General features: G+C 41.5%; 1 protein-coding gene and 1 pseudogene across 1 annotated transcript; both read right to left on the bottom strand.

Moving 5' to 3' along the window:
• Window positions 1-29,965: 29,965 nt before the first annotated feature.
• MOR1 (ARM repeat superfamily protein) lies at window positions 29,966-120,552 on the bottom strand. The gene is made up of 54 exons (XM_087397552.1): window positions 120,318-120,552; window positions 120,012-120,117; window positions 103,481-103,604; window positions 91,190-91,269; window positions 90,887-91,064; window positions 90,686-90,750; window positions 81,966-82,048; window positions 81,804-81,889; window positions 81,239-81,352; window positions 80,993-81,112; window positions 80,804-80,906; window positions 78,098-78,234; window positions 77,806-77,871; window positions 77,504-77,624; window positions 71,361-71,410; window positions 71,098-71,169; window positions 69,622-69,714; window positions 69,347-69,452; window positions 65,891-66,003; window positions 65,679-65,766; window positions 65,385-65,485; window positions 65,176-65,283; window positions 64,799-64,904; window positions 64,590-64,669; window positions 64,337-64,486; window positions 64,027-64,102; window positions 63,729-63,853; window positions 63,500-63,610; window positions 63,272-63,421; window positions 63,091-63,165; window positions 62,919-62,997; window positions 62,689-62,828; window positions 62,382-62,483; window positions 62,166-62,240; window positions 61,956-62,051; window positions 55,332-55,433; window positions 55,113-55,214; window positions 54,621-54,803; window positions 54,410-54,521; window positions 53,513-53,589; window positions 53,343-53,422; window positions 51,909-51,977; window positions 51,635-51,776; window positions 49,857-49,979; window positions 49,617-49,694; window positions 49,346-49,504; window positions 48,987-49,145; window positions 48,299-48,396; window positions 39,724-39,880; window positions 39,499-39,618; window positions 39,132-39,227; window positions 38,940-39,011; window positions 30,931-31,222; window positions 29,966-30,831 (listed from the first exon to the last, which is right to left on the bottom strand). Exons 1-54 carry the CDS (start codon window positions 120,475-120,477, stop codon window positions 30,527-30,529), a joined length of 6,165 nt encoding a protein of 2,054 aa, XP_087253678.1. The 5' UTR covers window positions 120,478-120,552; the 3' UTR covers window positions 29,966-30,526.
• On the bottom strand, window positions 106,386-108,581 carry LOC147885217 (uncharacterized; annotated as a pseudogene).
• Window positions 120,553-129,320: the final 8,768 nt, after the last annotated feature.

Genomic DNA, 129,320 nt, shown 5'->3' with positions numbered 1-129,320 from the left:
TAAGGGTATTGCTACGTAGATCTGCAGCAATTCAAAGGGCTGATGAGCGATAGCAGCATCTGGGTCAAGGGGATTTGAGACAGGTAGAAGGGAGCTGTTCGGAGCAGCTTGCCTAATCGTGGACACATTCTATTGGTCGGCACTGTGTTCAGAGCAGCCTGCCCAAAGAGTGGGCACAGGCACATCCTGCTGGTTGGCATCTTATTGGACAGCCTACTTGAAGCGTTGACAGCATAAGGGTTTGTATTGAATAAGGCAGCAAGGCAGCTTCTCCTCTTTCACAATCCATCTTGACTTCCCTCTCTTCTTCTCTGCACCAAGGACTATCTTGTGTCACAATCAGCAGGAGGTGTGAAAGGACAGAATAGTTCCATGGGACCACTGTGTACGAGTAAGGAGGACAAGCTCGATTGCACAAACAATGCTCAATGGAAAATGAATCTTAAGATCTAGTTTATATACAAGGACTTATGGGAGATAGTTCAGGCCTATGAAAGGAAGCCCGAACATCCCAAGAGCTCTATCCATTGGGATGCTGCTAGGGAGGATGCTTTCCAAGAGGAGCTTCAGGATTGGGAAGAGCGTGACTCCAAGGCACATTCAGCATTGATACACATGATCACGAAGGAGGTCTCTCTGGCCTTTCAAACACTAACCACTGCACTAAATTGGAGGATCTCTAGGCGAGGGATTCGGCGATGTGAGCTATCACTTTGCAAGGGACAACTATACAATCTCTCATGGTGAATAACATGTAATGGATAAGTCAATTGTAGAAATACATAAAAGAGCATATACATAAATGGAAGCAATTTATATGAAAGTGGAGGGTATATAAAAATAATTATGCAATATGAATATTATCCAAGGATGAGTTCATGATTGGCAATTGGGTCAAAAAAATGCATTTATTGGTTTTCACAATAGGGCACCAAATTACTCAAGCAAAAAAGAAATACTTAAATCAAATCTAGAAACCCATATTATAGCAACTTGAGCATAGGCATACATAAGGAGGCAAAAGCCTTAGGCAAGTTGAAATTGTTGAATTGGGTGGACAACACACACAAGCGGGGGAGAGACGACAACCTGATGGCTATAGAAAATGTACATACTCTCTCTTTATTGCATCAACCAAATTGTATTGAACTTAAAGTGGTTGCCCTAAGTCCATAAAGCCTATTCACACATAACTCAAATTCCATAAGGTTTGCTTGTACTTTTTACCCTATGATCCATACTAATCATGTGTATAAAGATATGTACATGGAATGTGACCATACCAATGAACATACATTAGTACTCCCCCATCATTTGATGGCCTCTACATCATACAAGGAAGACTAATTTTTTTTCAAATTTCTCATGAGGCAGTGCCTTGGTTGTTGGAGTAGCAATGGAAACATGATGGAGACACTAGAAGTTAGAAGAAGCTTATTCATTCATGAGAGAGATGGCCAATATATAGGCAAGAGATACAATGTGCCTATGAGCTCAAGAGAGCATTTAGATCCACAAATTTCTCCATGAATCTCTTAATCACACACCACACTACTAGATTCATTCGATCACACCTACTAATTGACAAATCATCAGTCACACCTAACTCGAGCACACCTACACATGCACGCGCGTGCACACACACACACACATGTTCAACACTCACTCATGTGATCACACTCACAACCATGGACCTTGGTATTGACCCGTTACATCAATTTGTCCCAACATAACTCCCCACAAATTGATGATCTCAACCCTAGTAGTAGTCCATGGGAAACTTCATGGCTTTAGCAAAATTGCCTTCTAGTCTTCGTCTTCAATCTTGGAACCAAATTCATTGAGCTATCGAATTAGAGCCTGCATCCGGTTTAGAAATACTCCCAATCCTTTAGTAGGAGCCCCTTGAGGACAAAACGACTAAAACATCAAGTTTTGGTGATGAAATATCCAATGCTGCTGCTGCTGCTCATGTAGAGCATTGCCTTAATCCCATGTAGAGATAGTTTTGATAGAGTTATTTGCAATTATTATTGTTGTTATTGTAAGGCAATGTCGATGTTTTGTTATTGCTCTGCTTCCATTTCTAGATCCGCTGAGACCGCGTCATTATTAGAGAATATGTGCCTATCGCAAACATGCCAAAAAATAAAAACATAATCCAATTTATCCATACTAATCTGTTTCCATAGGCCTTATAGATTGCCATTGCCAAAATGGCACCATATCTTGATGACATTACCGTTATCGCCCTTGTGTTTAGCTTGTCTGTCCCCACAAGCAAGCTTCAATTTGAGCATGGGATACTGCAACAATGGTGCTTTTCCTATCAATTTCAATCAAAATTCACCTTTGCACCTGTCCTCTAAGCTTGGAAGAATACTGAATTGATCTCTATCGATGGTGTGTCACACACACACACACACACACACACACACACACACACACACACACACACACACACACACACACACACACACACACACATACACACACACATGCAACACTCGAAATGACTCTCACAACAAGCTTACAAAAGTAGCAAAGCAATATTATCGTACTATGTAAGAAGCAGCCAGAGACTTGCAACATCAGGTATGTAAAACACTTAATTAAGGCTTTCTCTCACCCTCCCCTTTCTTGAATGTGTTCAATAAAATAGACCTACAACAAAACATCATATGTAAAAATTAAAGCAAGGCTACATTGTAATCTACTTCCTCAATTGGCTGCATATAACTACTATTATCAATGCCTCGCAAGGAAAATAAGTGACAAGCAATATCCAAAGATGTTTGCTTACTAGGGACCTCCTTAAGCATGCCTATTGAGATGTGTTTAATTAGCTTAATATTGGTTGCCTAGTGACCATGGTGCGGTGAAACCTTGAACTATAGCATATTGTCTTACGACACAGTGACTACATTTACAAAGCCTTGATAGTATCCAGCCTAGTGAAATTACATCTGTTGCAACCGTCCAAGGTCTTTTGTTTTTCCTATCAAGTGCCAACCAGTGTTTCAATAAACTTTCCTCTCTCTATCTGCATTCTTTTGGTGCACTCAGAATCCATTTCATGTGACTGCTTAGGAAATATGTTTCCTTTAAATATTCCCTTAAAAGACATGTGGCCCCAATCATAAATGCCAACCTGCACCTGTTCCTCAGTTGTATAATCCAGCATAACATTCCCACTATGTAAATCATTGTTTGCTTATGCAAAGCTTGCAACCCCAAGCAAAGAGCACAGGCAAGCTCCAGTGCAAAAGTCACAGTTTGCTACACTCTATCAGAGTGCAATTGGTTTATAGTAGTTGAGCCTCTACGCACTCTATAAAATAACTCATATAATGTGTCTCCATTGAAATAAGTCATAAATACCCAGACCCACTGTTAAAGAAAATGCTCGTACTAACACATTGTGTTTCAATTACATGCATGCTTCTTTCAAGGATTTTGTCAACTTCATTTATGTGGTGCCCTTAACAGATTTGGCTAAAAAGTACCCAGAGGGATCTAGACTTGTGACTCCTTGCATCCTAGCCAAGAGAAATTTCGCCTTCTGTCCTAGAACGACGAATCTTGTTATTAGTAAGCACCTCGTACTATCTTGCTGCAACTAAGAAATAGAGCTACTTGTTGATAGCCATGTATTGATAAAAATTGCACTCAAATTGGCACTTGCACTTATTGACACATCCAGCTCTGTATTTGCGTAGTTATCAAGCCCTCTTAGGTCATTTTTATGCTTAGTCCATGCGATTATCTTCGTTTGAGTTATTTGTGCCTTTCGCTTTGCCATGTCTCCTCTCAAAGTTCTTGCTTTTTGCTTGAAAGTGCAATGTCACTAGAATGGTTTGCATAGCGTTTGATATTTTCTATAACCATCATGATTCATCTGTATATCTTTGATGACCATACCTCATGTGCTACATTTCCTAGTTGAGCACGGATAGCCAACACACCCTCTAGGTCACTAATTTTTTCCACGATAACGTGCTTGAAGGCATCTAATAAGTTGTCATCGAATCCAATCTTCTGGATCATACTTGCATCCATTTTCATGATAATTAAGATCCTTCCCTTTGTATGTAGCTAAACAAATTTTCCCATTCCTTAGTTTCATTCCTATTCCCCATACATATAGATAGATTGCAGTATGATCCCAATTGCCTAAAGATACATTCAACAACACCTCGAAGCGAAACAAATAGACTACTTTCCTTATACCCCCATCATTTCAAGTCATTCCCTCACTCATTCCATGCTTCATCACAAAAAATAAGAGATAGAATTCCCCACCCCTCTCAAATAGAATGACGGTTATGAAAATCAAATTTAACCATGCTCACAAATTGAAGAACTTCCCCACCCCTCTCAAATAGAATGACGGTTATGAAAATCAAAATTTGACCATGCTCACAAATTGAAGAACTTCTAAAATTAGTACCCATAATAACAACGTGAATCATAAACTAAGATAAGGGGACAAGGAAAAGGGAAGATAATTATGCCACATAACATCTAAGTTAGGGGATGTAGTCCCAAAAAACATAGGAAACATTGTTCAAGCTAAAAGGTCACTGTACTTTGCTTTAAAAAAGAGGCAAAAAAGCTATACATTAATGTTGGAGTTCTATTACTTTCACATATTTGCCTTTGTGGTAAAACCTAAGCTTTTCCTTAGGTAGATGTGGCACAAGTACGTTTTGAGCATTGACATAATTTGGCGCTCCCCAAGCCACGTAATGATCACTAACATCTATAGTTTTAGCAACACCTGAATGGCATATAGCCACCATTATGGTCTACATGTCTCTTTGTCATAGGGTTGTCCCAATCAATGTTGCCACACTGAAATAAGATCCTTTCATCACCATCGTCATACAATAGGCAAGGATACCCCTCAACCATACGCTTGCAATATCGTGGGACACCCCTTCAAAAGTTTACAAGCCTTGCAGATGCCCATTGCCGCCATAGGCAAGCATTGAGACAAATCACAAGCTGACCCTTTCAAATTATCCTAGGTTAGTGCATGATGAATAATTGTATCCGAAGAGTAATTCAATTTGTTTGTGCTATCTTGTAGGGCTTCATGAAAGGAATTTTTTGATTGCATGGCCTTGCCTCTATGGACACCTAGAATTGCCACACATTCCGTGCCATTGAAAAACCTCAGTTTCTCTTGTGGTACAACACTACAAAAAAGATTTTAATAGTGCACAAAATAAGGAGCACACCAGCTCAAATATGAATAATGTATATCAACCCATTTGGAACTTCATCACCATAGAATGATAGTTTCTCCTTTTTGGGTAGGTACAATAAATAGGCTAGTTCTTCAATGATATAAAGGGCCATCACAATATCCATACCCCGGCATTGTGTACCCATGGACCTCCGAATGAGACTTTGCAGCATTTCTTTACTCTACTGAGCAAAGTGAACACAAATTAATAAAGAAAGCACATGTACCAATCCAGTAGTCTATTAACTCTGAAACTCATGTTATACTATACATTATCCATCATCCCAGTAAACAAACATGCTAAGCAAGCAACACATATAAACCCCATGGGTCGTTCTAATAAGCTCTTACAAGCAATTGACCATTAATCATCGACAAATTCCACACACTGCTAACAAAGGATGCACACAGTCACGGTACATATACTATAACACTTGAATTTGATGTGCCATTTGGCAAACCCTTTCGGGAATACCCTAGAGCAAATGGAAGTGACACGCATTCATTAATTATTTTTTCTCCTTTTTTTAAATAAAATAAAATTATTGGAAAATGAGTAGGTTCATTCTTTGACCAGCGACTACAAATTCCATGTGCAATTTGAGAAAACCTTTATAGGGATAACCCAAAGCAAATGGAAAATGCATAAAATTTATTATGCGTAGAGCACTTTTTAAAAGCCCATTGAAAGAAAATCAAGACCATCTTCACTTAGGAGTATTTAAAAGTGCATTGAACCATACCTATACAATAATCTTTAAATCCCATGCATCATTTAATCAAACTCTTCTAGAAATATCTCAAAGCAGATGGGACCAACACAATCTCTATAATGAAACATTTAATGACAAGGAATGGCCACATTTGCCATTTGAGCAAACCCTTATAGGGATACCCCAAAGCAAATGGGATACACAAAAGCAGGCTACAATGAACACATTTCACAATTCTCGTTTCTTATGAAAGAAAAATACTAGAAAGAAAACAGATGCATTCATTGACCAATGCTTGCAAATTCCATGTGTCATTTGAGCAAACCTTTGTAGAGATACCCCAAATCAGGTGGAAGACACAAACACATACACACTTTATTATGTGTAGGAGTATGTTCAAAAAATCAATTGAAAGAAAATAAAGACCATCGTCACTTAGGAGTCTTTAAAAGTGCACTTAGTCGTACACATCGTAAAACTCTACAAATACATGAGTAAAATGGTCACATTATGAAAGAGAAAGCTTCTTCTATTTTAGTACTGAGTATTGCATACTGACTACATCTCGAGACAAGAGAGCTCAATAACACAAGCCATTTGAAGTAGAAAGCCAATGAAGATTGCCACAAACTAAGTGCAAATCATGAGAGAATCGCCAGGAGACATGGATGATTTTTTCAAATCAATTTCCTTAAGAAGCTAGATTTTTATATTGGCATCAAAAGTTTGTGTGCCCCAATAAAAATAAATGTTTGAAACAATCCCCATGATTTGAAACTTTTATGCAAAAAATTTTAAAGATTCGCTAGGATTTATTTTTTTTCCTTCAAAATCAAAAGAAAATATATTAAAAAGTACTATATTCTACCAATATTTTGAAACTAAAAAAATGAGCTTGAAAACTTTTGCCGAGATTCATATTAATATATAAGCATAGCTTTGATAAAAACATCCCTGCCAAGAGAGAATTGTGCCATCATGTCCTCTAGAAACTTCTTCCCATCCAACTCTATGCATGCAGGTGGCCACGCATGGAGTCCACATGGTTGGGGAAAACGAATTATCTTCATGAGAATATACTCTATCACCAAGATCTTAAAGGATCCAAGCAGAAGGATCATGGACCAAAGCTGACACAGCACACAATATGAGCTAAATACCAGGTATGTCTCCCACAATAAAAAGCGAGGACAAAGAAAAGGTCTTATGCCCCCCAAAAAATGAAACATGTAGTTAAATTTATTTTCCAAGCCAAAATAACAAACACTTTTAGTGACTCTCAGCACCTCTTAGACATACACACTTTGTGATCAAGCACTTCACCTCAGCCGTATTTTTGGCATACAAAACGTGATCACAATTATTGACGCGACTTCCTACACTACGTTATGCTGCTGTAGCATGCACTTAGAAGGCAAACTCATCGTCGTAATCTATGTCGTCCCCCTCGACAAAACACAGATCAACCATCTCCTTAGTGATTGTATGCGCACAGTCTTTGCCAATAGACGTGATTGCTTTGTTTTGGTTGGCCAACGCTTCCTTGTTTTGGTAGCAGTAATCCTCCTTATGACCTGATTTACCATAGTAGGTATATTTCATGTCACTTTTCTTCAGTCCCTTTGCTTTCTCAGCTAGATATGTGCTCTCTTCGAACCCAAATTCTCTTTTCTGACGTTGCTCATAATCCGAAAGAGTTGCCTACGATCTCATTCACTGTCATCTCACCATAGGATCTTCATGCTACCATCATAGGGAGAGGGAAAACTAGATAAGAGCACGACTTTTATATCATCATCTTCGACTTTAACACCAAGGTCAAGCAATTGCTTCAAGATGGCTCTCATCCTACTCATGTATTCTCTAAGATTCATGTTCTCCTCCATCATGAGGCCGAAAAATTATTGCTTTAGCAATAATTTTATAATGTTTTCTCCAATATTGAGCCAAAAAATTATACCAACCAACAAATATTAGAAGGCTTTGATCAAGTATCAAAAGGGACAAAGCAAGGCAATAAAAAGAATAGAAAAGTTTCTAAAAGAATCAAGAAAAATGATGTTGAGGGATCAAGCTCTTGGGTGTCACATGACTTAGTGAAAGAGAAGGCTAGAGGGACCAATGAAGAGGAAACAATAGGTGAGAAGGAAATAAGGTCAGATGGAACAACAAACATTGGGGATAAACTGGATGTAGAAGCTAAAGATAAAGAGGCAACTTCAGAAGGAAAATAGGGAGGTACCAAAACAATCATCATATGGAACAAGCAGCGGAGATGATGCAATGGGGAGTGATGAGATGCAGATAAGAGGACATGGTGAGAAGTCATCAGAAGCAACAATCATACCATATAAGAAAATCCAACCAGATGTTGACTTTAAGGCACTACAAAAGAAATTGGAAAGGAAGGACACAAGTATGACAGGCTTGATGGAGTATGCAGAGTACTTCCCATTTGGTCTAGAGTTTGAGGTTTTGATCCCAGTGATGAATTGCTTTAGAGCACAAGCCAATATGTGTACAAGACATTGACTATCAACTATGTCAGTGACTTGGTCAAGAGTTTTGCAATGAATGCATGACCTCCTGCAACATGTGCCTATCTTATGCCTTACCACACATGCACAAATACTCCTATGTACAAGGAAGAGATAAAGGTGGAAAAGTTGAAGGAATATAACTATTAGATTCTCGTAGGGCAGCATTCAATTTATGTTGCAAGGATGTTTAAAACTAAAGCACATGGAGAAGTCTTCAATTAATGAAAGGATTTCTACACACGGAGGAAGATGAGAATTTTTATTGTCAATGCGCCAGTTGAAGCAAGTTGTAAGATATCATCAATGGTAGTGATGGAGGACAGTCTGCTTTGGAAAAACTAGCCATATATTAATATCTTGCAACACTTAAGGGCATAATGGGTTGCATTAGGATGACAAAAAAAACTAGCCCAAGGCCTTGTCAAAGGGCATAAAGATCGACAAAGTTGGGATGTGAGTAATAAAATTTGTTTTCTATGCATTATTTATTTCAAGTATGTTTATGGCTTTGTAAAAGAAGTGATAGTAGTGTCAATTCCCTGATGTGAGAATGGCACTAGTGCCTTTCTCCTCGTTACCAAGTCATGTTTTTGACATGGTAATGGGAGAATAGCACTAGTGCCATTCTTCTCTCTATTACATGATTTGGATTAGAAGGACATCTAAGATACTTTTGGTTTTTTTTTCAAAATTTTGTAGGAGTCGCAAGCATGTCGATGGGCATGAACTTTGGTACCAAGGACTTGCACATGGTCACATATGATGATGACATCTACAAACAATGGATTAGGATTTTGACCTTGGTGAAGCAAGGTGATCTTGAGAGTCGAAATTCCACAATAACATATATGAGGTGTCTGCTAGGATTAGAATATGACAATGTACATGCACATCAAGCAAAGATTGAGTCTGAAGAAATTGTCTTGGTCAAGTAAAGCAAAGACAAGGACTCCATTGAAATGTCTCAATGGGTGACAAAGATTAAGCATGATAGAGCACTAAAAGAAGCACTCATCAAGGAAATACTTATGCCACCCTTCGCCCCAGCATCAAACATGGGACGCCCTTGCAACTTACTTCAAAATTGATTCAATTGTTTATCAGAGCTTCAAGGGTTCATGTGAGTCATGGGTCAGAGAGAAGCTGAAAGTTGGTAAGTTCACACCTGATTTCCTAGAATCCGCATCAATCTCTACATTGCAGTCTTGTTTTCCTTGGACAGTTATTTAGGTGAACATGGAGATGGAGGGGGAGAAATTTCTAACACGTCACTCCAAAGGATAGCTTCCAAACTTGTGTGTGCTTGACACCTTAGAAGGATCTGCCAAAGGCATGTGTTGGGATAAGTATGCCTTTAAGAAGTTGCTCTATGGTTTGATGGAGACGGTTGCCACTCCATCACAGTATGTATTGCTATCATTTTTGACAATGAAAGAGATGGTAAATCTCAAGGAAGTAGCAATGGTAGAGGCTTGATTTTTGCATAGAAGGTTTGTGGGTGTTATCCATAAATCGGAGAACACACAAAAGGGTTTGTTGTCTGAGACCTTCTTCTTTTTGTCATTTGTAAGCTCACATGATGGGTTTGATGGATTTGAGCACCTGTTAGAAAACACAAGGCCATACACAATAATTGAGGACAATATTCTTTATTTTGATTAGGATGATGAGTATGAAAAAGAGGCGGTTGTGAAGCATGGCGGAACCATCAAGGAGTGCATCAAGTGTTATTGTAGCAAGGAACATGAAGTTGCTGTTGACATCTTTACTAATGGTGGTGTGGCATTACAGGCATTGCCAAGCAAAAGAAAAGTGATTGCACTGGTGAAGACATCCCAACATGTGACAGAGGTCGAGGCTATGTGTGTCACATGCATCAGATAATCCCCATATTAAGATTGGGTCTAGCATTGAGAGGCCTCTCGAGACACATAGAGTTGATTCACCTATAGATGAAGGAATTGGAGAGGGTGAGCATCACGTTGAAGACTTGCAACCTTTAATTGATGCAGAACTTGAAGCTATCCCAAAGATTACATTGGAATATTTGGATCAAGAAGGTCTTTAGCTACTACTACTCATTTATTCCTTGTGTATATAGTTTCAAAAGAATATTTTCGCAATATAATAATATCTATTTTATGGATTTTCTTGATTTCACATACTCTCCTTATATTAAAGAACATGTGGTATGACAAAATTGTGCGATATAATGACATTGTGGACCTCCCAAATGCTAATATTCTCCTCTTCACACTCTCATGACCTCTTGTACAATGGCCCCCATTCTTAAGATCCTTGGATAGGAGTCTTAGTCAAAATTCAAGGACAACACAAGCAACTTCCAAGAGCCTCCCATGTCCAAGATGGCTAAGTAAGTCAACAATGACACAAAAAAGGATAACATAAGAGGAGGAGGAAGGAGATGGCTTGCAATTTTCCCCATCAATGTTGGGGTGTAGATCTTCCTTCCAAGATTGTGCAATAAGTCCCAAATCAACTTGAAGCTCCCCCCCTTGTCCAAGAAGTAGGGTAAGTCACAATTTTGGGGACAAGAGAGAGACACTAGACCATCTTTACTCGACTCTCCTTGCCTCATCAGGATCAAGACAATGGTCTAGGGGTCTACTTCCCAAAATTGAGGTGGATGATGTCAATAATCCCAAATATTTATAGTGATTTCCAAAGGGATATCATGAGAGGATTCATTGTGGATGGTGGGTTTTGGAGTGAACCTACTCCTAGAAGCAGCAAGAGAGAGAAATGGGATACCCATAATGGATCCTCCCCTTTTGTGTTGAGTCTCACATAGCATCAAATTGTATGCCCCCTCAGAGTAGTCAAGAGAACACATGCATAAGGCAATAAGCTATAATCTTCATGACGAACATTGTGGTGATGGAAATGGAAATATCTCAGTAAGCTTAAAATAGACCTTATTGAGGTTACCATACCCACCTAGGATGAGCCTCTGGAAGAGGATAGAAATCCTAGCCACTCAGGGACATCAAATAAGAAACTCAAGATTCCAAATAGCCTAAGCAGACTAGGTAGAAACAGCTAGCAATTCCTGCCCCTCCTACATTGTCCCAAAATGATTTCCCTACAAAATAGTCTGAAGCAAGGGTAAAATACTTCCCAACAAATAATGATAACCTAACCCATGAGAAAGATCCTTAGAAGAGGCTACCAATGAAAAGGCTTAGAAGAGCCTTAGAAGAGGCTGCCAATGAAGATAGAGTCCTTGAAACATACATATGGAATGTGGTGAAAGAATGCAACTTGGGATACCTTGAGAACCCACAACCAACCTTCATTTGGGTTTGGAAGAATCCTAAGAATGTCGAGATAGTGGAGGTCTTACCCTAGGAAATTATGGATGTATTTTCTTGGTCATACAAAGATCTAGTTGGAGTCGTAGAGGCTATTGCATCCATCGCATCCCCCTCAAGCCCAATACGAAGACAATGAGAAAGCCCCCTCTAGAGTATGAATCCCAATTATGCCAAGGCAATCAAGGAGGAATTGACAAACATGGGACCATGACTAAATGTGGTGACTAAAGTGGAGGTTTCTTCAACCTCATCAAGGGAAAGTGCAATAGATTATTGTAATTATGTTCACATGTCCTCTTCAATGAAAAAGGCAATAAAAGGTTGGATTGATACACAACAGTATACTTTCATTAGATATATTAAATAAATATATTAAAATTAATAACATAAAGTGTACAAAATAATGAATACTTTATTCAAGATTAAAAAAGAGTAATAAGAGTTTGAATTAAAATTTAGCTAAAGATCCCAAAAAACTAGTTAACTATTAAAGATAGGAATTGTACATTTATGATTAAGAATAGAACCAAAGGTCTAATTGGGAATGAACTCTAGCATAATAGACAATATCTCTACTATAAATGGCAATAAGAAAAAGTACCACGTGAGTGTTGTCTAGATCCTCCACGTTGTGTATCATAATCACACTCTCTAGAGGATAAGGCTCACTAACATTTATAAGCACTTTAGTATGATCACAGATCCCAAGGGTGCTCATCTAGCTATGACAAGATTGGTTTCATTGTTTAGCATGCATCTTGTAGTTGTCTCAATGTCAACAAAGAGTTCCAACAACCAATCATTGTTCCCAATTCCCTTTAGTGTGCAAGTTGTAGTTGTTCCAAAATCAAAAAGTTCCAATAACCAATCATTGTTTCTCCCTCCCTTTAGTGTGCAAGTTATAGTTGAAGTTGTTCCAATGTCCAAAAGAAAAGATCCAATGCCCAATCATTCTCAATGGAGAAAAGATCAAAAGATCATTCCAATAATTGAGGCTTTTAGTAAGTTCTCCATGAAGAAACCTTGAAAATCCTAGGATGTATGCCATAGCTTCTTTGTCTTAACTAGAAGTATCCAAAGTGAAGGAGTAGGAATGTGGGAATCTAGTATGTGATAAATGTTCACATGATTGATGCTCCTCTTATGATTCCCTAATCTTATGAAAGGATGTCTTATCATCTAGTGACGATGTGGCTTTGTCGTGGGAAAAAAAGGTAAAATTATAATTCTTGTTTGTTCATGTCCCTACATTTAGTCCCATGCATGTGCATATATTTTGGAGATCCATGGAAGTCACCCCTCTCTATTTGGTATAATGGAAACTAAATGTTAGACCTTCCAAAAAATTCTATGTACAATTGAAATACCCACTTCTAGAAGTTGAGTTTTTTGGTGGGGAAGAGTAGGATGACCTCTTCATATGGTTGGGGGGGACAGGCTTCTACATCTCTGTCTACCAGACTACATGATAGACTTATAGTGACAAGGGGAACTCAAATCTAGGAGAGAGAACTAAAACACTAGTGGCACTTGTGGTAAGCTTGAAAGGTCTTAGTAATTATTTCAGGATGTAGACGTGTAATCTAGGGATGAAGAGACATTCTTGGATAGTTTGTCTCTTACCTGAGGTTTACTTTACATCTCAATGATAATGAACTTTTGCATGGATGCAAAGAAGCTGATGTAATCAAGAAGTTTCTTGATGACCTGGGAGCATCTGCAAGAACAAGCCTAGTGGCAAGCTAGAATGAGGAGATTGGCAAAAATTCTTGGAGCAAGAAAGAAGACAAAAGTGCATCCTCCCAAAAGGGAGTTCCAAAGCCAAAGAAAAGAAAGTGCATTTGACCGTGGCTAACGATTCAAGGTCTAACCCCCTACATGAGGTGCAAGGAAAGTTCTCTTATGCAAGATCTATAAAAGGAGGATTTTATAGCTTCTCCAAAGATTTAGCATGCCCGATGCTTTCTTCATGGGAACTGCTTAGTGCCAACGCTAGGAAGATCTTCAGTAAAGTGCTCCCTAGATGGAAACGATTGCTAAGATGGATGTGAGCTCGACGATGTAGGCCAAGCAACTAGTCAATTACATAAGGAGGTATTCCAGATAACATTCTATGCATCAAGGTACATTCTACAGTACTTAATGAAACAACTAAGGGTTGTGTGCTAATGTTGTAGTGGGCTACATTCACGTACCTCAACCCCCAGTTGTTTTTCTTGAGGGGTGGGTGAGGAATATGTGGTCAAAGAAAGGTATGGTGGTAAAAATATCAGATTCATGAGAAATGGTTTTATCGTCTTTCTTTTTTACAAGGAGGATATGGTAAACACAATGGCTTGATGACGATGTCGTTTGCTTCTTTGCTTGGTGTAGCTTCATGCATGATGCTTTGTTCTTCCATGTGCCTTGATGCTTTGTGTGGATGCCATGCTTCGGGCTATGGTCATCTCATACACTTGTGCTTTTGGCGTGCTTTTTACATCGATGTTTGCATTCATGCTTTGCTTTTCCATTTGTTGCAAAGGTCTTACCAATTGATTTCTTTCAATATTGGTAGTGTCTAATTGCATACAATGATTCTGATCTGACAGGTGCGTAGAGCTTGAAAAGACGATCACTTTTCCTTTTTGGAGCGTGGCCAAATTCTTCCTGGATTGCAAGTTATGGCTTGTTGAAGCTTTTGTGAAGAAGAGGGCCTTTGATGATGTGGCACAGGGATTCACATGCTGAATTCAATACTGTGCTTAACAAGAGGCTATGTGCTTAGAAAGCACTGCTGACTGTGCATGCTGATGTGGCTTAACTAACCCTAACTCTAACTTAATTGACCAAGGGTGAACTAACCCTAGTGTGACCACCAACTCAACCAAGGATATTTCTAACTAACCCTGGTTAGTTATTATCTGCCACGTGTCTTAAGGCTAGAACCTTAGGAGAAATTGAAGGTTTCCTGTGCAGGAACGTCGACGACGGACGAGCGACGGAGAGAGCTCGAGGAGCGGCGAGCTGAGCTGACGGAGTGAGCCATTGTAGAGAAGCCGAGTATGGGCTTGAGAAGCTTGGGAGCTATTGATGGTCTTGTTAGAGCTTGCTAGAGCTCTGAGCCGCTGAAGCACGCATGGAAGCCATCGTCGATGCTCTGTGACGCCGGGCTATGCTTGTGTAGCGCTACTCACGGATTTTAGGCTCTTTGTTGTAGAAGGTTGTGAGCCGGCACTGAGAGGCTGGAGGTGCGGGCGCTGTTGAAGAGCTGTCGCTGGTCGTTGAAGAGCCGTGGTCGTCCAATCGCCAAGAGCTACCGTGAGTCACTGGTGTGGGAGAAGCTTCCGTGAAGGTCGATCGATGCAGGAGCACTGGCTGCTCTATCCGTGAAGGCTGTGTTGCTGGGAACTATGGAGGCCGTATCTGTGTTCGTTGATGGAGTCGCTGGTCGGCCGTGAGAGTCGTAGATGGTGCGTTGGTCGTAGGTGAGCCGTAGGAGATGCAGTGCAGTGGAGTGGCCATTGGGCTTTTTGAAAGCTTGGAGTAGGAGCAGCCAGTTGGAGCTTTGGAGAGCTTAGTTGCAGAGCTGTAGAGTCGTGTTTCGAGGTGCTAGAAGAGGCTCTTTGAAGCATCAGTGCCTTAGGCTGTGAAGGATTGCTGCAGCTTATTGAAGGAGCTGTGTAGGAGTCAACTTGTTGAGATGAGCTCGTGGCCTTTGTGCTTGCATGTCGTTGCTTGCAGGAGGTGCCTCATGGGTTGTAGGCTCTAAAGATCTCTCTCTTCCTCATGGAAGCTCTCTTGATACAGAAATCTCTCTCGACTGTTGCTTAATAGAGACTTCATGATCCCTTTCTCTTTGAGAACTAGCTCTTACTCTCAATGCAAACCTCTCTCTCAACTCATAATCTTTTGATGGACTGAATTCCTTTTGCAATGGAAGAATCTCTCCCTAATGGAATGACAAAAATCTTTTATAGCAATGAACGAAATTTTCATTCAATGGACGGAATTCTCTCAATCTAAATCCTAAAAACTAACCTAGGAGAAAACATGTGCTCCTAAGACATGCCTACAACTAATCTAGGAATGGAAGCAATCCTACTGAACTACTAATGAGCTAAACTAGGAGAGCTAAACCTATGCTCTGATACCATGACAAAACATGCGTGCCTCAGGATCTATGGAGCACTCTAAGGTGGATGGAACCTATGTGGAAACATGATGAAGAGAGTGCTCATGACATGTATCTCAAGTCAATTAGGTTCCAAGATAGATTAGCTTGGACTCATAAAGAGAATCTTGAGATAGTGCAAAGTGCTTGATTGATATTCCTTCAAATGAACCTCCCTTTTATAGGTGAGGGTACTTACATCCATTTGCTTGCTCACATGTGGGATATCTCCTCCATGCCATGTGGCAGCTTACCCTTTGCTCATACCTTTGCTCTACAAGTGCTCATGGCACCACAACTCTCAACATAGGACCTAAGAGAGTACAAAAAGAATCCAAGAGTGGGGTGAAATGCACAAAAAGCAAGTCCCACGAGGCCTAAAAGCATGGACGAGCGGGGCACCTCTTTAAAAAGAGGCCCCACGAGATTTTAAAAAAAGCACCAAATTTAAAAAGAAATCCTAAAAGGCTTGGTTTTTTTTGTAAAAGCATCTTTTAGAAAGCAAGCCCTAGCTTTTTGCTAGGCCTAGTCTATAAAAGAAAGGCCCCAGGCCTTGTAGATTCATTCAAGAGTTGTACTTAGCTTCATGCTCTTTTCAGACATAGTTGTACAAAGTATTATTCTAATGCAATAAAGAACTTTAGGGGGGTCCAGCCCTTAATTCTGGGCCCTAGTGTTGTGCGTGCAGCATCTCCTTCTTCTCTCCACCTATTCTATTGCGAAGAATCTTTGAGATAAGTGCTGCAATTTTGATTTTTAGATTTCAATTTTTGTTTCTAGTTTTTATCATAAATTTCTTATGAAATATTACAAAATTATTATGTGGAAGTAGCCAACCTTTATTTTTTCTCTCCCTCTCTCAATTTGATTTGATTCCCAGAAGAAATCTGCTCTGCTACTCCTCATCATATGAAGCTATTAGATTATGTTTTTCCCTGTTATCTATGAAATTCAAAATCTATCATGGTGATTATCTGTTGATGTGAATCGAAGGTCTAGGCTACGTTTCTACCAGAAGTGGTTCATTTTTAGGGTTTCAAAGCTGAATACAGATTCATTTTAGGGTTTTTGGCTCAGTTTTAATGGTATCAGAGCATACGATTTCCACTCTCCTTGGTGGAAACAGTCCAAGACTAACACACAACAATAAATCAAGGTGAAGTGCACCTGTTTTTGTATCAATTCGAGTGCTAGAGGGTGAGGTGCACCAATTAAGACCTGATTCTTGCTCAAGAAGGCGGGGCACTCTTGTTTGTGAAGTAATACACATCCAAATAGAATTCTCAAAGAAAAAAGCAATTTCTTTTCACGAAAAGCATTTGCTTCTCCTAAAAAAGCACCTGCTTTTTAGAAAAAGCAATCGCTTTTTGTGCACACGCGGCCTTCTTTTCTCCAAAGCGACATAAAAGAAGTAGTAAAAGTAGCAAAAAGCAGTAGTTGCTTTTTCATTTTTCTCATCATGGACGTGGTCTCTCAGCCCTCATAAGTACAAGCACCTAAACAAGATTGGAAGATGAAAGGAAGAATGTCCCAGGAAGAGGATTTCTATCGAAAACTATTGGCTGAATTGGCAAAAGCAAGAGATAACCAATTCTTCATTGAAGGGCTTCAGAGATGTTACGGGAAATCTAAAGACAAGTATTTCTTTCATTTTTATTAAGATTTCCTTATTTTGATTTAAAGATCTAACCCTTGTATCCTATACAAGGAAAGAAGTGCGTTGTTTCCTTAATTGTTTCAGGAATCAAAAGCCAACCACACAAGATTAGATATGTGGTCCTAAAGTATTCCTTGATGGCACAAGCTAGTTATTCTAAGTTATATTTTTAGTTTTAGAGGATTCCAAGTTATTGTGCATGAGTGGTATAGTCTCTATTACGGAACCAGTTTTTTGTGACCTATGACTATTTGTTTGGTTTCATCAAGCTTTTGTATATGTAGTACCAGGATAAAAGAATCTCAAAGTTATTATATCCAGTTTATGCATTTGAGTAGCTTATGCCAAAGAGGCGAAGTGTTAGAGACTACTTGTTTATCTTTTATGAATTGAAGAAATAGATCCATGATAGATTCAAGATCAGACCCTATTTGAGGGTAGTATGTTCAAAGTTGGTGAGTTGATAGTCATGCACCTGATTTTAGGATCTTTAATTGGGAAATTGAGTTATGATAACTAGTCATGATAATCAGTTATGTTCTTATGGAGGATGAGATGATTAAGTATCTGATCCTTGATGGCGGGATTCCATGTGATCATTATTGACCAAGTATTTCAATTTCAAGTTATATTATCTCACTTCCAGAGGAGTTTCAGTTATGATATATAGTTTTGTTGTTTTCTTGTTATGGAGCATGACATGCTCAAGTATCAGCTCTCAATATGACAGCATATTATGGTCATTATTGACCCAGTATTTTCTTTAGGATTCTATTATTCAATAGTTTCCATTTGGATTTGTTTTATACAAGAACTCTTATGGTTTGTCATGGAATATCATGGCCAAAATGACATAGTTTTGCAGTTCATCTGTCAATTATATGTCCTTTTGGAAAGTTTAAGAACCCTCCAAGTTTATGTCTGACAAGCATGGTAAGTATTTGGTAGGAAGATATTTAGATATAAGGAAGCACCAGATCAATGAATAGAATTGTAAATATTCTTCAATGCATAGTTATTTCAAAAGGAACTTCCAAGTAGAGCTTTACAATACTTGGAAGAGTATTGGTATGGAGTTTATCACTTCATTCAAAAATATTTGAGTGGATTCTCAAAGAAAGAGGATATGGAAAGATTCCAAGAAACAATTTCATTAAGGCTAAGTATCTCTTTTATGTAGATAAAGTTTGCCTTATGAAGATCTACCCCTTCTATGGTAATACAAGGAGCAAAGTGGATTGTCTTCTTGAATTTGTTTAAGGAAGACACCTCTCATGAATGAGAAGTCAATGAGTATGATATGCCCAAATATTGGCCATGTGATTTATGGCTTCCTTTTTATTTGGATTTAAAGATGGAGTTACAACCAAAGAAGCCGAGGGGAATACAGAGCCCTTGGAAGAAGCAATCATTTTAGAACTATCTAGTCTTGCCTGTGAAAGTCAAAGAAGAAGCAGTCGACTCCAAGTAAAAGGGGCATGGATTTACAAAGAAAGAAAGGACATATAAGTACCGCATGGGAAACTTCTCTGAGTGTATCTACAGACATTATGTTGCTTCTTAGGAATAGAGATGTCAAGAGTTTTATCATTCCAAGGAATTTGGACCAATAATATTGATATGATTGAGAATGGCGCCACATCAAAAGGACTCAGATGGGTTGATCATATCCAGAGGATTATTGCATAGCAGTGGCATGGAAAATGCCTGGATGAAATAATCAATCCCAAAATCACAAAGAAGGGCCTATGGCTGCCCAGTGCTCTTAAAGAGCAGAAAACGCCAAGAAAAAGAAGGGCCCATGGTTGCCCAATGCTCTTAAAGAGCAGGAAACGCCAAGACAAAGAAGGGCCTATGGACTACCTAGTACTCTTAAAGAGTAGGAAACGCTCAGAAAAACAAGGGCCTATAGCTATCCGGTGCTCTTAAAGAGCATTAAATGCCAAAGAAAAGCAAGAATCTCCATGCAAAAAACAGTGTTTTAGATGTAGAAAGAGGGGCATGTGGCTGCCTAGAGGGCTAGTCAGCCAAAAGGAGCAGAGAATGCCACAACACTGATCTAAGTCAACAATCAAAAGTTACTAGATTCTAGATCCACTTTAGATGGAAGAGATCCTCTAGCAAACAAACTCAGTACCGCACACAAAAGAAAAGCACCCAAAGGCAAGTTTATCCACAAGTATCTTGCAAAGTACCATAAATATTAGGCAATTGATGTCAAGAGAGGAGATATCCTCAAGTTTTACAGTGGTATCAAGACTCTTTTTAGTTGAGGAAAACTCAGAAAGTAAGGGGATGTCACCAAATTGGTACTCCTCCAAAGACATAAAAAGGAATCTTTATTGCATTGGCGATGATCAAGAAAATTGACTTTGGTTAACTAGAATAAGCCTTGTTTTACTTTTGCTTTGCATTAGTAAAAGAGAATTGTGGGAACTCCCACAAGACAATAGAATTAGCCCAAGAACTAGGAATGCATGCATTTCGCTAACCTCTAATGGGTTAAAGTGTTGGAACTTGTTTGTGCAATGTGTAGGACCTAAGAGAGTGCAAAAAGAATCCAAGAGTGGGGAGAAATGCACAAAAGCAAGTCCCACGAGGCCTAAAAGCATGGACAAGCGGGGCACCTCTTTAAAAGGAGGTCCCACGAGATTAAAAAGGCACCAAAAGCACCAGATTCAAAAAGAAAACCTCAAAAGCTTGGTTTTTTTTATAAAAGCAGCTTTGAGAAAGAAAGCCCTAGCTTTTTGCTAGGCCTAGTCTATAAAAGAAAGGCCCCAGGCCTTGCAGATTCATTCAAGAGTTGTACCTAGCTTCATGCTCTTTTTAGAGGCACTTGTACAAAGTATTATTCTGATGCAATAAAGACCTTCAGGGGGGTCTAGCCCTTATTTTTGGGCCCTAGTGTTGTGCATGTTGCATCTCCTTCTTCTCTCCGTCTATACTATTGTTAAGAATCTTTGAGATAAGTACTGCAATTCTAATTTTAGTTCGTGTTCTCTAGTTTCTATCACGAAGTTCTTGTGAAATATTGCAAAAATATTGCATGGAAGTAGCAATCTTTGTTCTTTCTCTCCCTCTCTTAGTTTTTTTTTATTCCCAAAAGAAATCTGCTGCTTCTCCTCATCATATGAAGCTATTAGATGTTGTTTTTCCCTATATCTATGAAATTCAATAACTATCTTGGTGATTATCTGATGCAAATCGAAGATCCATGCTACGTTTCTACAAGAAGTAATTCATTTTTAGGGCTTCAAAGCCGAATACAGATTTGTTTTAGGGTTTCTAGCCTGGTTTCATTACCCTTGATGCTAAAAAGCAAAATACAATGTTGGATAAGAGAGGAACAAAAAGGGTTTATTAGAGATAGGTATACTCTAGAAGACATTCTTGCCCTTTGGGAGGGTTTAAAGGAAGAAGGACATTTGCTTAAAATATGCAAAGGGAGAACGAAAGAACATCTTCTTTTCAAAATTGAACTTTGATAAAGCTTACGATAGAATGGAATAGGGTTCTAGTCCCTAGCTCTCTCGGTTTTGGGGATACCTCCTATAGATTTGTTGAGGTTTTACTAAGGCAAGCTTTAGAAAAGGTGGAGACAAATGGTCTAACCTCCTCTCCCCTCCCTCCAAAGAGGTCAAGCAAACAGGGGTGTCCTCTATCACCCCTTCTTTTGCCATAGTTGTTCATGCACTAGGTTCGATAATTCAAGAAAAAGTGGATGCAGGACAAATTGAGGGAATTCTATTACACGGAGAGAGACAAATTAGTTGCCATCGATTTGCTATCTCATGCCTCAAAATATGTCATTAGGGAGTACCCTAGAATGCTTAGAGACTTTTTGCATAACATCAGGGTCAAGCATCAACCACACTAAAACTAGGATTCATGGGACGAGAAGCCTACCTCCAAACCTTCTTACAAATAAAGGATGCAAATTGATAGGAAGTATTCATACTAATAGGAATTCCTGTGGGTTCAAGTGCTCTCTGAAAGATAGGTGGGGCTGGGTGATCAATAAGGTCAAAAGCAAGATTGCTAAATGGTAGGGCCTTCAACCTCATTGGCAAGGATGAAACTCGTGCTCAACCATTTCCTGTACTCATCAAGTATTTAATTCATTTCCTATTGGTCCCCTTCAAAAAAGAAGGGGTTTCCTCAAATAAAATCCATTTTTTGTTCCATCTTATGGGGAGGAAAGCTAGGTCAAAGGAAGATTACCAAGGTTCAATGGAAGTTCTATACTATGCCTAAAATGGTGGGAGAACTAGGAATAGTCAACGTATACAGAAATACATCCAGATTTATGGGTTAGTGGATTTTGAGGGCTTTCCAAAAACTAGACAATATATGGGATTTTTGGGTTGAAAGAAATCTCTCAAAGGTTAAGCCTATCAGATACGGTGGCAAGACCTATGGGATAGAATGATCAATCTTGGATATAGGATGGGCACATACAAAGAAATTTCCACCTTAACTGTTTTGATTTGATATTGATCCACGAAAGAAAAGCACTTTGGGATAGAGACGCTCTAAGCTGAATGGGGGGAAGGCTATAACCCTGTCTCAAAGATACGTGGCTAGGACAAAAGATTTTATTCCTTGTCCCAATATTTGGGAAGCAGGAAGAGAAGCTAGCCCATTTAAACAAGTGATGGCATAGGAAGGACTACTCAAGTATGGAGAGCTCAATTTGGTTAAATATGGCCGAAGTCCATCCTTGAGAAACACTCTTGCCTCTTGTGGTTTTTAATTCATAAAGTAGTATGGACACCTAGCAAAGCTAAGGAACATTAAACTTGGGGATGGGGGATGTAAGAGATGCAACAGAACACAAGAACACCTCCCCGCATGAGTGAGTGAAAACATCGCGTTAGCAAGGAAGGGGAATGCTGCTTGTAAAGCTATTTCGACGGGTGCACAATTGTGACAAAACTCAAGGAAGAAGCCCTGGCTAACTCTGTGCCAGCACCCGTGGTAAGACGGCTGAGGGGGGGGGGCTCTTTATGAATTTCCAATTTTCTTGCACATTTGGGACATAGTCAAGATGCATGTTTGATATTTTCCATTTAGGTATGCCTATAATCTATTAGGGACAAGCCTATAGCATCAGGTCCCACGAGTTATGGAAAATCTAACTACAAAGGAATGCTAACCTCTTGAGAGATGAGTTTTTGGAGACAAGTCAAACTTTTCTAACATGGTGAACACAATGATAATTTGGAGAACTATGATCTTTTGGTTCTCTAGATACATGAATGTCTAAAAAAAGAGGCTGTTGTGGGTCGTCAACTAGTGGACATGGTAGCACGCACATGGAATCTTTTGGTAGGCATCATTTAGTCCCTCCCTAAAAATGTGGACCCACAAGTCTAAGAAGACCCCTGCCCATCAGAGCGATTCCCATGAAAATTTTCAGCCTTATCCCTAGCATACAAGATTACATCCCCAGATCAATTCCCATTACATGTTGAACTCTATTACTAGACCTCTTGCTCCGATTGTGTGTCGTTACTTTGCCCTTCCTTTTCAATCCTCAGAATGCTTGTATAGCATTGGATTCACCCTCTTGATACAAATCTAATACAAGCATGCAACACTTCAGAAGAAGGTTGCATCACAAGTTCCCAAACCTCTTCAAGATGACACCGTTAAGGCAATCCACCCATCACAAAAAAATCCTGATATCAAAACAAGTTATCTATACATTTCTTAACCTATGGAATTGGAATCCATCTTAAATTGTGAATTGATATCTCACACCATTCTTAACAATCCATCATTTGGAGAATCATTATTCGCTCTAGAGCCTCCCTCCTTGACTTCCATCTTGCATAGACCTTTAAGAAAGATATATAATTAAAATCAGTGTAACTAAAAATCAAAGCATTAACTTTGAGTTTTTAGTTAACCATGTTGATGCAAGAATTTAGTATTCTCTTTGAAAAGGCTCAAGTTTTTAGTTGACCATGTTGATGCAAGAATTTAGTATTTTCATTGAAAAGGCTCAATGAAGTTGATACTTCCATACTTTTAAGGCATGCAATATTATGCAACTCTCTTTTGCTTGAGTGTAATGCTTCACTTGAGCATCATTTAATTTCCTGATTTTAATAACGTGCACTAAAATGTTCATAATATCAAAACAAGATATATCTTAACCTTGTGTTATTGCAATCCATCTTAGATTGTAAATTGATTTCTTAAAACCTTCTTAACAGTAGTAATCCATCATTTGGAGAATCCTTATTCTCTCTAGAGCCCCCCTCCTCGACTTCCTACCATGTCGAAAATATATCCATCTTGCATAGACTTTTAAGAAAGAGACAAAAATTAATTTCAATTTCAATTAAAATAAAGCATTAACTCCATCAAGCCTTTTCAATGAAAATACTATATTCTTGCATCAACATGGTCAACTAAAAACTCAAAGTTGATTCATATAGATAATACCTTCCATACTCTCAAGGCATGCATTATTGCATACAACTCTCTTTTGCCTAAGTGTAATACTTTAATTAAGCATCATTTAATTTTTTGCTTTTAAAGGCAACCCTTCTCTCACCTTGGAACAGAGTACTACCTATAGCAAAACAGCTTGTTAGGATCTACAATAGCTACATAAAGCAATAGTACATAGGTGTTGCAAAGTTTAAAATCTTCCATTCAATGACTCGTTCCAACTTACATGCTTGTTGCTCTTTTTTATCACCCCCTTAAGATGTGTCGTCAATGCAAGAGCAACTTTGCAAAGTCCCTAATAGGGTTATAGAAGAATACCATAAAACCAAGAAAAGATATGACCTGTCTTATCGTCCTAGGTATTGAAATTCTGATACTTTCTCACATCCCACCATCAATATGTACCCCCTCTCCGAAGCTAATATGGTCAAGATAAAGTTTTAAGTTGTGTTTCGTTCTACTATAGATGACAATATCATTTACAGCTATTACGACGAGTCTAGTAACTAATACACAAAACTAAATTTCAAACTCATGCATTGCATTGTATACTTCAAAAGAATTTACAAAATTTGAATATGGATCAATGAATTTACTTTATAAGCATCGAAACAAAGCTCCTCATTGGGACAATTTCCAGATTCTTGCCGATCCATAGGAATACTATTGGCAGAGACTCGAGAAATCCCTTAGGAATAGAAAAGTCACTCTTTTATTTTGGCTCTCTATACACAGAGGGGTTGTAGTGAACTAGTGGAGGTTGAAGCTCGGGGTTGATTCCATGTCCTAGTTATTGAGTCTATTCAACATTGCCTAAGGGACTACAAATAGGTTAGGATCATTTGGAGGGAGATCGTTAGACTATTGAGCGTCTTTAGGCATTCTCCTTTCTTCATGACTCTGTCCTCGTTAGCATCACTCTCTCTTTTGGGGCTTCAAGTTTTGTACGAGAGACATGACTCTTCTTAGGCTCTTTCAACTCAACAACAGTCATGTTCTCTAGACGATATTCTTAGCTCTCTATACAGACCTGTGTATGCATTTTGTGAGCATATCAACATGCCATATTTGGAGATCCAAATGTACAAAGGTTTTGAATGGTTTCGAGGTCCATCCCGCACATACTAGTATATGGACAGACATAGTACACACTTCGGTAGCCATTTGGTAGACCATGTAGGGACCTTCACGAGCAACCTCTACCAAGAGGAGTATTTTCCCCACAAGTTTGAGGTGGCACTGTCAACATCAACATTGGTTAGTTTCTAGCTCTTGCACAAGAGCTTGATTTTGCCCTATCTGGGTTCCTTTTTTCATGCATTGCATGATGTACTTCTTTGAGCTTTGCTCTCAGTGTTGTGTTCTTACTTAATAGAAGTCTCTTTTTTGCGAGACACGCACACGCACACGCACACGCACGCACGCACACACACACACACACGTGTGTCATTTCTGTCATAAAACCACACTTGAAAGATTCAACACAAGTAAACAACAATCTTTTACACAATCAATTTGTACTCTAAAGATGGCCACTCTAATATGGGGATTGAAGTTACAAGTTCATGTTTGATTAAGAAAGATTTAAACATATTCACCTAACATTTTACCCTGGATCTAGACAAGATTATTATGATAAAAAACCAAAGTGGATAGATCCTAAATGAAAATTTCAACAAAGCAAAATTTAGACTCACTGATGACTTCCATTATCTAAAATGCCTTCTTGGTCTTCAAACTCGCAATCCTTGTTCAAATGGTCACCTTGCATACATCTAAAAGATAGGAATTCTTTCAAGCATTGGCCAATTTAGTAAGATCAATTTTCGTTTTCAAACCTAATCGATTCAAAGTACTTTCCTTAAATTATAGAAAATTACTAATTTGACAGAATGTACCAATCCTTGTATTTTGGCAGAGGGACAATATTATCGTCACAAATCTTTGCAAAGCACATTGTGCATTTTCACGATTTCATTTTGTTCCAATCAGACTTAATTATGATATTCCCACTTGAGTCCTCTAATACATGATGATTCATGTTCAAGACATTTGTTTGCTTCACAATTTTGATATCGACCATGTAGCTTCAATTGCAACTTTACCAATTTATAAAAATGGCATCACCTTATAGACTCTTTTTCAAAGAGTTATTAAAATTGGTCTCACTTGGAAATCTCTCTACTAAATAAGTGTTTTCCCTTTCAATCATCCTTACATGACAGTCAAACAAAATTAACCAATAACATTAAATCAAGTGACTTGTCCAACTATCTAACCAAGCTAGGAGGTTCCAAGAACATCATGGAGGGGTTGACTTTTCTTTACCAAATTTGCCATGTCATGAAGCTTTTAAACTTTGGATTTTAATCCACTGATAGGATCTTCGTAATCTTCCACGTTAATGTCTTTGTAGTTTGTCTAGTATGTGAGATATCCTAAATAACCATCTACACATTTGATCTAGAGGTTTGTCATGCAAATAATACTAAATAAAAGATGACTTTTTGATTAAAAATCATACAAACATGGATTCCAATAGCAAAGAAAAAAGCCTAGCTTAGTTAAGACAACCCCCTATTTTTGTTTCTATGCGATATAAAATGTGTTACATAAAAAGTACGTCACAAGGTAAGAGATCTCCTCACATGGATTCCAATAGCAAAGAAAAAAGCCTAGCCCAGTTAAGACAACCCCCTATTTATGCGATATAAAATGTGTTACATAAAAAGTATGTCACAAGGTAAGAGATCTCCCTTGTAACATCAACATACAACATACTCCTTCCTTTAAGCACACTATGCTCCTAACACACAAACACCAAGCTCCTTGCCTTCATGCTAGCACAACTTACAAAAAAATTTTGAAACAACCTCTACAATAGAGCTATGACTATACCAACCATATCATTAACCAAAATCTAAAACGGCTTAAACAACACTAAAAAATGTTTTTTGCAACACACCCCTTAAATTTTGGAGCAAGCAATATGATTATAAGGGCTTCTAGCTTTGCTTCCTATGTTAATGCATAATTATATATGAAAAAGATCTACGACCTAAGCCTAGCTCATTAGACCTGGGCATTTGCCAAGATCCATTGTAACGCTGCACAACCCCCATGCCAATAACTAGCCTTAGGCTAGCAGAACAACTCCATTCCATTATAGACTAGGATTATCCATCCTAAACCACTAGCTTTATTCACTAGCGTCTCTCCTAACCTACAAGTAACATAAACCTAGGTTATCGATATATGACTCCAATAAAAAAGATCTACGACCTGCACCTAGCTCATTAGACCTCCGCATTCGATACTATGAAAGCCCTTCCATGAAGATAAATTCAACCAGTTTGCTAACCAATACCATGCTACTTCCCAGATCCACTGTAGCCCTACGCAAGCCCCCATGCCAATATATAGCCTTAAGCTAGTACATCAACTCCATTCCATTCTAGACCTCCTTTGAGATACATACGCTTGCTGCGATTACCCATCCTAAACCACTAGCTTTATCCACTACGATCTCTCCTACCCCGCAAGTAACTAAACCTAGGCTATCCTTAATTGTATTATTCACAGCTAAATTGACCACCAAGATGGACAAGGTTCAAATATTCTACTAACTGCCAACGGAATACAAGATTGAAGCAATGAATAAAAAATGAGATACTTTTTAAGTGTACACACTCATACACAACTCCGCTCCAATTTTGAACAAAATACATGTTAATACAATAGAACAAGCACATGGAACACTTCACAATTACATAAGTTGAGAATATTCATCAACAAATAAAATATACCTAGATGAATCTAGGAACATTTCCAAACTCATCCTCTAAAAACACAACGTAGTGCAGTTTCAATCTCACGATAGTCACTCATAAGATTGAAAACCATAAACTCTATCACGCATAGCAAGGACTAGCTACTATGACACCCCACTGACATCATCAATGCCTAACAGTGGGGGTAGACCATAGTATAAAAATATGCTCACATACAAATCCACACACCCACACATACTTGAGAATCCATTTATACAAAATCTTCGAACTGAGTTCCTATCAACACTCCTGAGGTGAAGGGCAGACTCAGCCATGACGAATGCTAGCGCTAAAGGAGAAGGCTAATCAAAAAGTAGTCCAAAATCTCTTCATTCAAGCTACAACTGCTTGTGAAGTCTGAACGATTTTATTTTAGTGTCTCCCAAACAAGCATCTAAATCTAGCTAATAGGGAAACGCACCATTTAAGATAGAAAGAATGATCACACTACCAACAGGTTGCAACTTGGACAAAAACTTCACAAGGTGAAATTTGCGTGTCCGCAAATATGGGAGAAGTATATACCTAGATGAATCCAAGAACATTTCCAAATTCATCCTCTAAAAACACAACATAGTGCACTTTCAATCTCATGATAGTCACTCATAAGATTGGTAAATTGTAAACATAATATGTCAGTGCTGTCTACACCCCTAGCAAAAAAACAAAGGGAAGCTTGTGAGAAAACACGCATGCTTGAATAAGAGAAATAAGGTCCTCACATAGTACATCGTGCTCTAAAATCATCGTTGACTATGAATCAGATCTGCAACTTCTGTAGAAAACTGAAATTTACCAATCGACAAAAAACGAAGGCATTGACAGTTTTTAGCAAAGCCCTTACAAAGAAAAAGAAAGTACTAAAAAGTAAAGAATCCACAATTGCAGGAGCAATCAGTGTCAAATTGATACACCCAATGTCTGCCTAGAGTTTGAAGATTTGTACTAACCATTACTGTGACAAGCAAATCCAAGTAGCATAGTGCACAGCATGACCATACGGTCATGATCTTTGCTAGACAAGAGGTCATCAAAAATGGTAGGAACAAATCAACAACCTGATTGCAATAACATATGAATATAGTTCGTCTGTGATCTGATGCTCTTGCGTGTCAATATTGGTATTACAAGGCATATTACAATCACTCTACACACTTGAAACAAACTCTTATAAACTAGTGCCACTGCCTACAACCAAGTCTTGTTTATACATTCACAATGTACAGTGCATGACGGTTTTCTAGTATTGGCACACACCAACTCAAAACTACGGGTGCAGGATTCCAAAAGCTTTGGGGTAAACAACACAAAAGAGAAGGAAGCATTGCAAGCACGAACACAAATTTAGAAGTCAAAACATCAAAACTCCCTAGTCCTATTATCAAGGAATTTTTAAAATCCATGAAAATGTGCAATCTCATGTCAACTAGAAAGAGAAACAAAACATATTTAATTCATTCCTGGAAGATTAAAAACCTACAATCGATCCAGTGAAAATTACCATATCCAAACACACCAAACAATGGATCATAGGAGACTTTATGGGGCAGTTAAAAGTATTTAGTTGAAAATCAAATATTCCCAGCTGCCCTAGCAAAATCAAACTGCTTGCATCATCATATTTAGCTCTATCTGGTAAATACAGAAAACACCAAGAATCAATAATAATTTTGTGTTTTCTCTTGCTACCTCATCAGAGTCCAACTCTGAAGACAATGCATTCAATGCACAAAGCTCTCCACATGTCCACTCTCTAATCTACACGCCCACTCTATAAATTATAGAGAAAATGAGCACATTTACAACCCTCCATGACAAGACTAAGGAGACACACAAAAGCAATGTGAAATGAACGTACAAAATTGTAAAGCTACAATGGTGTTGTTAAAACATTAAATACTACTCTGCACAAACAATAATGAAGAGCCAATGATAGTCCTTGATATTATCCCCTGCCGTATCTTTGAACTGTGGTGCAACAGAAAGAAGAATCAGTTGGGAAGGCTTGGAAGAAATAAGGCCAGTTAGGGAAACGTTTTGACAGCAGTTAAGGGAAAATAGATATACATACGCAGATAATCATTTGACGCCTTTATCACATCGAAATAATATTACAGCAGTAGAATAAATGAATGTGAGCTATCGTAGCACACAAATCACCCAGAAGATGTAGTCCAAAACATATGCTAGCTTGATCAAAAAGACAATCAAAGATAAAAATAAACCTTCGATCCAGCATTTCAAAACACCCTGCAACTTTGAAGGGTATCCTGAGATTAAACTCTGCAGTTAGCAAATACTTTGCTATGATTTGCAGGAAAAAGGGGTAAGCCGATGGCACGATCTACAAACATCTTATATACAATGTTATGCCTCTCAACAATGTGCTGTGGCATTTTGTATATAATAGGCCTCAAAGAATCTGACAGCTGAACCAGATCCTCACTCAAGCTCTCTTGAATTTTGAATGTTAATTCACCTGGATTGACCTTTTACTAGCCAATCCTCTACAACACGGCTAATATACGCAACCCAGCACAAATTTACCTTCCGTCAATGTTTTGAGAAGGCTATAATAGGCATATCTATACAAAATTCCCCAATGCTCCTCCAGTCTTCAGTCTCTCCATCCGTGCTTGCAGCCCTGACAATGCCTTGTCCTCCATAGGTAGGGCCCCTAATCCCTGAGATGTTGAATCTGTGCTAGGAAGATCCACAGCATGTGACGCTAAACTGCGTGGAAAACTAGGTATAGATCCATTGGAATATGTGACAAAAGTTGTGTTCGTCGCAAGTTTCCCAGCAGCAGCTGCCTGAATATTTTTCATCCTTTCTCTGATTGCATCTAATGTACCCGGAGTTGGTGATGCAAAGTTTGTCTTTACCTCTCCTTCACAAATTTGAAAAAACAAAACATTACAATGAAAGTCCACGCTGGCCAAACAAGGCAGCATATGTCCTTTCGCAGGAAACAAATTAGAATTATTACCTGCTAAACCAGATATGTTGTCATATGGCCCTGATGAAGCCCTCACATGCATGACCTTCTTGCAGTCAGAACTGTCCAGAGGAGGAGATAGTGCCCCATTCATAGATCCGGTGTCATCATGCAAATGACCACTGATCAAGGGCCCAGAATTTTCCAGCCGGATGGACTGCCTTGTATTCAAAGGTGACGGTGGTGCCAGCTTTAAGGATGTATGCAGTGGAGATGATACAGGTGGAGGAGTAACCATTGGTATACTTCCTGGAGTGCGCCCCGCAGCAGCATTCTTCTCCATCTGTTTAATATTAACCCACACTTTAAAGAACCTCTCTCTCTCGCTCTCTCTCTCTCTCTCACACACACACACACACACACACACACACACACATCACACACACACACACACACACACACATACACACAAAAGTTGGTACTATTTTTTAGTTTAACAATTAATCCACCTTCCCATGTAGTACAGATCACCATGGAGCAGCTCAACACGTCATTTCACCGATTCTAGATCGAGGGATGATGTGAGGCTGCTACCACATAGCAACTATAGAGATCTATGACTCTGCACTCTCTGCAACATAGTGTGGATACAAAAACATATGCAAAGTCATAATAGACCAAAGATGAGCCACATGATGGGTTAGCCCCTGATATGGCCTGGTGTGCCAGTGTCCTAGCACTATTAGTTCATTTGGAAAAGGTCAACTCTTATGACTTAATTTTGCCCCATGGGTTGACCATTTAGAGTTAGCCTTCAAAGTGACATTCCATCAACTTTCTCTTGCACTTGAGTGCTACTGCAATAACACTTTACAGCTCGTTTTTGCTCCTTTTACTTCTTTTCTGCTTCCATTCCTTACGCAAAGCCATCAGTGGTATTATAGCCTGAGTCCCAGCCCTGCCTGTGCATTCCAGCCGGATTGGAAGCTTTCTATTGTGTGAAACTGGCCACTACTGCCCCACTCGATCTGTCTAGGACCAGCTGCAACCTGCAGCAGGCTGATGTTGCACCTCTGCGGCAGGTTTGGGAACATTGCTGGAGCTTTTCCTTCCTGTGTGAATCCTGCAGAAGCGGTTGTAAGCTGCCATTTGCTGTGCGACTTCCTCTGGAGCTTTCTGCAGATGTTTCTTGGCAGTGCAACTGCTTCTGGAGCTGATTTTTGCTGTATGAATATTAGTACAGCACTTCTGAACTGCACAATTGCTATTCCGGAGCTTTAACAGCCTGCAAATCGCTATTCTAAAGGCACATTGTAGGCGACTTCTGCCTCTGTGATTTTTTGAGTTGTTCCTGCAGATTTTGAAGCTGTTCATCAGCCCCATCCCAAGGCAGTTTTGAGCATCTTTGTGCAGCAGCTTTCTGAGAAATACATTTCGAACTGTTTTGGGTACTGGTTTCTCAGATTGTGAGCTTCTGTGTCAGTTTCAGGTTCATGTTAGCCCTGTTGTGCTGTTTAGACTGGTCAGAGCAATTTAGGAGTGTTTTGTGCAGTTTGAATCTCTCTAGAAGAGCTGTGCAGTCACCTGCAGTGGACTTGTGTATTTGCTACAGTTGTTGTGCTAGCTTTTCTGTCCTTTTCTGGAAGTTTTGTCCTCGTGCCTCAGGTTTTACTTGCAGTTTATTTCCAATTACAGAAATTGTGTAGGCTATTGACTCTGTGTGGTCAAAATCAGACATTTGCACTTGCCTTGGTGCTGTCATTTTGATTCATTCAGTTTTATTTTGTAGCCTTATCTGCAATAAAAAACCAAGACCTTTCTCCAATTCTTGTTCTTGACAACATACTTGATGGCACCAAGTTACCCAAGTGTTCATACATGATGCGTCATGCGTTGGTGGCCAAGCACTCGTGGAACATCATTGCTGGTTTTGAGGTGAGACAGCCGTCATAGGCACCTACTGCCATTGCGATTACCACTCAGGCCTTAAATGCTTTGTCAATTAAGAGGATGATAATGCTCACATCAGACCTTGGAGGACTGCAGCCGACGCTTGGGATAAGTTTGCCTCATTGAATCAGATACGCAATGAACCACAGGCTGCATATCTGAGAAAGCAGTTAGATGTTTTGAAGATAGATGAAGGGGAAAGTATGGATTCCTATCTGACTAAGGTCAAGGACTTCAAAGAGCAACTAGCCAACGTCAATGAGGTTGTGCCAAATAGGCACATTAAGCCCACAACACTGAGACTTCCTACCTCATATTCAGGGTTTACGAGCATGTTGAGGTTGGTAGCTATGGGCAAGGCAATCGAAACCATTATAGCTTTGATAGTTGCTCAAAGCCGTGCTAATCGAATGCCTCTATTTCTGGTGATGAAGCTTTTGCTACCCATCATAAGAGTAACGAGAAAACTTCAAATCCTTGTGGAAAACCCAAGCATAATTGTGGTTATACTTCGGACACCAACAAGAATGAAGAAAAGAAAAAGAATAGATGCAACTATTGCAGGAACCCAGGTCATCATATCTCTCTGAATGGCCAACACGCATAGAATCAGAGGAGAAGAAGCAATCTAGCCTTGTAGTTACTGATGCTTCATCTTGTCATAAGAAGAATATATTAGCCAATGTTGTTGACCATGATTGGGCTTTTGTGGATACATGCCAATACAATCCTTCTATTCATGATTCATGCACGGCAGTTTTTGACAGCATTCAGTACTTGGTCTTTGGACAATGGTGCTTCTAAGCAATTACTTTTTGTAAGTTCTTTTCCCCTCTTTGCGATAAACCGAAGGAGGGTCTTGTGACTTGTGCCAATAATGCATCTTATGCCATGAAGGGCTTGAGCTTTACTGCAGCACCGAGTAATGATGTCCCTCTACAGGATGTTTTGTATGCTCCAGGCATCAAGAAGAATCTCATATTCATTTCAGCCATTGCTACATCCTTCTACATTGCACTATAGAGTTGTCTTTGATGATTTCAGAAATGGTGATACCATTGTTATCACTGACAATTAACAAGGGGTCTGTATACACTTGATGCCTATGACAGAGAGACAGACATTGTCGCAATTGTGGTAGAGGATTCTGTGGTTGCAGATACTCATTTGTGGCATGGGCGCTTTGGGATTTGATACATGGTAGCCTGATCACATTGCTTTAACAGGATATGGTTGTTGATCTCCCAAAGATGCATGCGTTGTTGAAACATGCTTGTGAGGGATGCCTACTTGGAAAATGCATGGCCTTCTTTTCCTGAATATGGGAGTGTTGGTGCATCCCGTAAGTTGCATCTAATTTACAGTTATGTGTGTGGTCGAATGCAGACAACAAATATTGGGATTTATTCATGCTTTGTTACTTTTCTGGATGATTTCACCAGGCATAATTGGGCTTACCCATTGAAATCCAAGTCCAATGTCGTAGCTTGCTTTAGTACCTTCTTGCCTGCTCACACTCCACCTAACAGGGGAGGTGAGTACATGTCCCGTGAATTTGATGAATTTTTAGCATCTTGCAGTATCACACATCCTCCCAACTCAACCTTTCATCAGCTTACAGCTCTTGACCTTCATGAGATCAGTTTCCACTTCCAATAGTCATATTTCAATCCCCTTATAGTACTGTGTCGCAGCCTTGAAGCTCTCGACCAAGCCTCCACCACAGTGCTACTGCCTGTACCCTACCATTCTGTCTTTGCCACATCCATCGGCATGTTTGCCAGACTCTTGAGTAGTTGGTAGTCTGTTTCTCAAAGTCGACGCCTGCTCCTCACAATTCTAGCCTTGTCTTTCGCCCTTAACTTTTGCAGATTTACTCTGCCCTAAACCAGTTTCATTCCCTCGTCAAGTAGTCATCGGACCTCGTCCAAGTCTCCCATAGTGCAAAATAAGGTGACTCCAACCCTTATCATCTCCGCCATCACCCTTCGCAAACGAATCGCACCTATTGATGTGATTGATGCAACACTGTCATGATAAGGTGGTTGCAAATCTCTCGGCATTTGCAATTTCAAACTCATCTCTGTTTCAGACAGAGATTCAATGTGAAAATTCACAGTCTCTGCGTTTCAACCATGTTGGTCTGCCACAAGAGTTGCAATCTTCTTCCTAACAGTAGGAAAATCTGGTTCCAAGCAATTTCCCATCACCGACAGTGTCTAATCAATTTATCAGCCACTGAATGATCATTGTTCCTTTCATTTTGCAACAACTCAGCCTACGACTTTAATTGGAAATTTCATCTAGAGAGTTGGATTTTGTATTTCAAGCCGTGATCCCTGCACGCACTCTCATGGCTGGTGCAGCTAAAGTCGTGTGTTATTTGAGACGATATAATTTCCGCAGGGACGTGACTTGTTCTACACAGCTCTTTGATCTACTGCACCTCTCTTCTCTTAGCTTGGAAAGAGGCTCCGATACCTAGAGTAATGAATCAGATTCTCAAACTCTTGATTTTCACTCGATTTACTGATAGACTAAGACTCTAAGGTGGTTTGCCAAGCCCCACGTGACCTCTACCACAAGTGCTTCTTTCCCTAGCATATTCATTTCCTACTTAAGGTTCCTTGATCCCTCTCCATACACTTTAATTATTCTAGCCTCTTTTTACCCCCTACGCAATGACTTATAACTAACATAAGCTTTTCCTCCATTTCTGACTTTTTCCCAATTACTTGCAAATTTTGATATCTCCCATCCCTATCTACTGCTTTAACCATCACGTGAAATGCAGTGTGTCATTGCATGTGTTAAGCACATTGATTATGTCATAAAGACTATCAGCAAGGACTATTCGCTCGTCTTATGTTCTGACACGAGATAATTTGGCAAAAATCTTTACCAAGGCACCTCCCATCCCAAGTTTGAAGCTTTTAGGAACCTAATTCCATTTGTAACTTGATTCTACCATCCATGTATTTTGATAGGTAACTACATACTTTTGGATGAACATGTGCAACCATAGCATTAGTTCCAGGTATCTCTAAGATGTTTCTAGAGAACTTCACCATACAATGGAGGAGGGTTTGAATAGGTTATCCCCTAGAATGGCCTTGTATGCTAGTGCTAGTTGGTGTGCTAGTGTGCCCTATGGTGTACCAAAATAGGATTTTTGGGTAAGCCTTTAAAGGGATGTTCCATCAAATTAGATGTACTATCCTCTTGAAATTGAGTGCTGCTCCAATAACAATCTACAGCTCGTCTTCGCTACTTTTGCTTCCTTTCTACTCTATTGCTTCCACACAAAACCACAATGACTATGTGCTGAGCGGACTCAGGTCTAGACTTGAGACCCACCATGTGTCATGGCCCTAGATGGCAAGAGATAACAGACGAATTCTTTCCCGTGGAGGACTTGACCAATAGATGCCAAGATCGAGACCTTGACTTTCAAGCACACTGAGTCAACAAGACTAGACACACGTCCTTCAAGCACCCATTCCATTGAAGGTAGAGGTACCATCCTTGTGGCATCTCCACACCAAGTTGTCTTATGTCACCCACAAGTATATCCTATGAAGAGGTGGTGAAAATGCAAACAGTGGCCTTGGACATGGTTCAAAGATGGCACAACACCCAATGGTGTGGAGCTCCGACTACTCGAGATTGACACAGAAGTGATTTTTATGTGCAAATGAACCCGTGGATACTTTGGCCATGGGAGAGTGGCCTAGAGGAAGGGCTAACTTCCTAAAAGCCCCTAAAATTTTATGTTAGAAGTGGGGCCAATTCGTAGGTGCATTCACTAGGCCCAAGTGCTAGGCCAAGGCAACGAATAAGAGGGCCCAAAACGGTGGGCCCAAGGTAGGGTACAAGTGTGACCAACAAAAGTGAGTTGGAGGCATTAATGAGCCACATGGCAATTCATTTGATGCATGTTTTCCCCTCTCACGTATTACGAGGCTGCTCATTCGACGCACAACTTCTTGCTCCTTTCCCATGATCATTTGGCACGCATTCCAAGGCTCTCTTAAAGCCATTCCAGGCGATTCTGTACGAGTCCTTTGCGCACAGCAAGGCAGATTTGCTAGCTGTGCGGATCATTTGGCATGAATATCGAGGCCTTTTGCTGGCTGTAAAGCGCTGCTAGATACTACATCTCAGCAAGGGCCTTAGTGTGCCCTTTGCTTTCAGCCCACAATGGCTTGTATGGGTTACATATATTTTGTACTTTGTCTCATAGACCTGCGAGATCTCCCGAAGACGTTAATACCCCTCTCTCTCTTTCTCTCTCTCTCTCTCTCTCTCTCTCTCTCTCTCTCTCTGAGCTGACGATTGATTGCTGCTGCCCCTTGTCTTGATCTTTTGCTCCCCTCCTGAGGTGTTCTGTCTGAAAGTCATCTACGTGGGAGCTGGCTCAATGCCATTTGGGGCTGATTTGAATCTATTTGCTGCTGTCTTCCAACTCCTTTGTGGCTGAAGGTCGACTGTGCACTGCTGGGGGCCTGGATAGAGGACAGGTGCGAGACCAGAGATCGCCCCCCTTGTGGTTCGAATTCCTCTTCTGGCCAAATCAGGCTGTGAATAGGCACCCAGACACAGAGGGAACCTAGATTGCTGCTAGAGGGTCAGCGTTGTGAATTTCATCTTGCCTTGAGGTCACTTGTGCATTTCGGGACTTGTATCGTTGCATTGTGGCCCTGAAAGGCTAGATTTTGGATTGAGGGACTGCCAAACACTTTTGAGCAAGCTAGATGCCTTGTGGGAAGCACTGTCAGCTTTTAGTTGGTCACAGACACACGGGGATGCCTTAGCCAGTTGGGTGCTAGCTTGTGCTTAGAATTGGATGCCTATTGAAGCCAGAAATTGGCTTTAATAGTGGAATTGCTAGTGAAGCAAGGGCAAGGGTGAGCCCTAGTTGTAAAAGCATATTTCATTGACAAAGGAAATAAACAAATACCTAAAGGGGTGCCAAAGCATTCGCGGCCAAATCTGCGTCTCTTGTGTATGGCATTTTGACTAGGGGCATTCTAGCCTCCCTTCCAGTGCTTAAAGTTTATTTCACAATGGTATTAACTAATGGAAGTGGCTGAAGTAATGTATTGTGGCTGTGAATAATGTGGATGTCAAGTTAGTTATGGATTGCTGCCCTTTAGCTTGCTGGTTTCAAACACGATAGAAAGGCATGACAGAAACTTCTGTTAACACTCACACATCCTTCTCATTTATGTTCTTCTTAGTTTTTCATGCCATCATCAACGGTTTCCACGAGATGTAAAGGACCCTCCAAGTCCACCATTGCTGGGTGTAGCACTCTCAGTGTTGGATTTTTTGGTCTCATCTTTTTTGCCTTGGACCAACATTAGCCAAGATCTATGCATCAGTGCTACATAGAGAGATAGGCTCTTATACAGAGGCACAGGGGTAGCGAGCTTAGGACATGCCGGGTTCCAAAGGGAGCACGCTACTGTCAATCACATTTTCATTCTTGGGGCCATCAATGGAGAAGGCGAAGTTGAGATGCCAGAAAGTCTACATATGCTTAGTAGGTTTTGAAAAGGCCTTAGACACAATTCCACATGCCTACATGGTTAGCAGCCTTAAGGAGATGTAGATCCCAAGAGTCTTGACATGGAAAGTGATAAGCCTATATGGGTCATTCAGAGGGCTGCTACGCGCCCGAAGAGGGTTGTCAGAGTGCATAGAGAGCATGATCGGAGTGAAGCAGAGATGTCACCTCTCACCGACCCCAGCATGCAACAATGGACAATGTCAAGACACTAGGAATGCCTGGAAATCAGCAGAACAGAGGAAACACCAGTAGAGAGAAACACATACCAAGCACTGATTCAAAAAAAAAAAGAGCGTATCTATCATACAAAGCAATTTGAAGAGTTCAAGACAAAGGAGAGTTGCCAAAAAATCTCCATGCAAAGAAAGTTCAAAAAGGGGAAACCTACCAGGGACGACATGGTAGGAGATTTCTACAAGGGATGGGGCAGGCGTAGAAGACAAGCACTCCTCCTCAAAGCCCTCACAAAAACCCTCACAACAATAATGAACAAGGCAGAACAAGGTTTACCGACAGAGTGGAGTTTCGAAAAGAATACCTGCGCTAATCCATCTCGAATGTAAGTCCGAAATGCCTCACTTGCATTTTGCAACTGTGAAAAAATATCAACCTGCATGCCAACATACAAAGGCTGAGTCTACAATGTGCTTTACACATAATCAAAAAGACTATAGCTTTCTCGCTGCTATCGAATCTGAAACCAGGAAACAAAATTTGATTCAAGACAAACCTGAGGATACAGTTGTGTTATCCGGTACAGCTCATACAAACCTATTGTACAGGTCTGTTTGTCACCAATCTTTTTGAACACAGCAGCAAGTTCTTGCTAATGCAAAGCAACATTAAATTTGTTAGATGAGCTTTAGAATTTCCATCCCAAAGTCCCAAAAAGAAGATAAATCAAACAACACCTAAATTCCAGCTTTTAACCACCAATTAGGCTAGGGTAGGAAAGACTACACAAGCTCTTCAACATAAAACAGGACCTCTAACGATCAATTGAGCTTTCAAAGAGAAACACTGAAATAATCTTGAAAAGCAAATCCACAAACCCAAACAAAAGGAGGATGGTACCCAAAAAGCTCCAATTTCCTTACCTTCAACTGGGCTTCGTTAGAATGGGAACCAGGGGAGGCAGATGCATTTGTAGTTGACTCAGACCAACGCCCTTGACCCACGGTTCCAGAAGGAGTAAGCATTCTTGCAGCTGCAAGAGTCTGTTAAAGTATAGCCAAGTCAGAAATCTGACGGACAATGCATTCACTAGCTTTACAGCCTCTGCAAACTCAAACTCATAGATTTGTTAAAGTCCTGCATATCACCTGGAGGTTTAGATCAATGTATGCAAGAATGATAGGTTGTGGCTCTAGGTCAATTGGCACCATGGACAGGTGCCCTTTGATTGCAGTTCCACGGAGTTTCACCAGCTCATGCAGGACAGTTTTCACCATTCGCAATGGCTTGTCATCTGCCCCGGCCCTGCCATTAGAAAATGTTAACAAATCTCTCTCTCTCTCTCTCTCTCTCTCTCTCTCTCTTTGCAGGACTTTTGCAAACACTCAGGAATGCAGATCAGCATAACCAAGACAAAAGTCATGGTCGACTTGGATTTAACAGATTGATGTCACTTTCAAAGGAGAGCCTTTGAAAATAGTCAACTCGTGTAAATATCTAGCGCTGGAATTAGCCGACGACTATAAGTGGAATACATGTGTATAAAGAAGAATATTGGGGCGTTAGAACGCTTTGTACCGCTTCCAATGTAAGTCGGGGAAGGCACACCTATGGAATTGGGAAATGAAAAAGTTTCTATTACTCTATGCTTGTACAAACAGTGATCCTTTATGGGTGTCCATTGTCTAGCATGGGCTCCCGGTCTCTCTAGGACCTACTGGAAAGAATATAAATTTTACATAAAAGATTTCTCATGGGGGAATTGTGTTAAGGCTCAGACACCCGATGCCATCCTACTGGCTCAACAACTATGATACCTCTCGTAGGAAAGCATTATGCCGATTCATGGTGTACCTCAACAAAGCTGAGCAGATGGATGCCATCAGGATACTTCAAGGCATTGGAAGCTACACAAACCACTAGATGGCACCAAGATGGGATGAAATGGATATACCATACGATGCATGAGAGATCAAGAAGTTAGTGACATAGAAGATGCTACAAAAATAATGGCAAGACCCAGGGGAAAAAATGCAGTTCTAAAATAGAAAATTAATCTAATGGACAATTATCGGATGCACAAAATTACCTTTGGGGAAGATACATCAATGTTTAGAAGGCATTTAATATGAAAAATGAGAACCAACTTATATGATCTAGAGTTGGAGAAGGGAAGGTGGGCAAGACCTAGCGTGCAAAATTTGCCCCAGGAGGGAGGTGGAAAATGACGAGCGAGTACTCCTAAGATGTTGGGCCTATGCACACATCAGAGAAACATATGATGACAACAGAGGAAACCTGAAAAATCTATAAGAGAAACCAGCAACCTGAGAAACCTATAAAAGCAGCCAGCTACAAAGCTAGGAAGTTATCTACAAAACGTTTACAAACACCGCAATAAGGTACTTGGAATAGCATAAAAGCTGAGTAACAAGCACTAACTACATAGCAAGTCTACAGTATTTTCAGGATGTCATCGAAGTTGATAAGTTTGCGACACGTAAAGGGGGTCGAGGTGACATCATCAATGTGGATTCAGCGCTAGGACACTACATGGGAATGTTCAAGCGCCATAGCCTAGTGTGCTTCCATACTTTGTTTTCCCCTTATGGGAAGGAAGAGATGATAAAGTGTAGGGCACTTTCAAAGCTAGTCTCCCTTGTGCCTATACCCCCTTCTGCGCACAAGTGTATTTTGGTGAGGCGGGACTTGGCATTATCTACTTTTGGAGAGAAACTAACCGGAAGAATCATGGCGGTTACTACTATGGGTGCTTCGATAGGTGTTTATGATGCTGGGCAACTTGTAGAATCTTTCAGTGAACCCACTATTTTGTCAACTCAGAGGAGAGCAGCAATAGTAGCTAAAGCTAAGCAAGCAAATATTTTGTAAAAAGTGCATCTATTGGATGCAATATACAAGAAATATTGTATAGACATCAAAATTCAATATATATTTCTTTAGCCAGATGTAAAAGACCACTATTTATTGATAGTGGTCACCAATCCCTAGATCCGTAAGGGTCTCAAGAGGACTTTATTACAATCATAGCATATCATCTCTCTCTCTCTCTCTCTCTCTCTCTCTCTCTCTCTCCAGATTTCTACACATTAGAGACTGCACTTGGACATATCCGGGTAGAGGAGGAGAAAATCGACGACATGACGACAGCATGGATCAGTGGGATGAGACGTGGACGAGGAGGGATGCAGACAAAGAAACAGGAGCCACACATTATACAACGACAGACCAGAGCACACCCGATGGAGGTCCAGCCCATCACAGCTTTATTCGGTGGACACCCCCTGACCAAAGGTTGACACCCCGCCACAGTGTGAGATCACCAAACAAACACATATACGAGATATTATCGCAGCTCATAGGAGAGCCACCATGGCACATGACTGTCTTCTGACCTCCATTTTGAGACTATTAGTCCCTTGCTTTGAGCTTTGAGTTTGCGTTTGTACTTTTGAGCTTCGTTTAGTACAGATCAAGATCCCATAAAGTCTATGCCTACTTTGTAGACTTTCGAAAGGCTTTTGACACAGTCGCACGAGCCCGCATGATTTGGATGCAGATACTAAGAGTGATGATCTTGGGGGAGATGAGCCTACATGAATCAATTAGAGGCACAGTACATGGCCCTGGAGGTCTATCAAATTGGATTGAGAGCACGATAGGAGCGAAGTATGCCCCTCTATCCAACACTCTTTGGGCTCTATATTGATAAGGACTTTCATTGATCACGTAGGAAGGGAGGGATCCTCACTTGCTGATCTGATATATAGATACTGTTGTACGAAGATGACAAAGTCCTCTCCTCTTCAACAACAAGCCCTTCTCCTCTTCAACAGCATGCCTACAGAGACATCTAAGCGCCCTAGAGGTGTTTTGCAAGGAGAGTGACTTCACGGTCAACCTTGGCAAGACCAAGGTTATATCTTCAACACGTCACAAGCAAAACTTAATCAACACAGCATCACTTACTGAGGAGAGCCTGTTGGAGATATCATAGCCAAAGAGTGTGGTGATGTGATGTGATGTGTTAGTGTGCAGTACTAGGTGATCTAGTACTAGTCTATGTGAGTGAATCTTGTGTGAGTGCCACCTGTCATCATGGGACTTATCCCATATGCATTAGGTGCTAGTGTGTGAGTGGGTAGCATATATAAGCTTTGTACTTCACTTGTCTTGTTACACTTGATGAATGACTGAAAGCCTTCTTCATGTCTTCATTTGAGCATCATTTCCTCACACCCTAACCTTCTCTCTCTCTCTCTCTCTCTCTCTCTCTCTCTCTCTCTCTCCACCATGTTTCTAACATGGTATTTGAGCAGGTCAATCCTGCCATAGCTGCCCTGCCACATCATCATCAAAGTCCTAACCCTAATCCAATCCCCTAATTCTGCTTCAGCCCTTCTTCTTGCAGCTGCCTCAGCCCTGCTCAATTCCACCTCAGATTCAGCCCTTTTTTGCCTCCTTTCAGCTGCTTTCTACTCTTTTAGGGCTTTTGCTCAGTCGCCTTCACTACTCCCTCTTCGCCTCGGTTTTGTAGCTTCGTGTGCCCATTTCTACTTGTCTAGCCTCTCCACAGCCTGCTGGCTAGCGTGTTTGCAAAAGCTGATTCGGAGTTGTTTCATCCAGGTTTTTTAGGTTTGTAGGCTGCTTCAGCAGAAGCCGACCATCCGTGGGCATTGATTGCAGATTTTTGCGGTCTTTTGGAGGTCTTTTGACCTGTTTTGGAGCTGCTCTTGTATTTTCGCACCATTTAGAGGTTGCTGCTGCAGAAAACACCTCTCCAACCGCATTTATGGGGCTGCTTCTAGCTTTCAGCTCTTGCAGGTAGTATGCTGACCAACCTCACACCAAGATGCGCCGATGCTTTGTCATGCTGCTCATCCCTAGATGCAAGTAGTGCTTATGAATCTTCACCACTATGAAGAGGCTCCATAGTGTCAAACTGAGGTAGCAAAGGCAGAAAGCTGAAATAGATAACCAGCCAATAAAGGAGCTTGCCTAGGGCTCCGAAATGAACCAACAGCTTGAGAAATGCTTGAATAAATGTGTCCAGCAGCCTTAAGTGTAAGAATGAGCGAATGAAAGCTGGAGCAGATCCAAAATCCTCAAGAAGGTAGCTGGAGGAGCGCCAAATGCATCAACATATCTCGAAATGTGAGAAACGCTTCAGTAAACCAGCTCCAAAACGATCAAGCGACTCTCTAGAGGGTTCTAAAATGTTGCAGCAGGTCACTAGTTCCAAAAACAGCTGTCTTGACCTCACTACTTCAGCCAAGGAGACACGGGACAAGCTCGAGAATATCTACGCCACATCTACTGGGCCTAAGGAGCAAGCTCTTTCTACTATATTACATGATCTATCCCTCTCTGAGGTGGTAGATGATGATCAGTGAAGCTATGTGTGTTTGTGTTGAGTCAAATAAAGGTTCTCAGCCTTCAGTTGTCCCTCTAAATTGAATGTATTTGGAGTCAATAAGAGGTACTCTGCCCTGGATTGTCCCCCAAAAATGTATGTAGTGTCTTTTACTTTGGTTGATGGTATTGACCACCCAGTTCAGAGTAAGGGGGGATGACGAGTGATGGTTTGCCCTTGCCGGTCGCAAGACGACTGAGAAGGCACTATCACACAGAAGGTGGGACTTGCTCTTTGCAGTATTGCGGTGGAGGGGGGATCGGTCTACTCTTTGCGTGTTGGGTCTCACACTATTTGCTCTGAAGGGGGGTGTCGGAGATATCATAGCCAAAGAGTGTGGTGATGTGATGTGTTAGTGTAAAGTACTAGGTGATCTAGTACTAGTCTATGTGAGTTAGTCTTGTCTGAGTGCCACCTGTCATCATGGGACTTATCCCATATGCACTAGGTGCTAGTGTGTGAGTAAGTAGCCTATATAAGGTTTGTACTTCACTTGTCTTGTTACACTTGATGAATGAATGAAAGCCTTCTTCATGTCTTCATTTGAGCATCATTTCCTCACACCCTACCCTTCTCTCTCTCTCTCTCTCTCTCTCTCTCTCTCTCTCTCCACCATGTTTCTAGCAGAGCCGCTAGAGATTATGCAGTCATACACCTATCTTGGGGTTGTCTTTGGAGAGCCACTCTTCACAATGAGTCACGCGGCTAAGGCACAACTCGCACGAGGACAGGGAGCTCTAACCTGATCAAATAGAAAATGCTTCCAAGCACACTTCCAGGTCCCCCAACGAAGGGATGGCTATTTGATACATTGGTGCGGCCAACAATCATGTATGCAGCACCCTTCTGGGCGATTGACCTGTCGGCGACAAAGTGGTGGAGGTTCAATAGTCTAGATGTGACTACAGAATCCAAGATGATTCAAAGTAAGCCCTCAATCCTTCATTAGATCATACACAGAGTTCTCTATGATACCACTTCAGATTGATGTCATCTTCCAGACAATGACATATCTTCACACGGTATGGGCCTTGTCTAGCTGGAGGCTACCAACGTTGGCATTAGAGTCAATCCAAACAACTAGCCGAGAGTGGGGTTAGCATAGCTTGGTACGCACGTATATCCATATGGTTTTACAGTCAAGGTATTAAAAGGATTGCCTCCCTCCTTTCAATACAACTTGGATGCCCCGTCCCTCAAGATCCCATGAGATAAGATCAACCATATCATACGGTTGGATCTATTCAAGCTCTATACATCATGGACTTGGGGAGAAGCAAGAGTTCCCCACCAAGATCTAGTTCTACCACAATCGCTTCCTAAGAGTATTAGAGGAGCAAGTGATTACCACTGACCAAGCCCCAGTATTTGGAGGACAGACGGGTCTCACACATACTTAAGATTGCCATCGGATAGATGGGGGTCTCGTCCCATCAGCTGAGGATCGAGGGAGGAAGAGCCATAGGCACACCTAGAGAACAGCGGATTTGCAAGCTATGCACATTGGTAGAGGAGACAAAGAAGCACTTCCTATGTACTTGCGTCGCCCACTATGAGATTTGAGACGGTAGCACTATTTCTTTCAAGAGGGGCAAGGTTCGGGCCACTCTCCCAATTGATCCAATTCCATGACCACGCCTGCGTTGGCCTCTTTTTGATGAGAAGCAGCGAGATAAAGACACCTTATTGCAATAAATCAGACAATAACATGTGACAGGATTACTGCACTCAAATTAAGCACGGTGACACGCACCGATTTCTATGCCTTCAAGTGAGCCCCAGAACACATTGGGGTAGAGGAGGAGGAGATTAGCCCCTCTCCTTCCTCTACTTCTTGTTTTCTTTATCTGAAGAGTCCGCTCCATCGTCAAACTTGTCTTTCCTAGGCTTGCCTTAGACGGGCTTATCCTTTCACGTGCCTTGCTCCCATCCTAGGCTATAAGGGCTTTGTCATTATATACGTCATATTTCTTCTCTCGAGCCTCTTGCTGCAAAAGCAATGGTACCAACTCCTTGAATGTTACCGGCGCCGCCCTCTGCTCTACAATCATCGTAGTCACGAAACTATTGTAGCTCCTTAGAAGCATGCCAAGCTATAACCTAGCCATCCTAATTAAGTCCGTCCTTTTGACAAACTAATGCCAACAATCCCTCACCACCTTAATCTTGGTGATGTGATCCTGTATTGAATACCCCTCATCCATGCTCATGCCATATAGCTCCGTCTCAAAGTCTAGAATCCTCGCCTCATTGTTCAATTCATACCTCTCCCTCAGTATGGTCCAAGCCTCGAAGAAAGAGTCTGCCATCTATAAGTGAGGATTGTCGTGGTGCCCACAATAATGGCTAATAGTTGGGAAGATTATTTCTCATCAATAGATGGGACTGAATTTTGTGTCTTCCAGATGCCCTTTATGTTCCAGCAATAAAGAAGCAATCACCGTCAGTTTCCTCTTTTGTTAAAGAGGACACGCTGTCATTTTCTAGAATGATCAGTGCATCATAAGTACAGGAAAAGACTACCAGATAGTCACCATATGCACTTTGCATCATGGTCTATATCAGTTGGATACGCATGACAACAACAAGAAAAATGCTTGTATGGTGACAAATGAAAAATGCAGAATTGTGGTATGCTGAATTTGGCCGTGTGGACTAAGTCAAGTTGCAGCTTTTACAGAGACATAATATGGTGCTGAATATGCCTACACTAGAGACCCCTGCCAAACATATCTGTGAAGGATGCATTTTGGGAAATATCAAAGCGTGTCCGCAGTGTCTTTGTCTATTCAAGAGTATGAAGAGATGATTTCTTTTCACATCTTGAATATGAACCACATAGAGATGTTGCTCGGCAAGGAGTGGTTCTTTCATGGGAACCTGAACGTGGACTAAGTAGGCCATATGATGTCTTTTTGTATGGATGGCCAACGGATCAGTTTGACCACTGAAATTAATGGCATTGTGGCCAAGTTTTGTAGTCTATGATTTGATGATAAAGACGAGGAATTGTTTTTGCAAGATGCTGCTTCATCTTTAATGGTGTGTAATCTATGGAAATGGACAGATTTTTCAGACTAGGTCTGCTGTTCAGGAAAACTTTCAACTATTTCTTGTAAATCGAGTAGTTGTTGTAAGCAAAAAATGTCTTATTTTTAAGGCATTAATGAATGCAACGTGTTCTAAGAATTCAGTCTTCAATATTGATAATAATCTGCAGTCTCAGACAGCCGACAATCAAGGCTCATTCCATGGGCTTAGAATGTCATCTAGTGGAGTTTGTGCAAGTTAGCAAGATCATGGATTCAATCCACGGTACTATGCCCACTGCTTTTGTAGTCTATTATATCATGATGTGATTCCAGATTCTCAAGCAGCACCTGTTACATCTTCAATGGATTCTGAAGAGTCACAGCTATTCCAAAGCTTGCTAGCTTTCCACATGAGTTACCTTATGTCATTTCAAACTCACAAGACTGTAGACCATAAGATCGAACTCCTGATGCTCAGTGAAATTTCCAACCACTGTTTGGGCTGATCCTTAAGGAAGAGGATGAGATTGCTCGGCAATCATCAGAGTACATCCACATGGGACACATTCGTCCTTAAATAGTGGTCACGAGTTAGTCAGACCTAATTGTCCTACAAAGCGGCTAGCATTGTCCAGATATGAAAATCAGTACAACTAGTACTAACAAGGTGTCCCTACAACACCTAAATGTTCTAGCAATCTTAACTGTACTAGGACACAAATGGGAGTAGCCAATGGGCTTAGGGGTGGCCAACGGTGCATCCAGAGGCTTCTTGTTGCTGTGCCTCTACGATGAACTATTGCAGCTGGATAGTGAATCATTCACTGGCTTTCCTCATGGTCTAAACTACGTGGTGTGACGGCACATAGGCTTAAACGTGTGTGCCCGTCCTTGTGAAATCCATAGGTTGTACGAGCTAGCAGGATTTAGAAGAAGACTATTCTCAAAATACAAGATAAGATCAGTAAAATCCTTATATTTAGCATACTTAGCATACTTAGCATTTTAATTATAAAGGCATAGGAAGTATCCTTTTTAGTTTTATTTAATAAATCTCTATTTATGATTTATGGTCTCCTTTTTGCATCGTGTAGACTAAGAACAAGGGGACGATTTCTTGATCTTCAGCTTGAAAAGAAATCCCCACCCATTCCCCTTCAACCAGCAAGGAGGTGGCTTAGAGGTGCAAGATAGGACGTAACGGACATGTCCCTCAACAAAACAGTAGCAGCTACTTTTCTACTTAACGGGGCTTACCTCCTGCGAATCTCCTCCATGCCCAAATCTTGCAGATACTCGTGTATGCTTTGTAACAGCCGATCTAAGTCTACCTCAAATATAGTGGCTCCGAGAACCTGCCATATTTCATGAGTTTGATTACAGCTCAATATTACACACAAACACATGCACGTGCACGTGCACATGTTTTTTTTAGTGAAATCCATGACACACGCACACACTTTTCTTTTTGGGTGAAATCCAGATGTATTATATTACAAGAAACTATGAAACTGTCCCCCCAAAAAGAGGACACGTTTGCACGTGCACACACACACACACACACACACATTGTTTTTGGGTGAAATCCATTGAAGCTTACATTACAAGAATCAGTCCCAAAAGCTGGGACCTCCACTTACGAGCTTCCGAAGATATCAATCATTATATGACAAGAAAGCAGGATAATCTAAATCCTGTGCACGTAGACTATCATAAAGCCAAATCACCGACCCAGTTAAAAAAGAGATCGAAACACTGCCTGGGAGGATGAAATCCAAACAAAGCCATACACACACATACACCCCCCGACACACACACAGACCAGACACGCACATGCACTCACCCACGCGCACACACTCTTTACACACACACACACACACACCTGACATGAAATTTACTTCAAAAGTCTCCCTTCAATAGAAGAGTGGACATTTGAAGGGCCAACCTTTGTCAACTTGATGAGGCACTTCACCACCAAATCTGAGAACTTTTGACCTCTAACCAGAGCTGATTCTTCAGAATTTCGCCCTGGCAATTGTGAGGATTCTAATGGCCGCAAAAGTTGTATAAGGACAACAAAAGCTGATGTACGATCAGCGTTTTCCTGAAAGCTTGCAATCAAATAATGCCAAGCCTATAAGAATGCTATAAAGTATTCAATATTTAAAAAGTTAAAACTGGTAACGCTTTAGATCAAGTTAAACAAATGCCCACACACAAATTTAAGCAATTCCATCATCCCTTTGTAAGGTACACTAACTGCCACAATTCAATACTACATAAAAGGGATGGTTGATGGATCACCAGAATCTTCAACATCAAAACATTCAAAGCTTTTAAGAGCTGGCTGCCATCATCCATTAATGGGACTCGTTCATCTAGGAGCCATAAGAGCAGTTCCATGATGAGCTTATTCAGCGTCTCTTGTTTTACATTATGTGCAAGCTTCTTCAGCTGAAATGTCTGCCAGATCAAAACAACTATCAAATTCAACACAAAAACCCTTTGACGTCACAATATTTCTTGAGAACCCTTAAGCTAACAATAAGGCCAGATTCCCCAGGAGGAGTTGTACCTGCATAAGGGTGTTCAAGACATATTTACAAGACCTGGATGATGCTCCACCAAGACCCAGGTTGAATGTTGTCGCTACCTGCATAGCAATAATGTTCTCCAAGCTAAGTCAGGAGGGTCTCCCCTACCTTCAGTATTGGTTCTTTCATATGCCCTATTGAGACCTATAAGCTAAGTTTAACCTTCACACTAATGATGTGACTTAATCCATCTAAAGCAACACAGTAGAGTATGTGCTTGCCTTTTTGGTTAAGCTAAGTACAAGGCGATCGGCATCCTTAGAAAGATCATCCAAATTTGTATTTTCTGTTTCTCCTGCAGCTTGATTGAGCTCATGGCACACAAGTTTCATACCTTCGACCGCCTAGCACACAAATGGCAAAGAACCCACACAAAAAAAAGGAGAAAAGAGTATAAGGACCCTCAAAGGCATATTTCCACATGAAGCAAGAATATGTGGAATTAGAACAGATTACTGGATAGACAGAAGATTATTCACGCAGTCCAGTAACCCCTAATACAAACATTGGACCCAAAATTAGAGACCCCTTGTGCATGAACGAAGAAATCTCATTGGGGAACACAACATGCAGCCCAATTGTTCTAACATTCTAGATTTAAAGAAAAGCATGCCAAATCACTGATGCAGAATGCAGGCAGATTCTGAAAATGTACAGAACCCTACGATCCAAATGAGAGAATCACAATGGCCATACACAAAAGACGAAGTAATATACGCAAAACCCCTTAGACCAGTTCATACGCATGAAGAGGGCAAAGGTGAACACGAAGATCTCCTTCAGCTCCTGAGATATAGGACCTCGCTAGCACCCCACGATCTTTCCCTTAAACTCAACTTCTACATAGATTATTGGGTGAATCTCCAAGACAAGTTTTATCAACCCCTCGACTATACCCAAATCCATCTCACATGCCTTTAGGATCTCCATTGGGCAGTTCTAGTATCCTCTCGCCAACTACGCATTCAGGCAGGAGAAGTAGTGGGCAGTCCAGCTCTATGCCTTGAGCGACATGCAAGAGATTGAGTCAGAGGAGCATTTACCATTTAGATGCATCCTATATTATGAGATACGAGTACTCCATCATTGCCTATTTAGGACCACTCTCAATTTTGTTGGCCCATCCCAATCAAGACAGAGCTAAGGCTTTCCTCTGGGTGGTAGCATTTATTTTCAGGTGAGTGAGTACACCATGAGGTTGTGGCCTTCTCATCCTCGATTGTTCCCTGACATTTCTGAGGATCAGGGTCATCTTTTATGCTTCCCACCTGATCCACTTCATTGCGTTATCAGAGTAAGGGTTAGTTTTGTATGCGCAAAATGTATTGTTGGGTTTTCAGACAAAATGTTTTGAGGCTTGCTCATCCCTTTATATTCTTTTCTGAGAAATAATATTTTAATTTTTTCCAAGATGCATGTTCTAAGTAAGCACCCCTTAGGGCAGATATTAATGATTGTGTATCTTAAGGTTGAGACACAAAACACGACAACATTCTGCTGAGAAGAAAATATAATGCAATTATACAAGTGCAAATGTAGCTCTTGTGCAACTTTTGTTTGAAAAAATAACTCGAAGTTTTCTTAAAAGCAGCGCTTCTGTTATAACCTTTACTGAAATCTGTGTTTGCAACTCTGCACCAAAGTTGGATACTCCTGACTCAGGCAACACATCCTACTATGCCAACTCAGTCCTGCGAAAGTTTCGCACAAACAGCAGTAGCTATCCAAGTGTGTCCCTATGATTCTATAAATTACGATTCCTGTTTAAAAAAGCCAGTTCTTTAACCAACCAAAAACACCTGACCAAACTTGCTTTAGAGAAAACTCAGTTAGACACGCACACACCAAATAAAAGACCAAATAAGGCAAACGAGCTACTGCAACAGATAAACAGGTGAGAGCTTGGAATCATTTACAAACTCAAGAAAACATTTAAATTGCACAGTTCTAAACCACGAAGTTCAACACAAACAGTGTATATTATATGCTTGAAACCTACATGTTCAGGGCTTGCACCAGACTCAATGATGTCTAGGGCCTCATTCCAATCTGATGGACCATTACTCATGGATATCAAAGCACTTCCCGGAAATGCCTGATCCAACCCACTTTCATAATGCCCATTATTCATCCTCCCCATCCTGTACACAAGAAAGACAACCATAAACAGACCACTAACCGACTCCTTGCCAGCAAAAAATTCAACCACAAGATTTAAAAAGAAAAGATGGGGAAAGGAAGACATTCAGGGTGGCTGGCGCGCGCGCGTGAACCTTGGGAGAATGGATGGTGCAGTCAATGGCCTTGGAACTATTTCTCCACTTGGTTCAGCAACATCTAGCCTGCATCCATCAATGCAAGCTTATGCAGATAAGAATTTAGAATAAATTTGTTACCAAACCGATGCGCACACAGAGCTCATAATCATCATTTCTCACACAAAAAAAAAGGACCAAATGCATTCTGGAAACAACGGCCATGTCAATTAGTGCATTTTCACCAACACAGGCAGCCTTTGTCTGCAGCAAATACTTATATTGAGCAAGACTTTGACATTCACTTGCTCCACAAAGAAGCCTTGACATCAGCGCGCAAATATTACAATCATTTTCAACCTTTGCTACTTTTTTTCTTAAAGCCGCAAAAGTAAAATGCCATCCCTGCAAACATGAATGCATCTCATGCAAATGCACATGTGCTCATGTGGACTGAACAGCAAATAACTGTGTCAGATGCACACCTGACAAACCTGTCAAGCAACATGAGAGGGTACGCTATGCCAAAGTGCAAAGGACCCACTAGTTCAAATCCAAGACTAGCAGCCTCTAGATACACTTATTTAACAAGGAAAAATACCTGGCATGGTTCTTTTGTACACAACAGACACTTACTTGAACACCTAACAAGCACAAAAAAGTGAACTGATATGTACATGACCAGGACATTCCCAAACTTATCACGTAAAAGCCGCAAATAGTGTAGTTTCAACCTCATGACAATCAGCCAAGGTTGAAAACCATAAACTCTTCCTCCCACTGACAATACCTGCGCCTACAACGGTGGGTGTTGAACATAGTATAAACCCTATCCAGCACTAGAGTCTTCATACTGAATTTTTGTCAGCCCTCTAGACGTGAAGGGAAGACTCAACCGTGTCATATATAACTAGATGAATCCAGAAACATGCCCAAACTCATCCTCTAAACACACAACATAGTACAGTTCCGATCCCACAATAGTCACGGTTGAAAACCAAAAACTCCATCATGCATAGCAGGGACTAGCTACTATGACATCCACCACGGACATCATCAGCGCCCAACAGTGGGTGTGGAGACTAGACCATACTATAAACATATGTTCTCACACATACAAATCCACACCCACACATACTTGAGCATCCATTTATACAAAGGTCTTCGTACTGAGTTTCTGTCGCAGGAGGTCAAGGGTAGACTCAACCATGACAAAGACTATAACCAAACAATAAAGGCCAATCAAAACCAACACACCCCTCCCCCCCCCCAACTCCCCCCCAAAAAAGGGTCCACAATCTCTTCATCCAAGCCACAACTGCCTGTGATCCCAAGAGTCTTTCATTTTACTCTCTCCCAAACAAGCAATTCTAAATTAGAAAAGTCTATGCAGGACAAATATCATGAAACCATAAAGTTAGAAAGTCGAAACACCCATGGTGTTTGCCATACCCATTTTCTCGAACAGAGCGTCTTAGAGCAGCCCTACTTTCTCCTGGCTTTCCTTCTTTTCTTTTGTCCATCTCCCTAGCCTGACTCATTGGGACCAAGCGAATGAAGTAAGCCTGATGAATATTAATTCCTCTTATATAAAGATGAAATGATGACACTTTCATATCAACCTTCCATTTGAATTTATCATCCAGCATGCTCCTCTGAGCATCCGAAAGCTTGCCAACCGATCTCCAGATATCGTCGCCTGTGACATGGACCATTCAAGTAGCATTTGGTCAACCTTGATCATAAATATCTCTTAGGAGAAATTCACAACCAAATCCTAACTGCTTCACAATACAAATCGCTAGTAGTGAGTTACTTGTTCTGAGTATAGAAGTATGATCCTAGAAAACAGTATCCATGGATAAAACGCCTATAACCATCTTGCAGCAATTCTCACTCAAAATTCAAAGAATTCTGTAATCATGGCATGATGGTCAATTTTCATCCAACTATCAGTTTCAAAATATGGACCAGCTTCTAAAGCAACACTTCACAGGCGCTGTAACCAGTTTGCTAAGCATATTTAGACTTCACTAGAATTTATACTATATGCCTTCAAAAGACTGGAATATGTCCAATCTTACAATTTTTTTTTTTAATAGAACAAAGGATTAAAAGAGAGTTTGTAGGCGACTATAGACAAAATTATGAGTGAATGATTCAAAATAATGATAGCTTGGTAAGCAAAGCTATGCATATGTTCTCATCAATATCCAAACGTAAGCTGGCATCTGGGTTTTGAAAGATTCCGGAATCTCTTAAAATTGACTAGAATTTAAATTGACACTTATAGTAAAACGTGTACAACAGGTGAGTTATCCCTCGCTACATTTGGGGAAAGCATGTTCTTGTGTCTAGCTTTACAGATACAAAAGAAGGATCTCACAGACAGAACAGAAAAATAAAATCTCGTTGGAGTTTCCAGCAGAGAAAACACTAAGATCCACAGAATGCTCCGCTCTAAAAACCTATCTGTCGCTTTCCTTAATGCAAAAATTTCACTAACCAATGACACACACCTAGTATTTTATAAGCTATAGCCAACGTCTGAAGAGCAGATTTTCGAATCTCTCCATCCCGTTCTGACGTTAAAGCTGAAACTGACTGGAGTGCCTTTGTTGGGCCTGCTATCTGTCTCAAAGTTGAAAATTCAAGTTATCAAGATGCAGCAATCCTTTGAAAGAAAATGCACTACCTGATGCAGAAAGTTAATGACAGATGTACACTCACCTCAACACCATAATGGTCAATCATAAATCCTATATGATCCACTGACTCAATTCGGGTTCGGTTGTTTTTTGACTTCAGACCCTCCAGAATGAAGACAAACAATTTGGATGGAGGGTAAATACAACATATAAGCTTTGTCAATTCACGCATCTTCTCCCGTACCTTCTCAATGTTATGTCCAGACTGCATTTCTCAAAGCCACTATATCAGTACACATAACAATATTAAAAATAACTGAAACATTAGCAACCAACAATGACATGTTGCACATCAGTACACAGTATACATAAGTGTGTATTTCTGTATCTCTAGGCATGCATGCACAACCATGTGCAAATGCACATACACATTCACAAAGACAAAAACTCACACATACAGGCACACACAAGAACCAAGGGGAACACATGTACAAATTCCTCCACCCTGCCCTCCCTCCCTCCGATCTAGGCAAAAGAAAGATTGGGAGTAAAAGCAGTCTTCGAAAATTCTAACCTTCTCCACCAAACAAGGGAGAAATATATTTGCTTCATATTCTGTCAAATTATAACTTTCATTTTTCATGGCCTCTACAAACTCAGGTAGAAACTCCAGGACCTGCACAGTACATTCAACAAGCCTTCAGCATACATAAAAGGTTTTGTGCTTTGAGTACCCCAGGCAAAATCCAGCTTTAAGGCAAGTAGATTGCTGAATACATAAGCCCATACTGACCTTCAAAAGACAAGTCGTGTTCGACTCACAAAACCGTAAAACTGACCACTTTAGTAGGACATCTGCCAGCTCAATCATCTCTTTAATGTGGTCTGGCATCACCTGCATCACCAAAAATATAAGAATGAGAGATACACCGTATTCACTTTAATGTGTGACAAAGTATTGCATTAACACACTTGGAAAAACTATACAGTGAGTTTACAGTGCGAATTTGATTTTAATCAGACATGTGCAAGATATCTGAGTTCCCCCTGCTGAATCCCTTTCCCTCTCTGATGCTGCTCTCTCCCCATCCTTCTCCCTCTGCATCCCTCCATCCTTCTCCATCTATTGTCTGACAATCTATTACATCAACACTTGGAAAGATTCTACATCAAATTTCAGTGACTTTATGACACAAATTTGAATTTAACAGACTAATACAAGAGCTCTGAGCTCCCCTGCTGAATCACTTTCCCTCTCCGATCCTGCTCTGTCCTCATCCTTCTCCCTCTACATCCCTCCATCCTTCTCCCTCTATTGCCACACCCCCCCCCCGACTATTCCATATAATGCTGTCCCTGCCTACACTGCCGTAAGGCCACTACTTGGCACTCGTGCAAGTGGAAAGCTTGCTTCAGATAATCCCAAAGATGTCTAGTGTTCTAGGATCCTCAATAGGTTTATACAATGATAATTTTTACGTCATACCCATAGCACTATGCCTTGTATCGCTCTAACACTTAATCTTTGTCTCGGGTTTGGTGTTTCCTTCAAACCCTCATATTTCATAATGTGGGCAATCCATTTTCAGCTCTCTCAATCTTTATATGTACCTTTGTAAGACTAGAATATATCCATTCTAAAAATTTAGATTCTCTCAATCTTTCTCTAACATTGTGTATTATCTCTATGTTCACAAGCTTCACAAGTGGGGATCCGAGCCATGCTCCAAGGCAATACCACTCAACCTCGTGCATGTGCCAATCCTTAGAGGTGACCCGGAGAAGACAAGCAATAATGAAAACAACTTGCCCCAAACTGGAGCACACAGATCTATGGGATGTGGGAGCCCTCCATGATCTGATCAATCGAGAGAGTATCCACGAGAGTAAGAGGGAAAGAATGATGGCAACAGGGCAGGAATGAAAGGATGCGGGGATAAAGTCATTATACGTTACTCACGAGGTGCTTTCTGTAAAAAATAGTGTCATTCTTTTCACACACCCACTGGCCCTTCATGATATTTCAGACACCAAAACAGCTGCACTATTCTCATTTTCAGCCTGGTTATGTGTAACTACCGCACAGAATGTTGATGTGCGCATGCATCACACCTGGTTTCTCACACACATATGCATGTGTGGGTGTGTGTACATACACACACACAAACACATGTGTGTGTGCGCGCGCGCACGCGTGTGTGTGTGTGTGTGTGTGTGTGTGTATGCATGTGTGTTACTCTTTCTAACCTAACGGTTAGGACGACATACTCTTTCCTCCAACCGTCACCATGGATTCACTTACATGCTAATTCTCTTTGGCATATGGCAAAATCACTTGCTTGGTGGCGAAAGAATCTCCGCAATTTATGGAGGAGCAAATTGCCTCTCAAGCAAAAGCTTTTCCTATGGCGTTGTCTTACAGGAACCTTATCCGTGGGGTTCACTCTAGCTCAACGAAGGATTGCATCTGCTTCTTGTCTTCGATGCATGGCCCCTTCTGAAACGGTGCCTCATTTGTTTTGGATGTGCCCCAGCACTAAGACCTTCATATGCAAAATTTCCATGTTGCTTCGCCTTCGTTTCCCTAACTCTCCTTTTGGGAAACATTTTTGGCTTTTTGGCAGACTTCCTACAACCTTCGTCCATTACTCTTTATTTTTGTACTGGGTCAGATATTGGGCTTTTGGGACCATATGGCAGGATCACAACATGAGATATTCTGGGAATCCGTTCTTGCAATCTTATGAATATTTCAGACTCTCCCTACGGCAATCTATCTATGATGCTTGCCATCAAGGAGATCTTCCTCAGTCATGCCTGGAAATAGTTTCTCTTTGCTTTTGATTTCCTGTTGAGGCTCTCTGTTTTTTGAGACCCTCATGTAAATCTTGCTGATAATATACCTCTCATGGGTTTACCCAAAAAAAAAAAAGTGTGTGTGTGTGTGTGTAGCCATGGAGAGCTCGTCTCCTCCCTCCTCCCTGCCTGTACCTGCGTCTGTTCCTCAGTCCGCTGCTGTACCCTGTCCGTACACCCCTGCACCCTCTGCAAATCTGTCTGTACCCAACCCGCTCCAAGCTGCAACCTCCTATACGAATTCCCTACAGATCTTGCAGCCTCCCGTACTTGTTTTGCATTCTACTATACCAGTTTTGCAGCACCCTGTTTATACCTCATCTGAGCCTCTTCTTTCTCTGCCTTCATCCGTATCCTGCCTGCATGCTGGACGACCTGCACAACCGTCCATACAGTCTTTACAGTCGTCTGTACAGGCTGTACGGACGACCATACCTCTTTACGCTGCTGCTTCGCCTTTCCCTGCGCAAAACCCTTTGCCCGTACAGCTTTTGGATGCTTCTTCTGTACAGCCGGTCCTTCTCTGCAGCAGCCAACTTCTTCCCAGTCTTTCCTTGATGCTACTTCAACCGATTCTCCTTTTGTCTTCTCCGTTTCAGCTCCTCCTTCTACCTCTTCTCCTCCTACACGTGTCTTTGTTCAACGGAAGTGAGGTGTTTTGCCTACTTCATGCTCTTTCAAATCGGCGAAGCTTGATCTCGCAGATGGCCCTTCTTCTTCCCTTCAACTGGATCTTCTGAGCCAGTTATGTTCAGCCTCTATTACAGATGTTCCTTCATCCAGTTTCCCCTTTGTTTGTTCTTTGGATTCTACCCTTTGGGTTTCAAGTCTTCGACAGGCTCAACAGTTTGGGGTCTGTCTCTACTTTATGGGCAGAGTTCTTTCTGCAGCTCATCTTCGTCGGTGGGCTGAAGCAGCAGTGGGTTCGGATTGTATTTCCTCCTTTGTCTTTCTGGGCAAAGGGTTTTATTATGCCCACTGTTCTTCAACTGATGTGGTGGAGCGACTTGTCAGTCGTGCTGGTGTTTGATTTCTTTGCTTATGTGATGCCCTGGGATCCACTTTTCGATCCATCTGCTACCTGACACATTGTCCGATCTAGATTACTCTCAAAGCGTTGCATGTGCCTCTTCTTCAGCATCTTCCTACTCTTGCAACATTTTTGGGGAGGCCTCTTCATGTTCCGCGATAGGAGTTCTTGCAATCTTCCCATGATGTTCGCCTTTGCGTTTTGTGGGATATGATGCAGCCCGTGCCATCTACTCTAAATCTTGATTTGGAATTTGCCCATCCGATGCGCATCAAGCTGCACTTTGCATCTTTTCCCACTGCATGTTATCAATGCCGACAGGTTGATCATTTTGCACGTGATTGTCCTTCTACATCCAGGACTGACTCCTTCTGCTCCTTCTTCAGTTGGAGAAGCCTTCTTCTACTACCCCGAAGCACTACTGGAGGAAGCTAGATAAATATCAGGTCAATCTTTCTCTTGCTAAAGAAGGTAAGGATTGTACCCATGTTGTGCACCATCAGCCCTCTTCTCCTCAGGATATGGATGTGCCCCTTGCAGAGGGGATCATACAGGATGCTTCACATGCTCTCTCTCAGGTTGATATCCCGACTGAAGCTGAATTGCTGACTCATGATTTATCTGATGCAGCTCTTTCGTCCGATACTCCTTCAGAGAGTACAGATATTGATCCCGTTCTTATAACTATGAAGACTATGCCAGAGTCTCTTTCTATTCAGGATACAGATGTTTCTTTTTCTTTGGAATCTTTTCATCCTATGTTGAAACAGGTTTTTGACCCTGTGATTCAAAAATTCAGACTTCCAGCTTATATAGAGAAGAATCACAAGGGCAAAAAACAGGTGGTTTTTATTGATGGTGTAGTCTCTTCACTGCATCAGTTTTTACAAAGCAACAATCTGAAACTGGAGGATGTTGTGTTTGATCCTCCTCCAGTTTGATCTTGTAGCTTTTTACTTGGCTGCTTCATGACTTTTGCTCTGAGGCTTTACTTGTAAATTTTTCCTTTGTAATTATTCGTGACTTTTTACCTCTTTTTGGGGTTTCCCACACCGAAATAAAAGATTTCACTTTTAAAAAGAAGTAAGTGTGTGTGTGTGTGTGTGTGTGTGTGTGTGTGTGTGTGTGTGTGTGTGTGATTTGGGATTTGGCCCTCGGCTCGTCCACATCATTTACTGGCTTTATTCTCACGCCACGGCACAGTGCTTGCTTGGTGGTGGGTTGTCAAGAACCTGGACTATGACTCGCTCAGTGAGACAGGGTTGCCCTCTTAGTTCCTTACTGTATGCCATTGCTACCCATCCGTTACTCTTGCATATGGACTATCTAGCAGATACAGGACAGCTTCATGGCTTGCAAATTCCAGGGGCACAGTCTTTTCTTGCACAGGCCTATGCTGATGATTCATACTTCATGCCAAGGAATTCTCAAAGTGATCTTTCTCGTTTGATGCATACACTGAATGATTTTGGCATAGCTGCTGGACTGCATATCAATTTTCAGAAATCAAAACTTCTAGCTTTGAAAGAAGCTGATTGGCATGCACTTTTTTGGCCAGGCCACATTATCTCTTCCCTTACTATTGTCAAACATCTAGGATACCCCATTGGCTGGAATATTACTCCGCAACAACAGCTCAAATGGGTGCTTCAAAAGATCAACAAGAAGCTGGAATACTGGCATTTGTCCACTTGGCCTCTACATGTTCGACTCCGGATAGTACAATCCATCATTATGGCATATGTGCAATTTTATTTGCCTCTTCTTCCTTGGTCTTTCAAGCATTTGGCTTCCTATATGTCCCAAGCTATGGAGATATTTTGGAAAAGCAAATCTCATAAAAAAGCTTTGCGACTACTATCTATGCAGTCTATTTGTTCACCCAAGACTCAATTCTCAATCTCCAGGTTCATATGTTGGCAAGAAAGAGCACTATGATTGCTGATTTTTTTCAGCAAAAACAACCATGGGCTATTATGTTAGCAGCTATGTGTGGAAACATGGCTTCCCATGCATATGGGCATTGGATTACAGATCACTGGGAAGCAGTTTTGTCTTCCTTTCAGGGGAAAATTCCTGGTTGCCCTGTTTCTACTGCTTTTATTCATGATTGGAAGAGAATTCTTTCATATGCAAAATGGACAGGTGCTTCCTCTCATCATGGTAATTCTTTTCGATTGGAAAGCATCCATTGGAGCAAGGTGTTTGCATCGCCTCTCGCTTTACAGGCACCTATCAAAGCATACAATCTCATGAAATTGGGCATAAGATTTGTTGGTGATGTTGTGGATCAACAAGGCTATATACTTTTATTTCCACAAGCTTGCAGGACATTCTCCTTGGGTCTGCATTATAGATCCATTTGGAGAACACTTTCAACTATGTTGCAGCCATTTGTTCCGGTTCCTCCACTGTTTGCACAGGACAGATTAATGGACTGGAATTTGATTCCACAGCCATGGATTGACAAGCATGCCAACACTCTTTGGAATTTGGATAGGCCTTTATCTTGGTGGCAATCCCGACTCATGAAAATCTGGAAAGCCAAATTGCCATTGAAACAGAGGCTTTTCTTTTGGAGATGTATAGTGGGAGCCTTTTCCATTGGGGTGAAATTGGCAGCACGCCGCATTGCTTCTCCTTTCTGCCCCCGTTGCTCTCATCCCCGCGAGACAGTTCCTCACTTATTATGGTTTTGCCCGCACTCTCGTACATTGATCACTCATGTCTCTCATTTACTGCGGCTTCGGTTCCCTTCTATCAGATTTGGGAAACTTTTCTGGATGTTTGGATGCCTCTCATCTCAGATGTCTCCATTACTCCTTTTCTTTCACTGGACTCGCTTTTGGGTATTATGGACCATTTGGACACAGAGACTGCATTCTAGGATGGGTCAACAGTTTCCTCAGGCATATATTTTCTTCAGAATGTCCCTCAAGCAATCCTTACATGACAGTCTTGCTGCAAGGGATTTGGATGCTACTAGCCTTGAAGTGTTCTCTACTTGTTTTTGAGTTCTTCTATTGGGCTCTCTTTCGGAGTTCATTGCTAGTGTGTGGGAGACTTCCCATATTGTAAATTTATGAGGATATAAATACAATGGATTTTACCAAAAAAAAAAGTGTGTGTAGCCCCTTCCAATTTCTAAAATTATGGATGGATTACTCTCCTCTCACAGACCATCTTTGGTCTTCCGCATATGTCCATTCAATTTTTTTTTCAGGAAACACAGTATCGAAACTTAAAATTAAAATGTGAAAATCCAAAACAGGAAACATAGATTCATAAATTTTAGAAAAACATTGGAAACAACAAATCTTTTGGAGAATTTTTAGTACAACAAACAAAAAACAAGAACCTGAATCAATAAACCAAATACCACTAAATGCACCAGGAGGAATCTTCTTTGGCTATCCAAGTATGATTTTCCTATACCACCACCTCTATGACATCCCTATATTGGATGAGATTAACTCACATTCCAATCCATAAACCTATCCAACAAATTACCCATTGAGTCAGGAACCTTGCCTTCTGTAACAGTTCTAAGCCATCAAGTTGCTTTTTGAAATCTGGACTTAAAAGGCGTCGATGTAAGTCCTCTCTAAGGTACTTCATAAACTCAGCCTGCAGCCTCAGTTGTGTGAGATAACACCACAAACTTATCTTGTTTCATCCATGTGCAAAAAAGTGTAGCACTTTCACTCATTTACAGTCATAAACAAACTTGTTTACAAGTACCTCAACTTCTTGAACGTGTTCTGGCCTAGGCTCCTCAAATTTAAACTTTCTAGACATGGATTTTTCACGATCCTCCTGCAATAAAATAAAGTGCATAAATTTTAAGCCATTGGGATGACAGAGCTCACTGCAAAACATGAGGTGCAAACATTCATAATATATTCGCCACCAATTTAAATAATAATCTAGAAATAAATTATTTCTTACAGTACATACTTTGTTTGAATCTTTCAAGTTGAAAAGGGCGTGTCCTTGAACAGCTGCATCTTGAGCAGCTACCGTTGCAGCCTGTCTTGATAATTTTGGGGCACCAGATTTCTGAGCCCACAAACACTTTCAAGGGTTTGAAATAGCAATGATGGTTGCCGACGCACCTAGCCCACTTCCCCGCCCCCCCTCCTTATTCTCTTCCCCCGGTTCCCCCTCCCCTAAAAAGAAAAAGAAGAAGAAGAAAAGAAAACAAACAAACAAAACCATACAAAAAGGAAAAGACTTGGAAACATAAGTCACGCTAAGTGCTTACTGTAGCAGTTACTCGAGACCCTCCCAAACCCGATCTAGAAGGAGGGCGATCTCCGGGCCCATTGGCTACTGATTTTGAAATTTTACTGCCTCCCAGCCTATTGGCCCCAGCTTTCAGTGGGTTTATTAAGTCTGCAGAATCTGTGACAAGGAGAGGCGATGAAACGTAAGATAGCTGAAATGGAGACAAACAGATCTATACACGACAAATATCTACTTGTGGGCAAATACCTAACGAACGTTGACGATCCAGGATAGGTTGAAGTGCTGCCAAAGCTGATCCCTGGAGATCCCTGACAGCCCTGCTTGCCTGGAAGAAGACAGGAAGAGATAGTATCTTGCAATTCGATCAGCGATTGCAATCCAACCTTTGTATCAAGTACTCAATATATGAATGCCAAACCTGGTCTGTTCCACAAGCCTTGATAACCTCCACCATGCAAACCTCTGCAGCTTTCCGAACCTCTGCTGACTTGTCCTGCAGCAGGGAGTCATTGTACATAAGGCTCAGAAACAGGAAGAAAAGATTCAATTTGTGTGGATCTAACAAAAAATTTGTATAATGTGCAGACAATCTATTTTACCTGTAATGCCAACGCTGTAGGTTTTATCAGGTGGATTAATTCTGCTGGATCATTTACTTTTGCAATTTGCCTTGTTAACCATTCAAACAGTTCTTTACGCCCATCAGCACAGATCTTTGCATCTACCAAGGCTGGAACAACATAAGGTATCTGCAACTGACCCAGTCAGAAGAGCACAACATATATTTAACTAAAAGTCAGGTTACCAGTAGTGGAAGGACTGCTTACCATCTTCTCAAGATTTACAACAGCTATCCATGAGTCCATCGTTTTGATGGCAGTTTCTCTCATTAACTTTTTATTATCACCCAGACATTTCAATACGTCTGCAAAAATACCCTGTATTCAAGCACCAAGAAAGCATTAGTTACTAGTAACAACTGACCTACAAATCGCATTCCTACACATCTTCAGCAAGCACCACCTCAAATGTTCTCTCAGTCTGTCCAATGTATACCTTGCTACTTTTATCGATTGCAGGACCCATTGCAGAAGCTAAATTGCCAACTGTAGTTAGTGTCATCATGACCAGATTCTTATTTGAATCATTAAGGCGCCCTTTCAGACCTCCAAACATTTCACCTGCATGCAGAATATCAAAGTCTGAAACTGAATAATAAATGGCTCTTAGACCCTTTCCTCTTATGACCTTTCTTTTGCATTTTCTTATCTAGATTTTAGAAATCACAACAGAGATCATACTATAAACCCAGCATACACATGCAAGCCACCATTACGGTTGATAGTTAATAGACCTGTCCCTGTGGGTTGTATCCTTTTATTTGCATCTTCAAGGATTTTATTGATACTCTCTAGCGACTCCTGCCGAATCTGAAAAGTTACCCAAACATGGTTTGATCAGCTTAACTTTGTCCCACACCAAGGAATGTTTTTTAATTTTTTTAAGGAGATGGCAGGGGCACGGAGGATGCGGGGAAAACAGAATTACTTACTTGTAGACCTTCATACCAGGCCTACCTCAGACTAACTAAGATTTTCCTGTGGAGTGTTCCTTTTGAATAAAAACTTGACCCTGGACTGATAAAAGGTTGACTGAAAACCCACCTTCCAATCAGGACTGCTAAGATTTTTTATCAAAGAGGATGTCAACTTTAGGCTGATATCTTCTCGAGGAAGACCATCACCTCCCACTCCTCTAGCACTCTCATCAACATCTGCAGCTCTAATTGTCCTTTTTGGAGCTGTGGCAGGCCCCTGTTCCAAACAAGTACAATTTCAAAGATACATCCAATTCTGCCTCAAAATTACCAGAATTGGGTCACAGTAGTAAATATCCTAAAATACGATGAAGGTCCACCTCATAGGGATTTTTCTCATATTCAGCTTCCAAAGCGCTTTGAAGTGCAGGTTTTACATCAGAAAGGAACGGTTTAATATCTGCATAAAATATTTGCATCGCTTTTTAAGATAAAATATACAAAAGCTTGCAACTCAAATAGGAAACCTTACCATTCACCAGTCAGTCACTCATAGATATAGACAACACATGCCAAAGGACAGTAATACCTGGACCCAAGAACTTATGCAGCACCCCAATAAGTTTAATTGTTGCAGTTCTAGTTGCAGCAACACTTGACTGTAGTCCAATGTCCTTAGCGAAATCAATCATGTCCTACACTTCCAGCATGTTTTCAGCGATTCAATTAGCCTAGCATTGACAGAAAAAACAGAAAGACTGCCATCCAGATACGAGTCATACATTGAAGTGACTTACTCAGTGATTCTTATAAAGAATAACTAACTCAGTGATAACTGTTGAGACACACTCGTCAAAAAAAAGTAAAAAAGTAGAAACCCCCACTTGTCAAAAGAAAGGTCCTTGACTTTAAAATCGAAGTAATATAATATACTGACAACTGGTAAGGGACCAGGATATGACTCACCTTTAACTTTATGTGACCAATCCCAAAATCTTCTACTGCTGTTACCATCCAAAGAAGCCCTTCACTAAGCACTTTCGGGTTCTTATGCTCCTTCATTATTTTGAACAACTATAAACAAAATGCACCAAAATCCAGTAAGACAACCTTTTCCTTACAAATGTAACCTAAATATAATAAGCTGATTAAGACATTAGGTTTCTCAATATTACTCTGTCAAAGATGAACCCCGGCCCGACAGCTTCACAAAATACAGTAAGACATTTAACTGCCTGGGTTCGCGTTTTTATATCGGACACCCTTTCAGCTACACCTGCTCAAGTTATAAAGAAGTGTGAAAGTTTAACACACCCGTTTCCCCTTTCAAACAAACAGCAAGCAAAAACTAAAACAACCCTCCGCCCATAAAAACCAACAAAAGTCAAAATTCAAGGCTGCTTATCTTAGCTTTACCCATATCAGACAACATGGTCTTGAACTTGCAAATGGTCAATGACAGTACTCACCCATAATGCATAATACGACACACCGTTTTGAAAAGGTTGTCGAGCGCTCAGCCAAGTGCGAGACTAGTTCAATGACTTTCTGGTGTACCTGAAACATAGCATTTCCCACCCAATTTAGCAACAGATTAGAATTGCTTCACCCTGCTTTTTTCCTGCAGTCAGTTGAATTGATGTGCACTTTGAATAACTTTTACTCTCTATTTAATTATCACCTGGACATTCTTTTCAGACCACCCAGGTACAGCAGAGACAAGACGCACAAGGATTTCAGTGTGACCATCAACATCACCCAAATTCTCCACCGTGTCTTTTAAAGAAACCATTGCTGCAGAACAGTTCACAGGGGGAAAAGCATTCAGAAAACAACTTGCCCAAAACTCCAATGTCATTGACTATAAATTCCCTGTTTATGTTTCAGGGAGGTTCAACCTTTTAACAAGTCTTTACTAAAGCCTAAACTTCAGCTGAAATCTTGTCAGCCTGAACAATCAAGTATTTCAAATTAAATGCTGCAATATCGTTGCATATCACACAGGTGCATACCATTTTTCTTTTTTCTTGTGTGCGCGCACGCGCGTGAACACACATGCAAGCAGGCTTGGGCCCATGTGCGTGTGAATGTGCATGTAGGATTTTTATAAGAATATGAACAACACCATGCTTCTAGCAACGCAAGCCTTCCCAGACCTCCTAGCATGGCTAGATTCTAGGCTGATCTGTGGATTCAGTGCATTGGCATGGCATCCTTCAGGTTATCTGATTTGCTTTCACAAGATTGATCAAGCTTGCTAGGGATAGCCCACAAAGCCCTGTTTCTTCCGCAGTCCATAAAGCCTATGTTTACAATCTAAGAATAAGTTCTTAGCTTAGGAAAAAAAGAAGAAATTACATTTTACAGATTCCATGGTAGACATATGTAATGTAGAACTTCCATGATGCCTCACACGGGAAGGAATTCAGCAGCTTAATGATCAGGGCTTTCATGTATCTCATGATTGTGGATACCTTTGGTCCCCAATGGTATACCGTATAATTGGATGCATATCCTCATCAATGCTGATGAGATTGTGCCAAATTCACAAGTAGTGTCTACGACACTTGATGGGGCTCCTTGGACTCATATCAGGGATTCACTACGACACTAAAGCTAGTGGCCATGGGCAACTCCCACTATAGCTTCAATCAGCTTGTTGCCCTACTACTGCATATTATGGACAGTCATGCACAAGCTTTGGCAAAGGAAGGGCCAGGCTATGATACCAGACTGAAATCAACTACAAGAGAGGGCCAAAAACCTTTGTAACCACCCAGCCATCGATACTTTGGAGAGCTTCGCTCTCACTTGTTCTCGCTCTAGTACCTACGTGAACCTTTTCATAGGCTAGCTCTCACTAGAATCACCCCTTAACCCAGTGCATGCCATGGGGACCTCTAGGATGCCATGTGTCCTTCCAATGGATCTAGTCTTTAACCTCTCTAGGCATCCCTCTCTAATGCTAGGCCTAGTTGTTTCTAGGTACTAACCCTTTAAACTACCAACAATTAATCTTTTTCAATGATCCCGTTATCTTATGTCAACTGCTATGCTGTCAAACTCTCTTGGTTTCCTGCCTCACCATTACTAAGCCATTGGGTTCCATGATTCTAGTTGATGTGACATTGCCCTAGTCATGGAACATGAAAACTTTAAAAGTGAGTGAACACGAAACATAATGGAAGAGTGTTCAATTGAATTCCCAAATGCACAAATGTTGTAGGTAAAATTACGTTATATTTAGGCTAATTGCTGAGATAACCCTAATCTAGGATGCATCATAGTGACACAAGGACAAATGTGAAAACATAATCCCCAAGTGCATTATTTGGGATGATTGTTAGAATATAACACAAGTTAAGATGAGATATAGTGCATTAGAAAAACAAAGGGCACCTATGCCATGTCACTCTAGGGTTTGAACTTAGCTACGTCTAGAGTTTCTTACTATGCATTTCTTTGTATTTTTTATTTGCTTACTATCATTCGCGAGTGTTGGGCCAAAGCTATGCATGCTTAGTCACTAAAGTATGGAACCCTCAATGCAAAAGCCCCAATAGCTAAAAATTGTCAAATTTAGTAAATTTATTCTTTGAATTTGTACGATTGGATATATTATAGCCGTACAAAGGTATATTTTTCGATCACCTTAGCAAACATGCAAATTCTTTGAATTTTCGTCCAAGTGGTTCAACTATCTCGAAATATCTTACGCGGGTAAAGAAGCCCCAACATATATTTTTCTATCATCTTAGTGGACATGCAAATTCTTTAAATTTACGTCCAAGTGGCATTCAGCTGTTCAGCTATATCGAAATATCTTACGTTGGTGCAAAAGCCCCTACAGCTAAAAACTCTCAAATTGACTAACTTTTTTCATATTAAATTCGTACGATTGGATATATTCTAGTAATAATATATTCTAGTCTTACAAAGGTATATATATTTTTGCCCTTAATCTTCATAATATTGGTCTATTCTAGAATATTGCTTTATTGATTCTTTGCGAGAAGGGTGTTTTTGTTCCAAACACTGTGTCAAGAGATGATTCTAGGGATAGCTAGCCTGTGAAAAGGGTCTCACGTAGAATATTAGAGGGAGAATACATAAGACATGGGAGAACTCAAAAAAAACTATGGCTGGGCGGTTACGAATGCTTTTGGCCCTCTTTTATAGTTGATTTCATAGCCAAGAGGATGATCTACATTAGTCAAATGGTGCAATAAAGTAGTGGATGCAAGCATAGTTGAAACCTATAAAATAGGATAAAGTAATCTAAATATAATAAGGAACAAAAGGGGAGCATAGCCCTACAAACGCTTTCAAAGCATAGTCCATATCTGACACCAAAGCCTCCCCTTTGACATTACCTCCAACAGCGAATGCACAACTCCATAATCCAGTGACTCTCATCGATAGAATCACCTCTACTTCTCAAACTATTAGTTTCTTATGCTAAAAAATGGCCAATTTCCTACCACACCTACACCCGTCAATTGCCAAACAAAAGCTAGAAAAGAAGGGTACTTGACAACTGTTAGAGAAAAGCATTGCTTGATACAGCCAACCCTAATGCAAAGGAGTAAGATCCTACAAATCATTATTTTGGTCTTGTATACAACTAACATATACCTTTGCAAGACTACAATAAGTCCAATCATACAAATTTAGATTTTTTGTTGTTCTAAAGACCAAAAATCTACATAGAAAATAAAAGAGAAAATGAAAGAGAAGAAAAAGAGAGGTAAACAAAAACTTTTATGAAAAAAGAAAGGAAGACATACTTAGCAAGCAAAGCAACACTTATGTCGTCATCAGTGCCCAAGCATAAGCAGCTATACTGGGTTTCTAAAGACCCGCGGAGTCTCTTGGGCAAACCTAGTGCTTACAAAAGAGAAAGAAAACAAGAAATAAAATAAAGATGAAAGGAAGAAGGAAGGTAGGGAAGAGTGGACAGCTTTGTTTCACCCCATGTTACTGGTTAAGGTTTCTTTTTCCATCTTATCTAAGCCATCTTGGTAGCAAACCTACGCGTACTCTCTGAACATAACCAACACAAACACAAGTACACCAAAAGTAATCCTCTCAGTATGTTTCAAACGACAAATACAAGAATATTAATAAAATCACTGACCTTCAAGGCGCTCCTTCCAAACAGAACTCTTAAGATTTGTAAGCGCATCCGTTTGAAGGAAAGCTCCCACCTTTGATTCAATCTCTTCCAAGCTCATCTCTGCAGGCTGTAGACAAGCAATACATCAAAGGAAACAAAAGAGTGATCCAAAGAGCTTCACAATCAAATTCAAGAAAGACGACAAGTTGATGAGACAAAGCAGAAGGGAAAGAAATCAAAGGAACAATTTCACAAGATCACAAAGCCGTATAAGTGAAACTTGAAATGCATCATACCTCGGCATCTTCCATTGAATCATTTCCGGAGTTCTTGCCATGTGGTCCCCCTCCTTCTCCTTTTTTGGAAAGTCCACTCTTCTTTGCAGATTGCTGCATGACAAATCCACAAGTCTATCACATTTACAAAACAAAAGCTAAGTGGGTGAGCAAAGAACACTCTATCTAACAAGGATCTACCTTTACATGTGAAAGGTATCCAGCAACCAAAGATGACCAAGACCATTCTAATTCTGTTTATTATGTCAAATAATAAAATATAGGTCCTAATCTATATTCCAACTGTATATGCCTTCGAAGGCCCTGTTGGATAATGACCCTCATGGGGGGGTGCATCCTTGCAAAGGTTTGAAAGGACTTCATTTGAAGGCTTCTCATTCGCTCGTGAGGAGGCTCCAACGTGGCAGTTAGAAGTGTTATGATTGGTCCATGCAATTGATACGTGCCTGATTGGCTGGTCGAGGCGGTTTCCAATGCATGGCTTACATGCAGCTGTTTTGAACGTGGCAAGGCGGTGCATGGAGTGTTCCAGAGGGGGTACATGGCTCCTACAAATCTATGCGACAGCAAAGAGATCCCTGCTTTTGTCCACGCCACGAGAGCTTGGCTATGAGAGCTACTCTTATGAGTCATTCCTTCAGCTTAGTCATGGGTGTCTAGTGTTTGCAGTACGGCAGCTGCCTGTAGGCAGTCCTTAGTTGAGTCCTGCTTGAGTCGATATCACATGTAAACTGCGACAAGGCCTCTAGGCATGAGCAGTAGTCCGTGGTCTATGTTTTTGGAGCTTGTCCCTCCTCATAATTATATGAGATGCTTTGGTTTTCCATGTGAGATTCTATAGCAAACGATGAGCCTGTCACGGGGACACTCCTCTGCTTCCTACTTCCTCCTTCCCACTCCTCTCTTCCCCCTACTCCCCTTCTTCCTCCTTGAGTCTGAAAGAGAAAGCCAACTGCAATTATTATCTTATGCAAGATTCAATTGGTTTTTGTATTCCAAGAGGGCTGCTCGTCAAATAATCCAACAGGCCCACCATTCATTTGGAAAGTGAACCACCTGATCTTTTGCAGCAATGAAGCAGCCTAAGGCATTCCTCAGAATTTATCACATTCACTGTTACAAAAAAGCGCCCCCCCCCCCCCCCCCCCCACCCCCTCCCAAACAAAACACACATACAAAATTCCAGCAATAGTGAAGGGCACGATCTATAGAGGTATGCTAAGCAAAAAAAGTGTGTCGTCGTAACAACAATCCCCATCCCCCCTATTGTCATCGATCCCATATTCTAATTATCATCTCTCTCCACGAAAAAGATCCACATCAACGAGACTGTTCCTGCCAAGACACATTACATTTCTTGCAGGCACATCTCCAATTATGATGTCAAAAATATGTATTTTGTTGAAATGTTTCCCTTCTAAGTAACATTTTAAAAAAAATGCAAATTTTTATTTTAAAGGACACTGAGAACCTTACCACAGTATGAATACTCTTCTTGCCAGATAGCATGCTTGCAGCAGACTTCCTCACACCTCCGTTTTCAGATGACTGTACTAGTTTTCATGAACAAAGTACAGTTTTACACAAGCACAAAACATATCAATATTAGAATTTCCAAGCTATCCATGGAAAGGGTTTTGAAAAAAAGGCAAGTTGTCGATATAAACACATTTTAAAATGAAGAGACGTGACTACTGCCCCCCCCCCCAAAAAAAAAAAAACAAAAAGCACCAAGTTACCTCCGGAAGTAGACTTGAACTACTTGCAACAACCGAGCTTCTTACCACTACTGCAGAATATAAGAAATAGCCAAGCATATAAGCACACACATTTTGATCAAATAGGGGAAAAAATACAAAGAAGAATTGAGCAATGCCCCCCCCTGCCCTCTCTCTCTCTCTCTCTCTCTCTCTTGTGTGTCTCTGTGAGATGAAAATGACAGCATCTACATTGAAGGAAGAACAAGACAAAACATCAGGAGAGATCTCAACCTTATAGTAGTAGGATTAAAGAGGAGGGAAAGACAATACATATGACCTGCTGGATGATCTCTTTAAAGAGAATGCACATACAAGAGCCACAATGGGTTGATGCCTGCTGTTATGGTAGCAGAGACATGCGAGCATGAAGGGAAAGCATATAAGAATCTTATGCTACAGAAGAAGAGAATTCCAAGTGTTCGACAGCTAAGGAGGAATGAAAGAACCGATTTATGTGGCTGGAAATTGTGCAAGGGTAGCAAAGTTGCTTCATAGTGGCATGTATCTTGCTCCTCTTAACTCCAATTTTTAAAGATCCAAATTTTTCCCCCGCAGATCCCTTCAAAGCACGTTCAACAATTCACAAAAGGGAGATATCAATGTATTTAGTGACCTTAATGGTGTAATTTCCGCTAAAAGTGGAAGGCACAAATGTTGGAAAGTGGCATGGACTGCCACGTGTCTTCACGGAGTGTGCCCCAGGTGCCGGAGTCCCACTCCCACCCCATAGCCACGCACATGGACCTCCTCACTCCCAAACAGTCCCAGGAGGGATGTGAGGATAAGGCTCACTTAGGATATATATTTCAGGCCACATACTCGCCTCATATGCTGATGGGATTTCTCCCAAGCCTACGGCCACCTATCAATGCGCGAGGGCACGAGGCCCTTTGGCCTCCATTTTCCATTAAGTTCCACTTAGTCTAATGTACCTAGGGGCGTGTTAGGACCACACCAGGCCCATGTTTCAACACCTCTTCTTGGTCCTAACACCTTGACTTGACCAAGGTGAACACCAATCACGGAGCATTAGTCAATTCACACAGTGCAGCTCAGTCACACACGATCAATCACAAAGGGCCGCTGCCAATCAAATGCCACGAACAACAGCTATCATAAAAAAAACCACAAGAGCAGCCCACGTAATGGGAAAAAACCCAGAGAAGAAGCCAATAGCTACAATCTTAAGGCAACAATGAAGTTGGGCGAGCTGCTAACAAAATGACAATCGAGTCTCTCTTCTTTGCAAAGTTCTTTCTAAAGCTCTAATTTTTTGGCACTTGGCTCCACATTTTGGTTCTCTTTTGTCCTTCAAATTATCAAGTCAACCAAAAAGGTTGACTAATCCTTCTTCAAGTTTAAAAATCCCTTTTTTTTACACTAGTTTGGTAGAAGGACATAAAAGTGTCCTAGGACACTTTTATGTCTTGTCAATTTAGCAACTTCCTAGAATTATTCAAAATCATCGATAAGGTATTTTAGGATTTTGATTATTTTCCATAATAGCTTATATGCTGAAAAAAACCTGAAATTATTATGGATTGGAACTTGCACCTCTTACTTTGAGTTCTACCTAAAGTTTTGAGGTCAACCTAACACCGACATTTCAAGCTGTTTTCTCAAGTTTTAGATAAAACAACCATACTTCTTACTTAGAATGAGTTTTCTTAGAGTTTGTAAGTCCTGGAGTCTAAGGATAACTATAACACATATGTTTATATTTCCTCGGAGCTAGATAATGTAATTTTAGTGAATGCTGATGGCAAGGGAAAAATCGATCTTTTACAAATTCTTTGACATGTCTAACAAGTTCCAAACTCAACCATACTTAGTACATGTCTTCAATAGGATATTATGGAGTAGTGTGAGTTTTTTAGGGGACCTAATATCATGTAAAACACCAAATTCAAATCGTATATTGATTGTTCATTGTGCTGTAATTCATGCTAAATTCAAGATAGAAGGGTTAAAGGATATCATAATAACCTTAATACGCTTAAAATTATACTTATAGTGTCTCTAATCATGTTGGGTGACCATACATATGAAGGTGCTTGCCTTTCTTTTCTATGGATTAGCACACTCTCAAATAGATCAAGGGGCTTCAACAATTTCTTCACATGAAGCGCGGAAACGACTCAGACGCGTATTTGGTCAAGTAAATGCAGCCTCTCCATTTTTCTTTGAAAGAACTTTTATCGCCTTGAGATGAATGAAGCTGTGAAAGTGACCGGATAAGTGAGGTGAGTATCTCGGGTTCCAGTTGTGTGCTAGGCCTATAACACATGTAGGTACTATGTGGCAACAAATTGTAAACACCTTGCATGTGGGACTTGGAGATGCAGTGCTCAATGAAGGACAAGTGGATTATTCCTCTTGCCTATTTAAGGTCTTGTACATGAGTGTGTGAGACATCTTTGTGGGTTGTATCCTCTTAGTGATTAATGTACTTTGAGTTTCTTTGTGACACCTTGCATATAACTCTCCTTCCATATTCCACACTATCTTGCCTTTGAATTTGTAACATGGTATCTAAGCACTTTCCATGGGTGGAGGGCTCTAAGTGATGATATATATATATATATATATATATATATATATATATATATATCATCCGTGGGAGGCATAGAGGGCCTATGGGACAAAGTACACCGAGAGAGAGAGAGAGAGAGAGAGAGAGAGAGATGTTTTACCATCTTCAAGAGGCCTCGCAGGCCTATCAGACAAAGTACAATCGGAGGCGAGGTCGAGATGCCAGAAAGTATACGCTTGTTTTGTAGACTTTCAAAATGCCTTTAACACTATCCCACGATCCCGCATGATCAAAAGACTACAGGATATGCAGATTCCAGAGGTTCTGATCTAAGGAGTGGTGAGCCTATACGAGTCCGTCAAGGGGAGAGTTCGTGTCCTAGGTTCAGAGCATGATCGGAATAAAGTAGGGATGCCCTCTCTCAGAGACTCTCTTTGGGCTCTACATTGATGAGATTACATCTTTCGTAGACCGTCTAGAAGGGGAGGGAGCACCACTAGCAGACTTGATGATACAGATTCTACTATACGCGGATGACATAGTCCTCCTGTCATCTTTGGCAGAGGGACTACAAAGACATCTAGATGCCCTATAGGTGATGGTTAACCTTGGGAAGACCAAGATCGTGATCTTCGACACCTCTTACACAGTGCTTCACCGACATAGCTTTACATACCAGAGTAAGCCAATGGAGATTGTGCAGTCCTACACATACTTGGGTGAAGTTTTCACAGGCCCAATTTTCACGATGACCCACACAGCCAGAGCACAACTCACACATGGGCACGATGCTTTGGCCCGACTAGAGCGACAGTGTTTCCAAGCGCACTTCCAAGATCCACCGACGAATTGTTGGCTTTTCGACACTCTAGTGAGGCCGACTGCCATGTATGCGGCACCTTTGATCCCATTTTTCAGACAGTGACTTTCCTCCACAAAGTTTGGGACCTACCTCGCGAGAGACTTCCGAGGTTCGCACTGGAGTCCTCCATACGACTAGCAAAGAGTGGGGTAGGTACATCTTGGTTTGCACACATCACCGCATGGTTTGCCAGTCACATCATTCAGATGGATGGGCTTCCCCCGTTTTCGTATAGCATGGATGCACCGCCCAAGTTGATCCCACGGGATGAGATTAACCGCATCATACAGTTAGATCTCCTCCAACTCCACACATATCATCAGACCTCAGTATCTCCAGGACAGAGGAGTCTCACACACCCTGAGAATTGCCATCGGACAAATGCGGGTCTCGTCCCATCAGCTGAGGATCGAGGCACGGAGAGCTGCACACATACCCACAGAGCAGTGGACTTGCAAGTTATGCACGATGGGGACGATGGAGACAAAGGAGCACTTTCTATGTGTCTGCCCAACCTACTATGAGATCTGAGAGTATGGCCAATCATAAGAGTGGGGATCTCATGCCTTCTGTATTGGTACAATGGTGGTAGTGCTCTAGGTAGGTGGAAAACCGTGGCATACGGCATGGTTGAACAACTGTGCTAGGATCGAAGTCAGGACCTCCAATCCATGTGCGAAGTGTGTCGTTTCTCATGATCTCATGATCTCGGGTTATGAAGTCGGAGAAGGGCAGCCCGTACATTCTGTGCAGTGAATAAATGACATGATCATATAGAGAGCATGCATATGTGTTCCAAACCTCTAGGTCTGTGATAGGAATGGGCGACTTTCCCTCCAATAAGAGCCCCTAGCCAATGGTAGGATCCCCTTCACGAAAGGATCTGATCACCTAGAAAAGCCCGCTTCTTATAACGTGTTACTCGACATGAGATCCTGTGCCTAAAGTGAAGTCAAATGTCCCAAGGTTCGCTCATGTGTGAGATGAGCTCTCATCACTCTGCACTCGTCAATCAAACCAGTGGTTTTCAGGCATCTTTCTGTTTGGTAAACGTGCAGATTGGGTCGGGGGGAAACATCTGGTGGTGGCATCATGTACCACTGAGACAAGGATGTCTTATGCGTGAGCAAGGTATATGTCATCTCCGAGTACGGCAAGCAGTTTTAAGGTTAGGTGGCTCGTGTACACTGGGTCAAGGATACAGTGGAAGTGGATCTGAACACAAGGTGAATGGGGGACCCTCAATGTAGCTAGCACGACGACTGAGATACAGAAGACTACATATGAGTGGTCAGCACCAAATGGAGGGGGGGGGACAGTAAAGTCGTGTATCCATGAGACAAAGCCTAGTGGACCTAATACGGGTAGTCCACTCTGCTTGTCCCCCCACCATGTGAAAATAAGTGAGCCCGCCAGTTGATGCTGTCTCCCACATGAGATTGACGCCCATCTAACTAAACAAAACTTGGGCACCTGCCATTGGAGTATCTTCCACTGTCAAGCCTCTTACCAGCATGTTCAAAGCTTTGCTGGCCCTCCTTTTCTCTTCCACCAGAGCTTCTGAAATTAATTCCTTCTTAGGGGCTGTTGCTCCCTGCTTAGAGAGAGAGAGAGAGAGAGAGAGAGAGAGAGCTTCCAAGTCACCCACTTGCCTATCCACCTGTTAAGGGAAGCTCTACAAAAGCCCCCCATCCATTGTTTTCGACCAATGAGCAGCTTCAGCCCATGGCAAAGAGAGGCATTGAGCAAAGGACTACTCGTATAAAAAGAGAATAGCAGCCAGCAACGCATATCTAGCAAGCTTCAAAGGCAGAAGTAGTAGAATACTGACAAAGGCACAAGTGACCCATAGCAAGAGCATATCAAGGAGGCGATATAGCGCTTTGAGCGACAGTAGCGCTTTGAGCGACAGTATCTCAAAGTTCACCCTTCTCTCAAAGGCAAAGTCATCAGCTGTTGCTGACGTTCTTTGCTCTGCCATCGGTTCTCTGTACTACTGCATTGGTTTCTTCACAGATGATGTTCCAGAAGTCTCAAAAAGTGTACACATCACCCCAAATTTTTTGCAAAATTAGTCAAAAGTATTTGCAGAAACGCAAATTATATAATGTTCGTCTTCAGCGGTACCCTTTTGCAAGCCTTCATCAGTAAGGAGATAGCATAACTCAGTGGCAACACTTTCTTAGAAAAGCCTTGGATTTCAAGCGTTGTTTCCCACCGCTTCTTCTGATGCTGCCGCGCAAGCTTCAATGCCCTCGCACCTTGACACATGGCAATAGGCTTGGCGAAATCCCATACGGATTTGAGACAACTATGTGGCCTGAATATATAGCCTAAGTGAGTGTCCTCCTCACATCCCTTCCGGAACTTTTTGTTGGGGAGGAGGCCCATGTGCGTGAATATGGGACGGGAGTGGGCCCCCTGCACCTGGCGCACTCTCCTGTGGAGAGAATGGACTGTCAATGCCACTTTCCAACATGGTATCAGAGCAGCAGGATAGCATTGGCAAAGGAGCTTAAGCCACACAGAGTGCCTCTTGCGACTGAATCATTGCAGCCCTTCACTTGCATGAGTTTCCTGCAATCAATATTAGTTTTGAACCTGAAATACAAAGCTGTGATTTGAGTTTACTTCTCGGTTGCATTTCGGGTGCTTGGGGGGGGGGAGGGCGGCAGGTAAAACAAAAACTAAACTAACACAAAGTTGACAGGAATGGATTCCGCAGACCTGAGCTCGGAGCTATCACGGCAGGTCCATTCCCACCAGGACCAATCATCTCAGTTAGTTTCTTCTTCCTCACATCATCAAGCTTCTCTATTGACCTTTCTAGTGGTCTCATCCCAACCAGCTGCAACAGACAGTTACGTCTAAGAGTCACAAAAGTAGAACAGCAAACACGTCCAGCAAAACCAGAGAAACCAAGTGACTTCTAAAAGATACAAAAGTAGAATAGCAAACACACCCAGCAAAACCAGAGACAACAAACTCTGCGACAGTGTAATTTCAAACAACTGTTTATTTATCTTCACCTTTGCTATTGCTGCAAGAGCCGAGAATGCAGCATCCCTGACTTCAGGTGTGCCATCTGTGAGGCTCTGTCAGGTGATAGAATGCAAAAAACGTAAAATAAGGCACAAGTTACAGTAGTCAATTCACTCTACAAAGTGCTTTCAGAAATTGTAAACTGTGTTGCTCACAAATGTCAGATCAAATTTCAATGCATTCAACATAGAGATTGAGGTAAGGATAGCATGCTACAAACATTTCCCAGAGACAAAGCTTGTGCAGATTTAAGTTTTATGCTCGTGTCGATCTGCCTACCTCCATTAAAATCGGGACATATTCCTTATGTAGCTTTAAGATATTTGCCTTGGGGCTGGACTCAATGCAGGCTGTAATCCAAGTTAGAGTCAATGAGCGTACTGCTGGAACTTTGTTCTTAGTTGCCAGTCTGACATCTGCATGGAGAAGAAAGTATAGAGACGGTTATCCTACAGCGCTTGGTCCCCTTAAAACTTGCAAAATCTTAAAGAGGTTCGGAAAAAATTGCCCTCGCAGGCAAAAAGACTTGTTGGTGGGGGAGGGGGGGGGTAGATCTTGGAAGGCAAGACTTTAAAGGTTTACTGATGGAGCACAATTAGCTAGCCACCACTGCAGGAAGAGAAAAAGGCCACGAAAGCCGAGCCGCACTGATGCATGAGCTGAGTCAACTTTCAAATTTTAAAACATCACCTATATATCGGTCTTCCAGAGGACAAAAAAGACAATCAAGTCATACAAGGCAACAATACACCCTCCAAGGGAGAACCATCCTTGAGTATATTCAAGAAGTAAAGATCATTACCACCTGTCCCGAGAGCAATAGCAATGAGAGGCTACATCAAGCGACATGATAGATCTTGTGCTTCTGGCTCTTAATTTGTTGTGTGGATCACTTCAAAAATGTAGTGGGATAAATTTCAACTTGACAGGAAGACTTCACTCAAACTGACAATGAATTGGACGTAGCAGCAAGAGTTTGCTCGACCTGGCAAAGGGATTGAGCCTACCAGCAAGATATTGGTCGCTAATCGGAGCACAATCCCCACAACCAAAGGGTTAAAAAAGGAAGCAAAGCTGAGCATCCTTCACTGCAGAGCTTCTACCTCCTCATACATGAGCTCTCTGACGTAGTTTCTGAGATGGGGATTGCTCATCAAAATCAAACAGCAAGGGTTCTAGTTAAGCGGTCCCATCGGCTAAGTCATGCATGGCAGATAGAATGCGATGATCCAGGGCCTCTCGCCCTATCTCGTACACAAAAAACATTCATCCATGAATTTTATCGCAGGCATGTGGGCTCATCAGCCAAGTCATGCATGGCAGATAGAATGCGATAAGCCAGGCATCTCGCCCTGTATCGTACCCAAAACATTCATTCATAAGTTTGTCACATTCAGGAAGAGTTGCAAGTTGCTATTAGCTATCATACACCCAATTCTTATGAAATGAAACAACCAATGCAGGCACTACCACTACAGATAGTGGCTAAACTACTAACACTATTAAACGAGGAGGAGTTGTTCAGATGTGCTGCTCGGACTATCATGTAAGATCTACGATACATAAAAAATTCTTGCTCCTGATTCTTTAACAAGGCATTGCATGACCTTGGCGGCGGGCAGCCGCAGTGGCGCAGACATGCAAGGCAAGGCCTAATCAAGAAAAACTTGAAAAGCTGGCTGGTATAAGCCAAGAAAGAAAGCTGCAGCCAGAGCATGACTTCCAGAAAGTACCGTCCAGGTTGCCCTTTAGAGCTACTACACAAAATCAAGATGCCCTGATGTCATCAACTTGTAGGACACATCCCTTTCCTGTTCAAATAGTAACAATGATGATGTAGACATCAATGACTAATAGATGGTAGTAAATAAGAATGCATGTTCAAATAACCACATCCAGGGGATCCTAAAGCCGTCACTCAAGGCATAATCTCAACATGTCAACATTTATAAGATATGATACTCCCAATCAAGTTCACATTGTACTAAAACATTGTTTCGAGAACATACAAGCAAAGGCAATTGGAACAGCAAGCAGATCCTGGAAAACACCAAGGCTAGATTCTGAGTGGATCCTATTATTCAAATCAGCTATTCAAATCAGCATTGCAAACATAATATAGGTCACCAACAACATCGGACATGCAAGACTCTGACCAGATTAAGCCTCAGACATCCCCAAAAAGAAAGAACCTGCAACATGTCCCACTCTTGGAACCCCTCCACTAGTCCCACACTCGACCGTAAGATTGCCAGGATGATTCAGCGACGCAAACATAAAATAGGTCACCAACAAAATAGGAAAAGCAAGACTCTGATTAAGCTTCAGACATCCCAGAAATGAAAAAAACTGCTACACTTCCCACTCTTGGAACCCCTCCACTACTCCCCACTCGACCATAACACCGTGATGAGAGGTTCTTACACTTATACTGCTTGTAAGCAGGAAATCTTTCTGATTGGCCTAACACATCACATAATATAATTCAAACATAAAATAGGTCACCAACAAAATAGGACATGCAAGATTCTGACCAGCTTAAGCTTCAGACATCCCAGAAAAGAAAGAACCTGCTACACTTCCCACTCTTGGAACCCCTCCACTAATCCCCCACTCGACCATAACATTGCCATGATGATACCTTTGAGGTTTCTTACACTTACAATGCCTGTTAGCAGGAAATCTTTCTGATTGACATAATACATCACATAATATAATTCATACAAAGAAACCTGTTCACCAAGATATGGCAGATTAAAAACAACACTCCAGTCCTTCTCTTTACAGCTCTAGAATTTACTTCTTTATGAACTCAAATCTGACAGCAGATCTTCCAAACTCAAATGTCTGGTTTGACAGCATCACTCGGAAGTCACAGGAGAGTAACTAATCATTTCAACACCGAGCAAGCCATGAAAGGGTTGAACCAATTGCATGGTCTCCTTACACAATCAAGAATACAGGATTGGCGTAACCAAAACTTGCCTTCAACAATGTCAGCTAGCTGAACACATCCACCATCATGCAGCGCTTGCAGAGTATGTGAAAGAGCGTCTACCATGACGGGTTTCCTTTCTTTCAGTTTTTCCTGTTTGACAAAATAACAAGAAATTGGACATTCCAATCGAGCTCCATGGCGTTGTATTAGATGCACTGAATGGAAGGGTTGCATACCAATAATATAGGGAGCAGCAACCGAGAACCATTACTGAAATCCTTCCGCAGTCCCTTGGCAAGATTGCCTGTAGCTTGGACAGCTTCTACGGCCACAGCAATATTCACATCTGTGATCAACTGAGAGATCCATTCAAAAATGCAGATCAATAAAATGTCAAAAGCCCTGCTCTTATTAAAAGCTATTCAACTTTATGACTGACATATATTTGTTCTCCAAACCTTTTCTAACATGTGGTTATGTACCTTCTTTAGAGTACGGCATACTTCAGTAAAATCCCCAGGAGATATCTTTTTTACAGATGCTAGTTTTGTCAGCTCTGCCACTGCATCACGCCTTTCAGACCACTTGGTAGCTTTCTGCTCAAATTTGAAAACAGCAGCAACGGGAATTGTTTAAGAAAGGAAGTTGCCGCACAAAAGCTCCATTCAAGCAATAATTACAACCTAAAATGTAGGATTTAAGATGTAAAAGATCACACAAAAAAATGTCTCTTCTTAAGAACCAGACTTTGGACTTTGACAGATCTCCCTGCAGAGAAGAAGACCATAGGATGCAAGGTCTTCATAAGAAGAAAATGCAGGACAATGATGAGATGTTCACACACACCCTTAGGAAGGAAAGCACGTGATTTCAGTATGAAGAAATCCCACGAGGGGTAGCAGGTTTCAGGGCTGAGGAAGAAATGACAGTAGTCACATGAGACAACTGGAATGACAGGAGATACAAAAGCATCACGTTTTGAATTTCGCCATGTATCAGGAAGCCAAAAGCAAAGAAAACAATAGCTATGGCCGCCACTAAACTTACCACTCCCTCCCAAAACCCTGACTTCTCTAACGGAATCAGAATGTCGACAGGATCCACGAGGTCGTACTCATCAACTTCCAGTGGACCTGATTTAAAAGCAAATGAGAGTAAGGTTTAACCAAAATAACTAGAATAGCATTACACAATTGTCAAAAATCTCACCACTCATTGTAGTATCATCTGCAGAAACAGGCCCAACGACATCTGCAATGACATCTTCTTCAATCTCCTTTGCTTGTTCTGACCTGTGTACAACAAAGAAAGAATGTTTACAAGGTGGAACCGCCGTTAATTAACAAGGTAAGACAACCACCTCCCTATCCCGATTCCATTGCACGATTCCCAGATAATTTAAGGGCTACTTAGCATCTGTATCTTTAATAGTTGATCAGCTTATTCTTAGGACATGGTCCATTTACAATTGCTTTCCTGATATAACCTGCATGCACCTTGGAGAACCTTTCCGAAAATGAACAATTTTTTCTTATACACACTGAACCAGTAAGCACAGATACATTCGTCAAGCCCCCACCCACCCCCATCTCTGGCAGTCTTCCAAAAGCCAAACAAAATCTTGCAAACAGAACATGTAGTGTCCCACAGTACCCTAACCTATAAGATTCACATATTACCATCCCAAAGGACCCTAACCTATAACACTTGTCCCACAACTACCTTAATAAGAAGTTATTCAGACAGTACCCTTCCAAGGAGAAACACAGATGTGCTCTCTTAGACTCTTGGTGCTGGTCGTAATTATTCTAAATATCATTATCAATGAATTCGTTGTACTCTCTTTGTCAATAAATTCCTTCAAAGAGGAAATCCGTAATGTGAGTCTGGGCATAATGTTCTCAAGCATTTCAGAGATTCACAACTCAAAATATATATAAACCTGGTCGTATTTATTTCACTTGTGTGGATTGCATTGTGACTGCTTGTTTCTTTTGTTCTACGCAAGTGATCAGTGCTTCCTTGATGCTCCACGATGATTACTTGATTCTTATAGTCTATATCAGAGATTTGTGCTTGCTTGATGCACCATGATGATGATTTCCTTGCAAAGTCGTTTAGGTTCAGATCTTATTAAGCTCATTGTAAGTTTATTCAGATGATAGCCCTTTTATATTATTTTTAAAAAATGCCCCACTTGGATCATGGTTCAAGCTAAAGATGCACTAGATTGTATTGGGTGTAGCCTATCGGCATTCTGATTTGGAAGAGACAAAGGCATAGGATAGGTTTGGCAGGATCTTAAGTCCTAGAAGTCTTTGTGTTAAGTAGTACAGCTTGTCTAGATGTAGGAAATGGTCAAGACCACGTATGTGTTTCTAATAAGGATAACATAGAAAGGACAAATTCAACCTTAAATAGTTAACCTAATGTATAGTGAATTAAAGTAGTCGCACATGTCACCATATGCTTCACCCAAAAAATTATCAACAAATAAATGAATGAACACTCTCGTTAAAAGCAAATGAAACCCTATTCCTAAGAGGTGAAAGCTTCATTTTCCTGACTCTCAAACCTTTTGCTTGCTCTCTTGCTTGTGCAAGCTATTCCCTTGACGCTGAGTTTCAAACCATAAAAGTTTTCAGCTCTTGGATTAAATCTCCTGTCATCTAGTTGTTCCCCCAACCCTTGTTAACTAGAATTCTGTTTTTTTACATGCCTTCTTCATCAGACTATGATCTTGAATCCATTTGATCATTCAGTGGTGGGCTGTCTTCTACATCAAAATCTCTTCATCACCATCTTCTTGGAAAACATTGCCCACACAGAGTTCTCGAAAAACCTTCGCATTCTGATTGAAGGTTGGCACGTAGACTTAGAACACCCAAATTTGTATGTCCTAGCTATGGCCTATAATTTTCTTTGTTGAGGTTGCACACACGGACTACGTACTTGTGGCTCAAGAAGAGAGACCCTTCTTCCACTTTATACATAGCCCTTCCTTGACCTTATACATGTGTCATATAATCTCCTACCAAATCGTAGCTCTTAGAAGACACATACACACTCCTAATTTAACGCACAAATGCAACTTGGTTTAATTGAAATGCCTATGAAGTTTATGAGGGGCAAGGAGAAAACACACCATAGGAGGAAGAATGAGAGGCTGAAATCAATTGCACAAGACTTTGAAATGGAAAGAAACAGCGGGTAAACCCTAGAGCTAGATTAAGTCCTAGAGCGACACGTGGCATACTACCACAAGTACCATGCAAAATATATTATTACACTAGTGTCTCAAGGACCCTAGACTCCTTCATTGAGCTAGAATCAAATTCTTGATCTAAACTTGTTTATGACTCCTGAGAGCATTATCCTACCCATGGTGAGCATAAGCCCAACATTTCAATAATGATTCTTAATTCTTAATGATTGCATCCATAGTCACTAGACACGCTTCCAAACGCAAACGTTTCGAAACATTTCAAACAATGTGCTTGAGACTTTGAGGAACCGAAGTTGCGTTGGGTATAGAAAATATGCCCCTTGAGGCTCATACCCCATAGGCCTAAGAAACACATAAATATGACCGAAAGGGATCCACAACATGGAAAAAAACTCTTAACTCAATGGTCCAATAGTACTATTGAATACAGAAGGTGAATAGGGGGTATTTTAATTTTAAAAGGGCAAGCTTCCATATTTCATTGGCTCTGAAACGTTTTGAAACAACAAAACATTAATGTTTAGACCATGATTGCATCATCATGTATTCTCAATCCCTCTCTAAAGAAACAAATTTACGCTATACTAAGGAGATGCCTACATAGGAATATTTTCTCTTTTGGCAGAATGTTGGTGACTATATCTGCTAGATTGTCCTTGGTACAACAATAGACCATCTAGATCTAATGATTTTCCACCTTCTCACACATGAGGTGATATCTAATATCAATGTGCTAGGTCCTCATATAATCCACAAGATTCTTGGCCAAGGCAATGCATGATTGGTTGTCACAACCAATAGGAACGAACCCTCCTGTGCTAAGACAAGCTGCTTAAGATAATACTTAGCCTCAATGGAAGGAAGACCAATAGTATTTTGTTTTTTGCTCACCCATGAAATCTCGCCAATGCTGAGTGAATAAGTATAGCCTATAGTAGACTGTTGTCTTTGCTAACTGGCCAATCATTGTCACAAAACCCTTGCAGCTGTAGAGTTTTGGAACTGCGCCAAGATGCTTAGTACCTACCTGAGGATCCCAGATGCCAATGGCTAGCTTTCGGATTTACCATATACTAAATAACATAGCTAACGGCATAACAGATGTCTGGCCTAGTGGTCATGAAATAAATCAAGCTGCTTGTACAGCGTGGCATTCACATTAGTCTCTGATTTCAATCCTCTTTCCATGGAAGTTGAAATCGATCTGATGTCCTGCATGTGAAATTTTCCCAAGAAGCCTTTAGCATACTTCGTTTGACTTACAAAAATGCCATTTGTATGTTGCCATACTTCCACGCCCAAGGAGTATTTCAGCTGCCCCCAAATCTGTCATTTCATACTCCTTACATAATGCTGTTTTGAGCTGTTCTATCAGTGTGTAATCATTGCCATGATGATAAGATCATCAGCATAAATAATGACAATAATGAAGCTATCATTTGTATTACAAAGAGACTAGTGCCTGAAGTGGTGTCAAACCTTTTGAAGAAGGCATCTATATTTGTGTACCATGACATGGGTGCTTGCTTGAGCCCACGAGGTGACTTGTGGAGCTTGCAGACTTTTTGCTCTTGCCCCTCCTACACAAAGCAACGTGGCTAAACCATCATCCAATCACCATACAAAAAGGCTGATTTGACATCCAACTACCATAGAAGCCATAAGGATGTTGCAATGGAAAGCAATGTTCTCAGACCTTGCCACTAGTTCCAAAGCCTCTTTTAAGTCTTACCCCTCTTCATAGAAGTACCCTTTGGCAACTAGTCTTCCCTTCTACTTGTCAATGTATCCATCTGATCTAACCTCCTTCTTGTAGACCGACTTGCATTCTCTACAAACTCCCAAGTGTAATTCTTAACAATGGCATCCATTCCCTGTCTCATAGCATTCTTCCAATGCACATGCTTGTCTACCTGATTAAAACCATGAGGGTCCTCATTATCCACATCATGAAGGCTGCATCTGTTAGCCACTGAGAGGGGGTGCATTAGGTTAGGAAGATAGAAAAAAGCCAGTGGGCTTAATTAACCTAGAGGTGATCGTGCAAGTTACTCATTAGTCCTAAGTGGGATTAGTATCCTAAGTAGACTAACACCAAACAGTAATCTACCATTGAGTTTAGCGATGGCACCTTGTGCATCCAAGAGCGTCTAGTCATGGCTCATGCTTGATCTGTTTTCGAGCGTTTCAACAATGAGTTTAAGTGATCGTTCCATTGCATTGACAAGTATCTGTTTGATAGCTCACTTGGATTGACTAGGTTGTGCATGAACAGAAAAGACACCTTCGAGGACACCATGGATTGTAAAGCAGAAGAACCACTATTTGTTAACAAATGAGTTCGTGATCTGTTTGATAGCTCACTCGGATCGACTACGTCATGCATTAACAGAAAAGACACGTTTGAGGATACCAGTAAGTACCACTATTTGTTAACAGAAGAGTTCGGAGTTAGATCATCAATGGAGGATACACTATAGGCATCGACAGTGGATTCGGTGCAAGCCCAAGTCTCTAGCAGCATATCAATTAGACAGATTGTGGACATCAGTCATGTAGCAACAGACAACAGATTGCTTGGGCAAAGTGTGAATGCCAATGATCATTTCTGGCAAGCAACGTCTGACCAATAGGGTTTGCACCACAAACTAGTTTTGCTTAGTTTGAATCAAAGTCACGCACTAGTGCATCATACTATTTTAGTTAATATTTTAGTATGGTTTTTTCGTGATGAAGAAACCTTGAATCAAGCATAGGAAAAAAACACTCGCAGCGTATTTATACACCATCGTGTCTTGATTCATTCATCAATGTACACAATTGTATGTTGAATTGATAATGCAACAAACCTTGCAAATCAAGCTTGCAAATTGTAGATTGTCAACAACCTATCAAACTGAATATGTCGAGAAGGCCTTTCAATTATTTTTTAGTGTTATCTTCAAAGCATGGAAAATTCAAGACATTGCTTGGTCAATTTGTTACTAGGTGCAGTCTTGGTATATTGTATCAAATTTCGTTCTTTGTTTATCGAATTTGTTAGCACTGCCCCCTTAGGGGCAGAGCTCTAGCTACTAGAAAGATACTATTTTGGAAGCCCTTTGAAAGGTGGACAACAGCAGTTTAGTACTCAGCCACTTAGCCACTTGGGGGCAGTGCTGTAGGCACGTGTGCCACTTGTTTACTATACTCACAAACAAACCTTGACATTGAACTATAAGACTAATTTTTAAAGCCTTTGCATTTTTTTAAAATTCTTTAGCACACATTTCAGCATAATTTGTCAATACTTTGCTAGTTGAGTTTGGCAAAGCACTATAGATACATTTAAATAAAAGCTTGAGCATAAATTCTCATTGTTTGAATTTATTCACTTCTTTAATACTGAATTAATCAGTTATATCTCCACTATGCAATCTTCTCACGCACTTCAGGTTAGTGCTGAGCATGCTTTTAATGAGATAGGCTGTATGCTAGATTTAGAGCATAACCCGCTACCGAGCTCATAGTCAAAAATCTTTACAAGAAGATCTTGCTGCCCTTGAGGAATTCTGGAAATCCTTGCATGAATTCTGCTAGCTTGAGCTGAAAACTGAGTCTTTGAAAAGAAAATTACCTATCTTGATGACTCAGTTACTACCTTAACCACTTTATTGAATAAGTTATTCGAAGGTCAATGTAGATGAGAGAGACTGGAACACTAAAATGGCAAATATCCATACGAACCAAGGAACTGAGACAACTTTACGGGTGGTGGTACACCAGCCTCATCTGTGGAGAAAACGCTTTGCACTAAAATCTACTCCTCTTAAGCCACAAGTAGCTGAGGTTTGTCTCTTGGCAACAAAGCTTATAAGTGGTGGTTGAACTGGCATGATAGCAAGTGTCCTAGTAGCTGGCCAGAATTTAAAAAGATATTTCTCAAGAATTAATTTGGACAAGAAAAGTCCTAGGAGGCATGGGATTGCTTCTCAAGGTATTACTTCCAAAGAACAAGAAAAGTCCTCAAAGGCACAGGATTCTTTGAGTATTGAAGAGTTCCTATTGAATCACTATGTTGCAAGGTATCATGAGGCTATTCGTAAGTTAGAATACCTCACTGAGTTTCACACAATGGGGTGGTTATATATGGTCTTTTTCCCCCCGAGAAAGAGGGTTTAAATATGGCCTTAAAGATGATTACAAGGTAGGAGTCCGTAATGATGCCCCAAACTCCTTAAATGAGGCTATTACATTTGCTCAGATCTATGATGGTTCATTAGCACATATAAAGCTTCAATTGAGACTTGTGTCTTTAAAGTCGGTCAAGCTTCAAAACCTTCTTCAAACGAAAGTCTAATTTTAAGCCTTTCAGTCTTTAAGAAGTATAAAAGGACTATATGGGTAAAAGGTTATGTTACCTCCTGACCAGTATAGAAAGGCAATTAAGGATCAGCTACGTTAAGTATTCAGGTAAAGATCACATAACCAATTGAAAACCCTGAGTTGGCAAGACTGTTTATCCAAGTAGTTTTCAGGTTATATGAGTTACGCACCAGTATTGTTAGTGACCAGGACAGTAAGTTTGAAAGCCATTTCTGGAGGGGTGGAAACTAAATTGACTCTGAGCACGTCGGATCCACAATTAAATGGTCAAACAGAACACATCAATCAAGATATGTTGTGTGCTTATGTTAGTAAATGGCAGATAAATTGGGAGGAGTATCTTCCAATTTTTAGACTTTCCAATAATAGTGCAAAGTGTTCAACTACATGCTCTAGTCCATTTATGTTAACATATGGATTTCAGCCTAGATCTATGCCATCTGCAGGGCTTGAGACAGGCAGCCAAAGATATTCTCCAAGACTTGCATTGCACGTTTTTCATATGAAACCAATACCAGAATTGTGCATTGCTCTTTAATATTCAGCTTGTAAGCATTTGCAACCTCCATCACACTACTTGTGGACTGATTTATTGATTGAAACCACTCTTCTCGACCAATCATGTGCTTGCTAGCACTAAGTCTAATCAGAAATGGTGGTGTTTGAAAGTAGGCAACTCTCATCTACTAACATAAGATGTTCATGCTGCTAAGTAGGCATAGCTTATCATCATCGAAAGCATTAAGGATGGCCTCCCCATGATATTCAGAAACCTGTAATTTTTGTGGCGCCCCCAAATTATCAGATGGTCGGATCCCACACATGCATCCAAAACATCGCATAACTTTGCATTTGAAAATGCATCTGCCACAGCTTGTGGCTGTAAATAAATCTCACCTTCCTGGGGTACTTATTCATCATGAGCTGGCTGATGATCACATAGAACTGGCCACCCATCCAAATCCATAAGATGCCTAATTGTCTCTGCTACAAAGAGATGTTCTAATCCATAATTGCTTTGCTCATTGTTCAATGGCCGATTTGCATTATTGAAGGTGTCATGGACTGTCTTACCTTGCCGTCCTTTATCTTGTTCTGCCTTTTCTTCCTGCATATATTCTCATAATGCCCCATCCTCCCACGATAATTGTGTTTGCCCTTTTTGTAAAACTTAGTTTTCCTACTCGAAAGTTATGCATTATGGCTCGCATATGCATTGCCACCACCTCCTGTTCTTGCAAGAGAGACATGAGAATTTGATGCAATCTTGAAAAACTCAACCATGCCTTTGTACCTGCCCAGGGGCTACAAAAGCTTGGTCATTGCCATGATCTAAATCCATGTGTTGCATGAAAAAGATGAAAACCGTATTTTGCCTAAGAAAAAAAGCAAGTTTTAAAGCTGCACACTTTGAAAGCCGAAATGCAACATATATTGAAGTTTCTTCAATTGACATCCCTTACAAGGAAGTAACACAAAAAGTTTATAGAGATAAAAGTAAATACAAAGGCGTGAAAAAATTTGATATCAAGAACCAGCAATCCATACTGAGCTCTCAGATGTTCAAGTGAATGTAAGACACCATTCTCGTTCTAGTATATGCAAGCTGTTGACTTTTACCATAGGCATCAGCTTGGACACCTACCTGAAGATAAGATCTAAGGAATACGATAATTTGGCTAGTAAGAAAGTCACAAAATTCATGAGAATAAATTTGCACAACAATCAATACTGAGCTATCAGATGTTCAAGTGAATGTAAGACACCATTCTCGTTTTCAAACTAGTATATGCAAGCTGTTGAATTTTACCATAGGCATCAAAGATCTAAGAAATATGATAATTTGGCTACTAAGAAAGTCACAAAATTCATGAGAATAAATTTTCACAACAGATGGACTTGGAAACTCAGCAAAAATCTGGAACAAATAAACCATATATGAACCACGTAAAATAACTATATTTTCAAGGAATGAAGGGTCAACACTTTAGATAGAGTGAAAAGGCACAAAGAGACATGTTTCAAAATTTGATCAATTGAGATGAACTTACATTCTCCATCTCCTGTTCATGCTATCAAATTGTTAATGCCCAGCATGACCTTAATATGCTTGCTTACTCCTCTTACCTCACTTAACCAACCAAAAATATACTTGCATACACCCGCTGAAAAAGAGGCATCTAATAATGAAATCAGAAGACCATGTCATGCATTGCAGGCCTGCTCTACGATTTTGTGATTAAAACTAGGCTGCCTTCATACTTCTTCACAGTATCTTTCAGATCTACAATCTCCACAAAGAAACTCCTTTGATCAATGAACACTCTAGGCATTTCACCTGATCTTGCGGGTGGGTTTTGGAACTCCAGTCACAGCACCCATCTCTGCTTCAATCTCCTTTTTCTGCATAATCAATAATGGTGGCAAAATTCTAAAAGCAAGTATTGCACTTCTGTTATAAATGAAGATACATGATAACATGAGGTGCCAATATTTCTGTAACTATTGACAATGAACAGAAACTTGCACCCCTACTCACCATGGTATCCCGCATTTTCTCAAAAAGAATTGACTTTACTGGTTCCTTTCCAATCCATCTACACAATTCTATTGTGAGACCCTTAGCAGAAGCTCTAACATTCTGATCTTGGTGATCGAAGAGTTCTGGTAACATTTTCAGAATTCTCTTTGGAGGAACAACCTTTGTCCCAAATTCACTGCAATTGCAGAGCAGATAGTTCAATGCACACCCAAACACGAAAAGAAGGCATAAAAGGATCATTTTGCTATTCACAACAATTTCAGGAGCTACAATAACACTCTTAAACCACAGCTAACAGACCTGACTGCCTGAAACATGACGTCAATAGCTGGCACCACCGCTTTTGCTACCTTGTTTTTTATGGCTTTCTCCATAGTTTCCTGCAATATCACTTTCATGCATGAGAGCAAGTACTTCACTTGAAATGAGCGAGTACACTCCAACTCCATCTATGATGATAAAGCACTGCATCTTGCAATTTTTTTAATCTATTAAATAACTGTTTCGGGCTTGGATTCGCTACAATCTATACACAGCAATCACAGCATCATGCATTGGTAAAAATTACAAAGTGCAGTCTTAATCGCAACTAAAAGAACAACCGAATACACCCCTTAAAAATGAAGCAAATGAACACCCGTAGTCTCAAGAACCAAGACCCTTATCAACACGAACACAGACTTGATCAGAGGCAAATACACAACTTAACGCTATCTTGAACCTAATTCCTTTGAAGGTCTAGACCTCAGACTCTGACATTAACAATATTACAGTTGGGATTTGAAAACTCCCTTGAAGAGAGAAAAGACTCCAATACCCATCCTAAAGAAATATAATAAACCTGGTCTCACAAAGACAGGTGACATCACAAAGCCATAAATATTGACAGCTTAGCTAATAGGGGCACCTCACATAAGTTGATCCCGTACAAAATTCTGAAAAAATGTGCTTCATTGCAGGACAACTGTTTGTAAATATCACTTTTAACATTTTTGTCACCTCAAAATGGTATGAATATTGTGTGCCACCATTTGATACTTCTCTCAAGAAATAAAGTATAATCTTTATTAGAATTGACTTCAGTCAAAGAATGTTGACTTTGGTGAACTAAGAATAAGTTTATTGTTTTACTTTTGCTTTGCACAATGCAAAAGAGAATTGCGGGGACGCCCACAAGGGACTAGGATTAGTCCAAGAACTAGTAACGCATGCATTTTGCTAACCTTTAATAGGTTAAAGTGTTGAAGTTTGTGTAGAACTTGGAAGAGTGCTAAAAGGCTCAAAAAGAAGGAGCGAGAGGCGAAAAGCAGGTCCCACAAGGCAAAAAGTACCCGGAAGATGGCGCCATTAAAGAAGGACCCACTGGGTTCTAAAAAGCGGATAAAAGCTGTCCCAAGGTGGGCTAAAAGCAGGAAAGCTTAGCTTTTGTAAAAAGTAGCTTTAAAAAAGCAGATCTAGCTTTTAGCTAGGCCAAGTCTATAAAAGAAGGGGTCTCAGAGCTCCTAGATTCATCATTGAAGGCTGTACTCAGCTTCATGCTCTTCTCAGAGCTAGTTGTATAAGGTTATTTTCTATTGCAATAAGACCTTTGGGGGGGGGCCTGAGCTGCTTATCATACTTCAATACCTAGATGAAGTGTGGCCTTCGAAGAAATTGCTTCCAAACAGTCCCTACGCACAAGCACAAGCGCGCTTCTAGGCAGACTTCGTCGATAAGAAGGTGAGCATCGCCAGGCCTGATCATCCTTATTTTAGCTATCTACGTCCGTACCAGTACGCAATTTTGTTTTCAGTGTGCATCCTGATATTGAATCAAGTAAAGAGCATGTCTGAAGTATATTTACAGCTCATTTCTAAACTCCAAGGTTAGATTCGCAGCAGAATTAATGAGGGTTCGTGTTCGGTGCATTAGATCTATGATGTAGGCGGCCGGATTCTGACATGCTATGGCGAGGATCTAGAGAAAGCCACGAGAGACTTGCCGGATACCTTCATCACATTAGACAAAGCCTTGCAAGACTTGAGCAGTGGGAAGCCCTACTACAGAGGCGATTGCATAGGCTTCGTCGATGTCACCCTTGCATCTTATATAGAATGGCTCAAGGTATTCGAAAAAATGGGCAGCTTCAAGCTTCCAGATGAGACAAAATGCCCTCATCTCAGAGCATGGACGAAAACTGTGTCAAAATGTGCGAGTGTGAAGGTAGCCCTTGAATTCGCCCCTTTCCACAAACTAATGGATCCAATTGGTCACTAATCACAAATGGCTCCACTATTTTAAAAAATTCTACAACTTTGCGCTCGAGCATCGGATTTGCGTCAAACTTTTTGCATCAGGTTTGTAAATATGCATTGGATTAACAAAAGTTAGAAGATTTGAGCGCTTAGTTGAAAATTTTCATTTCTCATTTTATTAAATCATTAACCTAAGCTAAACCCCTAATGTAAATTAATCTGCATTTAATTAGGACCCCCTAAGTTAATTAAACATACTCCTCCCCCTCCCCCTCCACCCCCCTCCCGTCCGTCTCGCCGTTGTGAATTGCTCTAGAAGGCGTTTTCTCTGCTATGATCTGCCCTAAAGCCCTGAAGTAGCTGCGAGTTGATGCCAGAAGGGTGTTTGGGAATATTGGATCTGTTTTCACGTAGCTTGTTCACGCAAAATCAATCATCTTATCAAAGTCGTTCCAATATTGAGATCTTTTCAAACCTTGCCGTTGTCAATCTGTAAAGAATTTTGTTTCGTTTTCTTGCCACATGTCATCTTCCAAATTTTCAGCTCTGCATCAAATGCAATTTTTTGGCAAGAAATTTTCTGGAGTCTAGACTGAAACCAAGAGGATTATAGGTTCCAAAAGCCTAGCACTAGAAGATTCAATCTTGGTCAAATCAATGACTGCAAATCTAGAAGCCATAAGTTTATGATACTAGTTGGCTAAAATCTGGATCATAGACTGCAAAAGCAATTTCTCAGCTATGCAATAAGATGGCTGAAAAGAAAGGAATCGATGATGTAACACTTATCAACTCAACATTTTTAAAGCCTTGAGGTACCATTGTATAATGTTTCTGTCAGAATTTCAAGTGTTAAAGCCCACACGTCTGCACAGCGGATAACAAAGACCACCTGTTTCCAATACACACTCAACAATTATCTGAACCCAGAAACTGTAAATGAGCCGGGAGATAGAGCAGCACGGTACTTCCAAAAAATACTCAGTTTAAAGTCACCACAAGAGAGGCGGAAATGCTTCAGGATGAAAGCACATTCAGCAGATTGCTGGACAAATACAATCTGAAAGGACTGAACAAAACTGAAGCATGAATGACAAGGAAGACTCCCTATTTCTGCTTCTGTGTGCCTTCAAAGGAAGAGCTTAATGGGATCTGAAATAGGGGCTGTACACCCTTTTTATAAAGGCAGTACCCTGTCCTGACCAGAGGAGGGTTGAAGAGTGGAGTCCACCAGACATTATACATCATCAGGGATTCCCCGAACATGGAACATTAGGTTGTTCACGATCCCTGGTTGTCGCAGTAGGTCTCCACCCGTTCCTACATTGCATTCTCAGTGGGACCTATTTTCTTTGTCCTCATTAAAAACCAGGGAGAATATTGGCAAGCTTGCATGCCGGTTTTACGGTAGCTGAAGGGTACTACATGATATGGGATCATGTGTCACACAGGGATTGATTTCTTCGGGTATTGTGTTTTTGATTGGGCTGGGGATGGGGACACTCGACGTTCTAGGACCGGCTACTGTTTTCTAGATGTGTGAGGGGTCATTTCCTGGCTTAGTAAGAAGCAACCAACGTTGGTCGCTCCTCCATCCATGGAGGCAGAATACAGAGCGGCCTGCATGGCATTGTGTGAATCCTTCTGGCTCAGGTGGATCCTCAAAGGCATGGAGGTTCTACAGGAGGTGTTGGAATGGTCACCTCCCCATCTGTAAGCCCCCATATGAGGAGAGCATGGGGGAGGTAGACCTGGAAATATTGGGGCTGCCACATGGGCAGCACATGAGCTGCCATGTTGGCAGCTGTCAAGGCAAAGGGCAGGCCATGGACCTGCAATTGGAGGCGCAGCATGGAGACCTGTTTGGGCAGGCTTGTGCGCAGCAGTATTGCCTGCAGCAGGTCCTGAACAGGGCGCAGACCTGAACGGCTGCATGGCGGAGGTCTGTGGGCAGGTATGAAGCCTGCAAGAGGGCCGTCTAGCAGCAGCCCAAAAGGGCCTGCTTAGGGCCCTTATATAGGGCTGGTTGGACCAGCCAACCAGGTCGGCCAACAAGAAGACTGGTCGGCCAGGATGAGGCTGGCTGGTCGGTCCATTCAAGGGGGCCTTGAGCCCTATAAAAGGAGGGCTTCCATGCCCTCATTCTACATCCTCTGGAGCAGCAAAAGACAGGCAGACAGGAGCAGCAGAAGACCCACTCTTGGAGCCTATTCCTGAAGGACCAACTGGAGAAGGAAGAGCTGCAGACTGAGCTTGGAGGGCTGCCTACCTAGGCTGACATTCAGAGCAGCAAGGTTGAGGAGAGGATCACTCTAGACAGAGAGTCTACATTTGCTCAAGGTGGACCACGGGGGCTCAAAGATCTAGAAGTGCTTGGCATCTAGTAGGAGAACCTTTTGGTATTGTATCTTGTCCTACTTTGTGGACGGACCGAAATATAAAGTGTTGCTTCTATATTTGTCTCTGAGCATTGTCTATTTACTGGCTTGCACATCTATGCACATAAGTTTAAGAAGTGTGTGATTCCACACCCCAAACGCACACGCATATATGGGGAAACAAACCCCCCTTATGAAAATCTTGTATATGTATATTCATGGAGAGAAATGGCATCGTGAAGTCAAGCACGTACAGCAAGAGGAATTTTGTATCGAACCTGAGTATGGCCATCATCACTGCTTTGGAATCTCATCTCCGTAGTTTTCTTGAGATATGAAAGCCCTCTCTTCTTCGTGCCATATCTTGATCCCCCAAAAATAATGCAACAGGCCAAAGTCAGTCATCTCAAATTCTTCATGCAAGAGAGTCTTTACCTTCCTTATCTTGTTGCCCCTTCCGAATGAAGGTACAGGTTTGCATCTAACAAACTTCAAGAAAGGCAAATTTGTGAGAAGTAGCCATTGATGCATTGGTACCATGTTTGGGGAGCCTAATTCAGCCCAATTATTTATGTTTTATATATAATTCATATAAATCACATTTTTTAAACCTGTTTCTAGACGAAACGCCTGGCAAAGTCTAGAAACGTTTTTTGTGACACTGCTTAGAACATTTGGGTCACTCGCAGTAGTTTGGTGAGGGACCCACAGGTAGCCTCCAAAAGCCAACCTGATTGCTGGATATGATCTATACCGTACATGAGAGACAATGGGTTTTTGGATGACAGCCAAAAAGTGTGTGCGCTTCTGCAAGGCTTATCCTGCAAGTGTATTCTACGCATTCACAGATCAAGGCATCTATTGTACGTATAGTCCCCCACCCTGGTTGTCGGCCCATGTTTCTAAGATTCCCTAGGTAGTGAACTAGGTTCTCTAGAAACAGGTTGGACAACAGCCAGCAATTTTCTTTACTGGCTGTTTTGTATGGTTGGTTTTCTCTCAAGCTTTAATAGAGGATTCTTTTCTTTGGGGGAAAAAAGGGACTAACCGTATAGCACAACAGGTACCCAATGGTCATGAGATAAATAAGGTTGACCAATGGCTATCTATAAATTATGGCATTGAAGATATTGCTCCTCGACATTCACATGTGATACTCTGATACCTTGCCTCTAAAATTGCCGTCACAATTTGCATCACGATCTTTGATCTTCTGTAGCTTTAGGCGTAGCAGGCTACCATGGCTAGCATTGTCCTCTTCTATGGCACTTTCAGCAGGAAAGGACCAAAGGTGTTGGTATGCACGCACAGAGAGATGGTTTGAGCAACTGGCGCTCCACATGGATAGACTACCTCCCTTCCAATACAACATATATGCTTTGTTTTCTCCCCTCCTATCACACGAGGTCAACCAAGTTATCCGTGAGGATCTCTTACAACTACACACATTCTAGACCTGGTCAGGACCGAGTGAACTCCTAGTGAAGCTTAGCTTCTACATAGATCACTGCTTACATATCACAGAGGAGTGTTTCATTGACCCCCTAGGATACACATGGATTGACATCCTGCCGACCTGATCATCCGATCGCCCGTTGCCTTAGCACTAACCCCATGAGTGTGGGCATACCACCTACATCCCATCCCACCGACACGTGTCACTTCCTATCCCTACGCCCATCACCATAGCACTTAGTGTGCTACACACACACACACACACACACAAGGACCATATGGAAAACATGTGGGCAACCTACAAGGACTTTACAAAGAATCGCCAAAAAAGAAGATGCAGAAAATCTCATTCGATTCTACACTTGCCTAAGTGCGGTTGTCCAAGGGGACAAAGCAAAAACGGGCTGAGAAGGTGACTAGTTTCAAGGTTGTAAGAGATAGGTATCAGGATTATACCAGCATCATTTTTCGTCCTGATGAAGTGTTCGACAAAGTCATCGTTGCATGCACTGCATGTGAGAGGGGAGAGATCACATATGAAGCCCCTTCATTCATTACAGAAAAGGCAAAGAAAATAGAGGTGACCACTAGAATGTGGAGGCCCGTGAGGCCAGGACCACTTTGGGTTAAAGGACCCAATTAATGATTGCACCTCCTTCAATGAATACCCCACTCACTGAGGATCTCTATTGGGCAATTCCGGGTCTCTTCACATAGACTTCGTATCGAGAGCGACAGAGCAGAGCGACTACCCAAGGAGAGGCGCATATGCACATTATGTGACATGCAGGAGGTTGAGACAAAGGAGCACTTCATCTTCAGGTGTCTTGTTTACTATGAGATCCGAGGGTGTTTCTACCACCTCTTCAGAGATAGCTATGGGATTTTGGCCCGATTCCTCTCCTACCCAGACCAGCGATGTTTGGCAGGCTTCATTCATGAGGTACTCAGACACCACGAGAGGATACTTCAAGCACTGAGACAAGAGCAGACTTTTTACTTGGCTGGTCCCTCTAAGAGCTCTATCACGGAGTTTTTTCACCCAGATCACATGGACCCCCACGAGACGAGGCCTCGACATGACCGTGACCCGACAGCTCAGACAAATGGTTGACACACAGATTACACTTGAGGATATCCCCTCCCTGTTTAGAGTCGGAGCCCGACCGACAGGGGTCAAGGTAGCCCTAGTTAGGCGCAGAGCTATGACTAGGAGACGTGCCAAGGCCGCACCCGTGAGTGGCCGACAGCACTCTATCGCCGATTTCATGCCTCCATTGCCTTATCTACCCTGATATCCTAACGATGATAATGATGATGATGATGATGATGATGATGAGATTGATATATAGTCGACCACCCACATGACTTATGACTTAGTACTACCATTCTTCATTTTTTGGGTGTGGATGCTCGTTTAGTAGCTCCACCACCACAGCTCATTTGTACCAGGTTTTTCACAGTCTCATAGACCCATCGGTCTTCCGAAGACTTTAATAAACTAACTTTCTTTCTTTTCTTTCTGTTCTTCAAGATGATGATGCTTCCATTAAACAAAGTAATCACATTAAACAATGCATGTCTTCAGCGTCAGCATCCAGAGCTTTGGCAGGCCTCTCCAAAAAGACAGAACAGAAAGGGAAAAACACAACAGTGAGTTTGAAATGAAAATACTTGTGAAGGTTACCGACATTGAGATATGTATGCCATTGATCTGAGGCAGTAAAGGATTTGACATGGGGGTGGGAAGGCCATTTATTTAAGATATCAGAGAAACTATAAACTGTGACTGTTCTAGGAACAACTGCAAATCTGAAAACCGTTTGAGAAACCAGAAAATACAATTCTCTGAACAAAAACAAAAGGCAAAATTAATTAGATACGAGGCAGGACAATCCCCCATTAGACTCGATCAATCATGAGGCCATCTCTTTATCCCCAGGTTTTTCAAATGAGAAGGATATATTACATTGAAAAGAGCAAACGATAAGCCTACTACAAAAAAAATCTTGGACTGAAGCATCAAATGAAGTACTTGTGGGAAAGGACGCAGGAAATCAAGGACTAAATGAAAGAGATAAGGGAAAATGGAAGAGATGAACGCAAGAGAAAAATGCTAAGAAGAAAGGGGCCTAAAAGGAGATCCACCTTCAGACTTACTGCATCACTTAATGAGATGAGGGATGAGAAGATGATGAAGCTACATCTAAATTGAAGGAAGACTGACATAGAGCAAAACAAGCTCTCAACCTGAAGAGTAGTCAGACTAAGCAAAACAGGATGTACATGAGCTTATTGGCAACATCTTAGAGAGAAGATGCCTAGACAAGAACCACAGTGAATTCACACTTTTGACGCTGGGAGAAAGGGAGACAAGCCCATACTTTTAATAATTATATGCACCAGAGCACAAAAAAAATAGGATATATGCGCATAAATCCCATCTCAAAGAATATACACATCGGAAGATCTGCCAAAGGACAATTTGTGGAAAGCATAGAACAGTAGGGAAATGTTGAGAAAACGAGAAAGAGGTAAGAATTGGATTTTGTAAAATGGTAAAGCAGTGGTTTCCCAGGGAAAAAGATTTATATTTCTTCTGAGCTTGGATATCAGAAATTAAAAGGAGACAAATTAAACAAACGAGAAGAAGACAAGAAAACACAGTCTTTTAAATTTGACCTCAGAAAAGCTGCACAATATAAAGGAGACTTAGAGGCAAGGCTGAAGGAAACACAATGGCCAACAGCATTGAAAGAAATGATTGCAAATCTGAGTTGTATTCGAAATGAAAATCTATATGGGACAAATCCAATGAAGCCAAGGATAATAATCTCATGTAGCAGCATTAAAACTCTAAGTAGCTCTGCCACTCAACATCGACTCTGAAACCCTCAGACTATTACTAAGTCCAAATGTAAAAGGTTTACTTTCTATAATTCTAGATGTTCCCATGTAGCTCCCAATCTGCTTGGGAGACACATCAAAAAGATTGTTAAAAACTAACAGGTTGGAACTTATTGATGTCAAACTTCCTTCTGATTTACTTATAATTGCAGCAATAGAGTAGTGCATGACCTTCGTCTTCCAACAATGCACTAGTGCATAGCTTGCACATCCTCTCTTGGCTAACATTCATCCACTAACCAGTTTCAAATTCTGGATCATGAGAATTGACTCCTACCTTGCGTATCATCAGCCTTTTACGCATCCAAATTCCATCTAGGAAGTAGTTCTGTTCTCCATAAACAATCAATGGGGTTGTATTGAAGGTGATTTTTAGTTTGTTCTGTTGCACCAGACCCTTTATTTCCCACATATCTCCAGTATTCATTGCCCATTTCTCAAACCATTTTGGACCCCCCCTTGTACTGTCCTCTTCCCCACTGGCTTTGAGAGCCTTTTGTGGCAGCCTACTTGAGTCCATCTTTTAAACTTTGTTGATGTAGCAAATAAATTGATGAAGTGCTTACCCTTCTACAGGGACATCCTACTTCTGCTAGTAAAGAGTTGGTGATATGGTTCCCAGCTCCTCAACTCCAAATCTCTTTTGGACAGATTCAATTATTTTCCTACTTCTTGTGCCATACTCGCCAGCCATATGTAAAACAAGTGGCTGAAGTGAACAAGAACATTTGTTTCGCGTTTCAATGTCAGCGTTTTAAACAATTGGCTGCAACACGGAAGCAAATAAGAACATTCTGCTTCTCACATTCATGATCATCACTAGGTTCACCTCCCTCTTTGAAAACCACCAAGTGCTTTCAAGCTGTCTTTGGTAATTAGAATCGGTAACACCACATCATCTACATACAATAGTAGAACAATGGCATGTGCAGCTATTTGACACCTTGTCCTCCTAGCCTCCTTATCCGATTTTCAAGCTCATGTATGACTATCAAAAACAAGCTTGGGGAAAGCAAGCTACCTATTCTACCCAAGTGTTAGTAGTAAAAATTTCTTTTTTCTCCCTTTCCTAGCCATCTTCCATGCATCTTGCCAAGTTGACCAAAACCCTTTCACATATCTTAAAGTTAGGAACTTGGGGACTTTCAAAGCTGACATTCCATCCCATAATTTCAGCCTTGGCACCGTGTCTGATGCTTTCTTCAAGTCCACAAAACAGCCGAAGTGAGAATTTCTTCTCTTCTTTTTTTCGTTATTGAAAAATCACTTTCTCTTTACCTCCCTCTATGACTCACCTCATGGTCACTGCATGATACACACTGTTGAGTGCTTTGGCCCGAACCTTGACTGTGCTGGAGCTCTCACCTTATTATCATCTGCCCACTCGCTCCAAAACAGTCCCAAATAGCTTGGCCATCAAACAGCTTACCATGATAACCTTGCATTATTTGCCTCTTTTCTACTACCCCCTTTGTATGTTGGAAAAGACCTCTTCTATTCCCCCTTTGAACATATCTAAAATTCTTCTGATTAAAAGTTATCCTCCCCATGTGATCATTGCAGCTCCTAGAAAAAGAATATCACATGCTTTGACAAAAGCTAGATGTTTGAGACCTTTCTCCACCTCCTCCCCGAGAAACTAGCTGCTTGTTTTCTTCATCCACTTCCTTCTCATCTAGTCCTATCACAAAGTTTTCCATGTCCTCTGACTTCACCTACCCGACTTCAAACTATTTGAAATAGAGTTTCTTTTAGAATCTCAACAAAACTCCCCACGATGGCTCCTACTGTTTTCTCAAAACAAATCTCTTCTTTCTCCTTACTATTTTCTTGTGTCCTACTCTTTCTCAGTTTACCATAGGCTTTGATATCCTTCCACCTTCTCCTTACTCTCTCGAAGTCTTCATCAAACCAGCATAACAAGGCATACTTTGCTCTGTCCAAGGTGCTTCCTCAACTTTGCATTGATTTCTCCCAACCTTGTAGAGCACTGCATTTCCTTCAGCCTTGCCTCTTATCGCTTCTTTGAACTGCGCAGCTTTATGAAAGTCAACATGTAAAACAAGTAAAAGAACAAAGGAGAGAGAAAATGAGACAAGGAAAGAAGGAAATTGTAAGAGACATCAAACAAATCTAGGAGTAACAGAGAAATAAATTTACAACTAAACTAGTAAGCAAAGCTAAAGCTATGTTCTCATCAGTAGTAAGTACCCAAGCTCCCATCTAGGTTTCGAAAGATTCTGGAATCTCACGGGTAAATCTTGTGCGTACTAAGGTATAAAATCCCGTCCCAAACAGCAAAAACTGTGATAGCAAAAGTAAGATAACAAAGAAAAAAGAGGAAAAAGAAATATGAGAGAGAGAGAGAAGATATCGTCTGGTTTAGCTATGTCTTTTTTGTCCCATAGTCCTATTCAGTCTCCAGAGAATATTAATACAAGTTTTTATTCCAGGGCATTAATAAACCGATTCATTTCAAGCCAAAGCTCAAGATGTACCACAGTTCGATCAAAGAGGAACTCATCAAGTGAGAACCTACAAGTTTTACTATCAAATGCCAATGGAGGCCCAGACATAATGTGACATTAAAACCATCACAGATCAAAGACATAAACACTCAGTGGCTGAACGTAGACCTCTGAGATCCCCCCAATACGAATTTTTAAAATACGTATCAATTATAAATTTAAAAGTCAAAATAGAAAATAGGAAAATTTTGGGTGCAGAAGCCTTCCCCCACATTTTTTTAGAACTTGTGAAACTCCAAAACATTTCCAAAATTTCAAGACCTTTTTGGAACTGGTTTCCATGGAACAATGAAATTTACGCCTCAAGTGCCAAGCCAAAGGATGTAATGCATTTCAATCAATAACAAGGTATAAGTTAAATATTTCCAAATCAGAGCTTATTCTCCAACTTGAAAAAATTCAACCAAATGAAACTTGAAATTCCAAAATCCGGTCCACAAGATATAAATTGCAATAGAGCCCACACCATAATGTGATACGTAAAATTATCATAGAGCATCAAGTATACTTTAGAACTTAAGAATCCTCCCTTTCCCTTGTTTTTCCTTTCCCTTAAATTTTGTAGGGGAGGGAGTGGGGGAGAATAGGATCCCCCCTGTCTCCAAAACTTTGTAAGTTTCAAAGACTTTTCAAACACATTTTGATGAGTCCATTTTTACAAAAGCATCCCATCGGTACAAAGGTTTGAAAAAATACAAAAGCTTGTCATCCACTAGGAACACTTCATACTTGTTTGAATCATAAAGGAGCACAATGGTATCAAATCATGACCGCTATTTTAAAAACAGCTGTAAATATCAGTACACAGGCCTGGCAAAATACAGAGAGTATTCACTCCAGTAGGAAAAAATTATGCCACTTTGAAACTCACACACACTACAGCCACTAATATATAATCATACAGCTCAAGAGGGAGGAACTGTCCAGGATGCAAAGGACATGGGGAAAAAAATAGCCTGGAATGATTGCGCATAGCATTGCCTGAGGCTACCCAAGATACATACTAAAAAAGGCAAAAAGTGTGCAGTTAATCCAGAGAGGGGAGGGAAACACTTTAATTAACTTTTAAGAACATTGAAAGCAGCTTACCAGGAAAACTTCAGACGCTTCCAGTTCCACCCATAAAAGGAAGACAATTTGTGCCTTTTCCACAGTTTTTGGCCGCCCTGTCAGGCATTTTGCAACAATCGCATCACATACCTCCTTTGAAAACCTGCAATCAAACACCATGACACATGACCACAATTTCTGTCATATTTCCAATAAAATTATTAAATCCATTTCCAAATCCAAAGGACAAATGCAAACAAGCTTTCCCACAAAGCAAAACCAACTAGCATAAACTAAGGTTTATTATCATACTGGTTTCATATAGTCTATAATCTGCCCTTGCGTTGATAATGCCATATATAAATAAGAATACAAAAGTTAATCAACCACAAACATCCCTAGGATGGAAGAAATGCGTTGATTGAACCTGTACGGAGGACACTGCCCCTGGGCCTAACCTCAGCCAGAAATCCCCAACTGAACCCAACGGAGGACACTGCCCCATGGTTGCATGTGGAGGATTTGGCCCCTGCCTACAAGGACCTCTTCTTTCTATTTTAAACTTGGTGTGCACTGCAACATCACGACATATGGAGAAAAGTACTGTCCCTTCTTGTTGCATGAAATGTCACCTTGTATGCATTCAAACACAAGCATCAGGCTCAACATAACCCAACTGATGCATCCATGGCAGGTGTATGCATACTACTATGGGAAGGAATTCGCAAAATGGCGACCTCTAACAATACTTTGAGCCCCTGAGCATTATTCCGCATGCCACGGCTTTCCTCAATCATATCATTCCCCTGAAAATAAGATGTCTTTGTGACTACTTAGGTGCCATGGCCTGCATACATGCTCAACCAAACAGCTTGTCCTACTTGTTTGGAGGAAGAGATGCTCATTCCAAGTCCAACACCAATTGCAACCAGAAGAAGAAGGCTTCATTAGATGCGGCAAGCTGCAAATGAAGGAGGCTTTCTTGAAGAACAAACTTTGAAGAGCATGCAGGTGCCAAAAACAGAGTGCAAGTTGCTTAGGAGTGCTGCACAGCATATGCAGAGAAAGATGCAATTCATAGAGAACAGAGCCCTCCTATGTTGTGTGCACAGCTTTTTTGGGCTGATTGTAAGTTGCCATACGAAACAAGCAAATAGCGCATAACTTTGTGATAGTCATCCGTCGAACTTAGCCAAAGCAAGAAAGAAAGAAAGAAAGTCTATTAATGTCCACGGGAGAAATTCTACGGGACAGCAAAAAACCGTCTAGTACATCTACTTTAGGGAGGGCACATGGCAGATCCCAGGGAGTGCAAAAGCAACCCCAATTATTTAGAATACCTACATCATAGTCTGAAGAAGTAATCAGCCATACATCAGTTTAAGACTGAGAGTCTTTTGGTTTTGATTTAAACTCTTTGATTAGTGCTATGCCTTCATGATAAACTGCCCATTTTCCATCCTTCCTAGCAGCCCTCACTTAAGCTAATTCCGTTGCCTTGTTCTTCAATTGAGCTCGTGTAAGCTCCTCAGCTATCCAAATCTTAGTCCCTTTCAACTTGTAAGATTGTCGAAGAAGCTTGATCCATAAATCTCGCGACTTGAGTGTAAGAATAGCATGTCTTTTGGAATGCCGGATATTAGTTGCCCCGTCGTCGTCATCATCATCATCATCATCATCATCATCAACCTTCCATTCAATAGTAGGCATGGCTGCTTTGACATGTGCTAAAGTCTCATTGAAAGAGTCGTCATCTTTGAACCATCCTTCAAAGAGCCCCCCCACTCTAATCTTCAATGCATTATCACGTCTGGCCTCGTGTTCCTTGATCTCTTCTTGGATATCAGTCTTGTTTGCCTTTGTATCAAACTCCTCAATCACTTCTTTCTTGATTGATTGTACTTCAGTATGGACCATATCTTTGACTGTAGAGACTAGTTGAGGAGTAGAAGGAGAATTCTTACATGAGTCCACAACCTCAGCAATTATTGCCTCCTTGCCACGATCCTCTAGAACTTGAAGGCGAGCTTTTACTTCTGCCAGCTCAAGCCTTAACTCTCTCACTGCTTGCTGCAAATAATAAATATGTCCATGTTGTCCAATGATAGGTCGTTTGGACCCTTCTTGCTGGTAATTGCATGCATACGGAGATGGTGTCATGGCTGCACCTGGTTTTGACATTGTTGACCTGGTTCTGCACTTCAGAGTGTCCTGGTGAGCCATTTTTAGGGTTTCGGACCTGCTGCAGCACCTTAGGCAGTTATCACGCCCACAAGTGCTCACCTCGTGGCTTATTTCTGAATTTCGGGGCATATACCTGCTGCTTTCTGATTCCGGTTCACATTTGGAGCACCACTAGGCCCCTATTTCTGTCCTCTTGCTTACGTGGAGCCTCCAACGTCATCGACTAGCTGCTGGCCACGCTTATTTCAATCCTTTCTTCAACTGCCTTGCATTTGTGAACATAGTTTTTTCCATACGTTACCATACGCATACGTCATACGAGTACGGAAGTATGATTGGAGTATGGTTCAGCCCTTGGGGCTGAAACATACGTGACCCTAGTTTTATCCAAAAAATTTCAGAAAAATATAGATTGATCATTGATCATTGTACACATTAAATTGACACAGAGGTATTAAACTGAAACTTGAAACTTGTATAATTGTATTAATCTTAAAGTCGTCAATCATGAGTCATGAGTCATGAGTCGTGAATCGTGATTCTTCATTCATGAAAGACTCCAGCCTCCAGAGACCGTAGTCATCTGGATTCTAGATTTTGATACATCATAGATGGAATCATAGATCATAGATCAATAATCAATACTACACCAAATTTCAAAAGGTCCAAAACATCATGATCAAACTTCAAAGGAAGTAGGTACACCGTATTAGTAACTACACCAAAACATGAAAGGAAAAACATCATAAAGAAAAGGCTGCCAGTGTGCCACAGCCTCAAGCTGCATCTTCATTCTCATCCTCTTGCTCATCCTCATCCTCATCATCATCTGCATCAATGCCTGCACCCTCCTCATCCTCCTCCTCCTCCTCATCACTATCATCCTCATCTGCCTCGCCATGGAACTCCAAAAGACTAGAGCTGCTTGAAGCTGCAGCAGCATCCATCGTTCCTGTAAGTGTAACAATAGGGGCTGCAATGTCTTCTCCCTCTGTATCTGCTTGCCTCGCTAGCAGCCTATCATCATCCTTCTCCATGTTGATCATTTCTAGGGTCACTTCTATCTTCTCAAATCCCCTTTCCTTGATTTTGGAAATGAGACGCAAATTAGTATGGATGTATACTAATTTCTCGGTATTCTTTGGAAGCAGCCTATTCCTTCTTTTAGTATGGATAAGAGAGAATGTGCTCCAATTCCTCTCACAAGGAGAAGCACATGTGCCTTGCGAGAGCACTCGAAGAGCTAACCGCTGTAAATTTGGTGTGTGAGCCCCAAATGTCTCCCACCATTTCACCCTTGGTGCATTCTCTTTTCATCCTTTGCAATCGCACGAGCAAATGTGCCTGACATGGATTTGTAAATATCCAACTCATCACATAAGGTGCCTTGGCTGTCAACATCATACTTGGTGTACCGCTCTATGGCATCCATCCACCCATCGTGCACCTCCTTGTCACTATCTGGATTTTTCTCTCTCCAAATAGGATGGAGAACAAACGCTGCCGCATGCAATGGAGAATGCATCATATTCCACCTGTCAACACATAAGGCTCTAACATTAGCCAGCTTTGAGGATTCAATCCCATCAATAGTTGCCATCTTCTCGACCATCCGATCAGTGAGTTCATATACAAGTCCCATGGTAGCCCCTTCCCTATCAGCTAGGCGAAGGATCTTCAAAATAGGTGCACAAAGCTTCACAATGAGTCTTGCATCTTGCCAAAATGAAGCACCCAATATAATAGAAGACACCTGTTGTGCTTTCACAGTGCGTGACACCTTCTTCTTGCAATACTCATCACTGACAACCATGCGACGCAATCCATTGTATACCCTCTCATCCAACAAGTTTGCTAACACGATAAACATGTAAGCAAACCGTGTTTGTGCTGGCTTCACCAATTCCTTCTTGCTGAATTTTCTATACATTGCTAACACGGTGTGTTTCCGGGTAACAAATGTCACAATCATGTTAGCATGTACCAACACTGGCTTTACCCATGGAAGCTTTCCAATGTCCTCAAACAAGAGGTCAAGGCAATGGCATGTGCATCTAGTATAGAAAATGTGAGGCCACTCTTCCTCCACCAATTCTCCTGCCCGCACACAGTTAGATGCATTGTCCATACACACCTGCACCACATTTTCAGCCCCAACATCAAGAATGGCATCTTTCAGTATCCCAAAGATGTACTCCCCTGACTTATACTGCCCACTTGTGTCCACGGACTTCAAGAAGGCTGAACCATATATGCATGAGACCATAATATTGATTATAGGCCGGCGTCGAGTGTCAGACCAACCATCACAAGTTATGGTGCAGCCATATTTTTTCCACTTATCCCGAAACTGTAGCATCTCTTGATCTATGCATACTACTTCATTAGTTAGCTCCGTTGTGCGCAAAACATTGTAGGATGGAGGCTTGAAGGTAGGCCCAACTTGGCCAATGGCACGAACCATCTCCAAAAAATAAGGGCTCCTCACCTTCCAATGAGGAATATCCTCTGCAAAGAAAAAACGACGGAGAGCAATGTATGCATCCTTCCGTGCTTGTGACTCCCATGCCTTTTCCAAGGTTCCCTTTGACGTCTTCAACTTCTTTTGCTTTGGCTCATATGCACTGCCAGATGCATTTCCACTTGCAGTACCACTCACTGAGGCATCTCCCAAATCAGCCACATCTTCAACAAGCTGTTTTGCAGCAGTTTTTAGGGGCACCTTTGCCTGCAATCTTCGACAAGTATCTTTCACATTTTCAGGAGGAGCAGTACACTTGTCAACCCCCAAGCCTGTGAGCCCAAGAAAATGTGCCCTTATACGGGTCGGTCCTCCATCCCATGAATGAGGGCAATATTTACATTTACAAGTGAATTGGCCCTTCCCCAAAGGCTTCAAGGCCTCTACAAATTCCCATTCTGGTCCTTTTTGTCTTCCCATTTGTAGATCTGCAAGCTGCAAATTTGCAAAAGAGGGCAAATAAATTATAAGGCAATGGGCATTGGGCAAAGGAACAATTTCCAAAGAGGGCTTGAAGTCCTTGCAGGCTGCCCTGTTAGATGGCATCAACTAAAGAGAGAGCACTCGCTGCAAAACAGGAAAAAAAAGCAGCCATTGCATTTACCTTGACACTTGGAGCAGGTAGAGCGTAGAGGCAAGCTGCGGGCTGCAACTGTACAGTGACCACTCACCTCCAAAGCAAGTATAAGAGGGCAAAGGGCTGTCTAAATAGAGGGCAGCAAGGTGCTGAAGAAGAGGGCAAACTGAAGAACTTAGAACTTAGAAGAGTGAAGGGCTGAGGGGACTCGGGAGTCGGGACTGAAGAAGAGGGCAGTACTGAGCAAGGTGCAGAAGAAGCTTAGAAGAGGGCAAAGGGCTGCAGCCTGCCTAAATAGAAGCAAACGTCAGCCTAAATAGGCTCTTGAGGCAGCAATGGTCGGTGTGCAGCGGCCAGCCTGCAAGCAGAGCGTCGGTCGACGGTGAACAGTACGGAAGCCTTCGCAACTTGCAAGGATGTTGTACGGAATCCGGATTCGAATTTCGAACATCGCAGCCCAGCAACAATATAAGGTACGCATCCCGATTTTTTAACCCCCAAAAAAAGTCACGTACGGAAATCCGTACGGACGTCCGTACGTACGGCCGTACGGAATCAGTACGAAAAAAAACTGACCGTACGCGTACGGTTGCAATCATGTTTGTGAAGGCTGCTGATGCATTTCAGAGCCCTAGACCAGCCCCTTCATTTGCTGGTTATCCATTTCAGCCTACTGGTTTTGTTACCTCAGTTTGATACTATGGAGCCTCGTCCTCATGGTGAAGACTCATCAGCACCACTCTCAGCTAGGGATAAGCAGAATGACAAAGCAATGGCATTTATTAGTGTGAAGTTGGCTAACAAATAACTTCATCCACTTGACATCACTACATCAGCCAAGGAGAGCCTGGACAAGCTCAAGAATATTTATGCTACATCTACTGGACCTAAATATCTGTTGTGTTGCATGATCTATTCCTCTCTAAGGAGGAAGATGATGCTTAGTTCTATGTGTGTTAGTGTTGAGTCAAATAAAGGTTCTCACCCTCGAGTTGTCCCCCTAAACTGAATGTATTTGGAGTCAATAGGAGGTACTCTGCCCTAGGTTGTCCCCCAAAAATGAATGTATTGTCTTTTACTTCGGTTTGATGGTATTGACCACCCAATTCAGAGTAAGGGGGGGTGAAGAGTGATGGTTTGCCCTTGCTGGTCACAAGCTGACTGAGAAGTCGCTATCACACGGGAGGTGTTGGATAGTTGGACTTGCTCTTTGCAGTATTGCGGTGGAGGGGGGATTGGTCAACTCTTACATGTTAGGTCTCACACTCTTTGCTCTGAAGGGGGGTGTTGGAGATATCATAGCCAAAGAGTGTGGTGATGTGATGTGTTAGTGTGTAGTACTAGGTGATCTAGTACTAGTTCATGTGTGTGAGTCATGTGTGAGTGCCACATGTCATTATGGGACTTATCCCATATGCACTAGGTGCTAGTGTGTGAGTGAGTAGCCTATATAAGGCTTATACTTCTCATGATTATGAATAAGATAGCTTTTCATTCATGTATCATTTCTTGGGTGGACTCATTTCTCCTATCAGGAGATTCTTGTAGAAAAGAAGAATATATAAGTCTCACCTAATAGAACCTCTTCAGGAGGAGGTGATGGTATTCTTTCCCTCTGCTTGAGGCAATGGAGGAAATGGGACAAGTTCATTACTGTGCATCCCTTCCCTTCCATCCTTCCTTTCTATTAAAAAGAAAATTATTGACTGGTTGTAATCACAAAGCAAAAGTCAAATGTTGTAGAGTTGGTGGTACTTATCCATCTTGTGCTTAATTTTTGTCGAAAAACAAGCTGAAATAAGCCCTTCCCCCTTGTCTTTTACTGAAAACTGATGCGATGAATTTAACCTGCTTCTTTGAGTGAATCGGAGGTCTCAATACCATTATAGGGGGCATATGATGCGCAAATCACCCTCTTAAAATATTGTTTCGATCCGACTTTTCGTAGGTAGAACGTGGCCCTTTTCTTCCACAAATGTGACAATTTCAGGACACATTCACACGGGAGGCCAAGGGGGAGGGAGAATCACTCCGTTAGGATACCCATTTATCACACAAAAAATACACCCACATTGGGATTCCTCTAGCAAACTCAAATTATGTCTACTATTTTGGATCTCCTGCCCAAGGCAGGTTCTTGTCTGTTAGTCCCGACCTCCTTCTCTGCCAATCATGCTCCGTTCTCCATCTTCACATATTTGCTCTCTTTGGGCACCGTCACTAGAGCATCCCATGCGTCAACTTTCGCCCTATGGATCTTCGTACGTCAGATTTCATACAGTCTTGGTGCATCGGATTTCGTGACATGTATCCACCAAATTTCTTGCCGGTTCTATGCACATAGCCTATCTATCATGCTGCTTTCTTTCTCCCTCTTTGTTGCACGTATCACCTATTCTTTCCTTTTGCCTTTGTCAATGGAACGCAGCGAACAGCCTTCTCTCTTTCTGTCCCTTCACTGGATCGTTGTTGCTCTAATACCAAATGTAATGAACTTGAATTTCAAGGTTTATCCTCAAATTCCTAATTTCTACCCAATTTGTGTAGACACTAGAACTCTATGAGTGTTTACCAAACCCCCATACAGCCTTGAAGCTACAGTAAGTGCCCCTGTAACATCTACATCGGTTGTCATTTCCCTATCCTATTCATTTCCTACTCTAGGATGACTAACTATGTGTACATATCCTAGGTATACTCTTAGTCGGGTGCTACTCGTATGAGAAGGAAACATCCTTCCAATAGAAGGGGTGGAAGATGGAATGTGACCACACAAGTGGTCACACCTCATTAGATGTGCCCTTCTAATTCTCTCTAAGACCTAGGTTAATCCTTAGAACTTAGGTACTAGAGTTTTAAGGTTCCTTGACCCCTCCTCCAAATTTAATTAATTTAATCCCTTTTTATCCCTAGGTTATGACCTATAACTTAACATAACATTTTTCCCTCCCTATCTCACTCAATATAACTCCAATTTTTAGAGCCATTTGTACCTACGTTCTTCTCTTGACTAATAACATTGATTACCATTCTAATTTGGGATATATTGGGTACTCATGTCATGACACAAACTTATCTAGTGACATCCCTACGGCTGCTCTACATAGGTCCTCACCAAATGGCTTTTCCTCCTGAACGGTCTCAAATTGCTCTCACTTGCCTCCAAAAACAACCTCTCATTGAGCTCCACTTAGGTCTAATCCTCAGCCCACCAAGGTTGTTACGCTCTAGCCGAGGTAGCATGACCTCGGAAGAATCAGTCGACATTTCCCTTATAGGATCTATCTTTGTAATATATGTGTTTGCGCTTTATGTAAATGATCGGGAGGGATTAATGTCAAGGTCCTAGGTGAGGGCTGATAGCACCGGACTAGATAGATCTGAGACCAGGGGCCTAGTGCAAAGAATGTGCCTAGGGGCAAGGAATTAAATGCATCCCAAGAGAGGGGTGAAATGTTGCATTAGAAAGGCCCTATATGGATGACATGTGGCATCTAGATCTATCTAGGGAATTGGGGTCTGTCAAGGCTTGTGAGAGAATGAAGAATTGGGATTTATGTGATTTCGTAAGAGTTCTCTCTCTCATGCTTGAAGTTTGGCAGTTTGGCTGGGTGGACAAGAGAGGTGCTACTCCCGTGATCTGCAGTAGTGGTTAGGATAGAGATTTATGGTAACATTTGGTATCAGAGCGACGGGTTGTGTAGGGGTAAGACCTGGGAGCAGCGCAAATTAACGGGCTGAAGCGTGGTGACGGAGCAGGGGCCGTGGGAAGGCCTGTCGTCAATCGCCTGCCAGCAAGTAGTCTTAGCCTGGATGTTCCGTAGGTGGTGATTCGGCGACGCATGGAGGTGTGGGCTGGTCGACGTGCAGTAATGGGATTCACCTGAAGGGTTGCGTGAGCTCGTGAACGACCTGTGTGCACGTAGTCCGGGGGAGTGGTCGGAGCTGTCGATGCAGGGATTGGTGGTTTGGGAGCGCTGGTGGCAAATCACAAGAGGGTGATGACGAGAAGACTGCCGACGAGATCCGTGAGGAACGGCGCTCACGTGGAAGGTTGTGACGTGCTGCGGTGAATCGACGCAGACAGTCCGTAGGTTGGCGTGGGCAGCGCAATCTGGAGGATGCGCGACACCAAATAAGGCTTTTATTCACAGGCAGACAGAGCGTGGAGGTTGCAGGAATTGAAGACTCGAACTGCTTGGAAGAAAAGGGTGTGGCTGTTCGTGGATGACCAGGAAGCTCTCTTCAACCCCCTTAGTTTCATGTTTTTTTCCCCTCCTTGATTTAGTCTGGTGAGGCTACATTGTTTTTGTAGATAGGACCTCGTGAGTAATCAGCCTGTATGAGGCTTTAATGCTGTAGTAAGGACAGATTATGCTTGAGGATATGCCTGTGGGCTTCAGTCAGAGTAAAATGCAGTAGTTTCCCTAGTATAGGGAAAGGCGGGATTGAATATATATGCCTGTGTCAAATACGTAATTAGTGTGCATGTCAGATTGCAGGAGTTCCCTAGTATAGGGAATTGTGTTCGGAGTGTCAGTACCCTGAATTGTGTCAGCTTGTGATTACGGTGTTCTAGGGGTGTTTTTTTTTTTTTTTTTTTTTTTTTTAAAGCCCCAAACCAAAACACCTGCTGAACTAAATGGAAGCAGAAGGAGCTTCCAGGAGGGACCCTGGTGAATCAGGAGTCCGGCCGACCCAGCAGGGATCGCGCCCAGTAGCTCACACTTTATCTGGCAGGATTGCATTGTTGGAGGATGCCTTGCAACAGTTGTTAGCGCAGCAATTACAAGCCAATGCAGGGCAGTCCGAACTTAGGAGAGTACTACAGAGTATGTCTGCCAGACCTTCTCGAGAGGAGAAGGGAAAGGCTCCAATGGAACCGGAGTCTAGTGTCCATACGGTCGAGCCTAGGAAGGCTAAAGTGCCAAATATTGCAAATTACAGACCGGAAAAGTATTCTGGTCGGATGAACGACCGTAGCTCCGATGTCATTGAGACATGGTTACACAAATGGGACGAGGCGTTCGCCATTTGTGAGATCAGAAATGACATCAAAAAGATCCGCGAGGCCACCCATATGTTTAGTGAGGCAGCGGATCGGTGGTGGATTAAACAACAAAAAGACGGGATAGCATCCACTACCTGGGAGGGGTTTAAAAGAGAGTTCAGGAAACACTTCTTACCTCCTGACGAGGCATCCCGAGCTTGGGATCAATATAGGAACCTGCGTCAGAGAAATTTATCAGTGGCAGAATACACTGATAAGTTTCGAGAGAGTGTAATGAAGGTTGACGAACCCCTGCCTCAATCAATCCAAGTGAAAGATTTCATATTTGGATTGAATGACCGAATAAAAATGGAAGTTCGGGCTAAGTACGCGAACACGCTAGATGATGCAATAGCTATAGCCTTGAACTACGAGGATGCCAAGGGCAGCAAGCCAAGTGGGTTTGCACAGGTTGGAACCCAGTATGGGTATCCAAAGAAATCTGGGTTTAAGAAGAAGTGGACTAGTAAAGGGAGTGGTTCGCAGCCGAGTGGTCAAGCCAAGCAGGCGAGACCGGCTGAAACTCCTAAACCAAGTACCACCATTGGAGTGAAGAGAAAAGTAACTCCAATGGCAGCCCGGGCTTGGTCTAAGTCTCCCTTGAACCCGGAACAAAGGGAAAAAGCGAGGAGAGAAGGCTTATGCTTTGGTTGCCTTCAACCTCATCAGTGGAGAGATTGTCCACGTAATAAAGATCGTCGGATGGCTGAGATGGTGATCTCAGAGTGCGACGTGGAGATGCAGGGAAGTCCCAGAGCAGAAGAGATGCAGATTCAGCTAGCGGGATCTTCTCAGAGGTTAGTACCTTGTTTGTTCTGTGTGTCTGTTACTAAGTTAGTGACGAGTGCACCTGATAACATCCTATCTAAGCCCGCAGCAACGGGGTATACAGCCTTCAATGATACGGAGTTAATCAAAATGAAAGGGCAAGTGGCCAATCATGATGTCATTGTGTTGTTTGACTCAGCGTCAACTCACAATGTGATTAACTCCAAGCTCGTGAAGAGGCTGAAATTAAAGACAAGTCCATCTGACTACGCGTATACAGTCAGGATGGCTGATGGAAGTTCAACTGAAGTATGGGACCAAAGGGTTACCCAGTTGGAGCTTCGGATTCAGGACTATGCTGAGAAGCTTGATTTTGAAATAACCAAGCTTGCTCATGCGGATATAGCCCTGGGAATGGCGTGGCATTCTAGGAAGAATCCAGCCATTGATTGGAAAAAGCACGTATATCAATTCAAGATGAATGATGTGCTTTATGTCTTGCGAGGTGAAAGAGATATACCTCAGGGACCGTTGGCTTCCGTGATGGAAATCAGAAAGGCTCAAGTAGAGTCTTTATACCTTTGCACAGCATCGGTAGAGTCGGGGTGATCATCAATCTTGATCTTGAACGCATAACCATACAAATAATGCTTCCATAATTTCAAAGTATGTACAACCATAAAGTAACTCCTTCTCATATGTTGTATGTAGCAACTCAGCCCCTTGAAGCCTTCTACTCTTGTAAGCAATGGGATGCCCCCCTTGCATCAACACAACTTCAATGGAGGTCCCACTTGCATCCGTGCATAACAACAAATAACTCCTTGTCCACATCAGGGAGTTGCTAACACTGGTGCAATGACCAATGTTTCTAAATGTCTTCGAAAGAACTCCTTAATGAACCTCTCCCCACCCATCTAGGAACGTTTCGAAACAAATTTGTTAATGAGGAAGCAAGTCTTGTAAAAAATCTTAAAGAATCTACGATAATAATTACACATCCTAGAAAGCATCGATCTTGGCCAGTCAATTATGGCCTTAACCTTTTAAGATCAACCCAAATTCCCTTAGCAGACACAATGTATCCTAAACTACTTGACTCACTCTTCGTTGTACTTAGGAAAAATCGATTCTTTCTTAGCAGCTCCATCACCTTATCGAGGTGATCCTTATGTTCCTCTTCATTCTGGCTAAAAGCAAGAATGTCGTTCAAGAAGACCATGACAAACTTTTCCAATTAGGGTCACAAAACCCTTGGTATCAACCTACTAAAACTGGTTGGAGCATTAATTAGGGCAAAATGGTTACCAAAATCCAATAAGAGTGTGAAAAGCACTCTTATGTTCATCTCATGCTTTCATCCGCAATTGATGATACCCAAAATTTACATCCCAATTACTAGAGATACTAGCACCCTTAACCACATCTAAAAAAGCATCCACTCTTGGAATCATGTGCCGCTTCTAATCTATACACATACTATGACGTCCGTCCTTCATTTTACCAATAATCTATACACATACTATGACGTCCACTCTTGATAATCTATACACATACTATGACGTCCGTCCTTCATTTTACCAATAATAAAGGTGCTCCAATTGGAGAGCCGCTTGGTCAATATAGGCCTTTCTACAATAGATCATTAGTCTGCTTTTCTACCTCCTTCATTTCTATCCAATTCAACCTATAAGGAGCTCTACATGGATGAGAAGCTCTTTGACTCCAAGTCTATGGCATGATCATCTTCTCTTTCCATAGGCATTTCAAATGAGTTGTCTTTGGAAAATTGATACTCATAAGCTCTAAGGAACTCATGTCTTCTTGATCTCTTTTGATATATGAATATCATGCGTCACGTATGTTCTCATCCTTCCGCACAAAACAATAATGATCAGTATAAAGATGTATAGTAGGACCAAAATCATTGGCATGGTTTGTTGGAAAGGTCACCTCCCCATCTGTAAGCCCCCATATGAGGAGAGCATGGGGGGGGTGGACCTAGGGTTTGAGTGTCTGCCACATGGGAATCTGATTGGATGCCATGAGGACAAGAGCCATAAGGGATTGAGTGATAAGATGGGGCTGCCACATGGACAGCATCTTGGCTGTCATGTGGGCAGCACATCTAGAGCTGTTATGAGCAGATCAGAGGGTCAGAATAGTGCAGACGCATGGCAGATCTGTACGGATTACAGATGCCTGCTGTACGGCTGGTTTCAGGGACATGTACGGAGCTCGGGCAAGAGCCCTAGAGCTGGAACAAGCCTGGAGCAGAGGCAAGATAGTCAGGGACAGATTGCGATGGATCTAGGACATGAAGGCACACTGTATGCAGCAGGTTTGGTGGGGCTGGACCCTGAATATATAGGGCTGGGCCCTTGCCTAGATTGGTGGGCCAAAGGCCCTAGAAGTGTGGGGCCAAAAGCCCCGGGTTGTGAGCCCTTAAAGGGCTGGACCAGCCACAGTCTGGTCGGCCAGATTAGGGCATGCTGGTCGGTTTTTTGACAGGCCCCTAGGCCTATAAAAGGAGAGGCTTGATGCCTCACAATTCATCCAACAGTTCGGCAGAACAGGCAGCAGACAGGAGCAGCCAGAAGACATTTCCTTGGGCCTCATCTTGGAGGTGGAGAGTAGGAGGTGTGCTGCAGACTGAGCTCTCAAGGGCTGAACCTTGGCTGTCTCTCCGGGCAGCAAGGTGTTGTGATCTGGACGGAAAGTCTACAGAAGCTCAAGGTGGAGCACGCAGGCTCGAGTCTAGAGATAGCCAGCAGATAGGAGAAGGACATTGTGGTTAGATCAGAGGACCACACCAATGGTGGGACTCTGGATCTATCTTTTTCGTATTGTGTCCATAGTTTTGGACGGAAATATATTATTTTGGTGGTTTCTCTATCTGGCTGGTTCATTGTCTATTGATGAGTCTGCACATCTATGTGATGCACATTAAGTAAAGAAGTTTGTGATTCCACACCCACACGACACTATGTGAGCTCCTGGGCATTACTATAAGTCTTCCGCTGTGCGTACCCTCTATTGGTTCATTTCTAACATGGTTTACCTAGGATCATATCAACATTCTGTAAAGGAGCTAATAAAACAGCCCTTCAATCCCTATACTTTTGTATATGGAAAGGGATATTTTGTGCTATGGATGCTTCTTGTTCACTATGGCCCCTAAAAGCTCTTGACACTGACATTTTTTATAGGTTCTGGTTTGGTGGTAGTGGCTGTGAGGCCCCATATCAGGACATAGGGGCTGTAGACTGGGATAGGATCTGGGTAGGTTCAGGAAGGGAGAACTAGAGGAGTAGACAGCCTATTCAATAGCTGTTCTGGAGCTTCCAGAGATTGCAAACAGTGGCCTGTTTTTGGGTTGGGAAGACGCCTCTATGTGTGTGTGTGTGTGTGTGTGTGTGTGTGTGTGTGTGTGTGTGTGTGTGTTTGGGAAGACGCCTCTGTGTGTGTTTGGGAAGACGCCTGTCCGTGCGCACGCACGCGCATGTGTGTGTGTGTGTGTGTGTGTGTGTGTGTGTGCATTTTGTGTGTCTGTAGGCATTTCTTCAATGTATCCATTGAAAAAGTAAACTACAGCAAGCAGGCTCTATTTCTCTGACATGGTATCAAAGCCAGGTTCCGTAATGTTGTGATCTACTCCGATGTTGAAGGAAGGAGCCCCCGTGTTCAGCAAGGTACGTCTGTTCATATTTACTACAGCGCATTGTCAATTTCCTAACCTACATTGCAATCGTCTATCTCTTGCCATGGCTGCTCAATTGCCCATTCCAAATGTTGCAGATGGAAGATGACCCAAAGGCACCAGTAGCGAGAAAGATCCAGGAGAGAACTGAAGGTGTGGAGCTGAAGGCTGGAGACCAGAAGAAATCCTTGGAAAAGGTTGTGGCGACTGCAAATCCGATGGAACTCAAGAATCGGATGCTTTTAGTAGCAGAGGGCCCCACCATCATCATTGGTACAACTACAGATGCTATCTTGGCACATGTTCAGCTTGCATGATGGCTCATGACATGTGACGAACATGATTGTGCTTGCCAAGGCTATAAAGGGTTCATCACAACCATGGCTGCAGGACAGCGCAAGAAGCCTGTACTACAACTCTTGAGGAGCTTGTGCCATTGCTCTTGCAATAGAAGGCGTGGTGGAAGTACGAAGGATCCTGAGATAAAGCCTGCAAGGACGAGTTCCAGAGTGACAGGGATTCAAAAGTGGATAGAAAAAGAAGAATAAGATGTGCTTCTATTGCGGCAAGCCAGGACATGCAATAGAAGGCTTGGTGGAAGTACGAAGGATCCTGAGATAAAGCCTGAAAGGACAAGTTCCAGGGTGACACAGATTCAAAAGTGGCTAAAAGTCAGCAAATGCGCATAAGAAAAAGAAGAATAAGACGTGCTTCTATTGCGACAAGCCAAGACACCTTGCAAAAGATTGCCAAAAGAAGGCGGCAAACCAAAAGAAGAAAGATGGAAGTACACGGTACACCCAAAGAAGAATCCAAGGCAAATACCACAACGTCACCCACAGAGACTTCAGATTCTGTGTGCAAAAATCAAAATCTACTCTCAAGAGCACAAGCTAGCTAAGAGGAAAATTCGGATGCGGATCACTTTGAACGTTATCACTGAGATTATGGCCTGACAAACTATAGCATGCAATAATGGCCACATCCTTCTGTTCGTCTCTTAATAGCAATGATCACATGGCACCACGATGCAAATAGCATGCTTATGAATAGGTATATACACTTTTGCATCTATGAAATTGCATTCATTCTAGATCCATATTCCATCCTACATCAACAGTGTCTGTACATTCACCTTTGGAAAACTGGCAGTATAACTATAAACTCAACCCTATAGTAACATCGTCTGCAGAAAGCTCTCGATATAGCTACAAACTCAGTCCAGACTCCATAGCAACACACTATCTGTGGTAAGACTACTATCCAAGTGTTAGGATCTGAGAGCATCTGTTTGTTTTGTATAATAGTGGCATTTCTTGCAGTTAGAAACCCTTGTGTAGCAGCTACAATCTAATCCATGGAGCAGGTAACATATGATCATATGATGCAACACGCTAGATTTCACAGGATCAGGTCCATCTTCCGATGGGTCCCAACTTTTGACCGGCCCAACTCAATATGCATCTGCCAAAGTATGGGGCAGGGAGAAGTTCCAGATCCAATTTCCACGATGAATGGTTTCGCAGACACCCCTAACTAAAGCACTATCCCACAAGGTGGTAAATACCAAGCTGAAAGTTCCTGTAGCCCTATAGGAAACTGATTGATATAACTAGATCTGTTGAAGCCAAGACATAACATAATTCGTACGTTTCGAGTAAGAAATCAAAACGATGAACGTCAACAATCCACTGTAAATGAGCTCCGCCTTCTGGGAAAACCCTAGTAAATCACGAGAAGTCGTGACAAAGGGACAGAAAAGTTTCATACCTGGAAGCATCAGCATCTGCCACACGCAAATATGCGATCAATGCGTCCAGGGCTTTTTCCTGGACAGGTGCATTCGAATCTGCAACTGCCTTCTTGAACAAAGGTCCTGGGAAAAAACAGGGGGGAAGTTCAATCCATCGGGCGGTAGCAATCGACCTTGCATAATCTACTCATTCAGCTGAATTTGCGGATACAATAATTTAAATAAGGCTTTGGCATCATGACAAACATTCCGCAAGAGTGGCAGAGATAGACAGCACTAGTGCTGGCAGTTGTGAATTCCTGAAGCTAAATTTGAATGTTTACCGAATTCTTTAAGCCGTGGATCCTTGGGATCCTTGATGCCATCGCAGACCGCAGCAAGGTCAATATTGGCGTCATTGCGAACTTTCCAATTCTTGTGCGCAAGACGTTCCTCCCAAGGGAGCTTCTTGGCATCCTTGAGGAGCTTCTCGTCCTCAGACATGACGAGGGGCGAGCGAAATGGGAAAAGAGGCGGAAGGGGAGAGAGAAGTGGCAGATCGAGGGGGGGAGGCCGGCATCAAAGGGGGGAGGAAGGGGGGGGGCAAAATGGGACCACGGAAGGCGATGGGGGGATCGAAAGGGAGGAGGGAAGGGGGAGGGAGGAGATGGATCTGGGGCGATGAAGAGTGTGGGAAGGAGAGGAAAAGGAAGGGAGGCTGTTGTGAAATGGTGTTTAGAGCAGAGTGGAGAGGGAGAAAGCAAGGCAGAAGCAAAGCTGGGAGGAGGAGAAATGAAGAGAGAAGGGCAGGCTGCCACCACAACAAGAACAAAATAAAACAACACAGAATCAACAACGAAACAAAAACAAGCACAGAGCAGCAGCCGCGGCAGCAGCAGGAGCAAGCAGCTTTAGGTAGCCTGCCAAATGCAAAGGAATGAAACATGAAGAAGTGGATACTCAATAATACCGGATTTCGTCCTTAACCTTTTTATTTTCACAAAATGAAAACAATAGCGTTCACCGGCTGTAGCCCGTGGCATCCCCATCCCCTTTGAAATCCCCATCGGGCGCCAAGCCTAGCCTAGAAATCAATTTCCCCCTTTCACCTCCGTTTTTCTCTCAAAATCATCATCATCCTATCTATCTCAACAATCAAAACACTTCACTCCCAATTTACCTCCACCACTATCATTACTCAACATCCTTCCCCACCTCACACACACACACACTAAAACCTTACATATGTTGATTGCTCCCCTACCTCCACGCATTTCGATCATGTTGTTGCGTCGCCGAATTCCAGATGCGATCCATCCCCTTTCCCAGTTTTATGCCGCCCTTCCCTTCCTTGTGCATCCATAGTCCACAATTGCTTCTCTGTAGCCCCTGCATTTAACTCCTACCAATTATGTGCTTCTTAGTGAAAATGCATCATTATGTCTCCTCATTTGTGTAAGCAGTAAAGTCTGCGAACAGGAGAACTTTGTTTCACAATAAATATATGCATAAGGATTGCAAATAAGGCAATCGATAGATTAGGCCGTGCATATTGAACCACATGTATTAGGCATGTATGACTCAACAACAATCTTCTCCCTTGTGGGTCTCTAGCAAAATGGACTATCCATTGGTTTTTGCCCCTTATATGCAGCAACTAACAAAATAGAATAGCTATGCTTTCTAAAACTCCCACACATCCATCCCTTGTGTCTGGGTTCAAATTGGCAGACATGGTGAAGCGAAAAATTGATCTCACCCATTGGCACTATAAGACTTTCATCAATGGAATAAGAGAACTATTGTATTAACAGGAGATCACATGATTTACAAATCTCAATTGGACTATTTACAATGATGTACAATTGTCCATCACCTTGAGTATATACAAACAAAAGGCTAACGTAATATAACTGAGCCAATAAACCCAATTCAAGCAATGTTGTTACACATTATAAAGAACTTGAAGACTTGAAATGATTGAGATAAATGACACAGCTTCATGATCACAAGATGTCTTCACAACTAGGTCTCCATGAGGTCTATTGAATTTACCCAATCATTCGAAGACTTGTAGGATTATTGACAACATTTGCCACTTGATTGTCGATGGCTGAGTCGATTGGGCACTTATATTGTTTAAAGCTTTTTCCATGGATCTAGATGCTTTCAAGCATGTATTGCATTTTGCCCATCGATTACTAGGAAGTCAAGTTTTGTGTGCATTTTTGCATTGTGCCTTTGCATATGTACATGTCTTTCCATTCTGAGTGATGTTTATGTGTCATTAATGCTTGCATGCATGGAATTCATAATTTTGACTAACTTTGATGTTAACGGGGCCAATTACCAACCATTAGGCATAAAACTTGATGCATAGAGTTATAATTTGCAAGTAATTTCCAAAACTATGATAAGGTGCATGAAAAATATCACTTTGTGTTGCTGAACATGTTTATGAAGATGGCATTGTATTGTGACAACTTTTGAGCAAGAATGGGCTCAAAATGCCTGATAAAGTGATGATTACATTAACCATAATAATGACTTTTAAAGTGTCGATAAATGATTTGCTGTAATAATGACTTGTAAAAATGGTCAAAATAGCATGAAAAATTTCGCAAAAAGTTGCTTAGAGATTAGATCAAAATGGCACTAGAAATGGAATCCAAATGATCAAGATACAGTGGTGTAAATTATTTTTTTGAAGGCTTCAAAAGCATGTTAATCTGGGCACCAACACTACCACCTTGACCAAAAAGCTACCATGACAATTATATCCAAATCAAATTCTACAATTGATGGATTTCAATCTCTAAACTAGCCTATGGGCTTAGATGGCTATGCATAGGTGTTACCAATTGTGAAATGAATCAAGAAAAAGCACTACAATTAGATCAAAATGTCAAAATGACTATGCGATGTGGCGTGTGTGTTCATGTGTAGCATAAAGAAATGTGCTTGCAAAATATTGTGCACATGTCACATTGTGTGTTCCTTTCTACAATTGTAAATGTGCTTGTGAAGCATTGTGTCCCCAGGAGGTAGAGTCATGATGCGGTAGCCAATGGTGACATGGCACTATGCATGCCACAAAGGTGACATGACTAATGATGTGGCATGCACTAAAATGGCAACTAATATGGTAGTTAAGGCTGATGTGGCACTGTACTCTACTATGGGGAACGATTTTTGGCTAGCAGAGCCCAATGCATGGATTGCCCAAAAAATGCCCAACAATGGTGAACAGATGGCGAGCGGTTTTTTCTCGTATCTCCCTACTTTCTAAACTCTGTCTCCTTTATTAATCCCACCACATCCCCCTGCCTCTACTTGACCTAAATCGTTTGGTTTGTCATCATAGTCATATTCTCTCTCTCTCTCTCTCTAAGTTTTGTCTCCTCTCTCATCTCTCCTCTTTTGATCCCACCACACCCCCTCCCTCTGCTTGCACTAAATCATATTGTTTCTTGTCCTAGCCACATTGTCTCTCCATTATCTTCTCTCTCACTCTCACACTCTCTTCCCTTATCATTATAATGCTCTAGAAAACCACGAAATAATTACAACATTCTAATAATAATGCAAAGGGAACATTGTCGTTCCCCAAACCCCTCTCCCAACCTCCCAATCAAAAAATATCACTCTAACTCTTGCAATTTGTGATGCTTTCCTTCAACAAACCAATCTATGTATATGGTTTTTGCCACTCATTTGCTACATTTGAGTAAGATGAAAGAATATTAACATGATCCTTGTCAATATTGCTCTTGAGGGGTCCCCTGACCCTTGCAATTCATGACAATTTCCTTTTACAGATCCCTACAAACAAGATACTTGTGTTACATAAAGCCTTTTAACAAAAGGGATACTTGCATTGGACAGACTCCTTGCCCAACCTCACTATTACATGCAACCCCTAATGTCATAATGCATGATGCTTCTAAATTGAAATAGCTTCCACTCTACTCCCCTACATGTGCAATACAATCACAACATCCTCATCCCAGGCAACTTATCATCCACGCACGAAACCCCTACAAAGGGGACACTTTCATTAAACAAGTCGCCTACTTGACCTCACTAATTCGACAAAACCCCTACTTGACATCACTAATCTGACAAAACCCCTATTTGACCTCACTAATGTGTCCAACTCAAAATATCAATGTATGGCTCTTCTTAATTAAAATATAATCCAGTCCACTCCCTCTACACGCATGATACAACCACAATCACCCGTCCGAACAACTTAACCTCTATGGATGATTGGATAATCATTGTAACCCATGCAAAGGAGACACATGCATTGGATAAACCCTCTGCTTGCTGACCTCACTATTGTGTGCAACTCAAAATAACAATGCATGATGCGTCTAAATCAAAATAACTCCCCCTCTTCTCCTATTACATGCACGATACAACCACAAGATACCCATCTCAGACAACTTCTCATCAGTGCAAGATTGCGAACATCCTCATAACCCCTTCAAAGGGGACACTTGCATTGGACAAACCCTCGCCTGACCTCACTATTGCATAGGAAAAGGTAGTTTATATGATTGCTAAGGTTGGTATGCTATCAAATCCCAAGAAAAACATTTTGAAATGATGATTGTGGGAGAGTTCCAAGGTATTGGGAATGACAAGACAGTCCCCTTTTTGGAAAACATCCCATTTTGCTTGTAAAGTTATTACTTTTCATTGTTCCTTATTTGCAATAGGTAGAATACGTAGTGCAGCACTCCCCTAAGCCAACAAACACTGCATAGAAACCATCAACCATAGACAAACTTAGAAATTCTGTCAACAAAATTGTGCAGACAATTGGGGTGAGAATTAACTTAATTTAGCATGTAATGAATTTACTAACTAAACGCATGTTGACTCAACTTTGACATGTCTTACACATTTGTGCCCTGACACTAACAATGATTGCCAATGGGAATATTTAATGTGCTTGCCCTAGGTGTTCCTATATATTGATCCACCTACATGTATCTGAGGTTTGGAAGGGTGTTTGTAATTGGAGCTTGAACCTAAAGATAGTGCCTCCAACAACATCCTGTCCAGCCACTTGCCTAGTTTTGCATCAATCCAATCAGGGAATTCAACACTAAGCTCACATCAACACTAAGCTCACATTCACTACATGGATCATCCCAAATTGAGATATTCAGCCTAGAAGACTCGATGATATTTGATTTAACAATGGGTGAAAACATAAATCTTGGAGCCTCCATGGCTCCTAACTCTAGCTCGGTTTGACCTCAATCCCCCACTCCTTCCACCATAACATCTTTGATACATGAGACTTTTTCCAATATGATGGAAAGCTTTGGCTTGTTAGACCTAGCACATGTGGTAAACTCATTTTCCAAGCATAATAGAGTGCCAGTGGAACTATTGCACCAACTCCCATCGTGAGTACTATGACACCGCATGCATGCTTCTACGAGGAAGGACCCTCGTTCGCTAATACATTTGAGTCTAGAATACCAAGGGACCATGGACCACAAGACCTTATGGCCCAAATGAATGAGAGAGTGAGCTAAGGGAGGATACATTGCCTAGAACATCCACTTCTAGACCCCTTTTATATCCAACTTGGGGGAGTGGCCTAAAGAGCACTCCCTACTATCTAACAGTTGCTCTATATAGACATATGCCCAACCTAGTGGGTGAGGGTCTACCGATCCTACTTTTGTCCATCTGACAACTTTTTATAAACCTCCATTGGGACAACCCATGTATCGGGTAGTGCCTCCTTTGCCAATGAATCCTCCTGTATCACAAACAAAGCTTACTAATGAAGCTATGACGATCCTAGTGCAAGGACATGCCACCAACTTTCACTAGAAGGGATATAACCCTTCAAGGAGTAAGTCTATCATGATCTCCAAGCTTATCACAAAAATCCTTGTTGAAGGAGACCCAGTTTCCCATGTTGAAAGGCTTGAGCAAATTTGAGTAACTTTTAGGGCATTGGTTGCCTGGACAAATTCAATGCCTTTGGACTGAGTCTAAATGGCAAGGCAGGCCAATGGTACATGGCTCTAAATCTTGAAGATAAAATCAATTGGGATACACTATGAAAGTCATTTAAAGTGGGATTTGCCCCCAGTGGAACCTGATTAATTAATTGTACGAGGTCAAGTAGAAGAAGACGAGTCCCTTGGAGATTATATCACTAGGATCAAGAACTTGAACTCACGATGTGACCTCATGAGAGAAAGAGTGATGTGCAACTATTGCCACACTTTCTCATAGGGCTATGGGACTCTAAGCTTCATGATCATCTCTTTGCAATGAATCCAACTTCAATTGAGTTATTGTTGTATACCTGGGTGACAATATGAAGGAGAAGGCTCAAGGACAGAATATCTTATCTACCTCATGAGAGGTATCTCAAACCTTGAAGGCCACTGACTTGGGTGAAGCTAAGGAGACAACACGCCCACTAAGGGCATGAACATGGAAGAGTTGGCCACCAATCTACTAAATCAACCTAGCAAACAACTGAATGGAGGAGTGGCTAAGGAAATCCCCAGCAATCCTCACCTATTTCCAAGGCATGATATCATGTAGTGTGGAATCTGCACTGGAAATCATCCCACAAATGAGTGCTCTCACCTCAAAGCAAGGCATGCACTCTACTGTGCTCATTGTGCATGATCGAGAAATCATGATTCCTCATAGTGTTGTTACCTCAAAGTCATGCCCAGATGATGTACCCCCAAAGGCAACCTCTTACACTGCTTGCATCATCAAATCCATCTAACTAGGGCCAACTAGCTATACAAGGAGCTAATTCTGCCAATCAAGGGTAATAAAGCTAAAAACCTCCCATTTACCCATTGATTGGGAAGAACTAGATCACACCTTTAGTGGGAATAACTATTCTCAATACAAGAACACTACGAATCAATCCAAATCATTACAATATGCAGGGCGATCAATGCATCCCAAACTACCCAATGGCCTCTATTCCCAATATGCCAGGGATATGAATATCTTGTGTAGAAAACCATCAATTCAATGTCATACATGTTAAGATCCACATAGATTTCATGAGTGTCCATACAAGGCAACGACAGCCAACCAACAAGTTTCATGCTACAAGTGCCAAGGACCTCACTTCTTGAAGAATGCCCCTACAAGGTTGACCGAACCATGCTAGTGGCAACCACATCCAATGCAAGTGCACCATTATGCTCTAGTTGTGGAGTGGATCATCTCTCCAAGGACCACCCGATGCAAAGGCGTTATCTAACTACCACTGCCCCTAAGGCTAGCATTAATCTGGTGAGTGTAGAAAGAGACCACATAACTTTGGTATCCTAGAATGTGAAACCAGAGCCCAAGCTAGAGCCTTTAGCAAGAAACTTCATAAGTAAGTCTAGTACATGTCAGCTTAGAGAGGCAACTGTCAAGGGTGCAATTAAGGTGGGAAAGGGTTCCCATAAGATGATTATCCAAAACAAGCTTGATGAGGACACAACCACCTTGTTCACATCCTCCTCCTCTAGCCATACTCCCTTGGAAGATGACTTATAGAATCGACTCCCAAGTGGGAGGGATGTGACCTATGGAATATTAACTCATAGGAGACCTGTAACCCCTAAAAGCATGGAGAATTCCTATATTTGGTCATTGAGAAACATCTTGTTGAGCCACAGTAGTTTGTACGCGGGTGCCAAGAAAGATTTGAGAAATGGTTTGCAAGTAAAGGGGCAGATAACATCCACCTAAATTACCAAGCTAATAATAGAGCCCCCAAAGTCTCCACTGTACTTGTAAGAGTAGTAGGACACTCACTCGTAAGGCACAAGATGTTCGAGGAGCATCCTGCATGGCACCAAGCTAAAGAAAAAAACAATATGTCCTTCTACGGGTTTGAAGAGCTAGTTAGTTGGCAGTGAATCAATCACACAACTCCCAAAAGTGGCTTGACTGGTTAAATTCCTATCCACTGAGATCAAAATGCCCATTGCAACACTTTTATTAGGAAACCTTGCTCTTTGGAGAGATCTCTCTGATTGGATGAATGGGCAAATGGTGACCCGAAAAAATGTGAACCCACATGTAGTGGGTCCCCGCATTGAGGACCAAAACCTCCTTAAGGTACCAACTAACAAATTGTGCTAGTACTTTGAAGGTGACGAAACCAATGCGGTACTTCCCAACTCCTACCTAGATAAGAATGTTATTGCAATCTTGGATGGAGGAGTAGGTGTAAGCATAGTCACTAAGCAGTGCTGGGCCAATTGGGGACGACCTAAGATGGAGAGCATAAACATTGTAGTCAAATTGGCTCCTAAGCCCATCTACATCATAGACAATGTTATGCCTGAATAAGAAGAGGTCCTTATTTCACTTCTCTTAGAGTATGATGATTGTTTCACATGGAAACATGAAAAGGGTACCACCACAAGTTTAAAACATTATGTCCCAATGTTGGATAACATGAGGCCTGTTTGGCAAAGAGCTTACCCAATGAATCCTAAATATGCTATAATCTCAAAATCTCATCAACATAGGATTCATATATGAAATCGAATATACAGAGTGGGTGTCTTCGATAGTCATCGTAATGAAAAAGAATGGCAAGATTCGAGTGTGTATGGACCTTTAAAATCTTAATGCTGCCAAATGTTGAGATCATTACCCACTCCCATTTACTGAGCATGTACTTAAAATAATATCTGGCAAGGAAGCTTATCCTTGATGGATTCTCTCGCTATAGCATGTAATGCATTTGCCATGGAATGGGGAATATTCGCATCTAGAGTGATGCCTTTTGGGCTCACCAATGCCTTGCTTACATTCCAGAGATTGATGAGCACAACCTATTCTTTAAAGAATATTTGAGGGACTTCTTATAAGTTTTCTTGGATGATCTATGTGTTTACTCAACATGGGATGATCACCTATCTAAGACTAGTCTTTGCAACGTGTCGATTGTACTAGATTTTCCTTAACCCTCTCAAATGTCAATTTTAGGTGAAATATGGGCTGATATTAGGACATGTGTCCAAGAACGGGATTTCCATGGACTACAATAAGATCAATCTCATATTGGAGCTACCAGCCCCCCCCAACTCCAAGGGTGTACAATATTTTACTGAGCATACAAGCTATTACATAAGATTCATATATAGCTACACCGAGATTGTTCACCCCTTGTATAAGCTTCTCATAGTATTCATCCAAATTGAGGAATGCCAAGCCTCATTTGAAAAACCTAAACTCGCACTAGCTTTAGCCCCTATATTGCGAACAGCGTATGGAACTTGATATTTACATATGAATAGATGCCTCAAAATTTGCACTAGGGTGTGTTGCCA

This window comes from Dipteris shenzhenensis, chromosome 26 (genome assembly GCF_047967505.1).
Source record: "Dipteris shenzhenensis isolate YYH24624 ecotype China chromosome 26, Dip_SZ_1.0, whole genome shotgun sequence".
Taxonomy (NCBI): Eukaryota; Viridiplantae; Streptophyta; class Polypodiopsida; order Gleicheniales; family Dipteridaceae; genus Dipteris; species Dipteris shenzhenensis.
This window is presented reverse-complemented; position numbering and strand designations above follow the sequence as displayed.

What these genes read in the sequence shown, in the direction of transcription:
- MOR1 (XM_087397552.1), bottom strand. Translation starts at nt 120,477, where the DNA reads ATGTCTGAGGACGAGAAGCTCCTCAAGGATGCCAAGAAGCTCCCTTGG. An exon ending in TCCACGGCTTAAAGAATTCG is followed by an intron (nt 120,118 to 120,317) that starts GTAAACATTCAA and finishes GTTTTTTCCCAG; the next exon opens with GACCTTTGTTCAAGAAGGCA. An exon ending in AGGCTTGTGGAACAGACCAG is followed by an intron (nt 62,998 to 63,090) that starts GTTTGGCATTCA and finishes GTCTTCTTCCAG; the next exon opens with GCAAGCAGGGCTGTCAGGGA.